This window comes from Cyprinus carpio, chromosome A23 (genome assembly GCF_018340385.1).
Source record: "Cyprinus carpio isolate SPL01 chromosome A23, ASM1834038v1, whole genome shotgun sequence".
Taxonomy (NCBI): Eukaryota; Metazoa; Chordata; class Actinopteri; order Cypriniformes; family Cyprinidae; genus Cyprinus; species Cyprinus carpio.
In genome coordinates this window covers 8,912,150-9,016,203 of record NC_056594.1, presented here as the reverse complement: position 1 = coordinate 9,016,203, position 104,054 = coordinate 8,912,150, and the positions used below count along the sequence as shown (strand labels likewise).

General features: G+C 37.4%; 1 protein-coding gene across 2 annotated transcripts; it reads right to left on the bottom strand.

The window, feature by feature from the left end:
- Window positions 1–4,372: 4,372 nt before the first annotated feature.
- Window positions 4,373–93,362, bottom strand: LOC109061879 (nucleolar protein 4-like). Of its 2 annotated transcripts, none has more exons than XM_042712921.1 (12): window positions 92,940–93,362; window positions 92,444–92,854; window positions 76,970–77,125; window positions 74,405–74,516; window positions 72,327–72,436; window positions 50,842–50,989; window positions 10,307–10,665; window positions 9,369–9,548; window positions 9,052–9,240; window positions 8,178–8,300; window positions 7,855–8,059; window positions 4,373–6,605 (listed from the first exon to the last, which is right to left on the bottom strand). In XM_042712921.1, the coding sequence occupies exons 2-12, from the start codon at window positions 92,777–92,779 to the stop codon at window positions 6,388–6,390; spliced, it is 2,136 nt and encodes a 711-aa protein (XP_042568855.1). In that variant the 5' UTR covers window positions 92,780–92,854; window positions 92,940–93,362; the 3' UTR covers window positions 4,373–6,387. The 2 variants fall into 2 exon arrangements, with proteins under 2 accessions (XP_042568855.1, XP_042568856.1); XM_042712922.1 differs by having other exon boundaries at window positions 4,374–6,605; window positions 8,178–8,297; window positions 92,940–93,361.
- Window positions 93,363–104,054: the final 10,692 nt, after the last annotated feature.

The window sequence follows — 104,054 nt, the reverse complement described above, 5'->3', positions numbered from 1 at the left end:
TTATAAATTCACTGTAAACCACGGCTTCTCGGGGCTTATTGCTTTAGTTTAATATTATTTTGGGCAGCTTAGATCTTTCTCTCAGTGATTTTCTCATTTGAGCATCTTTGTGAAGTATGTACACTGTAAAATTGCCACCTTGACATGACTTCTGTGGAGTTATATCGCTCTAATGTATTTACACGGCTGATATAATTTACTCAGCCCCTCCAGGCCAGTGCTGAACCCTATTCCTGCATTTTCTGAACCACACATGGATTAAAAGCCCTCCAAGTGGACCATAATAATAAAATCAAGATGCCTAAGGTTAGCAGATTTCTGAAATGAGAACCGGGGACATTTCCTAGTTCGGTGGTCAAAATGTCAATTAATCTCAGTTGTGATTATCTACAAATTAAAAAAAAAAAAAAATAGTATATTTTGTTTTTTAATTGATGTGGTTTCCACATATTAATAGGCCTATCATAATTAATAATTACAATGATGTCTGAGGATCAAACTTAACCCTAGCCTATTAATAGGCCTACAATTCACCAAAAACCACACTATATGAAAAGTGAAAAGTAAATAGTAACTATTGCAAATAGTAAACAGGGTTATAACAAACTTATTTACAAAAACTAATTAAAAATAAAACAAATATCAGATCATACAATAAACTGTTTTTAACTAATATTTTTTAACATTTTCTGACTGTATTGAACAGTTTCACAAACAGTAGGTATAAACTTGCAATTTTTTAAATGATTTTGAATGAATTAAGTTATTTTGTTATGCTTTTGGAAATGGATCTTTACTATCCCTAATCAGGCTTATTATTTTGCATTTTAGGGTCCTTTTGGCCACAACGTATGTGCTTTTTGCTATTGTTTAGTTTATTATTTTTTATAATTATTTTAGAGTTGTGATGGTGAAAGTTTCAGGAATGTTTAATACTGTGTGCAAAACAATCCTGCAACCTTATTATACCTTGTCATAAAGTGCACACAAACAATATTACAATATTATTGTTTTAACATGTATAGTTAGTATATGACTACCTTGAAACCAATAACTGTGTCTCTTTTGATAATTGATGATAATAGCGCTCGGCTCTCGTTCAGGTTCTTCATGGCTACAGTAGCTCGCAGCGCCCTCTGCTAGTGACAGTAATAGTTGTTGTGAACGTGCTGTAAAACGGGGACATTTCTGGGGACAGCACCAGAACAGGACACCAAAAATGGGGATGTCTGGTCACCCTAAAATAAACTGACATTGAAGCACTAGAGGAAATGGCTTAGTATTTGAATATTGTCCTGGACGATGGGGGATCAACGAGTCTGAGAACTACTGATTAAGTTCTCATGAAGCCATTTTCATCATGATGACCAATGCAAGCGGTTTCAGGTTTTACGTAGTTAGCAAAACCTGACCCACACACAAGCACAGACAAATACATTTGATGCCGATTCAAAATTAATTTTCCTTAGAAGGAGGAAAAGAAATACAGCTGTGGGGTTTGATATATAGCACACTGTTTTATTAGTATATTTAGCTTTGTGACGTACAGCTTGGGAGAAAAAAAAAAAGTCACAATGTCATGTCCGTGACATTTCAGCAGTGACATCCCACTGGAGAAAGCTTCATCTCAAATCATTGGTTTTCTTTAATGAAAGTGATATGTTAGGAGCCGCCCATGCTGTTTGCATTAAACAACAAAAATGGATTTTTTTTTTCAATCTTTCAGTTTCTTCACATATGTATCAACACTTTTCCAACGAATTAAAATATTTAGCCACGTGTACTGAAAAAGTATTCACTGTTACATATATAACACAATAAATATATAAAAAAAGATTTATTTTGTATATATTATGGTATTAAAGTGGGAAATGGGTTGCCCATAGGACTTCTTTTTCAACTATAAAACAGCAATCATTTACCTGAGTTTTTCACTCTGCTGTTCTTGTACTCTAATACTTGATATCTGCACCCGACAGAGGGTGTGATAATGGCTTTTAATTATTAAGGAACAGAGGGCCATGTTGTCCCTAATGGTCAGACGAAAAGATTCATTTACAACAAGCCTTCTTCATTTTGTGTATCTGTTGACAGCAGTTAAAGAAAGTGATTGGGGTCAGTCTGTCTTGTCTTACTGTTAAATGCATGGAAATTGCTGCAAGTCCCATTTCCCTTCACTATAAAGGAATCAGATCAAATTAAACAGTACCTGAAAAGAAAAAAAATGAGGACAACAACAAAAAAGAAAGAGAATCTCAAAAATCTGTACATGTAAACATCACACTTCCACTGAGTCCAAAATGAGAAGGAAAGAGACAGTTTCACATTGGTATTAGGTCAAAACCAGAGCCGACGTCAGCAGCTCCTTATACAGGAGAAATCAGGAGGAAACCGACACGGGATGGTAAAGATCCAAAGCACCAACAAATTAGAAAATAGAACAGACTAAAACGGGGAACCACATGAACTTGAATGCAGCTGTACACCACTGTGGTAGAAAAATAAAAGTCAAGTTGTTTTTCTTCTTTCATTTTTTTTTTTTTTTTTTTTTTTTTGTCAGAGCTATACATCTGATCAAACCAGAGCATTTTTCTTAAGATGTGTAGTTTTGCAGCAACCATACCCAGCGTCACACCTGAATGCAAAGCCTGAACCCGTATACGTCCGTCTGTGTGTTTGTGAGTGATGCTTTTGAAATATGACAGGTGGCCTGTTTAGTTGTACATAATATCACAGTAGATTGCGGTACAGATGGAACCAAAAAAGACACCTTGAAGGGGCTCTGAGGTACCTTATGACAGCAAATATGGAGAGCTTCTGGAGGATCTCGAACACAATAAAGGGACATATGACAATCAGTTCGGTTAAGCCCCTTTAAAGGCACGGCGCTGTAACTAATCAGAAATCATAGTTTCCCAAATATCTTGGTCTTACAGTACAGAGATAACAGTTCTTTGAGGGTTGTGGCGCAAGGGAAATCAGGCATCAGGCTCTCAATGTAACTAACACTTTAAAGCCTGTGCGGCGTGGGATTGATTTCTCCCTCGGAGTGTGTATCTGCAATCCGATGTGACCGTGGTTTGGCTGGCTGCTTGGCATGTTGACATCCTTGTTTGGAATGTTATAGGCATACAGGACAAACTTCAAATGTGATGTCAGTACAAAACGGTTCTGAAAAGACCACTTGCGATACAAAAAGAATTACAAAATAATAGTAATCGAGATAATTATAATAAAAATAGGAATCAGATAAAAAGGTTTTCAACAGTGGGCCACAAGGAGTCCTCAGCGGCTAGCGTGAGAACTCAGATCTGAGAGTGAGAGATGCTCTGATTATGGCTAAAATAGCCCTCACTCTCCCAGGACGCACTGCGCTGTACGAGCGCACACGGAACACAGAGCATGGAAACAAAACTGTGAACTAGTTACACCTTTTTCAAGATTGTCGTTTGCCTTGTTTTACAGTTTGTTTTTCAGTAGATGTCCTTGAGCGAACTGGAGAGAAGAAACACCTTACGAACAGATGAACGCTTTGCTGTTTTTGGCTTCACAGATGCGGTTACCAGTTACATCTCCATCGTATGTTTTTAGAAATCCATAGAAGAGCTCGGTAGCATGTGAGGTTGGTGTATCATCAGCAGCGTTTGACGGCAGTGGGACCCTTATCAGACCTCAACGAGAGAAAGACAGATGACCGAGACAGCAGCTAGAATCCTCTATTACCTGACCTCTCACAATCTGTGTCTACTGCGGACAACGTGGAAAAGAAAAGCAGGTGAGACAGAGAGACAAATAGAAATGGCAACAGCACAGAAAATGAGGAGAGAGGACATTTGATCATGAGGATGAAAAGTGGAGAAGATAGGCAATTTGATCATGTTGATTTTTTAGGTCAAAATGTGCATGTCAGAAACGTTAGGCTAAATTTAACACCAAAAATCAAAAGAATAAAATCAGAAATTGTATTTTGTGGAAGAGAGAATTATTGTTAGGACAATTCATTTTTTTTCAATAAACTTTTATTTTTATTTTTTATGATTTAAATCAAGCATATCAACCTCGATTCTCATTACCAAATGAAAAAATAAAAAGATTCTTCAAATTCTCTATTATATTATTTAATATACATAACTTATTCTGCTATACTGAAATTATAAAAATTTAAATATATTAGTGGTATTTGTAGTTCCTTTTAATTTTGTCAATTAAATAAAAATGTATTACAGTATATCTACTGTAATTTTGTACTGTAATATGTAAAAAAAAAGTTTAATAAATGAAATTACAAATTACAGAATTTCTAACGAACTTTACGAATTTTGTAATAATATTCCAATTACAAAAAAAAAAAAAATACAATGCAAAATACAATTTCTTATTTTATTTATTTTGGGGCTAAACTTATGTATGTAATAAAAAAAAACATTTAAATATTTAAAAATATTTTAAAGCATTTAAATATTTTTTAAATATTTACATATCTCCCCTTATTTCCAGAGTTAACACGCACAGTGACGAGAGGCCTCACGCTGTCAATTTTGCATATGTCTTCACATCTGTAGCAACATTCTAATCAACAACTCAATATCGAAGTACGAGGCTGGACTGTGAAGGCCAACCATAAATATATTACATTAAGAAATCATTACTTCTATATGTCCACTGTTGTGTTTTGAGCAGAGGTGTCAAAATTGCACACAAATATGTCTTAAGAGGGCAGTGTAGTCTCTGGTCACACTCGCTCATCATCATGGCTTTCAATCACAAGTAGGTCCCGGTCATGTGATTATGAATGTAATGATTCTGAAGGCTCCTCAGCGGGGGTCATGGTAGCCTCTCTGTATTAGTCTGGCCAGAAATGTGTTTGATTATCTTCTGCATTGCGATATTCTTTCTCCATCCCCCACTAGCAGTGCACCACGGAGCCACCGAGCTCCTCAATCACAGATTAGCACTGCCTCTGTGTGCAAATGGAGCAAATTACAGTGACATTACTGTCAGTCAATCCCTAAACAAATCTACCTCCCTAACTACACATTTTTAAACCTCTCCTGATAAATACTCAGTTCACTAAAGACCCTTTAGCGTGTCTGTTCGTGTCGTACGCGTGTTCGTGTATGTGTGCGCGCCAAGCTCTTGTGCCAAAGACAATTTGATCCCAGTTGATCTTGATATTTAAGCACACACCGCATTTTCAGAACAAATCAAACAAAAGCAAACACAAGCAGCCCTCAGTATTAAATCAAACACTCTTGACCAGAATGCAAAACGGCAGTTTTTTCCCTTTCTTTTGGATTTGGCTTCCCTTTCTGTCTTTTTTTGCCTTGTTTTTTTTTTTTTGCCTTTGAGGTGCTCTGGTTGTGTTTGGGAGGCTTGAGGTTTCAGGTCTGTGGCGTTAGGTTGGAGTCCATAGCAGCAGAGTGGATTAATGGCCATTAAGAAAAGTCAACAGATAAAAGACTAACAAGCTTCCATTCCACATCCTTCCTCTCTATCTCCGTCCAAAGCAGAATAATAAAGTGGAGGAGGAGAGAGGACGTACGGGAGAAATAGAAGGACACATAAGAGAAGAGGAGAACAGAAGGTGACCCGTACAAGTGGAAACAAAGAGAGTTGGCATCTGTGAGGCCCAAGTGTTTAAATGCATCAGTACGGGTCCATTCCCAAAACAAGTTCAGTGTATTTTTGCGATCAATACCTTGAAATGGATCCGAATATATACAACACATTTGGAGGGGGTGGAAAAGAAAATCTTCACTTCAATTACAGAAACAAATTTACTCCCACTCTCTGCCTTCGATGCCCAAATCACTGGACCGTGAAGTCAGGACGGACAGGTGATAATTTTCTTTTCCCACACACAGAGAGAGAGAGCAAGACAGACAGGCTGAGGTATTTCCAGGTGAGCTTCCACCTGCGTATCTATATGCATAAATTAATCATTCAGAGGTCAGAACGAATGGAAAAGTGCTTCAGGACACAGCGAGTGCTTATTTACAGCAAATACAAAGGTCTCTTAGTTTTCTTCTTGCTCTTTTTATCTTCTTTCTTTCCATTAAGCCTCCAAATCAAAAGTGTCTTCAATTAGTTAGTGCCGTCTGGAGGATTCCTCCTTTGAAGTAGCTAAAAACAAAGAAAATCAGAAATCGATGGCTCTCAGCGGGGAACGAATGGCGGTTAAACAGAAGGAGGCTGTGGAGAGGAGCAGTACGTGGAGGATGCACCGAACCGTCAGCTTCAAAGATTTATCTCCACGTTTGTCCTCTTCATCTTTAAGAGACAGATGTTTTTTCTTGGTGACTGGATGATGATCATGTGAGGGACACAGTCAGTTATGTGGTCCAGAGGGACAAGGGTATGTATGCAGTCAGAGAAAGCATTGAAGGTTCAGTTCTGTTGTAGTATGAGGTTCTCCAGCTCATCTGCCGATCGTAGCAGGAAGGCCGCAGACTCACGGTATCCCGCGATCAGCTGACGCACTGCCGCCACTTCTGTATGGCTGAGCTGAGCTGAAGCCCCGCCTCCTCCTCCGTTCCTGCCGAGACTGCTGGAGCTTGACGAGGACGAATTTGAGGCCAGAGACTTCATACTGAGATCAGTAGGTCCTGAACAGAGAGAATAAAAATATAATTACAGACATTAAAACAACTAAGAACACAGACACATTAGCTCTTAAGGGAGGATAAAAAACAAGATTGCTCCTTTAATCTATTCCAATTTAAAGTGCCACAGGAAATGAAATCAGTGTGAAATACTGACACACCCTTATGGGCTGAACACAATCATGACAGCATGACCAGCGTAGTCCAATCCTTCAAAAAAATGACTGTTCTAAACCGGTTCTTTGTTAGTGACTGAGAAACATTAAGTGTGAGCAGTGCTGCCTGATTCATCAACAAACGACCCTCAAGAGTCTGTCCTTTTAATTAATAATTCAAAAAAACTTTTCCACTAACTCTCTGACCCTCAAGAGTCTGTCCTTTTAATTAATAATTCAAAAAAACTTTTTTTATAAATAATTTAATTTTTTTTTTTTACAAATATCAGGTACATGAGAAGTTTTATTTTGTTTACTTAAGTTAATAATTCAAAAAAACTTTTCCACTAACTTTTTTATCAATTATGTAGCAGTTGTACTGCAAAGTTTGGGCCTGGTTGTTACATTTTAAAATTAATTTGTTTGTAATTTACCAAGTTAAAAGGTTTATTTTATTAATATTTGAAATATGTCCAAATTAATTAAATTGAATAAAATAGAATTGTGAAATCTTCATCAATACCCAGCGTCAGTAGCTCTGTCAAAAAACTAATTAGCTGTCTCTCTGACATTATTTTAAGGCAGTGGTTTTGATTTGAAGATCCCCACTGTCCAACACAATATTTAACAACCCCCTACATAATTAATTTATTAATGATAACACATTATTAATAGAAACTGGGAATGTAGTTACAATGTAGTAATTAAATTAATTAACCATATTTTGAGATTTTCAAGAACGGTATGATTTCAGTTTATATCTTGATTGTATGTTGTTGTTTTTTTTTTTAATATTAATTATATGAATGTTTTAGAATGTTAGAATGTTTTAATATATTAAAAAGAAATTACTATTAACTAATTATTAATAATAATAATGTAACTCATTGTAAGTCATCCTGCAGGCCCTTGGCCCTCAAGTGGCCCCCTAGTTGAGAACCACTGTTTAATGCATCATAGCCCTTCTATAATGTAAATTACTTAGTTTATGTCACATGTTAAGGCAACTTTGCCTGTATCCTATATCCTTTCACAGATTGTGTGAGTAAGCATCAAGTTCAAACTTCAGTTAGGATGCTGCCAGCTTCCTCTCTCACCGTTGGTCTGGGCGGTAGCTGTTGTCAGGGACACGGGGTGTTGCATGCTGGCACACAGTCCGCCGTAACCACGGTAACTGTAGTTGAGCCCTCCATTGATGTATAGCTGGTCCTGGGAGTAGGCCGAGGCAGCAAGGGAGTATGCAGAGTGGGTCAGCGAGACCGGCTCACGAGAGACAGCCTTTTCCAGAGATAATGGCTCATCCTGAGAGAGAAACAGTTATATCAGACTACCCTGGTTCTAAAATTAAGAGACAGACTGATATACCAATTCATCTCCAAGTTTCACATACACAAGCATACACTTATACATCGCTACTTACGTGTGCCTGGTAGACATCCATGCGCATTCTTTTGGCAGCTTTGCGTGATTCACTCTCACAGGCGGCTGCTAGAATGTTCTCAGCCATGGCTGAGGTCAGGTGGGGGGGCGTGGGTCGAGTCTGCTAGTACACACACACAGTACATTTAATATATGAACTATTATGTACTCATTTTAGAACACTTCATTTCTCAGCATGTCTTATTTTACATGTAAAATATGTTATAAAAGTTTAGGGTTTGTAAGATTTTTAATTGTATGCTCACCAAGGCCACATTTATTTGATACATTTCTTTGTAGGATTCTTCAACAAATTGAAAGTTCAAAAGAAAAGCACTTGAAACTGATTTTTTTTGTAAAATTACAAATGGCTTTACTGTCATTTTAAGTCAGTTTACTCTGTCCTTGCTAAATAATGAAAAATATTTCTAAAAAGTTATTTGAAAATAATTAGATTACATTTTGTCTTTTAGTACAGCAACATTAAAATCTGTTTTGAACTTAATTAAAAAAAAAAAATGTGTCTAATATGAAAAAATTAATGTGCATATTGAGGAATGCATTTACAAAACTAGTCTACATTAATTATGTAACTATTTCTGCTTTGTAGCAAAACTTCTTTTGGACAAATGAAATACTCTGAATTTCAACTTTACACTGTCATTTGCAATTACAGTAATTTTAATATTGGGCGTGGCCAATTAAATAAAAACTGCAACTCATGACTATTCATTTTTAATTTTTGCCTGGTGTTTGCTTCATCACAAAACAAAACTCTATTTCTCAGGCTCTGTAGTGTTGACCACCAGGGGGCAATATAAGTCATCTAACCGTTACAAAGAGCAGAAAGGGCAGCTCAATGTGGCAGCCTGTACCTCCATGCCATTCTTCTTCATACGACGGCAGGATTTGAGGTAGGTACGAATGCGTTTGCGAGCGCGTTCCTGGAACTCTGGGAACTGACGGCTGCAGGACTCAATAATGGCCTGGATCTTCTCTTTAGGCTGTTTAGAGATTGGCACCATACGGTCAAGGTTCTCATCCACAAAGAGACGCACAAACATCTAGAAAAAGAGAGAGAAATTAATTTCTCCAATTAAGTATGAGGTGTGAGTGTAAGCCATGCAAGACCACATGGTTATAGCTCTTTTCATGCAGTAGAACATCATGAGCTGAATGCCCTTTAACTCACATTAAAAGCCTTCAACCTCTCTGGATCCACTCCTTCTACATCATTGATCTTATCGCTATCGTCGTGGTCATCATGGTCATCGTCATCATCGTCAGCCACCTGAGACCGACCAACAGTCAGATCTTCAGGGCAGATCTCCATCTTTATTGAATCATAGCTGCCTGAACTGTATTGAGGAGACTGCAAAAACACACAAAGAAACCAAGGTAAGCCTTCTGTCTGCAAGAGCGTATTCACCAATCAGAAAAGACTTTCAAAGGAGGACATGGACTGAAAGATATATCTATATGAAAGATGATGTCTACCAATAAGGCCATTCATGGCTACCGATGGTGCTTCAAGTCTTCAAGGTCTAACAGTGTTATTCAGACATTCTTGGTACCAAGAGTCTTGGGCTGCATTTCAGATTGTGAATCCGTTTGTTTGAAAGATAGTTTTGGGCTTTTCTATTCACAAAGACAATTCAGTTAAAAAGGAGATGGGAAGCAACAGAGGCTGACCATGGAAAAGAGGAATGAAATGAAAGTTTCTATTCAGACTGGAGCCTTGCTTGGCATATTGTTCAAACCTCTCTGCATCTGTCTAAATGAAAAACACTCCTTGCCAAGCTAGCTAACTGCATAAATGAGGTTTGACTGAGCGCCTTTGCAACTGTTTGTTCAACTTGCATTGTATGCTCAAAATAAATGACAATCTGTTGTGTACAAGGGTGAAGGAAAAGTCCACAGGCGGTTCCAGTAGCACTGTTAGATTAGCAAATAAGGATGTTAAAAATTCAGGTACTTAATTTCCAAGTTGATACTAAATAATACAATTTTTTTTTTAAAAAGTAACGATGCCAGTGAAATTTTACTGCTGTTGGAATTGACTACTGGAATTTTTGTATTGTGACAACTGTAATTAGCATTCAGCATTTTTATGGTCCTAAATGAATATACCTTGCTATTATAGTCCCTGATATCTCGATCAAGGCGTAGCTCTGAGGATTTGGGGTATTTTCTGCGCAGCTCCTCTGCGTGCTCAGGGTTAAAGGTCGCCAGCATGACCGCAGCACTAGGCAGGGCCTGACTCAGTCTGTCGCTGAGGTTGACTGGTTGCTGGTCCTCTGAAGATGAGGAGGAGGAAGTCGTGCTGAAGTCGAGTGGTGCCACGTTACCATTTCCGTTTCCGTTAACCTCAGTGTACGAGCCCGATCTGGCTCTTGTCCCTGTACTTTCACTCACTCCGGCCGCACCTACTGAGGGAGGAGTCAGAGTGCAAGTCCCATTGCCACTTCCACTTTCAGAAGATGAATCATCTGAAAACATACACAACGGACAGCGAAAAATTAGTACTGTTCCATCAGCATATGGTAATTTCTAATGTTCACCAAAACATAAAGACAATTTCCCAAATAATTTTTCAATAATTTCCTAAACATTCCCCCATTATTGGTCAGTTAGCCGTAACATAGCTAACTGTAAACTGTCTGAAGAGGATACATTTGACTGTGTCTGCAAGTGTGTTGCTGTTTTATAAGGTGAGCCTTTTAAAACACATTGTTTATGTTGACTTCTTCCTGTCATGCTAACAATGTTAGCATGCTAATTTGCTACACTGGAAGCATTCACAACATCTCTGAGTGACAGCCGGTCTGGATCTATCTTTTAATATGTATTTCTTTTTATTACATGGTGTATCTGGTGTTCAGTATTGTCCAGTTCTAAGGGCTGGATGTATGGAAATTAATTTATGAAGAGATCTATACCACAGCAGGGCTAAACAGAGCACCACACACACACACACACTTTAGATAAATTTTAGGTTATTAGCCTGTGCTGAAAACACAGAACCCGGATATACAAGTGCAATACATTTTAGAATTTTGAGAAAATATACTATATCTCATGTGTTTTTTTCAATATATATGCATTATATCACCCTTGTGAAAAAGAAGTGTGCTTTATTGTATTCAATGTGCACCTGTAGTTTACTTCAAATAAAAGTATATTTTTTAAAACTGTGCTGGCAGATAATATAATATTAAGAAAATAAAAGACTACTTAAGTGTACTTAATAGAGTAAACTTTCACAAGGGGTCAACACGCTTAAAGATGCTTTTAAAAAGTGCATTTGTTATAAACTTTTTTCAATTGCTTGTCAATACATTTGGGCACTTGAACCTTATTTCAAAGACAATAGTAATTATGAAATTACATAAATATGTGCTTAAATCCTAACTAAGTGGGTCAGAAATAACTTTTAAGCTCAATTAACTGCATTTACTATAAATATAAGCTATAATACATTTTCATTTAATTGCAATTTACAAATAAGTAATAAAAAACATGATTGCCTGACCAAGAATCTTGCACATACAAACAGACACCTCAGCAAACTAATACAGCAAAGATGTAAAGCACTGTGCAAATAAAACAACAACAGCCAAAAAAAAAACAATAGTGTGTGTACAGTTGTAATGCCTACACACAGCTATAGGGGCAAACAACAGCGAGGGCAAAATTGGGGTCAGCGTACAGTGACAGCAGAAAAAAACAGACAGAGGGAAGAAAAAGAGAGAGGACAGGATGGATTGGATGTAGAAGAGAGGGCACAGGCCCGTTGAAGAAGGAGGGATGGAGATTGGATGAAAAGAGGGAGGGGGTGATGCAGAGTGAGTTAGGGGACGAGGGCAGTGGGAAGCAGGTCAGAGTCAGGGGCACTGAACATCAGTGGAGGAAGGGAGAGAAGGATGGGGGGATGGTGAAATTATCAGTGGAGGACACTGGATGAGAGGATGTGAGAGGGAGGAATATAAAAGCAAGCTGGGTGTTACGGAAAGGGAGAGGGGCAGAAAGAAAAAGGGATGGAAGAATAAGCCCAAGAGTGGGAGAGAGAGGCAGAAGAGACACTGAATGTGTGTAGGGGGTGAGAGTGGTGGAGACAGCCGCATATTTATTGGAGTATAAAGAGTATTCATGCAGGGAGAGGAAGGCCAGACTAATGCCTGCCAGCTCTGCTAAAAAGCTCTAAAGCGTTCGCACACACACTCTCACAGTTTTTCTTGCCATTCCCTCCTTCACTGGTCTTTCAGGAAAGGTGTTTGAATGACAGATGAGAGAGCGCCAAGTGTAATGTCCATAAAATGTGTGAGTGTGCACACAGGCGCTGCGGTGGATGTGTCTCTTATGCGCCGTGATGTGCTGAATACACTATTTGCTTGCATCTGCTCAGGAAACGGCTGCAGCAGTCATGCTTTTGAAGTGCAGCTACCAGACCACGGCTGCTGCTGCGTTTCTCTTGGGTATGTTTCACCCAGCTTGAAAATGGTTGGTGGTTACATTGGCTCCAATACACACTTATCAATGGCGAGTGAATTGAGATTTGAAATTATATGACATGTATTTTATATAAAGTCTCATATGATCTCATATAAAAATAAAGTAAAATTGTGAAATATTATTACAATTTAAAATGTAATTTAAGCTGAATTTTCAGCAGCCATTACTCCAGTCTTCAGTGTCACGTGATCTTTAGAAATCAATCTAATAATCTGATTTGATGTCGTTGTTTTTTTTTTCCGGATTCTTTTATGAATGGCAATTTCAAAAGAACAGCATTTATTTGAAATCTTTTATGAATGGCACATTACAAATGTGTACATGAAAACCATTAGATAACATTGCATGTACATGAAATGCATGTATTTTAATGCATCCTTGCTGAATAAAAGTATTTTTTTTAAAACTTACTGACCCCAGACTTATGAATGGTAGTTCATATGATGATAAATATGAATAATATTAATACCAAAAATGTTAATTATAATATTATGGCATTCTATTTATGCAAAGCATGGTCACATGCATATATGTTCTGATCATTCATAACATGAAAATAAGTTTAGTAATTTATGCAAACAATATATTAAATTAATCATTTTCTACAAAACCCCACCAAATTCTGACATTCATCAGTAGACAAGATGTTAAAAACCTTGGTGAATATAGGTTAAAAAAAATATTGTTCAAAATGAGAAAAAAAAAAAACAGTCAGCTGGCCAGGGTCACTTTGGAGCATTAGCTGTGGGCCGTGTCCACACAGAATGAATCTTTAAGATAACTGGACTGATGGGAGCTGCTTTATCATAGTAGTGTAGTGTTCAGACCATCTCAGACAAACATACACACAGACCCTTGTGCTTTAACAAGGACAGTGAAAGGGAGTTTGATAACCTCCTTCTCATGATATGAAACCCCGAAAGCAGGTGGCAGCTTCCTGAAGCTCTCCTTTCTTATTTGATGCAAATAATGACAGCCAATAAACCCTCTTAACCGCGTGACAAGCATGAAATATGATTATCCCTGGCTCATGTCACTCGACTGGCCCAGGTCCAGTTCACTCCTGCAGAGAGAGCTCCCCTTTTAATCATCCAGAGTAAAAGCTATACAGACAAGCTGACTGCGTCTGAACATCCTGGAGTTTTCTCCATGCATCCTGATTTTAGACTCAAATTCTACCCATCCTACAAATACAATCGTTAAGGTGAGGTCAAAGGCTTCTTTAGATTCTGCTGTATTTTGCGTTTGCTTTTTATTTTGTGTTTTAAATGTTTTTATTTTTTTTTTTGTTTTTAAATATATTTATACTTTTATTAATTGTTAAATATATTAAGAAAAAAACACAGTGTGTCGAGTGATTGTCGCTATGTTTATTCCTGTAATTACTCTAGCAGGTGTGTGTGTATGCATGTGACACACACAGACACGCAGAGGGGTGCAGGCACAACAGTCAATAGCACCGCTGTGCTTCCTGTCTCTGAATCTCAGTAACGACCAATCAGGCATAATGATCCAGCCTACACAGCAGGGCCTGTGAGGAGTCACCATAACACAAACATTTCATCAAGGGGTGCAGTCCTTGCGCTGATTGGCTGAGAGGATAGACTGTGTACTTTTTGACACCCCACACCCACACATACACATATGTACAAGGCATCTAAACAGGGTGGCAGCAAGCAGGAGGGAATGAGAGATGGTCGGCTCTTTTCTTGCACAGTAATTGACTGTTTTTTTAATTCATGCGGATGACCTCCAATTAGTGGGCTCCTCCGATAAGCCTGAACCAGTTAGTCAACTCCCCCCACTGCAGTCTAACAGGATCTTAATCACCGCACACCTACCACACACATTTCTTACAGATTCTCTCTCCTCGTCCCTCATTTCTTCAGACAAGAACCATGGGTAGCTTCAATGACAAATCACACACCTGTGCAACTTTTCAATAAATTTTATATATTTATATATATTTAGAGAGAGATAGAGAGAGAGAGTTTTAATAATTGATGAGCTTATATAAATACACTAATAAATACAATTAATAAGACAAACTTTTTTATATATAATATTTAGTTTACATATATTTTTTATATATCTAAAGTACAACTGATGTAAAGGAGGGAAATTCACCCCCTCTTCCAACCCCATTCCTCCATCACAACCTCTTTCTCTCACTTCTGCACAATAGAGACCCACCCTGTCTGCTTGTTCCACCCCTCCTCTCCTCCCGGCTCTTCTAAAAAAAAAAAAGGAGCTGGGATACTGGAAGTGAAAGAGAGAGAGCTGACAGTGTGGTCCAGCTGCTCTGAATGTCACAGTGATTCATTGGGGCATTTAGTGCACTGGGGACAGGACAACACTGGAGTGTGTGTTTAAGAGGGCAAGGGTCTAACAGGCACAAGGGCACTCACACAAACATGCTGATTGAAACCAGGCTTGCTGAGTTGCTGTCAGGTTTTGAGGATGGTCCACAGACAGTCAATCAATGCTTTACCCATGATTCCCCTGGGGTGTTGGGGCAGAGGGCAGGCGGGAAGAGCAGAGTGCTGCATCAGCCACCAGCTGCCAACAAACTCATTATAAAATACTTCCTTCAAATAGATGTACACAAAACCACAGACGTACATTAACCAATACTCTCCCACTTTAAGACATCCAGTTTTCATTTATACACATGCACTATGGCTATGTTCCAAAATTAAGTCAGCTGCCTACCAAGAAAGCATTGTAAGGCATCACAGGTGAAGGCAGAAGCAACAATGTAACACTAAATTGTAAGGTAGCATCATGTATAACCAGGGACATGCACTCACCCAATTGTTTCATGTTGTTTCATTTTTCAACAGATGTCTACAAAATAATCACTTCACAATTTTGTTATAATTACACTTACTGTGCCATGCACACACACACAGTTAGCTGTTAAGATCTATCAGCATACAACATTCTAATAGAATGGATAGTTATTAGATGAGGAGCCTGAGATCAAAATCATGAAGTTACTGTTTAAGGCAGGACACTTCATGTACTGTTCAATTTTGAGATTTTGGTCTATTTTGCTTCCATGTCTTCTTTTGCACTTACGGAAAGGAAATTTCCAAAATACACAGTAAGGTGTTTGTTTAAACCTACTACCCTCGTCTGTTTGCTTCTGTAGATTTCTTCGAAATTAACCAAACAAGCTATCTGCATATTTAAACATAACATTTAATTTCAAGGGAAAAGACTCTTGATGTAAGTCAGCAACTAATAAATGGAGAAGTTATGTGGTGATATGCTTATCCTTGATATGTTTATCCTATTCATCTGCAATGCCTTGTGTCAATTGTATGCAAATTAGCACATTTTAATTACATAATGCCTGATTTGCATATCAATGTGGCGATTCTGATAGCATTATTAATTATGACGTTTCTCCATTAAGTTAGCCTGTATGCCCATGATATATTGCCTTAGCTAAACTTTAGCTAACTTATTACATGGTAGCTCATGAGACATGGGTGTTAGCAAGACAAATGAACTATATTTGCCTTTTGTCTTTTGGATAATTAGCTGTAAATTCGAGGCACAGGTAGCTTACTCTATGGCTCATCACCACTCACCTCCACACCAAGACAAACACAACTGGAAAGGGAGGGAGCGCTCCACTTCTGCGGCTCTCTGCATGTCTGTGATGCGCATGTGCCGATCAATGTGTGCTACACTGCTGTGCTGTGTGCCCTAATCGAGTTGTGTGAAATGTTGACTATAAACACAACTACAATTCATTCAATTCTGGAAAATATATCAATAAAATTGTTCTAGTTAAAAATGTTTTTAAACTTGTTATTTGTTTGTGCTTGGTACAGAATGTGTGAGAATGTGAGTTATGGTTAAAGTTTGGTGCAGTCACAGTACAACTTCAAATTTTGCAGAGGTGGTCCATTATGAATAGTGTAGCGATACTTGAAGCACCGATTACTCAGAGGTCACTTCCAAATTAAGCAGCTTTATATCAGTTAACATGGTGAATTTCAAAGTTTATACGATATATTAAATTATGTAGGTTTTTCAGTTCTACATGGGCATTAGAAAAGCTGACTGGCCACTCAAAACAGCGAACTCAAGTCTCATTCTTATTAATTCAAAGAAAAATACACTTCTCTACACTGTTTGTTAATTAAAATCAACCATATATCAAACTTTACTTGGCCTAAACAGTGATCCTTCTCAGGATTATGCACAAACATTTTAATCAGTATGATTTAATCTACAACAGAGATTTCTTATTTTACAGGAGCCAGTATAAATCAATGTTTTCATTGTAGAACAGAGAACACTGATTTAAATAAACGCTACTGATAAAGCATGGCATTAATTAAGGGAATTGTTTCTTTAATGCAGCAATGGGCCAATAAATTAAATGACAAATCTCATGTACGCAGCATAGCCTGTAGCTCCTGCAGTGTGTGTAGGGGTCAGCGGACCACACAAAAATCCAGTTCACCATTCAATCAGCTCAAATCTACAACATCAGAACAACTAAAGCATGAATCGCAGAGCTAAAAATACTACTTAACCATGTGGGTCTTCACACATGCACACACATACACGTGCACGCATGAGCATGCCAAAACTCACACCATGCAAACACTTACACATGCTTCAACATACATGGTAAAATGCACAGGCTCAAACACAGAAAATGTAAAACCATGTGTTTTTTTTTTTTTCACATGTTAAAAAAAAGTATTTAAAAAAAGCATAAAGATCCAATGCAACGATGTCCAGGCATTTAAGTGTCACTGTAATTTTAACAAATCAAAATGCATTCACAAACAAATACACAAATGTCTCACTCAATGGTCAATTTATGAGACCATGAGACTACACATGGCGTGACTTGGATTCCAGTTGCCACAAACAAATAATACACCGTTTCATTCACACACACACACACACACACACACACACACACACACACACACACACACACACACACACACACACACACACACACACACACACACACACACACACTCAGACAAAAAGAACAGAGCTCTTTACACCCGCACATGCTTAAGCATTTATATATTCAGGCATAAGAATGTTTTTCCAAATAATATACTGAATGTGCATGCATATGCATACCAGCATACCAGCATATAAGAAAGAAGTGCAATAAAGAGTGTATATATTATGGATGCTACAGTTATATGACCACAGTCTGGAGGCTAAAACTCAAAATACAACTTTCTGGTCAAGTAAAACCACTCTAGAGTTCATACTGTTCAGGCACTTGTTCTTTTCCAAAGAGCTGGATTTAACTGAGCATAAACAGTTTGGGTATATCACATTTCTTACATTATTTATCACTTAAAAAGCAGAAAGAAGGAATTGAGTAACAAAAGATGCACATTAGGTGTGTTGTTGGTGTATAATCTATATATTTGATCTATTATTTAGTACAGAGAATGTTTGGAATGTTTTTATGAGCCTATCGCCTCCTAAAACGGCTAAATTGGAACATTCTGCCAAGCTTTAGAGTTGTGCTTCATTAACAGTACACAAAACTAAATAGAACAGACAAGTCACAATTACAACTTAGTCATGACCAATAAAAACTGATTGTCAAATATATTATTATATCCACAACGTCACTTAAAATGTTACTTTTTTTTAAGTAAAAAGTATTAATTTGAAAGTTTAAATGAAAATGGTCATCATTTACTCACCCTCATGTCATTTCAAACCTGTATGACTTTGAAGAAGGTTTCAGCTGTTTTTTGTCAATATAATGAAACTCGGTGGAATCCAAATTACCACTGGACCCCACTGACATTCACTCTATGGGGGGAAAAACTATTTTAGAACAACATGATGGTGTATAAATGATGGCAGAATTTTAATTTTTGTGTCAATTTTTTCCTTAAATTAACATTGCCTAAACTTGGAAACTCAGGCTATACGTTGTAGTGCAGCTTTGTACTACAATGTCTGTAGTATTTGTTACTATGTTGGTAGTATTTGTAAATGAACAATGTGTACTCTTTTTTCATGTTGCCTGCACCCAGATAGCCCATTTATCAGCATATGTCTGCAAGATGATGAAAAATGCTGTTTTTATGTAGCTGTCATGTAGCATCAATTTAAAATAAAAATTTGCCTTTCTACTGAATAGACAGTGAACTTTTATTACCCTATTTTGCCAGCAGTCAATTAACCATTTAAGAATCATAATGGTGACATTGTGTTGCCATTAATCTTGTATATACAATCATTGCAACATGACTCGTATAACAGTATGAGAACCTGAGAGAAACAGTCAGACAGATTATACAGCACCTTTTCACTTATCACATATAAGGTGGGTTTGAACTGGCCGTGTTTTTTTTTTTTTTACATATCTTCTGTCAGCTAGTTTTTTTTTTTTTCAAGCCTCAGCGGATCTGACCTGAGCACAAGCAGTAACAGATGCTAATTCCTTCACTTCTACTTCCCCAGCCGCCCTGCAGGGAGTGTGTGCGCAGACTCGTATGTGTGTCAGACTCCCCTCTGTGGGATTACAATGGATTATCCTGCTAAGACGCGACACGAGCTGCTCCCCATGCCTGCACAAGGCCTGGCATTGCCATAGCAACAAACCCCCCCACTGAAACCCCCAGCGTTGCAGCAGTGACAGCTGTCCCCTACCCAAAAGGTATGGTGCGAGGAATGGGTCAGCAGAGAGCAAGAGGAAGAAGGGAGGATTTGAAATGGGTGGGAATGTGCAAAGACACCGAATGAAAATGCTGAGAGGGAGAGAGACAGACAGATGGAGGTAAAAGCAAATCTGCACTGGAATGACAGAAGGTGGAAGAAAGAAAGAGAGAGAGGTTTATCTTATTGGGTTTGTACTTTACTGTCTTGGTACTCCAGACACCTGGGAAGAGCAGCGTCCCTGCGCTAGACTCAGCATGTGCTCAGAAAACATTCACACATGATGGACTTCTCAAATCCTGTGGGCTTTATGAAACGGAAACCTAAAGGTATCCTTCACCAAAAATGAAACCAAAAAAATTCTGTCATCATTCACTGTCCCTGATTTCACAACAAATCTGCATGACTTTCGTTTTTCTGTGGAGCATAAAGAAATTTGGTTGTTTTTTCTGTTGTACACTTTGGCTGCTATCCAGTGCTTTGTGATTGCCCGAATGCCTCAAACGCGTGACGGAAATGTTACGCCCCTAAACATATTGTGATGCCCTGTCCAGCCGGAGCGATGAGACATAAACATAAAACCCATTATAAACATGATTTCTAGTCATTGCCTCTTTTGGAAAGCCAAACAAAGTAGTTTTGCTTTCTCAACGAAACAGCATCACACATCGTGGCCTTGTGTGCAAATCTTGTATGCAAATCTTCCCACATAGTGATGTAGAGATGTGGGGGTGTGTTAGAACGAGCCGTTTCGGGGGGGGAGTGGTTGATTGTTAACTTTTATAAAGAATATCTCTTTGGATTTGAGACTTTTGTCTTTGCAACTTTAGAGATCTTCTTTATGCACCAAGAGCTTGTAACACTCCAAAGAGAAAGGAAAAATTGAAATCGCATCATGTGACCCCTTTAATGACAACTATAACAATCAATTCATTAAAAAAATTATCAGAATCAAACCTCAGCAGACCTCCAGCGGGCCTCAATAAGTCATAACATTACATTACCATAATCTTAATTGATTTGCTACAAAAACACTACAAATTAAGATGTACAACATTAAACTGACATTACATGTTAGTTTATTAATTTTTATAACAAAAGAAGTACCAGAGGTTCATACTATAGGCCAGATGTAAGATATACAGATATAAGCACCTTTGAATATTGTCCTGGAGAAAGGAAGGCTTTGAAGTCAAAAAAGGTTGAGATCCATTGGTATAAATCAGTTTTATAATTCTATCATGTTGTTGTCTTGTGAAAGAGTTTGACAATCACAGTCTCCACTCTTTTTAAATATACTGAAAAGAATGGCCAGTATATTCTTCTGAAAAACACCTTGTGTGTTTCACTGAAGAAAAACAGTCATACAGGTTTGGAAAAACATGAGGGTTTTTAGTTGAGCTATTTATTTAAGAACATGCACAGCTACATGAGGAATAAAGGATTTGATTTGAAGAAGTTTAACTATTCCCCTCACACACTCAGTGTGTAAATCCTAATGGCACAGCTGATGAGAGACAGTAATCAGGTAGATTTTATGGGCCCAGCTGAAATTCCCCAGTTTGGGCTCCAAACTGAGCAGAGATAATTAGAGAGGGGCTCAAAACCCCCTTTCACATTTAATAAAGAAAAGTAATTTCTTAATCTTTGCTTCCCTCCCACTTCCTCTCCTCCTTGTCTCTCTCCTAGGACTGCTGGTGCTTCTATCAAACAGAGAGTTTTCTGGGTTGTTATAAGTGGGCTGTTCTGTTTATCTGTAATACCTCAACACAGCAGACACAAGAGCCCAGACACACTACACACAGGATGGAATACAGTCCATCAGTAAAGTTTATGTTGTGGTTACTGTGTGTGTGTGTGCACTATTACCAGTTATTCTAACTAAAAAGTTAAGGTTTGTTTTTCCTACTACATCTTTTATGAAAATCTTGAAAACTATGAAAAACATAGTTGCAAAAATACCATCAGACTATTTTATGCAAGAATTCGTCATATAATAGTTTTATGAACTATTCACACTTCTTTTGTACTTTACGAACCATTTTTTGAACAATCTTTTGTTTTATAAATGCACAATTTATGGAAAAATGGTTTTGCAAATAATTTCTGAAGAAATTCAATTATAATGTTTCTTTTCACTTTTACTATGATAAAATATTAACACAAAATGATGTGATTATTTCTTATTTTCTGTAGCTCAACTGGTAGACCACAGCATTAGCAACACCAAGGTCATAGACTCAATTCCCAGGATACACACACATCATTAAATTGTGCTGAATGTACTGTAAAGCCCAAAGTATACTTCAGTTTTGATGAAAGTATACTCTATTTGATAGCATGCACAAACCCAAGGGCTTGACACATGCGCACTAGAATGTTTCATTCTTGTTCAATGTCTGTTTCCCTCCAGAAGTTATGACAGATAAAATGCCTTTGTATTTGTTCAAACTAGTTATGAGTACAGTATCTCAACCATTTCACAAAGGCTCATCAACATGGACATCATTATGTGGCTATTTTTTTCAACTGTGCAGGACAGTGTCAATCTATTTAGTGCAAAACAAATTCAAGGCATATTTTTTGTCCTTACCATTTTTTTATCATATTGTCTTAACTGGACCTTCTGTGTCCAGTGTTAAGTGCAATGCCCACATCGCAAAATCCAATTAACAACCGTGAACCAAGAACCAATCAAGAACCAATCAAGAACCAAGTCCCCACCCTACCTTTTTTTTTTGGGGGGGGGGGGGGGTAATCCATTATAGTCAGATGTATGTCACAATATGGAAATCTGTTGCTACTTCCATTTCATTGTGACTTTAAAATATTCATGCCTTTACAAGTCGCAAGTGCTACAGAAAAATGACCCTGCGGTCTGAGCGGCCGGTCAAAGCTGCATTATAAATGAGAGGAGGTCAGGCTAGAGGTACAGTAGAGCTGCGGTCAGCTGTGATGCTGAATCTGAGCAGCAGTTCAGCTGGTAATAGGATGTGAGTAGACAGGCCTGTGAAAGACCTGCTCGGCCTTTTCATCTGCCTTTCACTCAATTCCCTAAGAAAAAGACAGGGAAGGGGGAAGGGACAGAGATAGAGAAAAGGAGAAATGGAATGAGAAATAAAGACAGAGAGTGCCCGAGGCAGTGACTTTCTCTCTGTCACAGTTTGTTCCCCTCATTCCCATCTTTCTTGAGTGCCATATTGGTAAGATGAGAGCAAGAGATGGGATGAACGAGATATGGAGGTGTGGAGTAGAGAGACAGCTAACTGAAAAGTGTCAGAGTATGTTGCTTTTGTGTGTGCACCCATTTTTCTGCTCTGAATAGTTATGACTGTGCTGAGGGCAGAAACAAATAGAGCATTTAGCGTAGAATGGAGGAAAGTGGAGGAGATGGAGAGAGGGGGATGGAGGAAAGGACAGAGGGGGGAGAAGAGGGTCTGTCATGAGATTTGAAGGAATGAAAAAATTACACGCCATGAAGAACCATTCCTCCCTTGTTCAGCTCAGTACAGTGTACCTCTGTAGCCTTGTTAATAGTAGTCAAAGTGTGCATGCGCGCACACACACGCACACACGCACACACGCACACACACACACACACACACACACACACACACACAAACACAAACAGAACAACAGACAGTGTCTTGTGCCAGAACCAACCCACTGTTTGTCTGTTCTGTTGTCAGTCCTCCAAAGCTCCATGTGGATCTCAGTCTGTTCCTTGCGGCACGCATGGACTGTCAGGCGACGCTAAAAATGTAATAGTTTCAATGGCTGTTATAAGCATGACACTGGAACTGAGGAAGTTTGATGCAGGACTTAAAGGGATAGTTCAACCAGAAATTAAATTTCTGTCATAACTTACTCACCCCCATGTCATTCCAAACCCATAAGACTTTGGTTCTTTTTAATGTAACCTGAGAGATTTCTGTTCAGGTAACCAAAATTTAGATAATCCAAAAGGGCATCTTAAAAGTCATAAGGCATCTTAAAACAAACCATGTGAATCAAGTGGTTTAATCCAAGTCTTGTTAAGGGATTCAATCAATATATATGATGAACATGAATTTAGGCTTTTATACAAAAATTAACACACACAGATATATATACAGTATAGAGTGCATCACATATGGCAACCATGAAAGTTTGTGTGTGTCACATGTGCGTTGAACACTAGAACAAACCTTGATTCTTGAGCATCATGCATGTATGTTTGAGCTTCTGTGTATACCATTTGTGATGTGTGTAGTTATGAATGAGATTTTGCACTCATCTAAGAAAATGTACCTTTACTCTTCAGGAGTCACTACTGGATTACTGAGCGAAAATAAAAATGTTGACAGTGTCATGAACAATGCCTGAATTTAAAAAAATTAATGACTTCTGTGATTGCATGTATATTACATGAAATGCATAGGATTAAGCTAAGTTAGTGTGCTGTGCAATGTTAACAGTATATTAAGCTATTGCACTGAGCAGTTTGTTTGCACATTGGAATTTAGTTTTTTTTAACATAAAAATGTTAAATTTAAAACTTTAAGTTACTAAAGTAGCAACAGATCTTCTCTTTGGAATTGTGACACATTTTGAAAAAGTTAGGTTAGGATAAAAAAAAAATATTTATTTACTATCATTTCATATAGTTTTGTAATACCCTTTTAATTACCCACAATTCTTTGCAGCTCTGCAATGTGCAAGTGTTCCTCTATTTTAGACATACACAACAGAGAGCAGATGCACAACAGGTTGAGCAGCTTACTTCACACAGTCACACTTCATAACAAACAAATATTGTACAGCAGAGACAGTAGAAGTTTAGCAAGAAAATAAGGTGTTGCTAACCTCTACTTGGTCTCTCTCTCACTTGTCACACACATGCTCATTTGCTGTAGTGCTACTCAAAACAAGCAATGATTTCCAATACTAAACGTGGGTCGAATTTGCTCTGAAATAGTTTTTGATGGGAAGCCCTATACTGTACATATTAACACACCGACAAGCTTAACCTACAAATATACACAAGCACGTTCACCAACTCAAGTTGAGCTGACACAATAGGAGCTCTGCGGACCATCCGCACTTTCCGTTTGTCTCTGAATGCAGGTGCGTGTCCTGGCACTGGGCCAAAATGAAGAGGACAAATGGACTGAGAAAGAGCAGATGACATGTGGGCATAAGAGACGAGAGGGAAGGGATACGCAGGAAGCGGAGGGTAAGGAAAGAAAGAGATGGGGGTATTTAGCAATGCACCATTCTGAGAGGAAGAGAGGGTGCTGGAAGAGGGGTGGGGGGAGGGTACGAGGAACATTTGCAGTGTTAAAGGAACCATCTTCCTCCTGCAGTGGTCTTAGGAGGAATACTGGGAGTACCGGAGGAGAGAAAGAAAAGGAAGATACTGGTGTCCATATGGTGTCATTTATGTCCCCATCAATTTCTACCAAATCCCAAAATAAAACGCTTACAAATTTATTATTATATCATTTAATAAATAATAGAATAAGCATAAATATAATTCTTAAACTGTCATATATTACACACATTTACTGTACATACATATATATATATATATACAGACCTGCATATTTATATTTCATGTTATAGAATTAGATTTAAATTGCATATATTCAGAGATAGATTATATATAGATAAAAGATTATATATATATATATATATATGTGTGTGTGTGTGTGTGTGTGCCGTGCACACTTTGACTACTATTAACAAGGCTACAGAGGTACACTGTACTGAGCTGAACAAGGGAGGAATGGTTCTTCATGGCGTGTAATTTTTTCATTCCTTCAAATCTCAGTTGCGTGTGTGTGTACACATAAAAAATTATATTTGCTAACAAAACTGCTAATTTCTGCTAATAACTGACAGCAAGAATGTTAATGTGTTTGGTCTGCACAGTTTTGTCATTCGTGTGGAAATGTATTGGTTTAAAATGCTAAACAGCAGTTTATTGGAATCCTACTCCGACCCTGGCTGTCTCCGAACAGATGCTACTGCAAGAGTGTGTCTCTTTAAACGTACAGTAAAGTGTCATCTCTGACTGTAGCTTACAAAAATTAAAAATTTAATTACACAGTGGGATGTAGTGGGAGTTTGGCCGCGGGCAGTGAGTCCTCATTTAAGATGGGCAGTCACATGCCTGTCAAACATATTTACCCCCCCCCCCCCCTCCACGTTCCAGCAGAGAGGATTACAGAGAGATGGCAGAGAGCCCGCTGAGAGACGTTTCTACTGTAGATCAGCCACTGATAATCCTAAATTCAGTCATCTTCTCTTCAACTAACAATGCAGAATCAACCGTGAATCGCGGATCCTAAGACACACGCACAGGCATATTAGTGATGAAGGTTGATTGCGAGTATGTGAGGGTCAGGTTTCCTGTGGTTTATGCTTCTTAAGTGTGTGACTCAGCAGTCTATTCAGAGATACCCCCCCCCATCTGTCCTCTTTCATATTCTCCTGTTCTTCTTGTTCTCTTCCTCTCTACATACACTGGAGGACTGGAAGAGTCCATTAGCATCTTAAGATGTCTGTAACAGATTCATGTTACTGTGTTGTCCACTCAATCGTCATTTATGTGCACCTAAACATCATCCGGTTTACATGTAACAAGACAGCAGATGAGAAATTGATCAAGCTATAACTAAACCATACGACAGGACAAACAAAACCTTAACTGTAGCAATGTTAGTCTCATACAGACATGTGTGTCAAACATACGTTGAAAGTTAGGGCTCATTAAACTGATTATACAGTAAGTGACAGAAAAGGCTTTTGTTACAAAAGAATTCTATTTCAAATACATGCTTTTCTTTTAAACTTAAAAAAAAAAAACTGGTTTCCACAAAATTATTTAGCAACACCTATGTTTTCAACATTGATAAAAAGAAATGTTTCTTAAGCAGCAAATCAGCATATTAGAATGATTTCTGAAGGATCATGTGACTGAAGACTGGAGTAATGATGCTGGAAAAAAAAAAAAAAAAAAAAAACTATTTTTGTAATCTATTTTATCTAAGAACTTTTTTAATGTTATGATTAAGGGGTGGGTACAGAACATCTTTTTCTTTTTTTTAATAAAGCTGATCTGCATAACCAAGAAACCAAGCTGGTGCAGCTTAGTAAAGTATCAGTTTCCTCCAACAAATCCATTAACTGTAAAGGTCCCTGCACACTGAGTCTGAATTTTTCGTATGTGTTTTTTCGTAATTGAAATCCTTAAAAATTTGTCACGCACAGAAACCTTACACACTGAGACTGATGTGTATTAATTAATCCACAAAAAAATTGCAAAACAGCACTAAATGAAGTCTTCAAGCAGTGAGGATAATTTTGTTGTCCTTTCGCTTCTTAAAAAAAGAAAAAGAAAAGAAAATATTGGGTCCATCCAATCCTGAGATATAGAGAGGACGGAGAGGTCCCCCTCAGGAGCAGCGGGATTATCCCGGGCAATTCAAAGTTTACTTCAGGATGTCAGTGGTTCAGTTCGATGCTTTTGCTAGCGATACTAAAGCCACATATTAAAAAGAAGACCACCAATTTCTGTGAACTCGGTGTGCAAGGATCTAGATACAGTGCTTTGTGCAGCGTGATAAACTGGATTTTGACGTTCGCTTGTACGGTGGCTCTGAACTTTCAAAACACCTCTCAAAAGGGAGTGTATAAACGTGATTGACATAATGTGAGGTCGTATTTAATTTTTAACGTGTAAAAAACTTCGGACAAAAATTTCGGACTCAGTGTGCAATGACCATAACTGTTATCTTGTTTAAAGATCAAAAAATCCAGTTGCTAGAATTGTATGTTGGTCACTTGTAAACAAAACTTTTTTCCCAGCTAAGAAGCTGTAAAACCAATGATTTTTTCTAGTCTTTTTCACTAGCTTTTGCCCTGTTATTAAGCATAATACACATGAGGTGGCCCTTGAGCAGTCCATGTAAGGCTGAAAGTATGGCAGCACTAAAAAAAAGCGAGCAGCTTGGTATGAGCAGTAGACTGGCATTTTCTGAGCTGTAATAATGGCCTTGATCTGTCAGCACCTGGAGAGTATTCTTGCCTTTTCTGTTAATGTGTGCTCCATGGGCCAAACATTCCTCTGTCTGAGAGCTGTGTAATCTTGACTAAACCCATCTTAAGTTCACCGACACCGGCCCACATATTTGAGGAAGTTAGGGAGTCTTGAACAAGTCCAACTTAATCAAAACAGGTGCCAGACATGGACCTTGACACAGAGTGTAGGTGAGAGACTAACTAGAATTAAATCAATCTAAAGTACAATAACGTAGTCAAAGCATAAGCTGTCTGATGCTCCCTGTTAAAATACTGACATATCGGTGAACCATTTCCATATGTGGTAGTGCCCGTGCTTTCCCAGCAAGGTTCTGGAGAACTGGAGCACATAGCCTTGACCAATAGTTGAGACAACCTACTGGACCAGCACTCTAGAGCAGGGTTTCCCAATTGAGGGTTCGTGAGGGAACTGCAGGGGTTGGATGAAAAGCTAATAATTAAGTCTAACATGAAAAAAAAAAAGTTTGGAAATCCCTGCCTTAGAGGAACACAAGCCCATGCCACGTAGAACCTGAACTTCACAGGAAATGATTGTTTAGTGAGGCTTGCAATTACCACCAGGTCTGAAACAGATGTGAAGAAATCTGTATGGCTGTTGTTAATGACATGACTGCATCAGTGAGACAGATCCAGCTGTGCTGAGATGTTCGTTTGAGAGCAAGTGGTTCCTGCAGTGAGACACGATTCTGTTCTATTCCATCAGCGGGTTAAAGACATGAGTGGTCTTATTATGATATCTCACTTCACTATGTAATCCCAGGATTACTACAGACCGTGTGAATCCAGCAACATGATGATAATGTGACTCAATCCTCACACCACGCCATCAATCCTGCCAACCCGAGACACATCCCACAGCTTTACAACCAGGCCTGCAATTGATCTGGCAGCCATTTTATTGGATGCTATGACCTCTACATATGTGTACTGAAAAAATGAAGCGTCACTAAATCAATAATTTGCAACAGGGACATTTCTAGCCTTTCATCTGCATGTTATCTTTTATGATACTGCAATGGATATAAATTGTATTTACACAATGAAAAGCTGCTTCAAGTGAACTGTTCAAATAAACAAAACTGACTCATAAAACAAATTCAGGCCTTTTTGCAAACATGTTTCAGGTCTGATTCCAAACAGGTGACAGAAAACACACATGCATGTTTTTTAATAGCTCCAGGTTTCATCATCATCATCATCATCATCATCAAAATAAAATTTTACACACTAAATAAATATTGTAATACAACTTCACTGTAAAATAAAAATTGAGTACTTAATAAATTTTTTTAAAATGGATATACTAATATTTATGTCTTAATTTTGAGGGGCGTGTCGCATTGAAGACTTGGAAGTAAACGCCTACTGCTGTGATTGGATAACAGTTTTGCATAGTAAACAAACTTTCTGTGTGTCTGTTTGACAAACTGCGTCCTTCATAGTTTGAGCCTTCTGTGACTTTGGTTAGACACGAACACAAAATCAGGACATATCAAGCGAACTCGAACAAAGTAATAGTGACACATAGTACAAATATTTTTTCCTCACATAAGTGAGCTGCGCCATTCCTGTCGGATCCAATATAGATGGCATAGTTTATATTTTTTATTTTATTATTTTTGTGAATCATTTGTGTAAGTTTTTTTTTTGAAGAGACAGCACTGCTTTTTAATGTAGGTATCTATGGATAAATGTTTTACTCATGTCAGCTGAAACTTCATTAAAAGTAAAGATCAACCACACATTCCTAATATTTGAATCCGTAGGAAGGTTATGCAGCGACTGTGTTCTTCCACAACCACGCACTGCACAATATTTTTTGTGATCTTTAACGGCATGTTTATTGCTTGGTTGCTCGATCCGGTTTAGCGCCACTTCCGTTATTTCCCTACTATTTCATGTGTGAATCAGTGGGCGGGGCTACAGAATTGGACTTTGATATTCTTCTGTGGAGGCGGTGTTTAACCTATCTGACATTCCAGGATCTGGTGTTCGCTGGGCCTAGTGTCAATAAAAGCTTTTATTTCAGTAACAAGGATGTTTTCAGTTCTGAAACTTACAGGATATTCTTTTAGTACGATGATCTCGTATATATCAATAGCTCAAGTAAAAGATGATTTCTCAATTCATGACCCCTTTAAGCCTATGGATCTCCCAATCTACACAATTTAGTGTCACAGAGCCACACAACTAGATTGCTTCATCCATAAATCAACAAAACTGTTTACACTGCAAGTGTCTAACAAAGCTTACAGCTGTATTGATTTTGAGGAGAGTTTTGTCATGTTTGTCAAGTGTATTCTTCTACACTTGACATCTGTGACCCCACAAAATCTGTGAGATATCTCACTAACATTGTTCTGGGACCTCATAATTCACAAATTAAATCACAAGTTAAGCACTGCTCATACTTCACACACAAACATGGGCTCACAAAACATCCATTTCATTGATAAGCATCCTGCAATGTCCTCCAATGCAGCACTGGCAACTCTGGTCATCCTTCCTCTGTCTCTATTGTAAATTAAATTTGCTCCCATTTTTGTTCCTCATAAAAGATTTAGCAGAAAGGTGATCTTAATCGGGGTCACTGACATTCTGTGGCTGTTCTCCATTTGAATTTTCATCATGTTTAATATTCAGCCTCTCTGTCTCATTACACACTGCAGGATCACTCTCTCTCTCTCATGCATGTGAGCTTGTACTATATTGACGAAAAGAAAATGTGAAATTCTCTTAACCAAGCCTGCATTCATTTGATCAAACATACAGTAAAATAGTAATTTAGTGAAATATTATTACAATTTAAGCTTTCAATTATTTCAAATAGTTTTCTATTTTAATATTTTCAGTGTCACATGAGCCTTCAGAAATCATCTAATATGCTGATTTGCTGCTCAAGAAACATTTCTTCTCATTATCAATGTTAAAAACAGTTGTGCTACTTAATATTTTTATGAAGAGTATTTTTTTCAGGATTCATTGATGGATACCAAGTTTAAAAGAACAGTATTCATTTAAAATTGAAACATTTTGTGACATTATAATTGTCTTTAATGTCCCCTTTGATCAATTTAATGCATCTGAGCTGAATAAAAGCATTAATGTCATTAACACCAATTTATTTTTTACTGACCCCAAACCTTTAAAAGTTATTGTATGATGCTTTTATCAACTGTATATTGAAAGTAATCATAGTCCACCCTAAAGACAACCACACTTACAGTACATTTTTCAAACACAGCCCCAATTTTAGTTTGAACCTCTTCAGATGAGATCCAGGACATTAAGTGCACACACAGAAGCACACATACTTAAATCACCAAATCTATCAGAGCTAAACGCTGTCCTCTCCTTTCTAGTTACTCTGATCACCCATCTTCTGAATCATCTCTCATTATCTCTCTCCTCTCTCCCAATCTTTCTTTAAACCCCCTCCATGGATTTGACCTACAACCCTCTCTTTCTCCTGCTCCATCCCCGGCTGTCCTTTCCACATCCTTTCCTTGGGTAGTGTAGCCATGTTGAGCTGCTGGAGTGTATTATAGCACTCTAACTCCCCTCCCTCCATCTCTATCTGTCTCTCTCTGTGGCCTTGAAAGGGTGAGAGCTGCTCCCCCCAGCACAGCCTCCCACATGCCAAAAGACGACACACTGAGAAACATAAAGAAACCTCTCCCATCTCTGCACCTCTGTTCCCTTCTCGCTCCTCTTCCTGAGCTCTTATAACATACATTTAAATGTTCTGAGATGATTATTTGATTTGATTGTGATTATCTTAAATAACAACACATACTGTGCATTTTCAACTCCTACTACATATATCTTTTAAAAATAATCTTAAGTGAATATAGAAATGCCATGAAATGCACACAATGAAGTGGACTCTGTGACTGGCGCTATCTGCGCTTCTTAATGTGTAACGTATACACAGACATTTTCATATATAACTATTATTGATTATAATATTTATATATATATATATACACATACATACATACATACATTATATATATATATAGATATTATTATTAGAATATAAACAAATGCGATATGTATAAATATACAGTATACACACACATTTGTTTAATTTCTAATAATAATTATAACAATAATATTTTTAGTGGTTTTTAAACGTATTGTATTTTGTGCACTTTAAGTGCAAGTAGTTGATTAATATTATAAAAATTACACTGCTGCTTGAGGTCGTTAAAATTTTTCAGTGTTTTTGAAAGCCTTTTATGCTCACCAAGGCACAAAGGCATTTGATCACAAATACAGTAAAAACAGTAAAATTGTGAAATATTATTACAATTTAGAATAACTTTTTTTCTATTCGAACATAGGGGTGTGTGATAATGACAATAAATAATATCTTTTAAATATTCTGGAATTTTGTCGATGACAAACATTAGCCGATATTTTGCTAAATAGTAAGTTAGTATAGTGTTTTTATAATTTTAATTTTATTAGTATTTAAAAAATGTGTGTTTGCAATGCAGAGGTGACACAGACTCTGCATCTGAAGTGGCATTTAGATGCAATTACACAGGCTGTTTAATGCAGGACATGAATGCATTCTGTCAACTCTCAGAGGGCTTGGCATGGTAATGTACATGACGATGTTAATGTATTTGGTCTTGGCGGAATAGAGTTGCTACGCTGCTGCTGCTGCAGCTGCTGTGGCAGAGCAAGTACCGAGACTTGCTACTGCCAATACATCCATATAGCATACATGAATCACCTCGTAGCAGATCTATATAGGTGGAGCTGGGGAAGGTTGAGGGTTTCTGAAGCAAGCTGCAACTGCTACAGCAACCACTAGTCATATATTAGAATGTTGAGCAGCGAACTCATTGGCTAACGATACAGGAGAGAACCAATCAGCTGTGCCATGTGATGATGATGTCATTAGGTCTGACTGGACTGCGCCATCTAGAGTTTCATGCCAGAACTCAGTATTTATCCTGCAGTTACAAAATGCATAATTGATGGGTTTTTTTCTTTCTTTTTTTAAACACTGAATACTGACATTTGAAATCTACGGTGACTGGGAGGGGACATTCAGTTCACTTAGTTTTGTTGTGGATACAGATACTGTAAATATAAATCTAAAACCGCCAGTAGGTGGTGGCAAATCACTGAACAAGTCATTGAGTCATTCATTCAAATGGCTGATTGGTTCAGTAACGAAACACTGTTGTGCTCAGAGACGCAAAACATTTCTGCTGTGGCTTTGTTTGGAACTTTTTTTGTTGTCGAAATACAGCAAAAACAAGAACTGTTGTGTCTAAAATGTAAGTCACTTAATATTAACTTGTTTATTGAACTGTTCATCAAATCAATATCACATTTGCAATCATGCTGATATTTGTAGAAAATTGTCACTTTTCGTGTGTTATTAACTATATCAGATGATATAAACATAAAAGTCATACAGAAGCATATCTGCCTCCTTTGCTGTATCAACTTACTAATAATATGATATATAACAATATAAAATAACAAACAATTTGATATTGAAAATTTTATCATTCATGTCATTCTACCCCAGTATGTGAATAAATTACTACTTTTTTTTAAGTTTATAAGTGACATTAACAAAACAGGAAATATATTATTAAGTGCAATTATTTGTATGACAATTCATCATTAGATAAAATTTCACAATCATGACAGCCCTAATGAGTCCATAGCGGTGGTGCCAGAAATGGAGAAAATGCACACTTGGGAGAAGCACTTCAGATACCTTCAGTGAACGCTCGTAAAATGTCACGTCAGAAAGACGTCCCCGTGCACACACTCACTGGTCTAACCTGTTAGAATTCACACAACTGTGTGTGTTTGCCAGTAGCTGTGGATGAGTTGCAGTTAGAGCAGCCCACATAACTCTGAGGTCACATGAGAGTGCAGACGCAGCCTGTGGCTCCTCTCGTCTATGCGGGTCTAAGAAACGATTAAGCAGGTGAATACATAGGAGTGGGAGTGGCACGTTTCACCTTTTCTCTCACCCTGTGTCACCCACTCCATCCGCCCTGCAAGCACGCGCACTCGCTCTTATTGTAGCCTGCGGTGCGGGGAATGAACAGTGCCTGCCTGCCGAAGACCCGGCCGTGACATAAACAAGCTTCCTGTGGAATCCTAATTACCGCAATCATGTACTTGACAAATTATTTCAAATTCTTGGGTTTTCACAATGACAGTTATATGCACAGACATGCACAACATCTTTTGAAGTGTCAGAATGACTGCATACCGCAGAAGCAGAGTCCAAAGCAAGGCAGGCTGTCCTGAGTTCCTGCTTAGAGCCTGTGTTAGATGCTGATGGGTCAGTGCCGCATCCTAGAGATTGTGATTGGGGGAGGAGAGGATATAGAGAGTGGAGGAGGAGGAGGATGCAAAGTCAGACAGAGGTAGCAGCCTTTTATTTGGACCCATATGACACAAAGCTTCTTCTCCTCTCCCGTTTTCTTAATGACTAACAGCCTCTTTCATTTTAATGGATTGCAACGGAGGAGGATGGGTAGGGAGTGTTTGTGCAGAAACGCTGTCTGCAGACACATAGATGTAAAAAAGATTATGTCCCAAATCCCCACCACTTAAAAGACACCATTCTATTTTGATAACAATAATGACCATCCTAAAGCATGAGTATATTTTCATAGAAAGAAAAAAAGGAACAGAAATTAGACTTTTACAATTTCTGTAGAAAATTTGGGTGGTTGCTTAACTTGCTTATTTGCCTACAGTGCAACCCCAAGTCTCTATGATCGTCTGGTCCTTATGGCTGGTGAAATGTTTCAGCTCTTCACTTCAGAATAAATGTATATAATTTTTTTTGCATGTTTTATTGTCTACCATGCAAACACTGTAAATCTAACTGGTAAAAACCTAACTTCAACACTGTCTATATCATTCATGCTAAAGAAATGCAGACAGAAACAACTGCAGAAAGAAACCCAGAAGGCAAGAAAAATGCAGAAATTCAGAAAGAAGGAAATACTGAAATGCAGAAAGAAGTGCAAAAAGGAAGAAATTCAGTAATTCAAAAAGAAAGAAATTAGGATGAAACAGAATGAAAGACGTAGAAAGTTAGGAAGAAAATCAAAGAAATAAATTCATAAAGAAAAATGCAGAATGAAATGCAGAAAGAGAGCGATACAGAAAAAGAAACTGATACAGAAGGAAATGCTGAACTAAAGAAATTCATAAAGATGCATAAGGATGTTCAGAAATAAAATGATAAAAAAACGAATTCAGAAATGTAGCAAAAGTGCAGAGAGAAATGAAGAAATTTAGAAACAGAAAGAAAGGAATACAGAAAAAAGCAATGCAGAGCTCAAGAAATTCAGAAAGAAAGAAGAAGAAAGAAATGCAAAAAGAAAGCAATAAAGAAAAAGAAATGTAGAAAGAAATGCAGAAAATATGACGGAGAAAACACAGCAGTGCTGTAGTGATTATTCACTGTGTGTGTGTGTGTGTGTGTGTGTGTTGGGGGAGGAGGACATAAACAGATGTTTTGTTATTCAGCGTGTGATTGAGAGTCAGAACAGAATTGATGTGGGAATAGCACAGCATGGTTATTTTGGGTCCACGCGGGCCATTAGCAACAGCACACTGATAGCACCTTTACTGCAGCCTGCTGCAATCCAGCAGTCATTATGAAGTCTTTATGACCTGTGACAGCCAGTCAAGGCCTCTGGATTCTATTAGAGAACAGTCTCATTTACATTCAAACAGGTGCTGCGGCTTATCGACAACCTACCTACACAAAACAACCAGTAAAGGGTGAACCGATGTGATTGCAGCAGAGACGAGTTTGACAGGTGCATTAATGCTTCAGGATTAGTGCTCTGCATTTAACCCATCCGAAGTGCACACACACAGAGCAGTGAACACACACACACACTGTGAACACACACCCGGAGCAGTAATTCAAACAGGTGCTGCGGCTTATCGACAACCTACCTACACAAAACAACCAGTAAGGGGTTAACACTATCTTGCTCCAGCCTGAGGCAGTGCTAGACAGTGTTGCCCAAACCAAGGACTCATGTTCATAGTCCCCAGCCACATCCCCCCCCCAACCTCCTCTCTGTCTTTGTTGTCCACAGTGGTGCACAGGCTCCAACTTGAGCAAAATACAATTTCTCATGTTCTTTGTTTGGCGTACAAACACTCCTCCACACCTCCATATGATGTGCCTCCCTCCCTCCAGACCGCTGCCTGTCGGCTGAGAACGCCCCAGTCTGACTCGCCACAGTGAGTGGGCAGAATAATGCAGACGGTTGCGTCTCCAGATGCATTTCTAAAGGACATTCCGCATGCATCTTTAATTTGAGTCCAGACACGGCTGATTCAGGCAGCAGGAAATTACCATGCTCTGGATTTACATTGTGTGCCCATTGTGTGCGGAACAGGTTCCTTATGGGAATAAACCAAAATCGAATAGAATTATAGGTGCCAATGTGGGTAGACTGAGAACAGAACAGAACAGAGTTGTCATAGATGAACACATACAGTAAATGACAAAAATGCGAGCTGCATATAAGAAATGAGACAGGCCGGTCAGAGTGCACGTTTTAAGACAGGATGCTGTGCATGTGTGGTATTGGCACCACCGTCAGGTGGGCGTGTTGATAGGGCAGTGCCGCATCACAGGGATGGTGATGGGGGAGGAGACGAAATCAGGAGGAGAGGAGGAGGGGTGCTGCTGGGCAGACAGAAGAGAACACAAGCAGCAGCCCTTTATTTGGATATATGAATGCGCAGCTGAGACATAAACCATCGATCTAAACTATTCAAAAGTTTCTTGAACAAGTAATGGGTGCGGCCATGATGGTTCCCTACTGTGGTTTGTTTGTTTTTCCTTTCTGGTTGCATTAAAAATTATTCACTCTTAAAAATAAAGGTTCTTTATTGTTTGGAATCTTACTTCAACAACAGAATAAACAAACAAAAAATGGAAATTGTGACTTTTTGTCTCACAATTCTGACCTTTTCCCCCTCACAGTTCGGACTAAACTGAGAAAAGTAAAAATTCATAGTTCTGAGAAAAAAAAAAAAAAGAGTCAGAATTGTGAGATGGTAACTTGCAATTACGGGTTTATAACTGGAAGAATACTGGAAGATAATACAGCAGCTTTCATAAGAGTGTTGTAGAAGCAATACATACACTGCAAACCAAAACCATTTGAAATATAAGAAAAACATGTGCTCTTGCTACTAAAAGATATTATGGAAATATCTGAATAAAATTCCAACACATTAGAAAAGTATGTCTTACATTTCATGGCAAAACAGTGGGAAAAGAAATAAACCTATTAGCAGCAATTACAATTTGTTACATTTTTTGTTCATAACCATTTGAATCAGTTGCTTGAATCGGTCACTTGAATTTAATATTAAATATCAAAAGCACATTTGAGCATTTATGTGGAGAGAAATGTCTGTACAGATTGACAGACAAAATAATAAAGCAATGGTACACGTGTATAAAACGTCTAGTCATTTAAAAACATTTTAATTTTGCATGTCTTTATTCATCTCCTGTGTCTACTTGACATTTAAAGAGCTGTTATATGCTTTGCACACACTACATTCCGTCTAAACTCTTACAATGAAGAAGAGCAATGACAATAAATCAGCTTCTTTTCTAGTAATGTTTAATTAAGTACTTACCACTTTTGCTTTGGATTTGTACAAAACTACAATTTTCCCTTTATTGGCTAATAGAATGTTTATGAATCAACCAGAGAAAACACCATATTGATTGACTGTCAGGAGATCCCTTCAATGTCTGATTACGGCCCTCTATATACAGTGGGAATAAACTGAATTAACTTGGAGTTACAGGTAAGACAGTATTTAATGGTATAATGCTGACACAGACAGTAGTTTGTACTCATATTAAGAATGGTATCCGTGTGTGATGAGGATTAAACCGAGTCATAACCCTTAAAACACACACCCACCCACCCAGAAACACATTTCAACCGACCTCGTCCTCAAGGCTGCTTGGGAGATAAACTGTGAAGGAATCAGGACAGAGGGGAGAAAGGGAGGGGAACAGTGAAGGTGAAAATAAAAATGGCCTCACATTGTCAGGGACAGAAAAGTCTACAGAGCAATAAACAGAGAGGTGCTGTTTACAGAGACCTCGTGTTTTTACTGGATGCCTTTGTGTCTCACTCAACGCTGCAAAGTGCAATCTACCGTTAACCAAAAACATGACGATTGGATACAAGCTATGGCGAGTTACGGTGTTTACATTTTTAAATGTGCTGAAGAATAAAAATAATAATCCTATAGCTGATCTCACGTGGCTTTCATGAGTCAGAAATAATTATTTCATAATTATTATAGTCATTTTGAGTTACATATTTCGCATATTTCACAACATTACTATTTTTTTGATCAAATAAAACAAGTGAGCATAAGAGACACATGAACGTCTGCGTAAAGCTGTATTTACCAGTTAGAAACCGGTTTTGTTTTTTTTGTTTGTTTGTTTTTTTTTACAGTTGTGTATTTCAATAATAGTAAAGTAATATTAAAATGTAAAAACATAACTGTTTAAATTATTGTTATTTTTATTATTAAGTACAGCAGAAATGGGAGCTAGAGTTTTTCATTTCCACAAAAACACATTGCAGTTTAGGAAGTGTAACCCTATTCTATTCAGCCACGGTTAAATTTAGTAGCAGTTTTATAATAAGTGCCAATATCATTAGGCAATTTAGTTTCTGAGGCTAAACACCCACTGTCGGTTTAAGAGGACAATCCCTGTGCATCTACTGCTAGAGGACACATCCAAAGACCTGCTATTGTAACTGCCATCTTCTTATATCATTAATGACTTTCATGATAAAGCTTGAATGGAGTTAATTATGCTAGTACAGCAGCTTTAATGCAGGTAAGTACATCTCTCTCAACATTAACTTTGATCATCCAAGATCAGTGGAGATGTTCGAGGTAGTCAAGTGATTTTTCTTTTTAGGGCAGGAGACGTCACAAATAATTACATATGAAATAAGAATTTTAGGAATTTTAATTGGATGCTTATATTCAATATAAATGGACTGCGTCATTGACTGGATTAAATCTACAGGTCCCGTTGCAATCGTTTCAGACTTCATTCACTGTGCATGTGTGTGTGCATCAGTTGTGGGTCAGAAGCAAAATCATAGGAAAGCATTATTTGATCTAACTTCCCTTCAGCACAAAACAACGTCCAATCATCTCAGCAGGTAGGGGGCAGAATTACACACAAACCCACTTGCACTAATGCGCGAGTCTCCCAGTGCTGAGAGAGGAGGTCTAAGATATCACTACTTATGCAGCACTTCTTGTGGAAAAAACAGGAAGGTCTCTGGCAAAGAGGAAGGGATCCTGATGCCTGCTATTGACCAAAGCATACCACTGCAGAGCGTATGTGGTGTAAGTTTACCTACAGACTATGGTTTAATCCTGTACGACTAATAGGTTTGCTGTTACAACAGATACATGACGAGGCATTACATCAGCTGGTGATCTGAATTTCACCCGGCATTAGTCTCTGTATGTCCTCTAACATCATTATCAGAAGTCGATTTCAAACACTGATACTAATGGTGCTAACGTTCAAACTGCTAGTTCCACACACAGCAGGCAGGTAAACTGACTCAAACATACACTACGTACAAGGTTGTAGTGAGGTTGATTCATCTGTCTACATATTTTCTCATTTTGAGACAAATTTTTAGGATGTTAGAATGCTGTGCTGTAGCGTTCACTACCCTCAGAATGGCAAAAACTCCAGAAAATTCTAGGGATGTAATGACAGGAAAGTACTGGCCAATAACTCAATAATTATTTTAATGTTATGGGTGATAATACTATACTTAATTCTAAAATCAAACTAAAATATATTTTTCAATTTACAGATGTTTGAGGTCGGTTTTATACATATAGATTTAATGTTTCAGTTTTTATGTTTTTGAATTGATTTGATCAAAAACAGAAAAAAAAGTAAAAGTTAAATTTAAATTAAAGTGTTTCCCATTTTAATATGTTAAAATGTAACCTATTCGTGTGATGCAAAGCAGAATTTTCAGCATCATTACAGTGTTCAGTGTCACATGATCCTTCAGAAATCACTCTAATATGCTCAAGAAACATTTATTATTATTATTATTATTATTATTAATATTGAAAACAGTTGTGCTGCTTAATATTTGTGTGAAAAACATAATACTTTTTTTCAGTATTTTTGCTGAATAGAAAGTTTATCAGATTTTTTTTAAGGACTGAATGTCACTTTTGATCAATTTAATAAATTAAAGTACTGAATTCTTTCTAAATAAAAATCGTATTTACCCCAAACTTTTTATGGTAGTGGTTATCCAATGTTAATTGATACAGAAAAAAACCTAATATTGTCCAATAACCAATGTTGTATCAATATATTGGGTATCCCTACTACACTGTTTGTATAACAAATTCACCACCTAAGTCACTGTAACTATACAGGTCTTTAACCACTACAATTAATTGTTCAGACAACCTCCTGATTAGTTGATTAGAACAAAGTATAGTTTTAGACATTCTGTACAATATAAGAGATCAGTGTTCCTTGTGTAGACAAAAAAAAAAAACTCTCTTCCTTGCCAAGCCTCCATGAGATTACTAACTGAACCGGATGAGGGTTAAAAGTGTAAAAGCCTGGGCGCAGGCCTCATTAACATTAATAAGAGGGTTTTCAGTAGCAGTGCAGGAGAGATACAGAGAGGGTGAGTATAATGTACAGACACATACAGCTGATCCTCCAGCCTGGTTAGGATAGGATAGCTGGTGTGTGTGATGGGGCTTACTTCTAGCAAATCTGTGGTAGACTCACATCTGTTTGTGACCAACAGCTGGGTCACCGGGTGATCCCATGTTATCCCGCCTCTCCTCTATCCCTCAATCTCACATCTGTGCCGTTCACAACTCTTTCTAATGGAGCCCTCTCTAGAGCTACATCACACCAATATTAACTCAGAAAATGTGCCAAAGGTCGACACTTAATTCCGCTTTCTAGCTCATTCGCCTCTTAATACGGCCAGCTATTTTTCCAAAAGCCCTCGCTGCTGGTGGAGCACCACATATTAAAGCAATAGTTCACCCAAAAATGATAATTCTGTCATCATTTAGACTTTTTGTCTTCTGTGGAACATAAAATATGATTTATTGAAGAACTTACAGGGTGCTCTTTTCCATAATATGGTGACAAACATGTCCTTTGACCTTTCAGTCACGACAAAGACTTCACAAGTCAGTAATCACCAAATAAAACAGTTTTTATGAAATTGTTTTACTCTACGTTGTTGTATAAATATTTTCAGTTGTTTGAATTGGTCAAGAGCTTGATAAACCCTTTGTCCTCTTCTTCTGGTCATCTATTTCAGTATTTAGTTTTTTCTGAGCTTAAAATGCAAAACATTTTTTTGCCATTTTATTTATTTTTGCCATTTTTTTATTATTGTGGCTTTTGCATCTAGCCTCTTTTCACTATTATTAAGACGCACAAGTCCTTGGTCACTTTCAAGTTAAGCATTAGCACAAGATCTAACAAACATGCAAATAAGCAAAAGAAAATAAGTAATTAATAATAATAATATATGTCATTGTTATTTCAATGTTTAAATGTTCATGTGAAAGATTTTAATTGATATTGATACTGGTATTCATCTACTATAACCTCTATACTATACTACTGATACTCATTGTATCATCTGCTTCTTGATAGTATGTATTTTAAGATGATAGCTTATACAATTATTAATTATAACTTAAAAAAGGTCATTGGTGTAACAACCCTTTCTTCATCTGTGAAATAAAATAAAATAATAAAATAAAATAAAGAAACTTGGATTTGGAATAAATTTGGAATATCATGCACGAGTTGCAATTACACAAATTGTATGGTTTGGTTTTTTTTAAAATAGTGCTTTTTTTTTTCGAAAGCAACACCACCCATGATGAAAAACAGCACTCTGAACATTCTGCAATATGTCTTCTTTTATGTTCTATGGATGAAAGAAAGTCAAACATGTTTGGAACTACATGAGGGTGAGTAAATGATGCCAGAATGTTTATTTTTGGGTGAACTGTTCCTTTAAGGCAAGGGTTACATAACTCAATCTCTCTTGAGGTCACACCCATGTTTGTCACCCTTTCTCAGCAAAGCGTCAATCGAACCAAGGTCAATGGGTGCCACGAACACACCTGCTTTAAATTTAGAAGAGCAAACAGGCACGGCAGAGTGCCCCTTTTACAATAGTTTATCTTATCTCCTTTCTCCAATAGGGAGTTTTATTCACCCTCCAGTAAAAGCAGAAGGCACTGATAGCACCGAGTCCAAATTTCAGGGGCATTTTGGAGATTTATGGGGCAACCTTTACACGTCTTCTCTGAAATGCACCCTTGCCACTCCCCATAAAACAATCAGAGAGAGGTGCACGGCCCCTGTGAGAGGGTATTACACAAATACTCTTTCACACAGCACTCACACAGAGGCTTGAAACGCTGAGCGTGCTGGAACAGATGGTTTGCGTTTTGTGCATGGTGAAGTGCTCCACCTCATCATCCCTGACTGTATCCAAGAGTCCACAGCACACACACAGACAACTCATTAAATGTAAAGCAACCTTATGATCAAGAGTCTATGATTTAATTGCCCAGAGATAACGAACATGCCTATGTGCTAAAATCACAGCAGGCTGTCATTCCTGCAAACAAAACACATTGTTAGCCATCAGTCATGGGCACAAACCTATAAGTGTAATGATTAATTCAAACCCTTGTTATTTGAGGGTGGCGTTGAGGGGTGGCAGTTAATAATTAAGCAACCTCTGGCCTTGGCTCAGTGGAAAGCGTCCTCTCTCACAGCAAATGAGACCTTCAGTAGAGCACCCCAACACACACACAGATTGCACACACAGGCCAAGACTGAAATACTAGCATACTGTCTACTGAAGGTAAATAACTAGAAGAATAACCAGGTGTTGTTTTGGCTTATATTAGATATTTATTGACCAATATTGTACATGTTTCTGCCTATTTAAGGTTTAAATCATTACAAATATAATAGTACTTATTTAAAGGTATATCAATAGATTATGGCAAAGAGTTAACCCCAATATTCTATAGCAGATTTCAAAATGAATCTTTCATATTCAATTTTAGCATACAAACTAGTAACATAGCAGTATAGACCATTTAAACAACAGTGGCATCCCAATTCATTTGTTACACAGCAACTGAAAGTTCAAGCTGGGTGCACTGTATTGTGGATAACACAGTATGTTGTGTTGTATTATCCATACTTTAGTAAAATGTACAACAGTAGTCAGGTATTCTAAACATACTGAAAACTCACATGCTCTATATAGTATATATACATACATACGAGTAGTATGGTAGCATGCATTCCAAACAAGGGAGGGAAGGATCTTCAAGAAATTTTCCCAATTCCCTTTGTCTTTTTTATTATCAAATGCATCTATATCAGTCGCTGCCCACACATGCAGTCATTATAGGAGAGGGGGATGCCTAATAATGTGTGAAGTGGGGGGGGGGGGGGGGAGAACACTGGTCTGTTCTTCATGCCCCCTTTCTTTTGTATGATTCATCTGAAGAGGCCTTCAGATTTTATCGGCCGGCTCATTCCCAATTTCTCCCCTCCATGCCTCGCTATCTCGCTCCGGGTCCTCCAGATTAACTCGGCAAATATACTCATAATCAAATAGAACACACACTGGGAAATGCCATATGTTAATGGCCTTGCATTTTTAATAAAATTTCCATTAGGTGATTATCGGCCTTGGTCTTTCCCACACAGTCTCTTTATTGCCTTGTAGGCTCATGTTGGGGGGACACAGTCATCTTTCCATCCTCAGATGTAGACAAGGACAACCGTCAGTTTCAAATGTCTTCACGTCTGCCCATCTATTTAGATGGTATGTTGTAAGACTGACAAGCTGGTTTAATGTAAATAGCTGCACTCTTCAGTATGGGGGGATATCTGTCCATAGCTGCCCGGTCGGACGGTTGAATCAGATAAGAATCAGCGACCTGCTGAAACCAGAGAGAATGACCTGACAGCATTAATGAACCTTCTCCTCTCCTGCCTGTCATTCAAACTCAGCCGCATACTGCTGTCAACTCGGCTGACAGACAACGCTGCTTTATTATAGTTTTAGGAGGTCATACTGTGATTCTGTGAATGTTACTGTGTGACAATAAGTGTGGACAATATCTGGTCAATTTATTTATAAAAAGTAGCAAAGGATCTGGAAAAAATAATAACCTTTCATTTAGAGAAAATGATTTTAAATGATAACATACATGCCTAAATCTTTTGACATACAGTAGACCAGCCATGAGCTCTGAGGTCATTTAGCAATGGTTCTTTATTTTATTAAGAAATGTTTTAATAGCCGAATTGCAACAGTAAGAACGATCTATAATTCCAATAAGAGCTTAACCTACCATGTACACAACTGCCTGGGAATTGCGGACAAAGTAATTGAGTCTCCTTCTCAAAACATATATGAACATTTGTATACATTTAATATTTTCTTATTAATTAATACTATTAAAAAATATGAAATAAAATAAAAATATTAAATAGAAAAACTTGAAAATTATAAATGTTGTCCTGGCAACTAAGGCCCCATTTACACTAGTGCATTTTCGTTTTAAAATTCATAACTTTTGCTACGGTTACGCCTATCGTTTACACTACTCCGGCGTTTTCGACCCTCGGAAACTGAGACTTTTGAAAACACTGTAGACCCGTTTTGGTTTGAAAACTCCGGGGTTGCGTTTCAGGGTAAACGGACCAAAATGGAGACTTTTGAAACGATGGCGTGGCTGCCCACATTCACTCTGCGTATCCTTGATGACTGTGTAAAAGATAACATCATGCTCATAGTTGTACCCATAGATATGTATAGGTAGATTCTCCATTTGATCGCTCCAAGCACGTAGATGCGTCCGCGATCTAAATAATAGGGAATCTACCTGTTCATATCTATGGCTGTACCTGCATGAATGGTCATGTGACATGTGTTTTAGGTTGTGTAGTGTAAACGAAGATCGTTTCTGAAACACAGCGGAAACGCCAGTGTAGACGAGGATCATTTTCATTCAAAATGCTGTTTTAAAACGAAAACACACTAGTGTAAACGGGGCCTAACTGAAATAAAAAAAAAAGTTTAGGTTTAAGTACTAACACAAGAAAAAACTATTCTAAAAAAAAAAAAAACCTTAAAACTAAATTGATTTTTTTTTAAGACTAATAAAAATGACAAAAGCACATAAAATTACTATAACCAAAGCTGAAAATATAAAATAATCATTCAAAATAATAATACTATAACAGTATATAAATAATACTAAAATAACTGTTTGAAGCTACAATGATTATCATTCATTTTTGAAAAATTATTATTATTATTTTTTTTTAAATGTATACAACATTAGTTTGTATAAAAATGTAATTAAAAAAATATTTAAATAAAAGTTAGCTGTTCATGTCGGTGCTGTTTGTTGGATTTAACTCTTAGAACTCTTTATTGAAGAACTTTTATTAAGGTACTTTTTAAAACTTCTATTGAGGAAATTAATGGCAAAAATCCTTCCAGAACCAAGGCCACTGAAAAAGTGGGCAGTCACTCTTGTGCTCTTTAGAAAAGAGCTCTTTGGAAATTCAGTCCCACATACACATAATCACCATCTTCTCTCACAAAGCAACTAGACGGCTATAACACTTATTTTTGTGAAGCTTCCACTGTCATGTTTCAGCCTGCTGCTTGTCTGAGTCACACACAGTGTGCTGCAAGGCTGTTTTCACACTCGATCAGACTGCTTGGTCCAAACCTAAGAGCAATTCCACCCCCTCACCCAGCTAGTCTCTTTTCAGATTGTCCTTTTGGATCTGAACCGCAGAACCAACCAAACAAAAAGAACTCGAGTTAATGAGTGGCAGCTCTGATGGAGGGCTTCGGATTTCCAATTTGAGCATCAGTAATAGGGTTCCCTGCTAGAAAACCCGGATCAGCTACTTGTTCTGCTTTTGATGACCGTACCTGATGCTGCTAATGTTGTCGCTGGGCATCTTTAAACTATCTGTCTGTAAACACTGAGACAGTTCAGAGCAGATCAGAGACGTCTGCTGTCTGAAGGACGGGGAGAGAGATACTGTGAACACAGAGAGCACTGGTGTGAAAAGAAAGAGATGAGGAGAGGTGGCAACAGGAGCTGCGATGATGAAGGGAGGTTAGTCTAAGAGAGAAGAGGTAAAGAGAGGGGTGATACACCATTTAACTCTGACAGATCTGCCGATGTGTGTGTATTGTATGTGTGAGCATGTGTCTGATGTTCTACATCTCCTGATGACATGCATTCCAGTGCAGCCAGAGGTATTATCACATGTACACACACACACACGCACACTTACTCAGCTACCAAAATGGGAACTTTAGATGACTTCTGTAGCCTTATATTGTTTTTAAATTAAGCTAATTCCAAATACTACAAACCAAACATTGTTACTAGTCATAATAATGTATTTGCATATTACATTACATATTTAAATGATATATGCACAACCGTTCAATGGGGTTAGTAAGTTTTTTTTATTTTAAAGAAATTAAGACTTTTATATGTTATAATATTGCACAATATTAATGTTTTTGACTGGTTTTATGATTAAACAAATGCAGCCTGTGAGACTTTCAAAAACATAAAAAAAAAAAATTCTTACCAATCCCAAAATGTTTGAAGTGTAATAAACAGATTGACAAACTGGTCAAATGATGGAAATAGTTGAGTTCACAGCATCAGCATGTACCACTGAGTGCTGGTTAAGTGTTGGCTGCAGTACAAGTGCATTATTGTGATATCAATGTCTTAAAGCCCCCAGAATAATCACACTTTTTGCTGAGCATTAAATAAAAGTAGGAGCTTCACACACTTATCTAATTATTTATTTTTACACTTGACCTCTATCACTAGCCTCCAGAGGGAAAGCCGTCAAAGTCACACTGTCATTTTCACATAACCTACTTTCGCTACCACACACACTCGGCACAGGCTCTGGGCTGCGGTTGTGTTTGTCCTTTGGGTTACTTTGCCACTGGGGCTGGAACAAATCCACCCATGTAATGGCAAAGGTCATTCAAATCCATCGGAGCTCTAATAGCACGTTTGACTCACTCAAGCTTTAGCTCTCCTGAGCTTCAGCTTATGACCAGACCCTCTGTTCACATCCAAGAATCCTGTCACTACAGGCAAATGTGCACTATGACCTGATTATGCATTCAAATACACATAAAGGCATTAATATAGGGATTAAGAATGTGCATTTTTCATTTTTGTTTCAGCGTCATATTTCACCCCAATTTAAAAAAAAAAAATTAAAAATACATTTGAATGACAATTTTTCATTTTTGACACTTTATAGCAAATCTCTCTCTATCTCTCTTTAGAGATTTGATATACTGCTTGACTTTAAAAAGTACATAAATATATTGCATTACGATCATTTTAGTGTAAAACAAATACTGTAAAAAACACTGTATTAAAATAAAGACAATCAGGCTTTGGAATAATGACAATTTTGAGGGGGAAATTTGGCAGAGTTTGAACCGTTATGAAAATAATACATAAATACATTTACTTATTTTATATAACTAGATTTAAAATAATATTTTTTTTATTCATGTCTTAAATAATCAATTAATATAATAGTAATATGCATTTTTTCCTTTTTTTTTTTTTTTTTTTTAGATCAAGACAAAATGCAGGCTAAACTGAACTTGCATTTCTTACATGACCATGTCTGGTGCATTTGTACTAACCAAGAGGCAATGGCTCTGACTAACAATGCCTTTTTAATGTACACTAGCTAGGTAAGGATATTAATCACTTGTTCACATTTATTATACTAGTAAAAGCACATAATTCACTGCCGCAGGGCTCTAACGCAGTAGTAAAGTACAGGTCTAATGCAGTGGCTCAGCTTTATTATGCACACCAGCAGGGATCTGATGAACCTTTCCAGGCCAATTACGGGGTGCAGTGATGTACTGCATGTACCGTAAGCGTAGTGCAATGCTTCGGGGCAGACCTTGACCTTGACAGCATCTGGCTCCACTGTTCTGAGCTCCATTATCTCAAGCAGCATTTTAACACTACATGGGTGTCCGTCCCTTATTCTGAGGTGAAAAGTAAATTCTTTCCATCCTGCTGTTCCCTATGTACACCTCAACCCCCCCACTACATATCCCAGATCACACACAACCCAGATGTGAAACACCTATACACACACACACAAGTCAGGAAGCAGTTACACCTGCAGGTTATGACATTTTCTGTATGAACATCCTGAGTAAAGTCTTCTTTTAGCCATACAAAATAATGAAGACATCTGAATTGTGGAGTGACATTTCCCTTGGATTGACTACATGTACCGTACACCGCCAAGCTGGGTTGAGATTAACAGCAGGGTAATTGTGCGTTTAGACACTGATTAACTTTTACAAGAGGTCAAATGGGCACAAGGAAAAAAGAAAGACGACTACCTCATAGAAGAAACTTTCTGCAAATACATAAGATCACATTTGACTATGTCTCCTCATGTTCAGGCAATCTGAAATCACTTTGAGGTGACGAAGGTTGTTCTTTGTGGCCGAACATTTCACTTTCAAGAGCAACTGTAATCAGTCAGAGAGAGACGTCTTGATTACCTGACCTCCCTCTTTTTTCTCCTATCTAGTTTTTAACTCTCTTCCTCCATCATCATCAATATTATCATCTCTATATGTTTTTGCCAGAGTCCTAGAGGGGTTCAGGTGGTCTTTCTCAGCTAATGATCCTCAGAGAGTGCTGTGCCCACGCCTGGCCTTAAGTTTTACATTTATGCATTTTGTGGACTCATTTATCCAAAGCACCTTACATCGCATTGAAGTTATACATTTCATAACTAAATGAGCTACATCATGGTGTATTTAAAATCGTGGAGATCCTCAGAGTTTGAAACAAGGCTGTTGCAAAAAGCCAAACCGTATTCTACACTCTCATAAAATGCTTGTCAAGGTTTTTGCTTCAAAACCAACTTAGTGGTTTAGTAATTGCCATACTATCTAGTCTACTTTGCAGAGCTCATTCTGGCCAGGAACCACGCCTATAGACAGAAAGCTTCTGTCTGACTGCCAAAAACTTATAGTCAGTTGTGACTTTTTTAAATTTCATTTAAAACATTATAAATTTCTATAATCGTGTTTTTTAGTTTTCTTCACTCCAAAACAATTTCTTTAAATTTAATGATATTAAATTTTCATTTCGTCCATGTCTGTATGCAGCCTATATATTTCTTAGAAGCATCTGAAAAGAAAACTGTATGTATGTGTTTTTCAAAAGCAGCTTTCTGTATCGAAGATTTCAGATTGCCTTCAATACAGAAAGATTACAGCTATACTTCAACCAGAGATGAAGAGAGAGGGAGAAAGGGGAAAAACACTCTCTGCTTTCTCATCATTATCTAAATGCAGAGCTCTCTGGGTCGCTAATGTCACCCACAGACAGAGAAGCTGCTGGAGAACGCAGCGAGGAACTACTGACTTTAAACTACTGAGAAGCTTTCTCTGACCTCCCAGCAGCTCACCCAAACATTTTAATTCTTCCTTTATCCAGGCACAATTGTGACTGAAGACTCCGTGCTTCAAAGAAAAGAGCAAATGCCACTTAAAGTAGTTCATATGTCTCACGTGACTCTTCTGAAGTCATAGGATAACTTTGGGTGAGAAACAGACCAATTGTTTTAATGTCGTTCACTGGTAAAACCACCAAATTGAGTCCATGAGTCAAGAACTTAAGAATTGGATCAGTCCGATTTATAAATGAATCCAGAATGGTTTTGTGAAGTAAATTAACTGATATGTTGAAAAGACCTGATTTTAAAAAACAAACAGACATCACTACTTCTGTCATGAATGTGCCAAGGACAGCTTTGGCGGATATACTGTATTTTCAGTTAATAAAAAAGCTCCTGTCCCCATTCATTGTAACTGCAAGGGATATACTTTATTTTTAGTTATTTTGTTTTTTATTGTAGACATTCATTGTTGAAATTGTGAGTGTGGGTAAATGATGAAATGTTGACCACGTTTTCAGTTTATGGTTGTATTTATTAGTTTTTTTAAATGTTGTATTGTTGAAGAATACTTCTTTTTTTGTCCACATCCACTCTTTCCTACACAAGGACACAGAGGCCACACGACACACTGATACCACTCTTCTCACCTCATTCTGGCCATTCCACTTCTCTTAAACAGTGTGTGTGTGTGTGTGTGTGTGTGTGTGTGTGTGTGTGTGTGTGTGTGTGTGTAAAAGAACTTGGTTCATCTGCTTACACACACACACATACAACACCACTGCCAAAAACAGTATTTTTGCTAATTTCCATCATCCATATTAAAATATATTGTATATATAAAATATGCATGTTATTATCTTTTTGTTTATATTTTAAATCTCAAATTAAACTACCAAAAAAATATGGGACCTGTATTTTTAAAAAAAAGAATTACAATGTTTATTCTGCAGATATGCATTAAATTTGACCAAAAGTGACAGTAAAGACATTTATATTGTTACAAAAGATTTCTAATTCAGTTCTTTTAAACTTTGATGTGAAAATGATTTCTGAAGGATCATGTGACATAGATGATGTGAGTAATGATGCTGGAAATTGAGCTTTGCATCACAGGAATAAATTACACTTTAAAATATATTCAATAGAAAATAGTTATTTTAAATTGCAAAAATATTTCACAATATTACTGTTTTACTTTTTTTTTTAAATAATCTAATAAATGCAGCCTTGGTGAGCATAGAAGTTTAAATAAAAAATAAATAAATGGTACTGACCCCAACACTTTAAACAGTAGTGTGTAAAGCTATATAGATAGATATAAACACAGCTTTTTTTCTTTTTATTGTTTATCTTTTCTTATTTTTCTTATTGAAAAATCTCACTAAATCTAACTAGAGTTCTGTTTTTATGAATGACAAATATTCCTTTTATTTATGAATTTTCCTCAAATTCTATGAATTTTGTTAAAACTATTGCTTTATTTCAAGGTATATTCTTTAAAATCAAGTCTGAACATCCTGCATTTAGTGGTGAAGAAAAATTGTGTTTGGAGGTTTAGATTTGATTACCGGAAAACAAGAGGAAAATACTGATTAAGGAAACAACTTTTCATGCTGAAAATATGTGCACATGCATTTCATTTGAGACTCTAGAGTAATCAGAGGGTTCAAACCCTCTATTAAGACGCAAATGAGCATGAAGTGTCTCTTACCGTCCTCTTCCTTGTGTGTGTTTTGTGGGCTGTGCATCCTATCTGCGCTGGAGGGGTGGTTCAGGTCAGACGGAGTGGCGTGACGTTCAGCTGATATCCATGTGGGGTCACTCATATCAAACTCCTCACTACTCACTGAACAGTCATCCTGTGGAGAGAGAGCCAGAGAGATGTCAGTCCGACAGCTGAGGCAGGATTGCTCATATCGGCACCACGTCTGAGTGTGTGTGCGCAAAACTAGAATAGATGTGAAAGTCAGATTGGGCTGTGATGTTGGCAGGCAAGCAAACAGGCCCATGAGGAGGGCTGTCAGAGAGAGCAGTCACCCCCTGCTGAGTGACAGCATCACTCATACACACACACAGGCACAGCAGCCCACGAGACTGGGACCCAAAGCACAGTGCAGAAGTGTTAAAAAGAGAGTACAGTACACTACTTCAGTATATCTACTCTACTGAAGGCATAAACAGTCAAAAACGTGATTTATTACTGAAAAATTCACATTCTGACTGCCCTAAAACCTGATTCAATTAAGGCATTAAGGATTTTTGCCTAAATCAATCAATAAACATGAATCATTTTGAAATTAAAGAAATATGTATCAGTTAATATTTGATTCACATGCGTGAAAAATGGTATGCACTGCTGTATATTAGGTTACATAAATACACATTTACCTGCTGATAAACATCCATTGAAATGTCTAACAGCAAATAAAGTCTGTGAAACATTTTCCATGGTATGCATCTCAAATAAAATGATATTCTATAAGCAGACATTCAACTACCGTCATGAACAGTATTCAAGGTTATGTATGGTTGTTCAAATTAAAGGGGTGGTTGACAGTTTTTTTTTCTAGGCTTGATTGTGTTTATGGGGTGCAGTCTAACATGTGTTAATGCTTCGTTAAAAAAAAACAAAAACAAAAAAAACTTTATTTTTCACATAATATATATGCCTTTATACCACACCACTCTGTCCCTTCTCTAAGAAACACACTGATCATTTGCTGCTTTTATGAAGCCCCTCCCTCCTTCAGATATACACTCTGATTGGTTAGCTAGTCCAGTGTGTTGTGATTCACTAAACCGCCTCTAGTGCGCATCTAAACGTCCCGCCCCTCACCTCAGCAGCATGTGCTCCGGTTAAATTGTAAATAACGGCGTGGTCTATATCACTTATCTTTGTGAATTGCTATTCATCAAAGCATGCTGAAAAAAATGCATCACAGTTTCCATAAAACTTATTTTTCACTTGTTAAAATGTTTCACAAGATTACTTTTAAAATACTGTTTTTACAGTAAATGCAACCTTGGTGAACATAAGAGAATTCATTCACTCGGATCAAAAAACAGCCACTAATCTCATAAATATCTCAGTCAAAAACAGCTCAACATCTCAAATTAATAATTTATTTTCTCCCTATTCAATTTATCTATTTCTGAAAATGAATCATTCGTTCTGTCTACACAAGCAATTTGTCCTGTTTTGTTACAAGTCCCTTCAAGTGAATGATTGTTTTCCCAAATAAATCCATATCCTCCATTCAATATATTAAACTCACAGCAGCACCGAGTCAGTGGAGAGGATGCCTGTATAAATATGTGAATCAAATAAATCACAGCGTTCTGTTTTTCCGACACATTTGACGGCATCATTTCTTCAAGTTTGGATGACACTTCAAGTACATTTGTAATGTTGAGGGAATGGAAAATTCACCGGAAAACATTAGTCAAAAGAATCTTTCAGAAACAACAAGGATAACCTTTTCTCTTTCTAATTTCTATTCAGAATTTCTTTTTCCAAAAAGAACAAGAGAAAGAAATGATCTGAAATGACAAAAAAGTATTGCTGTAAACATAATGACTATGTAATGATGGCTATTAAAGTTAATTTGTTCCTTTGACTTATTAAGGACAGCCATCATTCCATTTGAATCACATAACAACTTATATCCTCAAATGAATGTCTTTAAATAATCTCAAGAGCTCAGGTGGTTCTGTTTTCGGTAGTTACAGTCCTGAACATGTGTTCATTATCAACATGAGCATCTCAGACTGGCTCGATCAGGTGTACATGCTGTGCCGAGTTTGTAAAGCAATGAAATACCTGTTTATAATAAGCTGGATGGAAGAGGATGATTTATTAGACAGGCGAAAGTAAAAGCCGCCCCTGGGACAACGGGTGAGGACCCATCTGCTCATGTCTGTTGTCAAAGGGAAACCCTGCCATCCTGCCGCATGACACGAACTCTGTTTAAACAGACGCATTCCCCCCAGAGCTGCCAATCACATGAGACCTACCACCACCAGCCCAGCGCCAGCTCTGATTGGCTAAGGTGCTTTACATGCAAATTTGACAGTGCATTATTGATGGGAGAAAGTCTTCCGCCCTCTCTTTTCCCGCTGGAGTTTTAGCTGTTTAACTGTAGTTTTTTTTTTACTTTCTATTCAAAAAAGAATCCTGGTTTCCAGTCAGCATATTAGAATGATTTCTGAAAGATCATGTGATACTGAAGACTGAGGTAATGTCTAATAAAAAAAATAAAATCAGCTTTGCCATCACAGGAATAAATTACATTTTAAAAGCTATTAAAACAAAACAGTTATTTTAAATTGTAACAATAACAATTTCACAATATTACTGTATTTTTGATCAAATAAATGCATGCTTGATGTGCACAAGAGACGTTATTTTTGTACAATTCTAGCAATGCATATTAAAGCTTTTATATTTTATTCTTATAAAAAAAATGTAACTTTACAAAGCATATTTTTTTCACAAAAACAAAAGTTATACAGTATCAATAATTTTTTTTATTTGCTAGAAATATTTTATTTACTTATTTATTTATTTATTTTTACAACATTTTCTTTACAAAATAAACATTTGTAACAAGTTATAGCCATAGCTTCATTAATTCATAAATTACACATTTGGAAATTATAACATGAGATGCAAAATATTACTGATTTGTCATTTTTAACACATTTTTATTGCTGCTTTCAAGACTTTCATAAGTCATCTTTCAATTTTGTTAGTCATCACGTAATCCAGGTATATAACAGTATGTTGGTGACAAATCAGCAGAATTTGAATCACAGAAAAGCACATTTTAAAGTTTTAGGCATAAAAACGGATGTGCAAGATCAAAAAAAATATTTTCAGTGTTAGCACAGCACTAGTCCGAAAGGGCAAGTGATTGTTACTAGTGACTTTCCTGAAACTCTCTCACACTGACCCCAGGCCAACAGGTCATCCTTACTGTTGAGCCCTGCACTGACTTTAAATAATCAACTTTTGAATAATACATCATACAAATACAGCAATCAGATACATGTTTGTGTATAAATAAGCCCCCAGAGACCGATGCCCAGGGGTCAGCAGAAGTCAGCAGGGACAGCTGATAGGAACAGACAGCAGAGGGAGGGGTCAGAGACACCCTTTAAAGGTCACGAGGAAACGAGCTGTAGCTAAAACCATCAGGTAGACAACAAAGAGGATCGCACTTAAAGCAACCACACACCCGTCCCACCCCCCAAACCCTGTGTAATGTATTCTGCCGCATTTTCATTCCCAGGCTGAAGTCACAGAACTGACAATCCAGCACCTCCTTAATCATCTTCCAATAGGACATTAAAAAGGAGCTTCTATTAATCTGACATTTAACTCCTTTTCAATTATAATCTTATAAAATCGCATTTAACCCCTTCAAGCCCGCGATCAGCGCCGCACAGCTAATCCAATTTAGAACAATGCAGGTCATCAGTGGCCGAATCTCTCCGACTCCATCTCCCTGCACCCCTATGGCTCTATTCTGATGATTTTATATTAGTTTTTATTGTTTATTAATGATCATGCTTACGGTCTCCTCTCATCTGCATGCAAGTGACATTCCACTCTCTCTCCTTCTCGCTCTCTCTCTCTCTGACAAATTGCAGCCTATGCAGATAAAGAGAGCAGGGACAGCCTGGCATTTTCCCCCTCCACGAAACATCCCGACTCCTCCGTGTCTTTAATGAGAATAACAGATAGAAACCAGTCCAATCACCTGGTTTCTTTCATTTGCAGAGGGTCTGAGTGACTCAGGGGGCTGTGCATGTGTGTTTCAGGGTTTCTTTTGTCTGAGAGCTGTGTGTGCGTTCACAAAACACAAAGAGCAGACGTGTTTGAGAGACGGTCTCTTCTCAGCCAGGGCTGGGCGTTACCTTTGTCCTGTCTCACATTTTCATTTAGTTGATTAACTTTGCTTTCATAATAATATGCTTTGGGGTGGGTGAGAATGAAAAGAGCCTTTTACCGCTTTAACTGATTTACATTTGTACGACTTTTGGACATTTGTAGAGTGACTTTATAGGCAAAGTTAGCCTGTTAGCCGCCCCGCTGTATAGCGAGCTAAATTAAGATGTGAAGGGGTAAAGTCTTTTACAAATCATTAACTTCAGGAGCAAGTCTATTTTTAATGGCGTGCCAAGGGAAGCCGGACCACCTGGGCATTCTTCCACCTTCAGGTCTAAAGTTCACAGAATGGTCTTGGGGAGGAAGAAACAGATAGCATATTAATATACGGGTTTATCACATAAATACACATGTGCAGATGCCTAATGTACCTTCAATGATTGATGCCTACCTTCAGAGGCACGCCATGCTGTTTTGTCAAGCACAGAGGCACTAAAATATGAATACAAATGAATGTCTTTCTCTGAGACAGTTTAAAGCATGCATGAGAACGCTGGGCAACATTTGCTTTCCTGAGCTTGTAAAAAGGCTACTGTAAGGAGACTGGCCCCTTCTGCCTGCACTAAAACCTCAACGAAACTCTCGTGAAGTACATTTAATATCAATTGGACTTTTCACAGTGCTTTTTCTACAATGAATCATTCAGCAAAGTGAAAAAGTGAATATAGCATCACCCGAAGAGTGAGACCATCATGGTATTTTCTGAGCATAAATGATTGATTATGTGGCAATGTGATTGTTTTGAATGTACAGCTGGAATGAGTGATAGTCCTCCCCGTCTTGTCTAATTCAATCTGCAATTAGTTCCCCTCCTTTTTCCATCTTCCATGTCTTTCTACTCATATTTAACAAGACAAGGACACCTGTGTGACTCAATAAGAAATAATTTTATGGTTTTAAGGACTTAAAAATTAATAATTAAAAGGAGGAATGCTGCCATGGAAACTGATCAAGATCTGCAATACTAAAACTGATTTAGAGAGAGAGAAAAAAAACATATACACATTTTTAGTCTGGGGAAAAATGTATTCTAAATGGCTTCTAAAAAGAAACTGGCTTCTCTGTGAGACTGTTTTTAAGTGAACATATATTTTGGGTCTGGATTTATGTGTGTTCTATAATAATAATAATAATAATAATAATAATAATAATAATAATAATAATAATACACATTTTAATAAATAATAATAAAAATCTCAGGTCTGAAAGATTCATAAATGCATGCTATTTCAAGTTTTTTTTTGCAATGTTTTATCAAAAAAACAGAACCACTTTCAACCATCAAATCAATTCCTGATGTATAAAATCAACTCCCATCTGACATATCTCTAATTGAATATCATTTTTAACTCGGAAATATATCATATTACTGCAGCAAAATGTTTTTCAAAGGCTATTTCACATTAAGGTAGCAACAGGAACTGTTATTCACAGACAGAATCATAACAGCACATTCAGAGCTCAGGAGCCAAATTCTCACACATCCACCACACACAAGGTCAGATGATCTATCTGGGCTGTCAGAGGAGCACTGACAGCTGTCCGTCACATCAAAGCCCTTATTTCTCACATATAACAGATGTCTGAACATGCTACATGAGCTTTCTGTCTTTGACCACCTTCCTTCGGTCTGCTGGGATCAATAGCTTCCTAAGGAAGCACACTGTATCATTTCAACACAGAATGGTGAGTGTATTGATAAAAGTGCCGTTACTTGACTAAGGCATGCAAGCCTGTACACTTATACAGAGATCATTTGCCCTCAAACACACACAAAAACACACACTCTGTGAGGTCCAGTGAGGATTAACATCTTGCAAACCGTGAGCTTCCACTGCAGAATATTGATCGTGCAGGAAAACCGGCCATGAAAAGGGAAAATACCAGCACTGACACACAAGGTATACATATATAATCATGCCAAAACACACTTGGTGAGCGCTCATCCAAAGCACACAAGCATGCGTGTACAGATGTGATCGAATCACTGGAAGGACAAAGACAGTTTGATATCAGTGTCTGTTTGTGATATTACACCCTAGTGTCAGCCACAGGCTAAAAAACATAAAGCATTCTATTACATGAAGACGGGCTATGATCAATGATTCTGACTGGACCTTCATTGATCCAGAGGAGAGGGGAGGGGAGCTATTTCTGCCTGCCGATGCCCCCTTTCCCTGTCTGAAGAGCAGCGAAACCAAATCTGCACGCTCGGTTACCACCCCTGCCCATTATTCTACACACGGCCCAGAACAAAAGCCAAAAAGAGAAAAGAAACAAGACCATCTCTCTGAAGGATCACTCATCTATCTGTCTGCACAAGCTTTAAAGATGAAATACGTAATTTCTTCAAAGTTTAAATCACGTTGTTTCGTAAAATCACTTCAATTACTAGTGAAAACACTTGGTATCAATATTTTTATGTGAGGATTGATCCTTTCAATACAATTTCAGTATCGCAAGTATGTATTTATACTTATTTGCTCAATTACACCTCCATGATTTAGTCATTGAGACAAGCTCAATCATTTAGTCATTATTGACCGGCTTAAACACTTTAAAAATGTAAAAAAAAAAAAAAAAAAAAAAAATTTATTTATATATATATATATAAAAAAAAAAAATGTATATATACACAAGTGCTGGTCATATAATTAGAATATCATCAGAAAGTTGAAGCTTGTATATTATATTCATTCATTACACACAGACTGATATATTTCAAATGTTTATTTCTTTTAATTTTGATGATTATAACTGACAACTAATGAAAATCCCAAATTCAGTATCTCAGAAAATTAGAATATTGTGAAAAGGCTCAATATTGTGTGACACCTGGTGCCACACTCTAATCAGCTAATTAACTCAAAACACCTGCAAAGGCCTTTAAATGGTCTCTCAGTCTAGTTCTGTAGGCTACACAATCATGGGGAAAACTGCTGAATTGACAGTTGTCCAAAAGACGACCATTGACACCTTGCACAAGGAGGGTAAGACACAAAAGGTCATTGCAAAAGAGGCTGGCTGTTGACAGAGCTCTGTATCCAAGCACATTAATAGAGAGGCAAAGGGAAGGAAAAGATGTGGTAGAAAAAAGTTTACAAGCAATAGGGATAGCCGCACCCTGGAGAGGATTGTGAAACAAAACCCATTCAAAAATGTGGGGGAGATTCACAAAGAGTGGACTGCAGCTGGAGTCAGTGCTTCAAGAACCACTACGCACAGACGTATGCAAGACATGGGTTTCAGCTGTCGCATTCCTTGTGTCAAGCCACTCTTGAACAACATCAAAAGCATCTCGCTTCAAAAAGGACTGGACTGCTGCTGAGTGGTCCAAAGTTATGTATTCTGATGAAAGTAAATTTTGCATTTCCTTTGGAAATCAGGGTCCCAGAGTCTGGAGGAAGAGAGGAGAGGCACACAATCCACGTTGCTTTAGGTCCAGTGTAAAGTTTCCACAGTCAGTGATGGTTTGGGGTGCTATGTCATCTGCTGGTGTTGGTGTAATGTGTTTTCTGAGGTCCAAGGTCAACGCAGCCGTATACCAGGAAGTTTTAGAGCACTTCATGCTTCCTGCTGCTGACCAACTTTATGGAGATGCAGATTTCATTTTCCAGCAGGACTTGGCACCTGCACACAGTGCCAAAGCTACCAGTACCTGGTTTAAGGACTATGTTATCCCTGTTCTTAAATGGCCAGCAAACTTGCCTGACCTTAACCCCATAGAAAATCTAAGGGGTATTGTGAAGAGGAAGATGCAATACGGCAGACCCAAGAACGCAGAAGAGCTGAAGGCCACTATCAGAGCAACCTGGGCTCTTATAACACCTGAGCAGTGCCACAGACTGATCGACTCCATGCCACGCCGCATTGCTGCAGTAATTCAGGCAAAAGGAACCCCAACTAAGTATTGAGTGCTGTACATGCTCATACTTTTCATGTTCATACTTTTCAGTTGCCCAAGATTTCTAAAAATCCTTTCTTTGTATTGGTCTTAAGTAATATTCTAATTTTCTGAGATACTGAATTTGGGATTTTCCTTAGTTGTCAGTTATAATCATCAAAATTAAAAGAAATAAACATTTGAAATATATCAGTCTGTGTGTAATAAATGAATATAATATACAAGTTTCACTTTTTGAATGGAATTAGTGAAATAAATCAACTTTTTGATGATATTCAAATTATATGACCAGCACCTGTATATTATATAATAGTATCTAAAATATTACACATTATCCCATATACTTACGTATATTTTAACCTTTTACATTTTTTTAAAGATTTAAAAAACTTAATATTGAGAAAAGGTCATTATTTAAACACTGTCAACTACCCACTCACAGTACATCACAACTAACAAGCAAACATTTTTCAGCAGGCATTCCAGATTAGTGAACAATGAGCAAAAGGAACAGACATCAGTACAAAGTCACTGGGATTATGAAAAACTCTGGAAATTAAATTCAGTTCACATATCTTCCAACTATAGCTGTGCATCTCCAGCCGTTCCCCACTGATCACAGTGAGCTGATCACATCTTTTCGGTTACAAAAACCACAACCAACATCAAGTCAACCTGAAATGGCTAATATACCCTATCAAAAGTTTCTTACAAAGGATAACAACTAAAAATTCCAGGAAAAAATGTTATCTTTATGTTATACCACAACATAAAAGGACCTTTCATCTAAAGGTCTAGTTTATCTGCACACAAGCCTTTCAACCGCAAGAGCTTCTGTAAAAAAAAAATCATGTTTCTTAACAAATCAATGTAACTGGTAAAACATGAATCTCCATGAACTGCATGGTATTGATGGCATCATGAGAACAGACTGCAAGCTGATGTGTGTAAAAAAAGTGAACCAACTTTCTAGATCAAGGCCACTTTTTTGAGGACACCACATAAGCTTTTGTGTTTGTAACCTTAGAAACACATTAATGTTGTTCCTGGTGAACAGCATGGACACAGGCCAACGGTAATGGCAGGTAAATTCATTATGAGAATAATCACAGTGTTTTTTTCTTCGTTTACTTTATTGTTTTTAGAGTCCATCATGTTCAGGTCCCGTGTTAAAAGATATTAGCCAATCATAAAAGTGGGCGGTTACACTGACCTCTTAAAGGGAAAACACCCCAAAACCGACTGTTTCAGACAGAGGATGAGAAACAGGATGGAAAAAGATCATTTATTACTAAATTCTGAATGTTTTTCATCAAAAAAAAACCTTTACTAATATTATAATTACTCTTCTTTGAACATAATAAAAAAGAAAAAAACATGACCCCTTTAAAGCTGCTCATCAAATCCTGTTCCTGTGGTTGCTCAGTCAACTGTCATCCTTTATATCTGCATACAACTGCACAATACATAAAAATCTATTTTTCTCTTTTAGAATTGCACAGATTATAGCTTTAGCTACTCTGAAATTGGACTTTGTGAGAGTAAGCAGATTTCAAGCCAGTCATTTATAAAGAGTTAAGAGTGTTTAATAACACACTATACATGAAATTTAGCATGCAGGATCTATTCAAAAGTTTAGGGGCTGTTTCACAAGGAATAATATGAATTTAAAATAGAAAACTTTTTTAACATTATATGCCTGACTCATACTGGAATGATGACTTACATTTTTGGTCTCTGGTGTTTCTAGTCAAATTAACATACATTCTGGGCCAATAATATAATGTTAAACCTATGAAAATGGTTTTAAAAACCAAAAGTTTAAGAGAAAGTTTCATAACTTTTCTAGTGGCAATGGCACACCTGTCATAGTTTAATGGATGGGTAGATGACATGAAGCGGCTGGAGGTTAGCTGCATTAAAAACATATGAGCACACATATCCTACATGTAGCTTCTGATCGGGGTGAAGTTCATGGGATTTAGTCCACAAAATGATAGGAGCAGACATTATTTTATTATTTCACACACAGTATTTTAACTTCTGTGCTGCAAGCCATGCTGGTTTTCTCTTGTCAGTCTTCATTATAAATTGCAAGGCATTACAGTGCCGGACATGGACAAATTTGCTGGTGCACAAAACAAGTACTTTACAGGAATTCCTTAAGATTGTTTCTGTTACCGTGGCAGCCAACAACAGCACAGCTACACTTTTCAAAATCAACTGAGTGTGTTGCCTGAATGACTACTCAACTAATTGGTTGTAGTGAACCCTTGTAAAATTAGACTAAATTAGATGTCTCAGGGGAGCTTTACATTAGACACATTAGCTCGCGTATTCAAAAACAGAGTTCAACAGAATGTAACAAAATGCAGACATCTCTTAAGTTTTCTGATTTCTGTCTCAATAGCACAGCATGCTAATTAAAGTCATTAAAATATATATTTTTTTTTATAAAATCTATGACATGACATCAATGTGCCTTGTTGGTAGGATCAATTAGCCATAGTTCACTACTTCACTTCTGCACTGGTGGCAAAAACCTCGAAAACCAAATGCCCAGAGTGATCCATTTATCTATGATAAAACCGCAGCTTCAAATCAATAGCTTATGGGGGTTACTATACTTGATCTGCTTCCTGAATCAAACACGTGATCTCTTCCCCCTCTCTGCAGGAGGCATGTTTGCTCCCCGCAGCATCGCTTAATGAAACACATGGGACATTTTTGTCTATTTCTTCACAACATCAAATCGTTTTTTTGGGGTACTCAAGGCAAAGCATCTCAACTTTTGTGCAGATACAGTAGATACTTGCTTAACTGATATTCTACTAGTGCAACAACTGGGTAGATTTTGGAGTTCTTCTCTGATATTTCAGTCAGATAGAGTGTGTTTTTTTTTTTTTTTTTTTTTTTTTTTTTTTTAAAGCAGAACGTCAGTAGAGCCATTAAATAAATATTCTAGCATTTTTTTTTCTATTCAATGAAGTGTCTCATGTTCCTGTGAAGCACATAAGCCTTTGATACTAACTCCTGCTGAGATCAAACAAAAGCATACTCTTTTCTTTTTTCCTTTGACATAGTAGTGTTTTTCTCTATGAGACATGCAGCCCTGTTGGAATTTTAAAGGGAGTCATTGCCTGACAAATGTTGAGAATAAAGGCTTGTTTTACTGTCTTTTATGGGTTTAAAATATCAGTGAAGGACCAGCACATAGAATCACGAGGCTGTTCGTGTGAAGTGAAATAAAAATGTAGTCACACAGATGTCCTGATGTCCTCTCGCACTGTTAAACCGAGCATCAGGACTGTATAGAATTGGTAGAGTATATATAAACCAGATTACACTGCAAAAAATACCACTCGAAGAATGCTGATATCTGAGATGTCCTCACTTCCTGTAAGATACACCGTGGAGCAATGGCTTTATCCAGGTCAGCAGAGACGACTGGCATAGCCGTGCAGTTTGTGACCTCTGCAACCAATCTCAGCCCTCTCTTTCTGTTTGCACTGACCAACTGATGTCTTCCAATGCGGCTTCTGCAGCCGACTGCTATTGTCTTTAAACGACCTCTGTTACTGATCACGTTATCCCTGTCTGCAGTGTCCTAGCCTTTCTGGAAGCATGAACAAAAGGGGCACGATCAATTTAGTCTGTCAGGTCGGCTCGAGCAGTTTGCTTGTGGATGGAGACTGCAACAGATGACCAAGTTGCTCAGATTAAACATTACTGAAAGGAAACAAAAAGGGATGATGAAGGTTTCCCATTTCACAGGCTGATTTGTAGGGAGCAAGGAGCAACCCAAAAGAATTCAATAGCAGATGACACACAAAGCCTCATGGGGTGGGGTCAAACCCAGGATTCAACAGACACATGGATTACTGTAGGTCCCACTACAGCTATTCTCCTCTAATCCAGTCAGTCACAAATCTATCTCCACGATTAACCCCTTTCCCTGCTCCACAAACCATCCCACAAAAATACAGATTAAAATCCCAGAAACCTTGCTGAAAAGACCATCAATGCTGGTACAAAATGGTAATCGCAAGGAATTTTACAATTTTGATTACGATTCTAATTCCACTAAACGATTCCATTAATATTTATTAGTACTTCTGAGGAATTGCAAAATACATGACCATAATTATATTATAGACAACTGTACTATACTTTGTTTTGTATATTTAAATCTATATTTTAAACAAAAATACCAAACAAAAAACATTTTAAAGTACTACTGATCACAACAACACACTTCTCCTGCATATCTTTAACTAGGCCTACACGTTGTTATACGAGTCATTAATTCAGTGTTATACTTACCTAAAACACACATATACACCCCATTTAGGCTGGATTAGCCTCTTAATTATTTCAAAAGTGGAATTGTCAAAGATAACTTTTAGAAGAGGACACTGTAAGCTAGGCTGGTAGTTTATTTTTCCCCCCGAGTTGAGCAGGGGAGAGGGCAAATGTTCATTTAACATGTAACATTTTAAAAACATAACCTTTTCTCAGTTTATTTAGTTAATTGCTTAAGGCCATTTCGTGATTTCAATCATCATGCAGTAACCAGCATCACCCTGAACACCCCCAACCCCCAATTTATTTATTTTTTTATTACTGATGTGCACCATTCACATGGGTCATGATTTTAAGCTGAAATATATGGAATTCTTATATGGAATTCTGGATTCATCCGGACAAACCTCAAATAGCTACAACATTACATATTATTCTAAGTTAGTCAAGAAACTGACTTTGTCAAGAAACCTAAAGTGACTTTGGTGTCAGATGTTAATTTGGTAACTGCTCAGGCTGATTCACCAAGTGATTAAGCGGTTTTAGACTGATGAGCTCATCTGTGATTCATCTCTGAATCACTTTGACCAATTCATTAAAAAGAACCAGCTTATGAGAGTCATTTGTCATCAAACCAAGCAGCTTTTTTTTGGTCAGCGCATATTTGCGTGACCACCTTGAATCCGTTGTGAAAACTGAGGGGAAATTTCTCACCCTTATGTGAAACTCCTGATCGTGCAGATTCCTATCAAAATGGCTGGATTTCAAGTGTGAAATTTTGTAAAGCACAGGTAAATGTAACCTGAACCATCCTCATAAGTGGTAGAATGCAGATGGCAATCAGCCAAATCTGAAAGTGTTCTTTTCAGCAGGGAAATCACCCTTAAGTCCACTTTTAGACTTCAGTTAAGTAACGGTAAAGCACAGACAGCTCTGCAGGGAGGCCTGACGTTCTGCTGGATGAGTCTTACATACAGTGAAGCACCAGAGAAGTGCAGAACAGCAGAGAGGACACTGGGGAGCTTGTATGTCACATCCTAGACCCCCCCCCCCCCACCACCCCCGCCTCAGGTCTAAGCACACGTTGCCCAAGAGGAAACGAGCCGTGAAAAGACAGGAAATTACACAGTGGGGGACCCATCATCAGGAGAACATCTCATTGGATAGCATGATGCTCACATGGGCTGTAAAAGAAAAACAATAACATTCCAAACAAAAACATACTGCGTTTTGGCACTTGGATGTAATGACAATAGATTGCTCAGTGGCACAGATGCTCAGAGATGCTCAGAAATAATTAAGCTCAAACCAGCTGCAGCTACTTGGGCAATCGTAATGCTTAGTCAAATCAAAAACAGCCTGGAGAAAATATAAAGTAACTTTTAATTTGATACATTACGTCATTTGAAACCCATTTTATTCCTGTAATATGACATATTTCTGAAACAGGATATTCCAAAAGAACAAAATTAGGACAGGACATGATTTGTCAATCAGGAATTGATTAGAGAGTGAAAAATGTACACTATGTATATTACAGTATGTATTCTATACTACTAAGATTTGGGGTAAAACATTTTAAAATGTTTTTAAAATAAGTCTCTTAAGCACAGGCTGCATTTATTTGATGAGTAAAATACAGTAAGCGTATTACACATGACGGCTTGGTGACATGATGGTTTAACAATTACAAAGACAAACATTTACTCATTAAGAATGCTTATTAAGAAATTAAATAGTGTCAATTTTAATTTCATGTTGACTTTAAGATATGGCACGCCCCATGTGCAGTGATGTGAGAACAAGTCGCTGTACAGACCCATGGGACACTGAAACAGTGGAGCTGAGAAAGACACGCATCTCAAGGCATCAGATGAGAATTTTGATGCATCTTGTAATGGCTGGGGAAGAGCAGAGGATGGTACAGACCCTCTCAGAGAATGAAGGAGCAAAGAGACAGTCATAGGAATACCACAGGGACAATACAAAGAACAATAGATTCAGACAACCAGAGCTGAGAAAGGACAGAGGGGAGAGGAGGGGGGAGAGAAAGGGGAAGGGAGACAATAGATTAAAAGGGATGGGAGAGGATGAGTTCGACTATTTAAATGGCTAGTGCACAAGGGGGAGGGAGATCCTTGCGGGCCGAACATCTTGACTTTAGGGAGGATTTATGGCTCATGGAGCTTCCCTCCTGCTGGACAGGCTGACATGGGGGTCAGAAAAAGTGATTTTATTTTGGTAGGCTTTATCCTTGTGAAGCTCTGGCAGAAGGCAGTGGATGATGAAGGTGGTTTTAAAGCTTGAAAACTTCTAGTGTTAAAAAAACCTCTGTGCTCTTAATTTGCACGGACATTAAACTTAAAACCCAGAAAGAGACATTTAAATAGCCATATGAAATTTGCGACTTGATATATATAGAGAGAAAAAAATGGGGTAATGTGTCACTGCTAAAAATGGAGTGATACAGAAAAAGAAACGGAGCAAAGAGTCACAGGATTAAGATCAGAAAATGTAAAAAAATAAAAATAAATGGAAGAATAAATGTGAATTTTGGCATTTGACTCAGTGTCAAATTCAGAAGAGCAGAAGAGACAGAAACAACACTGGAATAACTGCTGAGCCGTCTATCAACTGCACAAAACATAATCCACACAAAAATTACAGCCAAGGCGGAGAAACCTGAACTTTTCTTTTCTTTGTGATAATATTTTTTTCCGTCTCTGTACACATGTGAATAGTGCACAATAGTATGAATGTTTATTAAAGAATTAAATACCTTTTATTTTTGTTGACTGGAAGCTAATTGTTGTCTGCAGGAAGCAAAGTGTCATTTACTTGCAAGAACAAGTTGCAGTACAAACCCAAAAGAGACATTGAAACCCTAGCACTAAAAGCAAAAAAAAAAAAAAAAAAAAAAAAAAAGCAAAGCAAAAAGCACTTTGTGAGATTTGTAAATTAGTAAACTGCTCTCTGATTTCAGGCCTTCATGCAACGCACATTAACGATAGCTTGCAGAACCAGCTTTGCCAGATCCGGATAAAAACCCACAACAAAACATTTCAAGGCACATGCTGGACACATCTAAAAAAATATATAGTTATCAAATAAAAAAAAAAAATTATTTAATAATATCCTGCTACAATGGTATATATTGTACAAGCATATAACGTAAAAATACAAATTTTAAAACATTATGCTAGGGTTAAAAAAGTTACCATATATAAATATAGATTTATCGTCATTCAGTATAAGTCAGATTAATTTAATACAATATAAAAATTAAAAACAGATTAATTTATCCATATATCATTTATGGAAATGTTGTCTAGAAAAATCTTTCCCTTCAAAAAAAAAAAAAAAAAAAAACCTTTAATATCTTGACTATACACTTGATAAACTTCAATCATATTTCTTCACATAAGCTGCCTAAGTTAAATGCCCAAACCCATTCATATAACACAGAGACTCTAATGCTCTGCATCCTCCATTGTCATACTATATCATCAATTCATAACTTTATCATTTATATTTTCAAATTGCTAGAATTATGGCATGATCTATAAACAAGTTCAAGCTCAAATTGAGGGGCACAATGATTAATCAATGACTCCAAACCTCAACATTTAGGTCTCATACACACCTACACGTTTCTGTTGTTTATTTCAGACGTTATGTGTGTATTTTTTCTTCTTTATACAGATCTTATATGCATGATGACATGTTATTAACAAGCAGAGGATCTTAAACACAACTGACAGTCCTGCGGAGGCTACTTCTCTGCGATGTGTTTACTCAAAAGTGTTAAATAAAACGAACAAACTAACTAAACAAAAAAAAGTAATAACACGCTGCTGTCAGCATGTATGCATTATCAATAACACATCAAGCGTGTAAAGCGCATATTTATCAACAAATGACAGCCACGACTAAAATACTTCAGAAAGACATACTGCCTGCTGATAACAATCTGAATGTAACGCTACTCCTGTTGCCAAGGTTTCGCGACTGCGACGCGCTAAAGACGTTAAAATAACACGACTTCATTCCGTCATCAGTACACTGTTCAACTTGACCGGCAGACGCGTCGCGTGTTTGTACCGCTTAAACGCCACGGTAAACAACGGCAATCTCGTTTTAACTGTACAACTTTAAACGTACACGACATAACTCCGTATTAAAAGCCTAACTGGAAAAATAAACAAACATAACGACCTTCCCATACGCTCTTTGCAGCACTAGTCTGCTGAGGGGAAATCTATAATAACCTACTATTTAAGATAATGAATTTTTGCCAGCCTAACTGAATCCTTACCTTGACTGGTGGACGCAATTTGTTTTTAATATTCTTCTAAGATCCCCCCTCGCTGCAGAGCCCCTGTGCTCTCCACTCTCTCTATCCGTTTAATATTGTAACAATATTGCTGCGGTCGCGACTCTCTCCAGCATCCAGCCCTGAAGACGGAGGCGGGGCCGGCGGCGCTGACGTCACGCCCCCGCTAGGAGTACTGTACAGTGAGGTACAGAATCACCAAAACCCACTTTACAGCAGTTCACATCCCCTCCCCTCCTCTCTCTCTTTCTGCCTCCATCTTCTCTACTGTAAAAATCAACATTTGTGCTAGAAATCCATATTAATATAAAATCATTGGTTTACTAAAGCAAAACCACTTCACCTTTTTATTTTAAAAAGAAGCAAAATTGTAGATTAATTCTATATGCCCACTGTCTCAGCATATTGAAGGCTTATATGGTAGAAATAAGAAAAAACACAGAACACCACAAAGATTCAGACTAGTTTTTTCTATTCCAATACAGTAAACTCTCCATCCTGATTCAGTCCTCAATTGCCCAGTGAACATCTAAGTGCATGAACATACACATATTTTGAGTTATGAGTCACTAATGGAGCCCTCAGGAGAAGCACATACATTCAAAGGAATCGGAAAGAACAATTCTGGCTCATAATGCAAACTGCACATAAGCAAAAGTCTGGATGTTATATTTAAACTGACTCTAGGAAGCAGATTGACAATATCAATGCAAGAGGATTATGTGAGTCATTGTCTTTTAAGTCGGTTTATAAACTGTGTGATTGTGAACTGGCTATTGTAATGTTTTTAAGAAGACACAAATGCATACTTACTAATTGTTGCCATTAAGTAGGCATTAAAATTCTAAGAAATCAAAAGCAGCATGAATAGATTAAATTAATCTGTCACTGTGACATAAATGTCCTTGAGGCTTTAAATACATTTTTTGAGTGGCTATCTGGAATAAACCAAAACATTACAAAGCAACTTTGTTCAGCTAGTTGGATTGTTAGTTAGCAGAATGAATTGCTTGGTAAATCTGCCACCTACAGACAAAACATCACAATACAGCTTTTATAAGAACAAATGACACATTCACATGTACTCACACTGCTAGACTTGCCACCTCTGCCATATTAAATTTAGCAGTGAGATCGCTAATTTTTCAGTGTGATGATGGAAAAAATACATTTAACATTTACAAATACCGCAGCTATCACCTAAAAGAAAACACTGATTATCCATTTAATGCCAGTAAGAATGTAGATGGAATAAAATCTATTTTCTGTTTTCTATGTGACTACAGTAGGCCTAATTTGCTAGAATATTTGAGAATCTCACACCTTTCCCCAGAGAGAGAGAAAGAGAGAGAAAGAGAGAGTGAGAGAGAGTGAGAGAGAGAGAGAGAGAGAGAGGGCTAAAGGAGGAGAGAGAATGAAATGAGTTTCCTGAAAAGGAGATACAGCAAATGGGGAAAAAAAGGCCATAAACGATAATGAACATTCCCCCTCTCCTTAATCTCCTCCATCCCCCCTCTGAGAGCCGGGAGTCTGCAGCCTGCAGGAAGGATGCTACTAATTTCCTTCTTTATTGAATTGAGCTGGACACATGTGTCCTGCTGGGCCGACCAGCCTCCTCGCCACATCCTCTGCTCTCACTCCTATCCTCATCCAACAACCTCTTTGTTAATTATTCTGCCTATCTGTGCCATTCTCTGTGTTTTTCTCTCGTTTCTTTTGCCATTTCTATTTCTCAGCACTTAGTCTCTGTTTCTTCCTTGGCCTTACTTCACCTGCCTTTGGTACTTTCTGCAAATAAGGTACTTTTTAGGACCTTTAACAATGAAAGGTGGAGGTTAACCTTCAAATGATTTTCGCCATATTAAGACTTTCAAATTTAATTATATGAAATGTTTTATTTTACACTACTAATTATTTCAATAATTTTTTTTAAATCAAAAGTGAAAGATTGATTTCCATTTCAAATAAATGCTTTTCTTTTGAACTTTCTATTTATCAAAGAAACTTGAAAAACCATGCATCATGGTTTCTACTGAAATATTAAACAGCACAACTGTTTTCATCATTTATAATAATAGTAGATGTTTCTTGCGCAGCAAATCAGCATATTAGAATGATTTCTGAAGGATCATGTGACACTGAAGACTGAATAATGATGCTGAAAATAAAGCTTTGCATCACAGGAATAAATAACATTTGAACATATATTCAAATATAAAAGAGTAATTTTAAATTGTAAAAATATTTCACAATATTCTTGTATTTACTGTAGTTTTTGATCAAATAAACGCAGCCTTGGTGAGCATGAGAATTGTTTCAGAAACTGAAATAAAATTCTAATGCAATTTAGTCTAAATTAAGCAGTAACTTGGTACAGGCTACTCTTACTGTAGTTGGCACATGTAGTTAATTATAAATGTATATTTCCCATTAAGTCAAGATTTTTTTTAATAAAACCAAAACATAACAATAACATAATATAGTTGTATGATTTTAATTGTTAGACACAATTGAGGCGGTCAACCTTTGAGGTGGAACAGGCTTAGATCCCCTATTTAAATGACAAGGTACAGTTTTTCATGTATTTAAAGCTAGCTTCATACTGTAGCATATTTTTTATTGATAGTGCCTCTTGTGCTTTCAGTTCATCATCCGCTTCTCCTGTCATGCCCCACCCAAAGAACCAAAACTGCGGTAGGATATTTCACACACACACACACACACACACACACACACACACACACACACACACACACACACATAGGATATTTCACACACACACACACACACACACATTTCCTGTCTGCTCCCAACAATTTTCTCAAAGCGAACACTCTCACACAAAGAGTGAACACAGTGATACATGAAAACAAGGTATGGATTCAAAACATAGATTCCTGAACATCATGAGCTTTTATATTAGGACATTTTATGTAAGAGACTCTTGGAAGAATATCACAGTATAGAAAGCAAACAACTGCAGTGCACAGGCAGATTCTATAATAATAATAATAATGAAATCGCACTGCGGCATGTCTTGTCTTGCTTGCAGTACACAATAACAGGAAAATGGAGGCAAAATTTGGAGTTTAAAGAGATATGTATGTCTACTGAAATCAAAAAGACCATCCTAGTAGACCAGTATTCTGGTCTGGACTGGTTTATAGTAACTTGTTAGTGGAGTATAGGTTAGGTGCCAGGCTAGTTGAGGGAACAGCATAGCCATGTTCTGTGAAGCTAGTCAACCAACATGGTTATTCTGGTGAAGCTGGTTGACCACTGTAGTCTTGCTGGTTAAAGGGATAGTTCACCCAAAAATGAAAATTTTGATGTTAATCTGCTTACCCCCAGGACATCCAAGATGTAGGTGACTTTGTTTCTTCAGTAGAACACAAACCAAGATTTTTAGCTCAAACTGTTGCAGTCTATCAGTTTTATAATGTAAGTGGATGGGAATCACAGCTAAAACATACAATAAAACTAAAAAAAAAAGATACACAAACAAAACCAAATTAAACCCTGTGGCTCGTGATGATACATTGATGTGTAAAGACACAAAACGATTGGTCTATGTAAGAAACTGAACAGTATTTATATAGTTTTTTTACCTCTGATTCACCGCAATGTCTGAACTGTAAGAACTCTCCTGAGTGTGTTCTCAGCAAGCAGGCCTGCAAGGCTGCTTCTTCTTGCTTTATGGCAGATCGCAGAATTATAAGTGCATTACCGCCACCTATCTCTCAAGTGGACCATTGACACTCCTAATTGAGACTGGTGGATCGCAGAGTTACACTTATAAGTCTGCGATCCGCCACAAAGCAAAAAGAAGAAGAAACGACACCTCACGCTCCTGCTGATGAGAACACACACAAGAGGACGTGCTCAGGAGAGTTCTAACAGTTGATAAACATCAAATTTTCATTTTTTGGGTGAACTATCCCTTTAAGTGGCCTAGGAACCTAGCTCAGTGACACCATATTTCAAATTCTGAGTTGAGTGCCATTAACACAAAAAACGATAACTCTAAAAATAACTATAACTACAGTATAGAGTTCTCACCAGCAGATGATAATGTTCTGTTATTATAAGTGTGCGATGGACCAGTTAACAAAAATGTGTTCTAAGGATGTTTCCCAATAAACATTATGTCTGAACGCTCCGTTATTTTTCAAAATGTCCAGTTTTTTTAATTCAAACTTTATCTTTATAGTTACTGTCCTTGATGTGAATGGGCCTTTAGACTAACCATGATGATTGCAAGCAAGAGTCTACTGAGATCAAACTGAGGTACATGACTGTGAGAACGGTTCACCTTTTTTCATTAGATTGGCACTTCACCGGTTTTCTCACACCTCAGCTAATTAGCCAGCTGCTCATTACACTTGTTAATTAGAACAGAACTAACCGTCATTTCTTTTAAATACTATACCACACAAACTCACATCCACCCACAGCTGGCCTATGTGCCAGAGTTCACATTACAGAAATACCCAGCTTAGGGCAAGAAAATAGTGAACAGTGACTTTTTTTACCTTCTAATAAAAATAAATAAATGCAAACTGAAGTAAAACACCTCCTGTCAGTAATGCACAACGCCCACAATGATTTCTGCGCCATCTGGATGGACTGAAATGAGACTTGGCTGTTTACACGCTGAATGTATGTCGGTCAGTAAACATGTAGAGATGTTAGAGAAGACTGCTGTACCTGCTCGTTGTTATTCATGCACTGTAGTTTCTTCTGTTTCAAGTAGGTTGTCGTGAGGGGCATGTTGTAGTCTATGAGGTCAGCCATCAGGGAAGATGGTTGGTTATTCTCTGCAAAAGCATGAGAGATTTACAACAGTGAGGCCATACAAATATGATTATCATGACAGGAAAAGTGAATAATTCTGTTGTTGTACCTGAGATTCATATAAAGTTTGAGTACAGTAAATGTTACTTCTCTAAACTGTCACTAGAGGGCAGTATCTGCCCTAGTGTTTTCTGCAGGCACACTTCTGCCTCATATTAACAATGCCAAACAAAGACCTAATTATAAAAGAAAATCCATATGCAAATTGCATTAATATGCATAGAGGAATGTGTAGAAATTAAAATCCATTCTCCGCCCACAGCTGTTATATTTTCATGCAAAGCCACTCTAATGATGTCCTGTGATTTGTGTGCAAAACCACTGTGAATGTTTGTGTGAAGATCATGATGATAATGCTTCTGACTTTGACAGTAATTATGCCTGATTTGTTTAGTGTCTCTGTGTGTAGTTGTGTGTGTTTATGCACACATATACACTCAATTTTAAGTGCACTGTCAGTATATGGTCCTCCTGAGTTTCATGTGGTCTAAAACATAAGAAATTCCCAACAATTTCCTTTAGACTTCACGAATGTGGAAGCATTTTTAGTCATATAACAGCATTCTCGTTTATGGATTTTATCAGCTTTGAGTTAAAAGAGCCATGAAGCAACCCATTACCTGCTGATAATCTCACGCACACATACACACGGTAATGGATGAGCTGTTCGCTGTGTATTGATCACCCTCATTTTCTCATTTCATATGGATTTACCACAACAAACTAAAATAAATCCTTAAGGAACTAGATCACCGCTAAAACCAACATAATAATGGTTAAAGACAAAAATGATTTTCAGATGATTTCCAGTTTTGTCCGGATGCTAAAAAGATTATTAAAAACATAATGATTTAAAATATACTTTGATGTAAAATGTTTAATTCAACATCATTTTCTCTTAAGTACACTTCAGAGGCTTTTTATTTCAATAATATTATATTATATTATCAGATATGTGGATGAATGAGCCGATATCAACTACACTCTGAGCGTCAATTAAAGACAGAGCGAGTGTACAGTAATTAATTACTCTGAATAATTCAGCACTGAACTTTCATACGGCCGGCTGCAGGGGGGTGTGTGTGGGGGTCTGCACACCCCCATGGGCAAGAAGCCAATTAGCTGCTCTCTTTATGAGCAACACCCAACCTAAACCCAACGTTGACACAACGCTTTGACAGTTCAGGCCCGGGAGGTGTTGCCTATCTGTTTATCTCAGCGAGCGGGACGTTTGAGGGCAGGTCTTCTGATTAGCTACCCGCACTGCGGGGGTCAGACTAACTGGGATTGCAGTTTCACCGAAATGTCAAAAAACTGAGATATATCCATTTATTTTTTCGTCCTAGTGAAAATTTCCCAATCAAAATCTCTCCCCCAATGGATTCCACCCACAATCACTCTCTCTCTCTGTAGAAATAATCTGGTTTCAGAGGCATTTTCTTTGTTAAAAGGCCTGTAATTGGGCTAATTGCAGTGTGTAGGGAGGCTAGCAGGACACTCCAGTGACTGCAGCCTAATCAGAGGGTGTTGAGATGTGTGTGTGTGGGTGGGAGGAGGTGTGGCCAGAGGGGGTTTCATTAGCTTCAGGCTGGTGCGACGGGGGGAGCTCGTTACAGGGTGGGCAGGGGACAAAAGGGACGAAAGGGGATTTTCTTAACAAAGACAATGAGTTATCCAATTAAGCATTATGGGTTTGAATAAATATAGAGATATGGGAATGAATGCTTTCTACCTTGTGGGCCCTTTGGAAGCAGAGTCAATGAGATGTTCACAAATTGCCTTTGGAGTTCATACCTAAAGCCATACTTCTTACAACTAATGTATTGCAGGTTGGCCTGTGTGTGTGTGTGTGTGTGTGTGTGTGTGTGTGTGTGTGTGTGTGTGTGTGTGTGTGTGTGTGTGTGTGTGTGTGTGTGGTGTTGGTACGATACCTTTGAACTCTGCACCACTGGGGCTGATGTGCATCCTCTTCTGACATTCTCCACAGCTCATCAGGAAACGGGTCACCGCCTCTCTGGGCAGGAACGCATACGTCTCCGCTATCTGACACACAAGCACAAACCGTATTAAACTTCACATCAGGATCATTTAGACTCACAGATCATACAAACCCAAACTCTGAGTAGTATAGATCTCACACTCAGTAGAGCCAAAGCTTTTTTGCTTAATAAATGAAAAAATGGTTTCACATTAAAAAAATTATAGCAACAATTAACAAGATGGAAAGAAAAATGCAAAAAGAAATAAACCCCTTGGACTATTTGTTTATTTCTTCTTTGAATAAGGTTTACAAGGGCTGTGCACAAGTAATCATCTTGTGCAGCTGCTATTACTTGATATGTTAATAATCTTGATTTTTAATAAATGCATGAATGTTGACCGATTAATGTATTCATTATTATTATTATTATTTAAATTTTTTTATTCATTTACCTTTTAATTTTGGGGGATTTGGTTTGAACATGTATGTTTTTTGTACAAATGCACATATACCCATGGTCTACATTGTCTTATATTCTTCCACATACACACTCTCACAGCCTAACAATGTTATTTAGTATGAAATATTGGATCAATTGAAATTTACACACCAATAACTACTAGCACTAAAAAAAAAAACCTTATACTATATATATATTGTAAATATATATATATATATATATATATATATATATTAATATATATATATATATATATATATATATATATATATATATAGAGAGAGGAGAGAGAGAGAGAGAGAGAGAGAGAGAGAGAGAGAGGAGAGAGAGGAGAGACAGAGAGAGAGAGAGAGATTTAAAAAAAATTTTTTTACATTTATCTCGTTGTTTCTTATTGGTTTAGTTTCTCCCTCCTCAACCTTTCTGCCATGAAACTGGACTAAAAAAATAGAGAAAGTACACCCCCACATTGTAAGTCCCTCATGTCTCTCTAATCTCCCATGAGGCTCTAACAAACAAGCATGGGCGGCCATGGAACCACAGCTGGAGGGTATAGCATGTACGCGTGTGCATTACGAAGGAAGTAGCTGAACTAAACTGCAGCAGTGATACAAGAGCCATAAAACCTGAGCTTTCTCCTTTCCAGCACCCTGATTGCTCCAGGAGATCCTAAGAGGAGCAGGCTCACAATTCCTGATGCCCAGGGAAAAGCTCTGCTCAGGGCCCTGCCCTCCCCTCACACACAGCTGTCAAGCACGAGAGGAACAAGGAACAGTGTAGAGGACACAATATGTGCGTGTGTATAAAACATATCACAGGAATAATTAATGTAACAAAACCAAAAACTAAATTATTTATGCATTTATGTGCAATTGCTTGTGTGCATAAGATATCGACTGTTAATGCAAATGAGCGCCAACATCCACTTTTGTATGTGTCCAAGAGAGGGCAGCATCACTGGACCTGTGGACGTCAGCATAACCACCAGACCAGGTGAGAGCAGCCCATGCCACTCTCACTTCCTATGTTTCCATGGCAGCACATGTGTGATAGAGTTCTAAAGATGTTCACCGCAGACTTATATATAAATATATCTTCTAAATATGAACTGATCCCTGTCTCTGCCTACAACAATCCAAAAAAAGAAAGAAATGTAGAAAGTAAATACTCAATTCCAGAGAAATATAAAGAAATACAGAAATAAAAATGAAATGCAAAAACATGAGAACATAAGAAAAATTTGAAAATGTAGGAAAACAGTCAATAGAAAAAGAAATGAATACAGATTTATTTAGAAAGACAAAATCTGTCACAAAGAAAGAAAGGCACAGATACATAATCAAAAAAATGCAGAAATATATAAATGCATAAAAGAAAGAAATGTATGATGAAAAAGAAAGAAAGAAAGAAAGAAAGAAAGAAAGAAAGAAAGAAAGAAAAAGAAAAAGGCACAGACACAAAGAAAAATGCACACAGACAGAAATACATAAATGAAAGAAAAAAAAAGAATGTATGATGAAAGAAAGAAAGAAAGAAAGAAAGTGATGCAAAAATAAATGCAGAAATGCAGACAAAAAATAAAAACTGCACAAAGAAAAAAGAATTGTACATATAAATGCAAAAAGACTGAAAAAATGAAAGAAAAACTGAATGAAAAAAGTTGCACAAAAAACATACAGAGTGAGATTGCAGGAATATATAAAGGGAAAGAAAAAAAATGTAGAAATAAAAGCAGAAAGAAGAAAAAAGAAAGTAGTACTTAGTATCCTGCTTTTTTTTTTTGTTTGGTGTTGTTTATTATTATTGATTATTCAAGAATTATCAGAGGCAAGCGATTCTCAGCTACAATCCACAGCAGGAGCCGCTCGCTTCTGTTCATAAGAATCACAGAGGAAATAAATCAAGCTGACAGGGGAAGGGACACTTTAGGTGACAGACAGATAAAGGAGGTCAAAAAGGGCCGCACAGGGTATTAAATCTGAACTATATGAGACCATAGTCATACTTCCATGTCTGATCAGAGACTATGAGAAAGAAGTTCCATGCTTTGCTCACCGCTTTATATGTTTTCTTCTGTCCGGCGTGTTTGGGTGCTTTGGCCGGGTCGGAGCTGAACTCCACATGCATGGCATAGATGATGTCATAGAAGTCCTCCACCACAGCGACCCTCTTCAGAGTGGAGCTCTCCGGCCCTGAGCTCCCGTCCACACACTAAAATCACACAGAGAAATATATAAACTTACTTCATATATAAATAGTCAAATAGTGATTATCACAGCACATAATTCTGTGCTGTAAAACAAAAGTGTTTTGGTAATATGATTATGGATGCCTATTTTATCTTTTTAGAAAGAATTCCTTTGTTAAATGATTTTTACTTCGTTCAGCAGGTTTACTATTAAAATAGTTTTATTCTGTTCAGTGTGACTGGTTGACATAAGAGTGCCAGAACAGGTGTGTGTGTGTGTGTGTTCAAGACCAGACTCTCATTTAGCTGAAAAGGATTGAAGACCTTAAAGCTAATTTATTTATGAATACAATTTGGATGGGACATTTGCAAATTTAATAATCTTCAAAGCATAAAAGATCACTTATGAGACCAGCACTACTGTCAACTGCTACGGGCTAGTGGCATCTTTTTTAAATAGGTGTATGTAGTTAAAAAAATGCTTTTTTCATACATTTCTTTTTACATAAAGAGTCAAAATTAAATGAAATTCACCTGTTTTCTAAATGCATGGTTTTTATGCTATTGTCAATGATTAATCCATGCATATGTTTAATTTTTTAATAAAGGTTTTGGAATTATATTTTCTTTGGTAACATATGCCGGTTTATCCAATCATTTAATCCACTTAAGTCTCCATCCAAACAATATCTAAATGTACAGAACCAAATGCTGCCCAACATTTTTTTCTGTTTTGATAATGTGGTTGTGCATCCCAATTTGGAAGAAAAGATATGTCTTTACTTCATTGTAACATTAAGAGCAACATTATTTACAATGATGGCCTGGCAAAGGGATATTGTCCTCTTGAACAGAGACAGGGAAAATTAGGAAAAATTAAATATAAACACAATATATTAAACAAGGGTAAATAAAAATAAATAATTCATAATACAAGAACAAAATGGATTTTAAAATGATCTAAAAACAACTCTGCAGTACAGACAAAGGCTTTGATTCTCAGGAGGACTTACAAAATGGATTTTAAAATGATGTATCTCCCCTCTCCCGGAGAAGACGAGATGTTTTTCCTCCGGGGAAGAGAGGGTCTGTTCACGGTGAATGGTGGACACAATACACTTAAAATAACCACAAAATAAACATCCTGGAAGATTTTTCCTGTATTACTGCATTTTTATCCAAAAAAACTTAATTTGAAAAATTACTTGAAATAATAAGGCAGTACCATGGTTCAGATGGTAATACTATGACACAGTTTGATGTTCAATATGCTTTGGTACTTGGAAGGTACCTCAAAGAATACCCAAGTATTATCATCAAAAAATATTTTCCATTTTATATATATATATATATATATGATGACACAGTTTTATATATATATATATATATATATATATATACATTTTATATATATATATATATATATGGTAGTTTGGGGATCCAGCTCCCATTGGAGGGCCAGCCTCGTTACCATGGTAACTGCTGCTGGCCTCTTCGGTAGGTGTGTGGGGCAGCAGGGTCATGTGACACACACTGAACCTCCAAGTCAATGCTGGACTAGCTAACTCAAATCACCATCCACATCTTCTGTTCCTTTGACTGCCCACATCACATGCAGTGATGCTCTTCGCCTCCACCACTTCCCTCACTCAGACCCCTCCACCACCCGGTACAGGGCCACGGGTCAGCAAGGGTGTATTGGCAAAGTAGCGCCTCACCGACTCCCATCATTTTAGCATTAATGATAACATATATTTCACTTACAAATTATCATATTGTGGTATATGAATAGTTCTACACGCGATGAACCGCTGAAGTAATGGAACACGCGCTCACACATGTTTACTGCTGGATTCCACTCCACTACATTAACTTCAGGAGATAGGACACGTGTGCCAGGCTCTGCCAATGTGTGTGTGTGTGTGTGTTAGAGATTCATGCTGCTGTAGCATGATGCCGCTCGGCCTTCAACCCTCCCACCCCCCTTTTCCCAGCGTTGCGGGGCACATCAGCGGCCTGGGACGATAGTGTGTGTGACAGCAGCAGCCCAACCACACGCGCCAATGTGGGACACGGGAGGGAGGGGGTCAGAGCAGCACCTTCAGGCGCAGCAGACAGGATACTCACACACATACTCTGCATGCCCATACTTACACACAGGGCGCACCTCAAGGCATTGAGGACAGGACAGAGAAAGATCCCCCTTCCCCCAATGCCTGCACGGGGTCAAAGTCACCGAACCCTGAGAGGGTAAACGTAGGCTGTCCTGCACACATACTCACAGCCCGATATTAGCATTTTCTTTGTGCCACTGCAGCATGGCATCACATATAAGGATAAAAATCAAGTGCAATTTTATTGCATCAAAAATGAAGACAATGGCTGTGTCTAAAACCTTGGTGGGCAGCGCATCATAATGTCCTGTCTACTGAGATGTCTTCATCTGGTGGATTTCTGGTGTATTACTGTCTGTGATATACTACAATCCAGTGCTGTGTTTGGCTGGAAGAACACAAATGGTATCTGTATGGAGTGATTGAAAATAGTAAATTGGTTTATAAATTATAATTTTTTTCATTTTCTCAACCAATAAATAAACACTGTTGTTATTAAAGATTTGCATCTGATAGGGTCAAAAAACAAAACAAACAAAAAAAACGTTCATCAACTTTAAAAATGATTAAAACGGGTTGACATCGAAAGGCAGTGCGTACAATACAGCATTTTGGGTGTAAATTCATTCATCTTTTGGTAGATGCTAGTCAAATTAATCAAATGTTAAAATGTTTAAATGTTAAAATATATACATTTAGAAAAATATTTTACCCACAATGCATCAAAAAAGCTCACTTTTATATTGTTGGGCAGTTTTAACATTTCTATGATTTTAGTGCTGTTTTGGAGCACTTTTTGCACATTACTCAATTTTCATTAATAGACCGGGCAGGAGGGCACCATTTCAGACACAGTGAAAAACTGCCCGAAATGAGCAGATGAACAAAATGAGCAAGGGGAATTACTCCTTCCCTACACCTCCACCTCTATAAGCGGATGCTTGTGATGTTTTTAAAGCCTCACGCTTTTTCTACCTCCCCCATTCTCATGATTTCTCACATTCCCCCCTCCATGAACACTAACACCTCTAACCCAGAACCTCACTGTCTTCTCCCTCACTCCATCTCTCCAGGCCCTCGATCCTTCCAGCAGCACCGGATAATTACAGCTTTCCCTCTTTCCCTTTTAATCTCTCCCTCAACACTCTCTCCTTTCTGCTACTCTGTTTCTCTCTTGCTTCCACTCCCAGGTCCCGGACCAAACAGCCCTGTTGCTAAGAGACAAGCTGGGTCGGAGCAGGAGTGGCAACAACGGCAGCTCCCCCACATCTCTGCCTCTCTGGAAACAAGGGATGGAGTGATTGGGAAGAGTTCAGTGGAGGGGAGAAGCCCTTCAGACATGTGTGCTCAGCCAAAAGGAAGAGACAGACACCAACCCCTCACCGACATACAGACATAAAAGCAAACAATAATGACAAAACTGCAGAAATTCTAACTTGCACACCTGCACAACAAGCTCGGCATGGCGAACTCAAGAAGGAAAACCTGCTGATGGTGACAAACATTTACGGTACTGAAATACGGCAGACAAGGGGCCTGGCCTAACCTGTCTTCCCTAATTTTCAACAACAGGCTTGTACCATCTCCAGGATGCGTGCTTTATGTTTTGGCACACATCCAGAGGGCAGAACTGCTTCTCAAGTAAATCTATAGTTTTAAGTACATTTCTGTGTTTTTCCTTGAAAACAGGACAAAAAAAATAATTACAGAAATGAGAGGGAATGTGGGCACAGGGGGTGTGAAGAGGGTTTTATCTGTTGAGGAGAGATGGACAGGATCGAGTGGGAGTGAAATGAGTTTGACTGGGTTAATGCTAATTGTGACAAGCGGTCACAGTTTATGGGCTAATCTTGGCAAACGGCTGCGTAGATAAACAAACTGATGGCTAAATGATGGAAACGGTGTGTGTTCACAAGACTAACGAGAGAGCAGGAGGGAAATATCGCACATGCATTTGATCTTTCCAAAATCTTGTGAGCGTCCCACAGAGGCAGCATTTTAAGGCATCACTCGGTTTGTTAGTATTATTTTATAGAAAAAAAAATGTAATTGGATCAAATAAGTTAACAGATTTTTGTTTTAGTATTTCTATTTATCGTTTAAAATAAGTGTTACCATTTTTTTTTTGGTCCATCCTTTTTTTTCCCTAGCCATCAGGGCATCCCACTATCTTTCAGAACAGACCTACTCTCTCTTGATCTGCCCTCTCTCAGTCCCACAAGGCTTTTCAACTAGAGTATATACCCTCAACTTTATTTCCTAATGTGTGTGTGTGTGTGTGTGTGTTGGAAATGAGATTGGACACACACTTGGGGTTACACTGCTCCATTATGACTTAAAGGGGCCACAAACACACACACCTGAGTGAATGCATATGCAGAATGAATGATAATGCACTGCAAATGACAGTGTAGTGATAAGGCACACTGTAACTCAGAGCCTGGAGCCAATTAAAACATTGTTAATTTATCCTGCTCTAGAGCACTGAGACTCTTCACCATGGCAACCACAGGAATGCAGGGAGGCCAGAATACGCAGCCACTCACCTCACAGGCTGTCCTGCAGTCACTACAGCATGCAGACGCAGTGAGATGCTGATGGCGGAAATGAAGATGAGTGACTGTACTTGTATTCTGTTAGCTCTTGTATTCTCAGCAGTGATGCAGCTGCGAATAAGAACCCAGGCCAGATAAGCAGCCAGTATTAGAGCTGTTGTAAATTATTAGCAAATGACTTGATTAACATAAACGTCCCCAAAAAAATCTACCAAAAACACTAGATGCATTACAATTTGCAGACTTTGTGTGAGTAATGTGTAAACACAGAAAACTCCAAAAAGAAAAAGTGCACATCAAATAGGAGGATGAGTCACTTAACCAAAAAAAAAAAATGAAAACATTTCATGCATTCAACTGTCACAGCTTTCCTTACAAGGCAGAAGGGACAGGGCTAACAATATATGATGCTGGATGACAAAAAAACTTTCATACACAAGACAGTACATAGAGTATATAGTTCATAGTATATAGTGCATCATTTGAGACACAACTACTTTTTATATGAATTTTGTCAAAAGTATTTTTTTTTTTTTTTTTTTTTTTAAACAGAGGACCATTGTGTTCTACAACAATAAAATGCAAAATCCTAAATAATAACCAAGTCGATGATAAGAAACTACCTAATTAATAAGAAATTAATTTGGATTTGAAAATTTGGGGGCAAATAACGTCAAAAGTATTTTCATGTTAAGTATGTCATATTTGAACCAAACAGAACAGTAAAAATAACTCTCCTTGTCTGCTCTTGGTCAGACAGAGATATGATTTCACAAATGTGACTTTATATCTTCCTATATAATATATATAGCCACTTTATGAGACAGAAAGTCACACTGTGAGATATAAAATTGCTAATTTATTTCCTAATTCCTACAGTGTGACGCTGTGATCTCACAGTGTGGTATTATTTTTTTTCTTTTAAACTTTATCTCAGGATTACCTTTTTTCTGAGGTGGAAACTGGTTAATGTCTAAACCAAATGTACACCCTTCAGCTTAATCAACTTCAATTTTATCGTCCTCCACTTTGTAAATATCTGCAACATCAGCATTGAAAAAAATCATGTTTGGCCACTGAAGATCGGTCACTATAAGCACGCAAAGGTGTACACTGTTCTCTACATTATCACTGCATCAGTTATTTCTGAACCTGGTTCCTCCAGTAGTTTCAGTCGCATAATATTAATCTCCTTCTAGTTAACAGGAAAATTAGACTTATTTCATTTCTCTGTTCACGGATGATAAATGAAACTAATCATTTTGGCCTGTCATTAGCTCCCTGCAGCTGTGTGTATGTGTTTCTGCTTCCAGGGTGGTGGAACGATACTTCCTCTTTTCTCTAATTCATAAATAATCACTCTCTCAGTCTCATATCAGTCTTCACAGCTCCACAGCTGAATCTACGGCCACAAATTACAGACCATCCTCCAAATGAAAGACGTGGTTTTGTGTGAAGGCACCTCAGATATGAAACTTGTGAAGACCCCATGAATATTCAGAACCAGTCACTCTATTTGCAGGTATCAAAAGTAGCTCCACACTGACTTTGTTAAAATCAATTAGTTCCACTATGATAGAGTGTGACACAGTGCTCTCTTCTAATCTCTCATTCATTCCACACACAACCTCAGTGTCAATGTCATGAGATCAGTTTATCAGCGGTGCATGCTAAAGCTTATGTCTAGCCTGGGGCCAGTTGCATAAAGCTGCTACTAGCACCCTGCTGTCACTAGCTTGACCAACTAGCAGCTGCCAAGGGGGAATCAGTCTTACTTTCCCAATACAAATAAGACCAATCTACCTTTTCATAACTGAATTAAAAAAGTTATGACCAGTCTTGAAGAAAAAAAATTAGATGACTAACTTTAAGACTAGTCTAAACAACTGCATAGTAACGCTTTACCAATGCTATAGCATCTTAGCAGCTGATAGGACACTGCATGTAAACAACTATAGCAACCACCCAAAACATTTTAGAAAAAAGAAACAAGCTGCATACACTCAAAACACCCTAGCAACTATATAGCCACCCTGCAACAACACCTTAGCATTTAGCGACTAGTTTTGTGTCATGTAAATGTAAACGCAGTGAATGTAGCGACAGAAACTTAGTGATGGGCTTTTTTTTTTACTGTGCAAGTAAACATTTACTCAAATCTCACTAGCAACCATCCAAAACACCTTAGAAAGAGCATAACAATGCTCTGCCAATGCCCTAACAGCATCTCTGAGGCTCTTATAAGGGATAGTTCATCCAAAAATGAAAATTAAATTAATTTTCGAAAATCATTTAATGACCCTACACTTGTTCTAAAACTGTCTGAGTTTCTTTCTTCTGTTGAACGCAATAGAAGATATTTTGAAGAAAGTTGGTAACCAGTTAACTGTAGCCTTCTATAGTTTTTTTTCCTTACTATGGAAGTCAATGGCTACCAGCAACTGCTTGGGTACCAACATTTTTCAGAGTATGTTCTTGTGTGTTCAGCAGACGAAAGAAACTCATACAGGTTTGGAAAACTTGAGGGTGAGTAAATCACAATTTTTGGGTCAACTATCCATTTAAAACTACCTACCTAAACTACCTAGCAACAGCCTAGAACATCCTAGCAACCATCCAAAACACCTTAGGAAAAGCATAGCAACACACTGCATACATTCAGAACACCTTAGCAACACTTTACCACCCTCAGCAATACCTCAGCATTTAGCAGCTACTTTTTAATTTTGCATTTTCGCATGAAGTGTAAACTAGAGACTTTTGATTGTGCCAGTAAGCACACTCTCACAAAAAAAGGTGTCAGATCTGTCACTGGTATGGTACCCTTTCAAAAGGTACAAATATGTGCTTTGCACCATACACATTTTAGGGGTAAATAATGTACAAAAAGGTACCGCCCCAGTTACAGCTTTTGTACCTTACTACACAAAACACCCTAGCAAACACCTAAAACACCTTAGAAACAGCATAGCCCTTTACGCAAAGAAAATATATTTCCTAATATATTAATGATCAATATATTAAATGATATAATGGTATATTAGAAAATATACAGAATAATACATACATTAACATTTATATGGGAACATCTATGTGCAATATATAATCAATAAAGGTCCAAACTTTTTAAATATTAGATGTATTTTTGTCATAATTTCTAAATATATTGGTATGTATCAATATATAGCCAATGTGTCACATGGTCAATGCATATATTGCTGTAAACTGAAAAATATAAGCAATAGTTTCCCGTATATGGAAATGTATTATGTAATATATCACATTATATTTTGCAGGATATTCCCATATACTTTTGTTACGTACACTTTACCCTCTTAGTGGCTAGGTTTATGTGACATTTCCTTCAAATCGAGTTTGCTGAATTGTGTGACACTCTGTTACCTGTAGGAGCTCTTAATGAAGTCCCACAGAGAAGAGGACATTGTGTGTGTACACTAGAGACTTGCAATCATGCGTATTGCCCCTTAAGCAACAGAACAACACTCTCTGTTCCAATGCATTCGTCGTTTTATCAGCTTCTGCCCTCTCCTCTCATCCCCCTCCTTCCCTCCCTCTTCCTCTGCTCCTGTTAGCCTGAACACTCACTACCACAATTACCACCGGAGCTGCATCTACAGCTGCTCAACTAGCAGAGGGGGGTCAGGACCACTGTGTGTGTGTGTGTGTGCACCCCTGGTTATCAGAGGGAAACTGGAAAGGACGGCGAAAGAGAGAAAGAGAGAGATGTTTTCTCATGTTCTCTCACTGTTGCGAAGCCGAACAAACCGAGAGCTCTTGATGAGCAGTCAGTGGTTGTGACAAACTCTTGCTCTTTACTTGCTCTGAATGATTAACCACTCAGGTCATTGTCCTTATACACACCTAAACACACACACACACGCAGGCACTAATCTTACCAGCTGGTCCCCTACACCTGCTTTCTGTGTGTGCATGTGTGAGAGTGTGTGTAAGAGATATTTGAGCCCCAGGTAACAGCGACTGGGGGGTAGGGGGTGTTGTGAGGAAGCTCATCTTTGGTGGTCACATGAAAGAGAAAGAGGTGCACTGAAAAAGAAAACTTCAGCTTGCTTTATTTTTGACAAAGACACTCAAGTTTGTCAAATTATCAGATCATTTCAACTTCTCTTTCTCACATGACCTGCTCACAATTACATGAAAGTGCAGATACTATTTTGGTAACACTTTAGTATAGGCACCAATTCTCATTAACTAGTTTATTAGCATGCCTACTATTAACATATCGGCTGTTTAGTATTTATTCACTTTTCCTTATTATACTTATTCTACATGACCATATTCTACATCCCTAATCCTACCCAATACCTAAACTTAACATCTACCTTACTAATTACTAATAAGTAGCAAATTAGGAGTTTATTAAAGCAAAGGTCATAGTTAATGGTTTATTAATAGCGGGAATTGGACCTTAAAATAAAGTGACCACTATTTTCTCTAAATAAATTCAAAATAAAACTAAAATCACTAATTGTGGATGTTACAAGAGAATTTAGGCATTGTAATATTTTAATGTATAGTATGAAAAATGAATATTCATGTTCAGATTTGTTTAGGAATACATCAAACAGTGATCAGGGCTGTTACTGTTAACTAAAAGCAATACTATTAAAAATAACTTTTGTTAACTGAAATAAAGCTAAAATAAAATATAAATATTGGATTTAAAAACATTAAAGAAAACTTGGTGACCAACTAAAAAAAATGTTTAAGTACTCAAATGACTAAAACTGAAAAAGAATTAATTAATAAATAATAATAAAGCAATGGAGAAATATTTAAAAATAATGATAACAGTAATAATAAAAATGGCAAAAGCACATAACTGAATTAATTAAACTAAAATTAAAATAAATAATACTAAAATAACACTGATAGTGAAAAAAAAATCTAGATGCAAAAATTTAGCATGAACAATTAAATACACTGACTGATACCAATAAAATAAATAAATAAATAAAAAAACCACTAATCAATATGGTACCAATATATTGTGTATCCATCTTCATCAGACACCACTTTGTGACTTTCAAAACTGTTTAAAGAGAGAACTGGCTTTAAAAAAGGGCTTTAAAAATCCTTCTTTAATTATAAAAAAATAAAATAAAACAATCGGAAAATCGGAAATAATAAACATGTCACAGCTCACTGACCATCCAGACAAACACTGCAAAAACACCTCCCACTCCAACTGTTAGGGTATGGCCCATAATGATGTCAAGAATCACAAGCACGTTCTCTTCTGTACACCTGCTCATGGCTGACCACAAACAACCATCAAACATTTCTTCCCAGTGTGTGCCCAGGGAGGGGCTTTCAGTAATACAGAATAATTTAACTCAGCGTTTGGGGCTCCTTTAGGGCGCTGAGATGAATGGACTGATAAAACAGGCTGTCCCAGTTGAGATGCTCCCTTAAGCGCAGAAGAGGCTAGACCACACACAAACACATACAACTGAGGACAGAGAGAGCTATATTTTACACATATTGGAGTTAGTGAAAGTGAGTTCACAGTCTTCATTGAATATGATGCAATAAACTGCAGTGTACCACTAAAAAATCATCTTTCTTTCGAGTGGTCACAGGCTACATGCAAAAACTCTAGATGTCTGATTCATTCTATGAGCTCGTTGTATTGAGTGAATCAAAACCGTACAGCGTTTAGCCCAATTTCCTAAATGAATAAATCAAAAACATACAGCATGACAAGTGTAGCCCAACTCACGAACAAATTACTTTTATGAGACAGTTCTCAATGAACAATATACAAAGAATCAAGTGTATCCCGATTCCCAAAGATAATGATACCTATGATCAGATTCTTCTATAAAAAATAAAAAAAAAAACACTGCAAGAACATCTTTTTTTTCAGTGAATCAAAATCATACAGAATGAGAAGTCTAGCCCAATTCCCTAAATGAATGACTCTTAAGGGCCGCTCACACCAAGGATGATAACTATAATCATAACTATAAAGTATTAATAATCATTTTAAATATGTGAGAAAAGTGAAGTCCACACCACAGCTACTAACAATAATCACATAGAGAAATAGCTTTCAGAAAAATCTTTTCGAGCTGATGAACAATAAAAACACTGACAGCCAATCAGAATCCACCTGACTTTAAAGAGCCTGAGCATTTAAGGTGGCAGATGACTAAACTTAAAGTGAACGGGCCCCTTATGAGCCCTTTTTTAGTGATTCAGAAACATAAAGTAACAAATGAATTCTGATTCCCAAAATGAATGAATCTTTAGGGTCATAAACAACAAGTTTGAATCATTTTGAAACATTGCTCTGTATAATTTACAAAATGGCATAGATTTAAACAAAATGAACATTAAAATTGAAATACGCCCTAACTGAATTAAAGTTAAAAAGGGGAATCTGTACCAATACCTTGCTCTACTCAAAAGTGGTCTCGAAATTGATCAACACTTTCTATTATAATGCAATGACATTCATTTAATGTTTAAGTGAGTAACTGTCCAAATACTTTTTAGGGCCAATGTATTTGACAGTTTCATCTGCTCTTGAGATTCTCACTTCCTTGTCCTACCCCACCCCACAAAATAAAAGAAGCTTTAGGACAAAATAAGCTAAAGAGAGAACAGAGTTCTTCTGCAACTGTTGCTTAGTGTACTCAGAGAGAGAGAAAGGGGAGGAAAGAGAGGAACGTTAGGGGCTATTAATAGTGTCCACAGACGCTGGTGTCAACTGCATGTGATGGCTGTGTGACTGTTTCCTCCAGCCACCTCTTTCTCCTTCTCTCAACATCATTTCTTCTTTGTCCCTCTCCTGAAATCCTACCTGCTTTCCCTTGCTCCATCTCATTGTCATGTTTCTGTCTTGCGCTGGTATGAAAAAAAAATATTTGATTCTTCTCCTCTTACTCCTTCATCCCCATGAACGCCATCCTCGCGCAACTCTCCTACACTTTTCATACATTATAAAGTAGTGCTACAGGAAATTTGAGTCAGATGACCCCTTTACATGTGTGAATGATGTCTGCTGTATTCGCACTATTTTAAGCTGTGTGTTTTGACAGTGTGTGGTTTGAGTAATACAATACTGAGAAAAAACAGTTTGTCAGTCATTATGACAGACTGATCATTATCTTCATACAGAGCTGCGGATCAATCCGCTCTAACGTCAAAACTACTATTATACTCAAGCACACCAATGAGAAGTAAACATCAGACTGCAGGACTGTACACTAATTGTTTTTTTGCTTAAAATTTGGCATTTTACATACAGTAATGTGAACAAAAAGAATGTTAAAGTGATAATTCATCCAAAATGTAACATTTTATAATCATTTACTCACCCTTACGTTGTTTCAAACCCATGTGCTGTTGCTTTTTTCTATGGAACAAAAAAGTAGAACTTTCGTATAAATTTTTGAAGCTACTCTTCCTTATCTCAAAAATGTAAAATTGCTCGGGGCTATGAAGCATAAAGAAGGACAAAAAAGCATTTATTTCAGTTAACTGCCCAGCCAACATTATTAAGCTAAGTTTTTAAAGTATAAGTTTCTCATCTAGTATTTATATTTTATTTTAGATTTATTTCATTTACTAAAAATGATTAACAGTTTTAGTTAACAATAAGAACACTGGTCTATGACTGCTAGGTTTCAGATTTTCTTCTGCCATACTGCAGTTTTCTGTAAAGAACAGACTAAAATTTGAATCAACATTCACTGATAATCTGCATTCACCTTCAGAATTCATATGAAAATCGTAAGGTTTCAGAAGATTTTTATATAGGCTAATTTATGTTGTTTTTTGTCTTGGTCAAAAACAAGCTGCATAACATTGCTTTAGAAAGTGAAAAAATAACAGCATATGGGTATGGAACAACATGAATGAGAGTAATGACTGAATTTAAATTTTGAGTTAAATTATTCCTTTAAAATTCAATCAAGTGTATTTCTAAATCACTATGTGACCTTTGACACGATTTCCATTAGGCTGGAATTTGAATTACAAGTAAAAGATTCTGTGATCAAGATCTTGTGTTACCTGTGCACATTACAACACAATCGCTGCAACACTAATCGAATGGTGAGGGAACACTTTCTCTCAGTTTTTTCTATTCCCGTCAATTATCCCCCCTGAGTGAACTGAATGGGAGCCATGTCTCAAAGAAAGCAGAACACACACACCCAAAGCAAGAGAGAGTGAGCAAAAATAGTATTTGAATACGACAAATCTGGGGCAGGCTCTTCATTATCAGGGTACACAGAGCACGGAGGGTGCATCCATCTTAACTTTACCATCATCCTTTATCAGTGAAATGGTCATAAGATGAATCTTCATCTGGGCTCCTCATTATTTCATTTGTTTTGTTGAGAGCTGACCTGCTCACCTCGTCTCTGCCTCTCTATCTCTCCCAATTGCTCTCATACAAACACACATTTCTAACTTGCCTTTTCACCAAAAATACCACACACTGCCATACTGTCTCATTAAGCTACACAGGTGAACCAAATTGGCAGGTGTTTTGGGTTTAGTCAATTATTATAATAAACTCAACGGCTTGGAAAGCTGAACTCTTCAGCTCAGAAAAAGACATTGTAAAGATCATTTCGTAATCATTTGAAAGATAACCCAAGCACGGATTATACAATTCATTCTTATAAAATACATGCATCTTTTCTGTAAAACAGGTCTCAAAATATAAATGTAGTAAAAAGAGCAAAGTTTGAAGCAAATATCATTCTATTTGTCTAACTGCCTTTGCTAATGGTAAAATGCAAAAAAAAAAAAAAAAAAAAAAATGCATGATTGGGGGCAGCATAAGCAGATTGGACAAATTCTTACAAATTCCCAACAATTTACTAACTTTAAATAGTTACAAACTGACATGAGAGTATCCAACTAACCCTACACAAACACATGGGGATCACTGTAACATAAAGAAGTCTGAAAAAAGGGAGGTATTTTAAAAATGTAGTTTAAAATAAATGACAAGTTCATAGAAATGTACTCATTGCATTCATGTTGGTTTCCTACATTTTCAAAAACATTTATAGCAATTTCTACAAATAGTTTTTAATGTACTAATTTTAGAAATGTCAACTGGTTTAACTATCAAGTGAAATGTACTAAATACTTTTCATGCACTTCTAATACACTTGAGTTTACTCAAGCTGAAAGGTCAAGGTACAAAAAATGTAAGTTATATAAAGTCAAAAATATCAACCCTTTTTCTCATGTTAACTCCATTTGACCCAAACAAAATGTGCATTTACATAAAATGGCTAAAATTTGTTATGCTTTTATATAGTCTGGTTTATTTTTCTTATGTTTTATAATGTTTCTTTTTGGGTTCTGGTTGTGCTACACTACACTACACTTTTTAAAACTATATTTTTTCACTGCTGATTTACTTATACGACTACTTTTAATAATAAATAATAAAAAATTGATACAATATAATAAATATTAGGCAGCGGCTATTTACACTAAGTAAAAAAAAATTCATATTTTCTTAGCAATAGAGGCTATTTACAATAAGTGAAAATAGCAGTATTTTTATCGATTTGCTATTTACATTAAGTGCAAATAGCTATTTACACTATGTTAAAATAGCAGGATTTTCTGCTTTTTATACTACTTATTGCAAATAGTGGCAATTATCTTCACCTCCATATTATAGTACATTAACAGTATGCAATAATAACGTATTGAGTATAAATTATCATTTTAATTCAAATTATTAATGGATGCACCTTTTTGGGACAATAAAGCCCTCCCTACACCTACCTAAGCTGTACCTAACCCTACCCAATACTTTATTTTCAACTTTTTCATTATTTCCTTCATTTTTATTGAAAATAAATCCATTTCCGATGTGATATGAGATTTTAAAAGGGAGAAAAAAAGGTGGCAAAAGGCGGGTTTGAACCCGAGTCAATCACATCAAAAAGACTATAATACACACTTTACCATCTGCACCACTAAAGCTTATGACTAACACCCGTCTTTTATAGTCTTGACTAGTCCTATCACAAGTTTGTGGGTGGAATTAGTGTAAACAGCCTCTGCCAACAAGGCGGGCTATTTGCACTTAGTGTAGGCTAAACAGACACTCCGTAAATATTATGCCAAACTATTTGAGCCAGCATTTTTCAAAAATTATTTAAAAAAAAAATTCTGGACTTTATTTTTTTTTTCTTTAAGCCTCATAAAAATCTACCTTTCAGAACTTTAAAAACCTTCAAAAACTAAAAACGTCATCATGAAGAAGTGTATTCAAGTAATTACCTGCATATATATATATAACATAGTATGTCATCTTAAATGCACATTTCAAAATACATTTGATTCCTTAGCTCTACAATTCACTAATATCCTAAAACTGGTGTTCATTGTCAGTGACTGATAGTGATAAAGAGCTTCCGGACAATCAGGTGCCAGAGCTGCCACGGTGCGACACATGAACAAGTGGTTACCAAAGACCCGAGAGAGACATGAGCTCAACTACAGATATACAACCCTGAACGAGATTCACCGGCTGCGAGACGCGTAAACGTGCGCCATTGTGCGCGTGGCTCAGAATTTGCATAGGCAAATATCGGGCACTACTGCGTGTAGATTAGCAGATGGGAAAAAGAGCACCCATACTAACCGTTGCCTTGATGGGAACGTATAGGACCGGTTTGTCCGCTGCCCCGTTCTCGTTCGGCTTGCCGTCAGTGTTGCCCACCTGGAAACCTTTGGATTTGACCCAGAACTTAAATTTGGCGTTGATGTGGTTGCTCTCGATATAGACTCCATTCGAGTCGTCGCTCTGTAAGAGGGTCTGCAGAATTTTGTTGTATTTTCGCCGGGTGACGGTCTTTGTTTTGCCGGAGTCCCCGTAAGTGCGGAGGCACCACTCCTGAAAATCACCAAACATCTCCGCCTCGGACACCGCGGGGCTTCGGCTCCTTCTCGTTACATCCACCCGTTTTTTGGTTGACATGGCTCTGTCGGTCCTCCTCCGGAACGAAAGAGGCTTCGGAGATATGCTAGATATGTAGATAAAGCTCCAAATTTACTGCGAACACAAATGAAAATATTCTTCAAACAGCGTACTACACAAACACACGACTTAACGTCTTTGTATTCGTCTATCCTCGCACCTGTTAACGGAGCCGTTTCTTCTGTCCCACAGGATGGCAAACAAATGACAGTACCGCGGCTCCTGTTGAGGAACTGAAAGAGGGGCCGTCCTACAAACGGCTTTCGCCCACCTGTAAGCTGGAGGCTAATTAAACCAATCTGTTCTTCGCCTAAATACGACGATTAGACTGTGTTAATACGCGTATGAGCCCAAGAATTGCACATAATGAGGAGCGAGTGATCCTCTCGGCGTTTGTTGAAGTCGGCTCAGTGAATGGACTGCTGCTCCACCTGAAATCGCTCGCCACCTGTTAGAATGAGCTGGAGCCTCGACACTCAGCGCGCCTGTCCACGCGGAGAGCGGGGTTGCGTGTGTAACGTGAGATATGAGGCGTACTAGCTGACCCTCGAGGCGGTAGGATGGATGCGTTTGAGCGGCGTCCCATGCGCGGTGGGACAGTCCAGATCCAGGAAGTGCACGCGTTCAGATAACCCAAATCAACACAAAGCAGATGTGTGTCCCACAGAAACCAGTTTTCAACCAAAGGTTACTGTTTGTTTACATGGTATTTATTTTATTTTAAATAAATTTAAAATTTTTGATTTATTTGTTTTTATAAAATGTATTACGTGTATCCAGGGTAAATAGGTGCATTTACATTTAATTATTTTAATTATTTTTTTAGATGTGAAATACTGAATATAGAAACATGAAAGGGTGAATGAAAATGTGTCATTATAAAGTACAAAATGAAAATATAAATCATAATCATTTAAAAATATATATGGAAAAAATATACAGTTTAAGTCTACTCTGGTGCTATATTTGATTTAAGGGTGTTCACACTGCAGTGAACGGACATCATTTTCAATAAAAAGTTCATTTCTGTCAATGTGAGCGACACGTTGGCAAAGCAAAAAAAAAGTTGAGGAAAGCATGCAAATGAGGAATGCAGGAACATCTATGGGAAACCAACATCATAGCAACTCTGAGACCTCCATCAGTTTAACTGCTGTCAGTGTGAACAGGGCTTTACGCTGAAACAAAAGCAGCATCAGAGCCATATGTGATACTAGGGGCTGAGGTGGGTCAGAGCATCTGCATTATAGGCTTTTATGCATTATTGTGTCTTCACACAGAATTTGGAGGCGACACAAACCTGTTCAAAGCATGCTTAAAGCAACCCCTAGATTGCAGCTACTTTTTCTAAAAACTGAACAGTTTCATGAAGGTCATGAAGGTGATTGTGGTAAGAGATCAGTGTTTTCTTTAATGTATTTAATGCTGCCTTCACATGCTATTGGACATTTAGATGTTGTGATAAAAATGAATAAACTTGACAGTCATTACAGCAATAGTTCTCTCCTCCACCATGTGTAACGTTTATGGCATACTTGACATACAATATAAATTGCTTTTGATCAAGATGTAAGCCAAATGCATGAATATAAATAAAATGCCACTGTTAAAGGCCTGGAAACTCATCCAATAATAATAAGTGACTGACTGGAAAAGATTATTATTAAAATAAGTAAACATGTTAATCATGTTAATCATTAATTAAAAAAATAAATAAATAAATGGAAACGTGGAACCTTGATGACCAGTTGTTGTGAAGCTGCTTTTTTGTAGTAAATTTTAATATAGATACATGGGCCCTGAGGACAATTGTATTGAATATGAGAGGTTGTGTTTTCATATCGGAGACTCAGTGGAGCTCTTTAATTATCAACATAGTTTCAGATGTCTCTCCTAAAATGGCTTGAAATGTAAAAGAAAACTTTTTCCCAAAAGAAAAATCTGAGAACTGGTGCCTTCAAAATAGTCTCCAAAGATCAAAAGTCTCCATTTGCACTCGGAACAACTGAGAGATCTCCTTATTGATTTTTCATTGGTACACACACACACACACACACACACGTCTGCTAGAACAGTTTGATAAAATATAAAGAATATTTCAAATAGATTAATATTAACCTTTAAATCTGAATTCTCAGCTCAGGGGAGTTCCAGAAACACATCCCTAGAGTACTCATCCAAGTGATTAGTGAGAGAAATACTACTGCAGATCATGAAATAATGTGGGCGATCAAGGAGACCTTGAGTGAACAGTGAGCGTGGAGTGCGTTTCTGTAGCTCCGTGTGTCTGAGTCACACACAACATACAGACACATATGCAGTGTGCTGAAAGTACAAACAATTATGTGTCATAGTTGAAAAGAGCTTTCAAAATCTTCTACAAAAATCCACATCTCATTGATGTTCCATGAAAACTGAGCACAGGGGTTCTGCTCAGTAAAGTTCTGAACAGCTTGACCACATTTAATGTTTTTATTAGCTTTGAAGCAATCCATATTGTAGTGTATTCTAAAAAGTACAAAAATAAGTACGGTTTAAAAATAAGTTTTTCAGGAAAACAAACTAAATATTTTGGTGACTCATTCAGCACTACACATATTTTCATCCAATCAAATGCCCCCTAGAATGAACACACCCCTTCCCCTGCCAACTAGCAACTACCCAATCATATATTGCTTAAAAGTATGTACTCTATCTACTTCTGAGAGTGTAGCAGGAGAGCAGGCAAGCTTTGGGACAAACTGCCATGTCATAAAACTGGACTGTGTCGCAGAGTTACATGGATTCAAGTGATGAGTAACTTCAATTTTGACTTTTTTTTTTAACTGATAGGTCTGTCTTACACACCCTGAGCCTGAAAATCTCCCTCTCAGCAAAAGTAAGCAAGAGGCGCAGGGAAACAAAGCACTGGGTAGAACCAGCTGTATTGAAATAGCCTTTTGCTTTGGGAAGTGAAAGTGGGTTTCAAAACCCTGCTGACTCCCTCCCTGCCTCTTTTTCCCCTTTTCAGCTATGGCCCAAGAGAGAAGCGAGCATCTGCTTCCAGAGAAAAGTGGTCAGTCGTCTGTGGTTAGCCCACTGAAGTCTCTTCCCTGAAATGTCTGTCACTCTTTCTGTCGAAATCACAACCGCTGGTTTGGGCCGCACTGTGTTCCGGTAGGCCTCTCAGACACTTACGCTGTCCTCTGGCACTGTCATGCTTCAAACTCAATGTGGTGGAGGTAAACCTTCATTGAAATGCCTTCTGAAATGGAATTATATGGATGTATAGTGTGTTAGCTTTCGATTATCCTGCTTTTTCTGGTTTAGTATGCGTCTAGCTTCACATGGGACTGGAGATGTGTGTATGTGTGTAAGGCTCTGCTCTGTACAGGACTGTGTGTAAGGGTGGGTAGTTATGTCTATCTGTTGCTATGACAGCAGTCATCAGCAGAGGCTGTGAGTGGGTGTAGGGTGCAGTGTGCTGCTTATCCCTGCTGACTAACTTGTGCGCATGGATTTGTGCAATTCAGACTTGCAAACGTGAAGTGTTTTATGCTGATCATATCAATCCTGAAAATTGGTATTTCAAATTTGACATTTAATTTGACCAGTCAATTCATAAGTAGAAATTCATCATAAGACAATTGCCATCTTCGTTTCTATATTTCAGTTTTTTTTTATTCCAAAATATGTTTTTTAATAGAATTGTATGCATTGTTTTTAAACAAAGAAATATTTTGCATAAAGCAAACCATGAAAGGTGAGTTAACTTAATTCTTACATAGTGCCTTAATATTACTGAAAGATAACACAGAAAATTTTATTTAATAATTTGATGGAATCATTCACAACAGACTTCCCACCATTCCACACCTCTTCCAGTGTTTTAATAAAAACGTAAAATATAAAATGAAACATTAAAATTGTATATGTAAAAATGAATAAAAGTCAATTTTACATATTTAAGAGCCCTTCAAAAAAAATTTAACTCTAATGTAATAAAATAATTTTGTGATTTATGTTGCTTGCATCTATATATCGGTATGGAGCCACGCACATGACATGCAGAAGAAAAAAAAAAAAATATTGTGGCCAAAAAATTAAGAGTTCATTGATACAAATTAGATCTTATTCACCCCATGATTTGTTCATTCAAGTCCATATTTTATTAATTTTTCCCTCATGCGGGGCAAATCGTGATTTGCTTTCTCGCTTTAATTTGAACTAAGTTAAAAAGAGGGAACAAATTAGTACAGGAATTAAATAATGGTAATTAAATGTTTTATATTGTTCTCAGTATATTGGAGAAATTGAGAACTTTTTAGATAGTGTAGTTACATCATTGTAGCTGCATCCACAAACGCATACTCTCTAAATAAGTATTTTTCTTATGCGACCGTTAAAACTATGTTTTATGTAAAATGTAAAATGTAAAATGAGTGTGTAGTATGAATGTAATCTGGATGTACTCCATTCGTCATGTGACCTACCAGCATCAGTTGCATCACTTTACTCACAAATCCTTTCCCGTGGCCTCATGGGTTAGTAAAGTGTCCACTGGATGTGCGCTTCAGAATCTCACCAGAAACAGTAGGTCATCCGGGGACTTTTGCCTACTGCTTTATGAATACTGTGAATTTGGACATGCTATTTTGTTCACATATATAGTAGAAAAATATGTGATTACGGATGCTCCCCTGGACACCTTGCATGTAACTAAGAGCAATATGGAATTATCCTATTACATAAATGTCTCTTAGCTAATAGTACATTTTGCATAATTGTCACCCCACTTAACTATCTATAAAGACTGAGAAGGGGCCATCCACCGCAAATGTTCCTGCGTCCGTTCGGTTGCTTGCCAGCAGCTGTTAAATGCACACGCAGATCACTAGCCTCATCTTTCACAGGAAGCAGAACAGGGGGAACTCTAGACATGTCTGTCTTGAAAGATATCTCATGGTGTCATCACATGGGCTTAGTGTGGCTGAGAACTGGTTGTGTGTCTCAGCGCAACGGTTAAAAATAAAAGTACTGAACTTGACTTAGAAAGATGCGATGTTGAGAATGACAGGTGTAGAATGAGATCAAGGTAACAAGACTATATATAGAGAAATCCATCTTTTCACATCTGAGACAACTTTCTTGTCCAAGACATCAAACCATTTTACGCTCAAATATATGTAGAGGTGAGGCTATGTCATATTGTTTCTACCCTGACCTGTGTTCTGCATGAATGCTATCACAAATACAGGCTAACTCATGATCCGTTCTCAATGCCAATTCATTGTTTGTCTGTATTGTGGTGTCCCAGTGGTTGAAACTATGGCAGCACTGGTCTCTTGAAACACTGTGGAGCCAAACACCCATCAATCCCCTGCGCTGCACCTCATTACCGGGCTGTCCTAAGACTGTACACGACCATAATAGCTGTTTAACGATCCTCTATCCATCTTCCATAATCAAAATGGTGCCTGGAGACACCAAAGACCTGGAATGCACTTCAAATGTATGTGTCATGTTGCTCCTCATGGTCTAAGAGAGAGAAAAAAAAAACAATCAAGACGCTAGTCACGGCACACCTCTTACCTGACTTCTAAACTCTCTTCAGTAGGCTACATTAGATTCTTTCCACTGACTACAAATGTAGCCTTTATGTCTCTTAGAAGCAGCGTTAATATAGAACATGTTCAAAATCAGCAGTAAGAACTGGAATAAATCTTTCAGTATGCATTTGTTAATGTTAAATTAAACCTAAAAGCTCTATTATACATATATTGAAACAAATAAAAACAAAAAAAGCAACACTGAAGAAACAGACAGACACAGCAAAATGCTAAAAACATTCATCTGACACATTTCTACATAGACCAACAATTAAAAAATAGTGCTGACTGAGTACAAGATCGCATCCGGTGTAAAAAGGCCCCTAACAACACTAGTGCGAGACCCTCAGTGACCTATAAACCACAGTGTTAACTACAGTTTTAGCTCTACGCAATGTAGGTTGAGATTATATGCAACGCTCTGACTGAGTTTGATTTTGAATATCCGCTCTCGAATTTATAGCATATGGCCAACCAGAAGTGCTTTGACCTTCAACACACTGGCCTGCTGGGTCAATAGCTCAGTTTCACAGTTTCAGCCTTGTGCATGAAGATGTATGTGAGAAATGGGTGACAGGCTAGCCTAAAGGACAACCAGGAATCAACCAAGAAATTACTCAATGAATGCAGTTTTTATTCCTGTTTTGATGCATTTCCTATTAAAACACGAAGTTGTTGTTGCCATATCAAAGGGCTTGTCCTTTTTTATTAGCTAATAACCTTTAGTGTACTGTATATCACAGCAGAGAACCATGCTATTTGTATTTGCAATTGCTAGTCTGTGGCAATATTTGATCAGTTTCATCATTGTTTCTGGTTGTTACATTGTATTACTACTAAACCTTAATTTTTTTTTAATCAACTTTCAGGTGTACGCTAGAATATAAATGGCCTCAAAGTCAACTGACATAAACCACAAACACCAATTTTTTTCAGCTACAGGGAGCAGATGTATTTATTTCTATGTATAAGTCATTTTACAGTTTAAGGTACATGTAATGTCCTCTGATAATATTTATAGTTTTTCACTCACTCAGACATTTCTAAATCTAATCTAAAATGTTGCTAAAGTTAATTTAAGAAAACATTTTATCATGCTCGCAAAAGGTACTAACTGAGCCACTCAAAAAAAAAAATGGTTTACCACAACACCATGTGACCAGCATTATATGATATCATTGTCTTCTGTGGGGGACATTTTGAACACATTATTATAAGTGTCCTCTCAATTTTTTTTTCAACACTTTATCTACAATAACCTATTGTCTACAAATATATTACGTACCTGATAATCAACTATATTTTGTACATTGTTATGGTTTGTAATATTTGTATGACTTAATCCACACAAATGTGAGGATATACAGTATGCATGAATGAAAACTAAATTTCTGTTAATATCAATGTTACATGTCAGATATAATGATGTAGATTTGAGATTGATTCATGGAATCACCAACTCAGAAACATCTATAAATATCCACTAATAAACACATCTCTCTTTCTGGATCACCACCCACAATTAAAGACTTCAGCTTTGCTTTTCACACTTGGTTAGTTTATCGGTCCTTTCTTTATTTGTCTGACATTTGCCCCTTACCTGCCTTCAGTATGTGCCCTGAGGTGAAGCCAGCATGTACCGCCCTTACAACTGCCTGCATCAAGGTGTTTACAGACAATGTGTGAGAATCACTGTTAGATGGAGGAATCAGTCGTTCAGGGACTCTCTCAAAGCCAGTTCTTTTGTTTGGGGTTTATGTTGATTCTCCTCCCCTCCCTTTTTTGTCCCTGTTTTCCTTCTTCTCTGCCAGGTTATTCTTCTGAATGTTTGAGAGAAGGGACAGAAATTTCTTTCTTTCTTTTTACTTCTTTTCTGCACAGGCGTAGGTTAGTCTGAGCAGGTCATCACTGCAGGAAATGTTTTTCAGACTCATTTGAAGTGCTACAGCACTGTGCAGGCAGCAGTGATGCCCTTGGCCTCACCTTGTGATCCTTTTCTCACAACTTAAATTAGCCTCTCTCTCCATCCTCTTCTGTGTGCACATCCTTTACTCCAGCTCCATCTTTTGTAATCTACCCTTCATTTTCTTCACCCTGATTTGCCCTTTCTTTCTTTTCTAGGGTCTTGTTTCAGAAAGACACTTTACTAATTACACTCATACTTTTAAATGAACATTATGGCCAATGCTGACCTCTAGTGTCTAATGCACCAAACTGCAATTAATCAGATGTGGAATTCAAATTGATCTTGAGCAGGAACAAAACCCCTCTGTTTAGGAATGGCACTGTGATGTGAATTATAAATGCTTGCATTCACCATATTATATGTGCATACTTTTCATATAGTATATTAAATACTATACTAATTTTTTATTATATGATAAAAACATGTATATACAATATATTCTATATTCTGGTTAAGTATACAGAATATATATTAATAATGATAATAATAATCATCATCATCATATTAATAATATAAAAACATAATCCACAACACATATATATATATACTGATGCAACATTTAAGGTATAATTATATATATGATTCACCTTGCATTTTTTAGTTCCCAACAGCATAAATAAAATAAAATAAAATATCTATTGATAAGTGTAAATTTACATTGTATGATTTATCATATTATATTATTGTAATAGAACTAAATACATGTTCTGGGATTGAAATTGAACATGGTGGGAACATAATGAAACCTTTCCATATAGTAAAATATTAAAGTATCCTCCATAGTGAAGGAGCAAAGTCTTCTAATTGCTAAATGTTTTTAGTTTTAATCAATTCTTAGTTCCTAACAGCATAAATTGCCGTTGTGTGAATTAATTCTCACGCTGAGGGAATAATTCTCTCAGAAGAGATAGTAACAAAAGAAAGGTGCTCTAGAAAGTGTGTGTGTTGGCATTGACAGTATTTTCGTGCCCTACCCCCCTGACTACTGCATGAGACTGTGGGGAGGGGGAGGAGAGAAGAGGTAGGGGTGGAGGGGGAGGGGTCAGCCTTGGGACAGGCCCGGCGTGCTAGTGGAGGGGAAGCAATGGGATGGCTCGGTTGCCAGGGCGATGAGAGAGTCTGGAACCAGGTGAGTGGTAACTAAGTAACAAGAGCAAACAATAGATGAGAGTTAGAATAATGCAGAAATAGACATACAAGAATTGTTTTCTCTCTTTTATATGAAAAAATACACAAAAGCAAATAAACACTGTGCACCTGCATATCTCTACTGCCCGTGTTAATATTGAGGATGCAGATCACACTTTCTCAAGGCATACAAGCTGAGGCCCTTCTTCCTTCAAAGCGGCCTGCGCAGGCCCGTCTGTCCTGCCTAGATTAGGGCCGCAGTGCCTGGGGTGAAATACTGCAGGAAATCCCCCTGTGCACCACAGCCCAATCTACACAACACAGTGATGTCTGTGGTCTGCACCCCAGAGAGGCTTAAAAAAGAAACCATCAATTATTCTCTAGTTGACGATAGGCTGAGGAGTGTGTGTGTGTACGCGTTCATGAGAACAGGACAGAGTGAAAGGAACGGTCTGAATGAAAGTGAGCTCATGTCTGTGAGAAACGCAGATGGGGTTAACAGGGCCGTATATGAAAGAGGAAGACTGTAGGAACCATACTGGCCTTGTTTCCTGTTTGAAACTGTGCCTCTGAGAGGTTCATGGCGGGAAATGTATGTGTGTGTGTGTGTGGGATGAGTATCAGTATCCTGGTGTTCAGCCCACTGAGCCCCTGTATGGGGCTGATGAAGTGCTAAACCCTCTTCTTCCTTTCTGAGCAACTGTTTCAGCTCCATTTCTCACTGTGCTTATTTATGGTCTTTGTGGAATCCACAGACTTTTTTTTTCCTTTAGCATTTTCTGTGGTGATTTTTGTGTGAAGAACTGCGGAATGGATTTAAATATAGTAAAATGTGTTGAAGCCTGTGTAAGACACATTCCACAATACATTTTTCTTCTGTAATGTGACATATTTCCAGTCTGCTATTGTTAGCTAAATAAATATAAACGAAAGCTAAAAAGAAATATTAAAAATACAAAAATGAATAAACTGAAAATATAAAAAGAAAATCCGATTCAAAATAAATACTATATATAAAATTGTATTTAATTATAAATAATATGTATTATTGATTTATGAATGTGAGTTGTTTTAGAGGAAGCAGGTTATTACATTTTGATAAATTACAGACAATAGAATATATTTATAATTTATATATATATTTTATTTATAATTTTATAAATTTATAATTTTATATATATATATATATTTGTTTAAACATTTGTGCACAAGGTAATAAGACTATAAACATGCATTAAGAAAGTAAATAGGGTCAGTTCTGATTCCATCTTGACTGTACACTGCACTGAGTACTATATTTTTACTGGTAGGAAGAACAGCTCTGAATGAAATTTTAGTTTAAATGTGTTTTACATGGATTGTTTTTAACATTCATGATGTCCTCTGTCCATTTTCTCTGCCTCAGACATTTGTAAAAAGAAAAAGTGCTAGTCCAGATTAAAAGCAGAACACAATTGGCACAAAAAAAAAAAATCCTTAAAAAACCCCCCAAAATCTTCAGTATCCTCCTCACTATTGGATGTCTTTTATTTGGCCCAGAAAGTACAAAAAGACAATAGCAGCTAAAGTTTCAGAAGATCATTTTCACAAGATTAATTTCAATGATAAATCATTCCTTTGAATAAATGGAAACTTTTTAGAGAAATGATACATTTAAAGTCAGTAAGACTCGAAAATGCACCCTATATTATTTTCTAAATTTATATTATATATCTTATTGTGAACAATTTATCTGTGCATATGTTTCATTAAAAAAAGTATTTAGCTCAGTCTCACGCACAGTGAGTCAAAGCAATTTATTGTGTTAACTGTTCAGATTTGATACAATTCAAATATAATTTTGCTTTACAATGATTTCGTACACAAAACATATAATATGTACTTGAAAAGATTGTTTCAAAAACTGTATCAATGACATTCACCGATTTTTCAGAGGCAAACATGGACAATGGTAACCAGCAAAACTTCAACCTCTCTGTGCACTTTTAATGATTTACACATTAACTGCCCATAAACACTTCCACAGAAAACTGTCCACATTTTTTATCTCTCAGAACATGCACCTATACATACACAGTGGACAATGACATTTTTTTTTATCTCATAACTTGCCAGAAGTGCATAGCAGATGTTTGGAGAATTGCTTTAGAGTGTCTAGTAAATTCTCGTGGGAATTTAACTTCCTCTTTTTGCTGTCTAGAGTAACAGTAACTTTCCCCTATACCTTTCTTTACTTTCAGTTATGCACATACCTCACAGACACACACACACACACACACACACACACACACACACACACACACACACACACACACACACACACACACACACACCAGGTGCTTAGTGCACGGCAGGTGTGAACAAGCATGACTGGCCTGGAGAGGTAGAAATGTAAAAATCAAAGAACTTCAGGATTGGGATTTATTCTTAGGGAGTCTATTTAACATCACACATGTATTATCGCTGTCTTCACTCATATTTATTGCTGATGGATACATGGCAACAGATCACTGCCAGAAGCTTTTCACTTCTTAAGTCAGAGTCAAACTAAAGCTAATAGTATTTCACAATATTTTAGATCTGTTTGTAAAGA

Bases quoted from the DNA above. Each gene is read 5' to 3' on its own strand.
- LOC109061879 (XM_042712921.1), bottom strand. From the start codon at position 92,779: ATGTCAACCAAAAAACGGGTGGATGTAACGAGAAGGAGCCGAAGCCCC. The intron at 77,126-92,443 runs GTTAGTATGGGT...GTGTGATTTTAG, and splicing joins ACGTTCCCATCAAGGCAACG to TGTGTGGACGGGAGCTCAGG. The intron at 50,990-72,326 runs GTACAGCAGTCT...CTCTCTCCACAG, and splicing joins GCATGAATAACAACGAGCAG to GATGACTGTTCAGTGAGTAG.